Raw genomic sequence first — 144,179 nt, forward strand, 5'->3', positions numbered from 1 at the left:
CAAGTCTATAAAATTATTTTGCTTTGGTTTAAATAATACATTTTAGAACAATCATTTAATTGAGTTTTCTGTAAAGTGTGCTCTTTCAAGAAGGGTCAATAGTGGCTTAAGTGGCTCAGCTGGTCATGATCTCATGCACCAAAAGGTTACCAGTTTGATTCCTGGTCAGGGCACATGCCTGGCATGCAACCTTAATCCCTGGTAAGGGGCGTGCCAATCGATGTTTCACTCTCATATTGCTGTTTCTCCCTCTCCCTTCCTTTCTCTCCCCTCTTCTCTCTCTCTCTCTTTCTCTCTCTCTCAAAAAAGGTAGTAAAAAGATGCTCAACATCATTAATCTTATAGTCTTAGGGGAAATGCAAATAAAAACCACAAAGAAATACCACTTCACACCCACCAAGACGGCTGGAAAGAAAAAACAGACAATGACAAGTAATGGTGAGGATGTGGAGAGCTTGGAACCATTACACATTGCAAGTGGGAATGAAAAGTGGTCGTCATTTGAGAAAACAATTTTGCAGCTCCCCCCCCAAATTTAAACACAGTTACCATATGACCCAGCCATTCCACTTCTAGGTATATATCCAAGAGAAATAAAATATATGTCCACACAAAAACTTGTACAAAATGTTAAAGCAGCATTATTTATCATAGAAAAAAAGTGTCAGCACACATATCCACCAACAGATGAATGAATAAAATGTATTTTCAAACAATGGAATATTACTTGGCCATAAAAAGGGCTGAAGTTCTAATACATGATAAATATGGGCGAACCTTGAAAACAGTTAAGTCAAAAAAGTCAATAACGAAGGACTGAATTATGTTTCATTTATAAGAAATGTCCAGGATAGGTAGATCAACAATCAGAAAGCGTAGTTGTTGCCTGGGGCAGTGGTCAGCAAACTGCAGCTTGCCAGCCAAATGCAGCTAGTGAGCCGCAGTTTGCTGTTCTGTTGACTAATGAGTTTGACGACCACTATGTAAGGCATTACCCTTACCCAGAAGTTTTGACTTCAGGTTAAAGACATTAGTACATTATCAAAATGTTTTTTTTAAGTGTTTTCCCTTAAGGCAGTGGTCGGCAAACTCAATAGTCATTGGCCACAGTTTGCTGACCACTGGCCTAGGGTAAAGGCTAGGTGGGAGGGAGGTGAGGGGAGGACTAGGGAGTAACTGCTAGTGGGTGTAAGGTTTCTTTTTTGAATGATAAAATTAATCTAAAATTGATTGTGGTGATGGTTGCACAACTAGTACATGTGCTAAAAAACATGTACTGCACAATTTAAATGGGTGAGTTAAATGGTATGTGAATTATCTCAAACTGTTAAAAAAAATAAAACAGATTTTGCACCCTTTCCATGGATAAAAGACACACACACACACACACACACACACACACACACACACACACTCCACTGGCTGATTTAGCAAAAAACAAGAGTATGTGGCCTTTATTCCCCTTCCAGATACTGTTGCTTTTAGTTCACTTACAATTTTATCTGCTTATCCCATGTGATACATAAGCAGAGCTCAGAGCCACAACAGGAAGTCCAAAAACAGTTCTTTCAAAGAAACTTTAAAAAGCAGCTTAATACCATTACCTAATAGTGTATTAAAGTGCTGCTCTGATACCATTTTATGATCTTAAGCTCTTTTTGCTTTCCATTTTAAAATAACAAAAGGGCTTATCCAGATAATGTAACTGGACTTTATGGAACATCTTTTTTCCTTGAAAAACAAGTTTATTATATTTGGAACAAAGCAAATTGTGTGCTTAGATGTTTTTAAATCCCTGCACCACCGAGAATAGTGTGGGGCACAGAGCAACTAACCACTAAGTAATGTTGATTGATAGAATGTAATTTCCGGAAGGCAGGATTCAAATGTCCAATGATGGATTTTAGTGACAAACTAATGTGGTAGCTTGACCAAAAAGAGAAGTTTAGTCTCTAAGTTGTTCCTACGCTGAAATGGATGTTACATAACAGACATTTTAACGTACCAAAATGATCAACTGAGCAGCTTCAATGTATTTTTATTGTCATGGTTCTTCTGGAATAAGACTCTTTTCACTTGAAGAAAACATTTAAGAGAATTTAGAAAGTAAAAAAAAAAAAAGTTTTAAATATGTGTTTATTGATTGCAGGGAGGAAGGTAGAGGAGAAATAGAAACATCAATGATGAGGGAGAATCATTGATTGACTGCCTCTGGCATGCTCCACACTGGGGATTAAGCCTGTAACCCGGGCATGTGCCCTGACTGGGAACGGAACTGGTGACCTCTTGGTTCCTGGGTTGACACTCAACCATTAATTCACACTGGCTGGGCTCAAATAACTTCTTTATTGGGAATTTTCTAAGATCAATACCAAATAAATTGAATGAACATAAGTCCACCAGAAAAGTTACAAAAGTTACACTATTAATACTCCTTTAAGACAGAGCATTTTGGGGATTGGTGCTTAAAGATGATTCTCCTCTTTGTTTCTTAGTCTAGTTATTGATGGTTATTTGGGACCGAATAAAAAAATTCTGAATGTATTTGGTTCACAGGAATATAACTCAATTACTGAATAAAACATTAATTTAAATTAGTTATTCTGAAAACCAGAACATCAATATATTTAAAAGACATTGACATCAAGTGGAAAATATTTTCCTATTACATCCAAGTAATGAGAACTTGAAATCTGCGTGTTGTCCCTGCATCTGGTAATTCAATGTCAGATAAGATGGTTAAAAAGCTTTCTGAGAAGTTCCAAAAATATATATGGTAAAACATTTTCTCCTAATGTTGGCTTAATTCTCCTTCTCCTTCTCTACACATGTTTAGGATGCTCAGAAGCTATCATCCATTTATTCTGGAATAATTAAAGTAGATTTCTTCTTCTTCCATTTCAATTTAAAATTGAAACTTTTTATCTCCCAAAGTGTTAGGTACTGGAACTAAAAATTTCATATACAGCACTCACCAGAGCCTCGAAAAATTTGGTTGTGATTGTGACTTACTTATAAAACTATTTGGGATGGTCCCTCAATGAGGTTTTATACATTCTTCAGCCAATAGAAGCAAAACAAAATCATTACAAGCCACCATAAATGGTGCTGTTTGTGTTGAAAGATGTTTTTGTAAAGGCTGTGGCTGCTCTTAAATAAGATGCCTGGATTATCAAAGTAAAACATTCAAAAATCATTAAAACCTTTTAACCAATGAAAAATGATAATTCAAGGAAACAAAAACCATATTCCTCAAATAATAAATAAAAAGTGACCCCACATGATCTGACCATCAATTTCCTCTGTTAAAAATATCAAATTTGTAAAATCTTTAGTTTCTCCCCCCCCCCCCCTAATTATGACTCTTAATTACTTATAAAGACTTTATGGTGCCAAGGCCCAACAAGTTATTTTAAATATTTAACTGAAATAAACTGAGAACATAAACTGGACTGATTACCACTGTGCCGCTAAAAGCTTTTCCTCCCCTAAACGTGATCCCTATAACCTTTGCCTCTATAACAAAGTCTAAGCTTATGAAAATAAAGTTCATGGAGGATACTACCCCTCTGGTAATTGAAATCAATACTGAAAATACTTTTCCATGAAACATTTAGTAAGAACTTCCAAAACTAATTTCACTGCTAGGGATAATGTAAGAATACACATATGCACACATGCATATATTCATTATGCTGACCATTTTCATATTTAAGCCCCATAAATTCATTTTTTACATGTGTTGGTCTAAAATTTCCATTTTGGATCAGTTATTGAATCGGTGTTAGAGAGATCAAGATTCATAAATAAATTATATAATCTTACTTAAAAATACACTGCAATCTAAACTCCCAGTTATCTACTATCTTGAGATAAACATATTTATGCAAACTTTCCTCCATTCTTTCTTGGGTGATTATCTAGGCTCTTTGAAATATCTTCTTCAGAGTAAAATGCTGAATTTTTTAATTGAAATTTTATAAAATTGCATGAAAGGCACAGTTTTAAATCCTAAAAACCAAGACACTGGATAGAAAATTTAAGATTAATTTTTTATTTAAGTATACATCTGATATAAAAGTTTTATCTCATAAAATATTCCCCGTATTAAATAAATTTAAAGACAAATAATTACTTATAATGTTTTCAATCTAATTGTCCATTATAATTAATCCGTCTGGTCCCAGACTTGGCCTCTATTTCCTCTGCAAAGGCTGGATGGGGAGCATAACTGCCCCCACCGGGAGGGGCAAGGACCCAGGGTGTCAGGGAGACCAGCCTCGGTGATCACTGAGGATGCTGAGGCACTCAGCACCAAGTATTTCAAATGTAAATAAGAAAATAAGCCATATGAGTGACCTTTGCGAGGTTTCTCCACATAAAGTGTATTTCATATCACTAAAGATTTAACTATTCACAAGTTACACCTAAGTTACTTAATCAATTCAGAGTCCTTTGGGGTAACATCAATATCCAGCTTCCAATTTCCATTCTTTAAAATGTTCCTCCATCATGTGCCTAGATTGCCAGGTGCCAACATTCACGGTAGGTATGATTTTCTGGGGTTTGAGCCACTGAACAAAACGTTTCATTTCTAGGTAGCTGCTGTGTTCACTATAAGGGATTCCTAGAACAAAACAAAAAAAAGATTGTCTACTAAAAGTCAAATTAAAATAAATAAATAAATAAATAAATAAATAAATAAAAACCCAAGCCCAAAATAGTAAAAGGAAAGCGATCCAGAGTATTTTTGTCAAGAACTCCTTGGTGCTTTATTTCTGATAAAATATACCTTTTAGGAAAAATAAAGATAAAAACATTAAAATGATACAAAACCTTTGAACATTAAAAAATTCCATAACTTTCCTATGTAGGTAATAATATGAATTTCCATAGGTTCTTATTTATAATTATGATTTCTTTTTAAATAATTCTTCTCCTTAAGCACTCTGCTCAGCTATGAATTTCAAGAGAAATCCTAGAAGAATGAGTAAAATTTGAAGAACAAGCAGGAAGACATTTGGTTTCCAGAGTAAGAAAGCAGATTCCAGTCCCCAAGCTATGCACACACAAAAAATAAGCAAAAAGAAAACAAATTAAATTTTAAAATTCCCTTCATCTTCTTCCCTGAAGATCAAGTCCCATAGAAACAGGGAAGAAGGGTCCTAGTCTGCGTAGTAAGGTCCTTAAAGCTGAAAATCAGTCACTGGATTTGTGACATATCAATAATGTTTCCATTGGCTATTACTGTAATTAGTACATTTCTGAGGACAATAGTAGACCTTCTCCAAGAGATGAAAAAAATTCAAGTCCACTCTGGGACTCTCTGCCACCACATGTACCCAGTGTCTTCCCGTTCTCAGCGTCACAGCGCCATCTAAACTTTCAGCACACATCTGCACCCCCTCCCCATTTCAAGTAGTTCCAAACTTTCCCTACAGATCAGTGGATAGATCATCACCTATGGACCAAATGGTCCTGGGTTCATGGCAAACAACATGATCCCATTCAGTCAATGTCTACCTACGCTGGTCATACTCCTTTATATCAGCTGATAACGTATTAAGAGACACAGGTTAGAGTTCACTGAGCAATTTGAAACACTTGAATAGTTCAAGATTATCATGCCTGTTTTTCTTGCATCTTTAATTTTAAAACATTTAATTGCATATATTAAAAGTGAGAACATTTAATCAGTATACCATATATTGAAATGTTTCCTTTGGTCTGGGGCACAACATCTGTTATTCTTGTTAACTTATTAGAATGTGTCCATCCTGTAGGTCGGAAAGCCAAAATCTGTTCATATCGCCCATCAAACTTCTTCAGATGACTCTGTAAACCCTGTTAAATAAAAGTGAGATATGAATCTAATAGTCAAGGATCATGGGTTATGTGCACTGAAACCATGATTCAAGGCGTTACATGGGCACAGTCTCAGGAAGTTTTCGCTTGGTAAATTTTAGCTTGCGATTTTCCACTGGTGTGCCACAAAACATGCAATACCTGAACTCTTTAGTCAGGGTCATGACCTCTTTTTCCTGAGACTGTCAAATGAAAAATGACAACCGCCAACACCAACACCCTAGCCATCTGGTGTGAATGAATCAAAATTATACCTGTGTTTTGTTATCAGATCGACAAAAAAATGTATCTTTTTGGTATGCTGCAGAACTTTGGTAGTTTATGTGTGTCATGAGTTGAAAAGGTTGAAAATCGCTGACCTAGTTAGTGCCTTGCTTCCAAAAAATAAAAAACTGAAAAAATATATTTTCACCTTTACTTATATAAAGTTAAGCATGCTAAAGTACAGTCTGAAAAAAAGTTAAGATGGGACAATTTTAAATATATGTTTAAATATAATTACTCACGTTTACACATTAAACATGTAGTTTTTAATATAATTACTTCTGTAACATAAACATAATTATATTAAAAAAGATAATTCAGTTAGCTACCCCAAAAATCACCTCTCTAAATCCTACTATAGCTTGGCGGTTTTTAGCATATTCAAAAAGTTGTATGACCATGTCCACCATCTAAATTTAGAACATCTGCATCATTCCAAAAAGAAACATCCATTCCTCATTCCCTCTCCCTCAAGCCCTGACAACTACTAATCTACCTGCTATCTCTATAGATTTACCTATGCTGAACATTTCGTATAATGGAGTCACACAAAATATAGCCTTTTGGCCTTAGCTGGTTTGGCTCAGTGGATAGATCATCACCTATGGACCAAATGGTCCTGGGTTCGATTCCGGTCAAGGGAACATATCTTGGTTGCAGGCTCCTCCCCTGCCTAGGCCCTGGTTGGGTCTTGTGCAGGAGACAACCAATCGATATGTTTCTCTCACATCAATGTTTCTCTCTGTCTTTTCCTCTCTCTTCCATGGTCCCTAAAAATCAATAGAAAAACATCCTCAGGTGAGAATTAAAAAAAAAAAAAATGTAGCCTTTTGTGTCTGCTTCTTTCATGTAGCATAATATTCGCAAGGCTAAGTCATACTGTAGCATATTTAGTACTTCACTACTTTTTTAAAAAATAGATTTTTATTGATATCAGAGAGGAAGGAAGAGGGAGAGAGAGAAAAATCAATGATGAGAGAGAATGATTGATTGGATGCCTTTTGCATGCCTCCTACTGGGGATCAAGCTCTCAATCCAAGCATGTGTTCTTATCCAGAATCGAACCCAAGACCCTTAGGTCTGCAGGCTGATGCTCTATCCCCTGAGCCTATAGTAGGGATATAGCCCAATAATAGTCCTATTTTGTGGCTTTATCACATTTTGTTTATTGATTCATTTTTGTTGGACATTTGAGTTGTTTTATATTTTTTGGCTATTATGAATAATGCCGTTATGAATACTCATATACTTAGAAGTTTTTGTGTGTAGACATGTTTTCAATTTTCTAAGACTGGAATTGCTTGGTGATATGTTTAACTTTTTAGGAAATTGTATTTCTTACATTTAATTTTTTAAGAAATTATCAAACTCTTTCCCATAGCAGCTGCACCATTTAAAATCTCACCAGTAATGAATGGGATTTCTAATTTCTCTAAATCCTCATCAGCAATTAGCACTATCTTTTTTGTTAGAGCTCACCTAGTGAATGTGAAGTGGTGTCTACTGTGGTTTTGATTTGCAGCTCCCTAATGGCTAACAATGCTGAGGCTCTTTTCATGTGCTCATTGGCCATATGTGTATCTTCTCATTCATTTGTATCCTTTCTCATTCATTCCTTCACCCTTAGCCATCTGGCTTCCTCCAATATCACTTCATTACCACAGTTCTTATACAGGTCACCAAAAGTGTTCTAATTGCCATTCTTCCTTATAAGACTTCTCTGCAGCATATGGCACTTTTAAACACTCTAGTCCCCCCCACCCCCCATAATACTCCAACTCCTCTACCGCCAAACCCACCATCCTCCTAAATGAATAATTTGTTCAAATGGAGTAGAAAATAAAGCTGTAAAAATGATTTTAAAATGCTATACCCTCTCCAAGATATCTGTTCATTTTATAATTAATCACCATCTCATTAGCCTCCACACAAATTGGATGCCTCCAAAATTTAAAATGTTTCCAATGGACAAAACTCTGACATCATTACCCCTAACATTTCTTATTAATTATATGCTCATGAAAACAGGCCATAAGATTTTACTTTTATCTTATGAGCAGAGTAATAGTGATATCAGTTAGAAATTCCTTATCCCAAGGGATAGACCTAACGTGTTCATTTTCTTTACAAAATACAAGTGTTACTATTTATAAGACAGATACAGTAAATCCCAAGTTAGTTCAAAAAGCTCCATAAGAGATATTTCATGAACATTATAGAGAAAAAGGAAAATACATCTTTTTGTGTATATTATGTTCTGAATCATTTTTAATACACAGCTTTGATGTATTCCATTGCTAGGTGTCAACATGTTACCAAATGGAAAAAAAATCTTAGTATATGAATAAATCTGACAAGCCCTCCCAAGTCACAGTGAGGTCAGATCTTATGTATCTTAACTTATAGCTCAGACTTCCTCTGATGGTGCACTTCCACTATTTTATTTAATCCTCACACATAAACTTTCAACATATATCAATGTTGTTATAAGAGCTTGATATTAACACAGAATAGGCCTGGAAATAAAAATAAGACCTCCTTAGAATTCTCCATTCACTTCACCACTCACTGGAGAAGAACTAGAAAATGATCTTATGAACAGGTCTGAATAACCAGAGAGCTGCATCCTTTTCTGCATATATTTCTTCCCTTATGCCAGTTCTCTAGTCCCTACACTCCTGAGGGGTATGTGAATTACAGAATAGAGTTACACACACACAAAATGAAAAACATCTTAAGTTCCCCTTAAAAGATTTTCTGGGCAAATTTACTATATATAGGTGATGATTTCACTGTAACTGAATCCCACTATATTAAATGTAGGTAAATGGAATTCTACTTTATAGTTACCAGATTATCTTTTCTAAGTCATCCTAAAAAACTTATCTCTTGGATACTTACCTTAAAATTAATTTGCATCATTGGGAGAAGGTGAACGAGTGCATTACACATTTCTGTAGTGATGAGGGAATTAATTTCTGGTATATTGAGGCATTGTAAGGTTTTGTATTTCTCTTGGGACATGCCCACTTTTGAACCTATAACATCAGCAATGGCTATAGGCAAAGAAAAGTATTAAAGATAGTAAAACCACAGCTTATGAAAAAATATTACAACTTAACCAAATTTTAAAATAAGGATTTACCAAATAAAAAGAAATTCAAACTATCCACGCTTTTGCCATAATAACTCAAAAGGCTGAATAATTTTGTTGGTTAACTGTGTGGAATAAATTGTGAGAAAAACCAAAGAATTTATTTTTAAAAATCTAGTATTTAAAAACTGCAAAATATGTACAAAAAGGGGTAGAAGAAGGGAAGAAACCAAGTTTGGAAGAATTAAAACCCTGGCTTCATCACTTCATATCTTAATGCTTGACCTTATGTGATGATTGGTAAGAAGACGAGGAAAGTACTTCACAAAACAATTCAGTACTATTTAGATGAACTACAATGACAAATCCAGAAATCATCTGGAACAAAAATTACAACTATTCCCTAAGGTAATTAACTGATGGTTAGCATCAAAGGCATGCAGTGACAAAACTCTATACTAGACATCTTTAAAGTGTATTGAAATACCAATGGAGCATGGGCCTGTGCTCTGTAAACACTTTGTAGCTATAAAGGCTACCATAACCACACATAAAATGTTTCCATTAAATTAAGCCTTTCAAAGTTTAAATGAATCAGACTCTGTCAAATTTTCCTTCAACTTCAAAGGTAATATTGAACCATTTCAGGAAATAAATTTCAAGCACCAGAAGAGACCGACAAGGCTTTATGCAAAAAGAAGCTGGTCTTAATAATATATTAATGTAAATTAGATACAGGTAACACCCACCTAGGAAGACTTTCTCTTTTCCAATAGAATAAGTGCCACAGACAACAAGAGTCCGTGGGTTTAGAGTTACAGCCTCAAAGGCAGTGTTGATGGCAAACTGGATAACCTCCTGCTGAGACGGAAAGCAGTATTCTGGGCTGCAATAACTGTAATATGGAAATACGGTACTTATTAAAAAAGCAACAAGAAAGTCATGGCATCAAATTGGATGCTTTTTTTAAAAGAAAAGAAGCTGCAGCGAAATTACATACAACAGCAGTATCATCTATTAACACCACTGCAGGTTATCTCACTGCCGGTGGGTACAATATTTGTTACCGGCTATTGATAATTTATGACAGGATTATGCATTTTCAGTGTACTTTTTTCATTATGTTTCTTTTATCACCTTCAAATTAAAAAAATTGCCTTTTTTCTTCAAGAGTATTTCTAGCCAGCCAGCTTTGTTAGCTCTAAAATTAAAACTCAATATCTTTTTTTAACCCCATCACTAGCAAAGAAAAGCTACTGATAGGGATTATCTTTGAATTAAAGAATTCTGCTACAGTAAAAAACAATTATTATTAAAATAATGAAATTAAACACGAACTTAATGAAGTAGTTTTAAATCAAACAGTTAATATTCACATGGTTGTCTTCTCTTCTTAAGTATGCAGAAATGTATACAGGATTACAGGAATGCAACAAACCTGGTTGGGTCTACCTCAAAATAATAATGTCTAATGAAAGACTAACCGTAAGACTATATATATATATTTGAGATAAAAGCTAAGTGCTTTTTCCTTTAAAAAGTCATAAAGTACCAACACCAAAGGAACATACTTTTCCCAGTTTTCAAAACTGTTTTTCCTGGTCAGCCATCAGAATAGAGAAAAACCTTAATCCTTTCACCTATAAAGTCCTATAAGTAAATTCAGAATTGTATGTAGAACAGTACTAAGTAATAGGAAAAGGTTTTTTTTAACTTATTATTCTCTTAATTTATCTAGTGTTTAAAGTATGTGTAAAGAGATGAAAAAAAAGCTAGTGTTCAAAAACAGGATGCAGAGAGACCATCTTTTACTAAAATATGCCATCCAAACTCATTTCTCCATGAAACAGTTTGAAATAAATAAATTTCTAACAAATTCATGAGGTGTTTTAATATGTAATGAAAATATAATGGCTTATATATATACCATTATGTTCACAGCACCTAGTAATTAAAAGTTGTCACTTACGAATTATCTTTTTGAGGTAGAAAAACAACAATACACGCACAAATTCTGAATACTCAGAATCATACTTTGGCCTCAATTTCCTCTTCACAATTATACTTTGTAGTTACAGATGCTTTGAAAGGAACACCTAAAATGGTGTTTTCCTAACGTTTGCCCCTAATTATTCTTCCTTGTTTCAGTAGCAGGATTCTCACATACACCATGTTTTTAAAAGGAAGTGATAAAAAAATAATTGAGCTATAGTCAGTTATGATATGCAATCCCAAATTTGTCCTTAAACAGCATCCCTCTGCTAAACAGTCCTAAGATGATCATTGACAAAAACACCAGTTTTGATTACCTAAGCAAAGGCTCAAACTATACACAATCTACATGGCAAACGCTGTCTGTGGGAAAAGAGAGCACACAAGCAAAGCTTCGCTTACGTGGTGTCTAAGTAGAGCGTGTGGACCTTCAGGCCCACAAGAAGGGAGCGCTCCATGGTGGGATCCGCTCGGAAGTCTCCGGTGTGTAACACCACGTGACCGTTCGGGAGGTAAAAAAGGATCATGACAGCACCTGGGCAGCTGAACACAAACGTTTCAAAGAAACCATCTTAACACAGGCAGCAAACACTTACATCAGATCCATTTTATTTATGTAAGTTACCCCTCAATAAGTCTGATTTTAAAAAGTAGAACTTGAGTTGTTATAATTAGTGATTAAAGAATCAACAGCAGAGTAAGGAGACAAAAACTTAAAGACAACAAGACAACCTTTGGCCCTGAGTTTAGGAGGTCTAGATTGAGTCTTAATTTTAATTCTCTAAGCATCTGTGATCGCTAAGGTCCACGAGGCTAACACTCTATGCACAGTAGAAAGAAGACAAGTCAATAGTTGCATTTTTCCAATGTAAATAGTGATTTAAAAAGAGAGGGAAACCATTTCCCCCCAAAAGTCTTCATTCTTTAGTATCAAAAGCCTGAAAAATTACTTAAGGGGGGAAGGTGTGGAGAAATCTCCTAGTAGCTGAATGGTTGTTATTTGTGATATTTTTATGTGGTATTTTTAAAAAAATGGCCAAAGGTTATTTTTTTTAAAAAAATATGTTTTTATTTATTTCAGAGAGAGGAAGGGAGAGAGAGAAACATCAATGATGAGAAAGAATCATTAATCGGCTGCCTCTTGCATGCACCCTACTGTAGATCCAGCCCAAAACCCGCGTATGTGCCCTAACTGGTTCAAACCCTAACTTCCTGGTTCATGGGTTGATACTCAACCACTGAGCCCCACTGGTCAGGCCAAAAGATTCTCTCTTAAAGAACAGCAGCAACATGTGAACATATTTGAAAATAATAATGTTTCATATGTCAATCATTGGTAATTTAAACTGGATAAAAAATGGGTTAGATAACATTTAGAGGATCTCTACATTTGCTCTCTGATTTTTTAATTGGGTACATCATTTGTTTCAAAAGGAGAAACATGTTTAACTTAAGTTTTAAGAAAGATCAAGCCTTTCGGTTCCAATGAAAAACTTGCCAATGCATCTTCCTCTTGAATTTTTTTTTTTTTTTAAATAGGCTATTATTAGGGTAACTTGAATACTTACTGATTGGCATCCATCAAAACAACTTTGACGCCATTCACTATACACTCGGTGTCCATTGGTAATGGATGGATATACTGTTCTTCCACATGAAGTTTGTTCTTCAACAAATTGCCAGTTATCTGCAAAACAGTATGTGCCTTCTGTGCTCCAGTAAAACACTAAATTTCATATCTAGTGTAGAACCCAAGCATCTCAATAATCTCCTGTTCTCCCACTTACATCCAAAGTAAACCATCCAGAGTGACAGGAAGATGGCTGAGTCACAGCTCTGCGTGAGTACGGTCACCTAAGAACGTTCTAAGATGAATGTGTCACAGTCTGCTTACATAGAGCCACTGCTCTGTCTCACCTATGAAGAGCCCATCCCTGTCTGACATACAAAGCCCTTCACGATCTGGTTGGGGCCCCTGTCCCTTCCTGTAGTTTTATCTCCTATTATTCCCTGCCTTGTGTTTAGCCATTCTGAAATACCTGAAATGCCTGGAATGGGCCTATTTCTCAGGCGTCTGCCTTTTTATGACAAACTCCACTCTCTACCTGGAATCCTCTCTTCTGACTGGTTCTGGAATCGAACAGAGCCTGCCTTCAAATCCTGGCTCTGCTATTACTAGTTCTGTGACTGCGGGCATGTTGCTCAACCTCAGCAAGCCTCCGTTATTTCACTGACAAAAGGAGGGTAACTCAAGAATGTTGTGAGGATTAAATCAAATTCTACCCAAAGCCCGAGGTCGTAGGCGATGAAATGTTCACCTTTCAATAATTCATTCAAGCTAGCTCTTTCATCACGGAACATCTTCTAAGCGTAGCCTGGGACAGAGTGAATAAAGCGCTCCTTTCTCCCTACTCTGGGCTCTCCGTTCACTTTCCTATTACAATACTGATCCCGTCCTGGTATTAATGGTGAAGGCATCTCTTAAGGCTGTATGTAAGTATGCTAAAGTTAGAAATTATCTTAATTTTCAATAAATGTTTACTAAATGAAACCTAGATTTTTTTTTAGTACATCGTGAAGTAGCTTATCTATTGTGTCCAAATAAAAAGCATAACTATTAATAGCGCATTAAATTTTAGAATCTCAATGTGGAGTCTGCTTTCTCACATGCTAATAGAATGAGAGCTCTTACAATTTTAATTACTCCCTTTTAACCAGATTGTCTAGAAATTCACTGCATTCTACAAATTCATAATGTAGAACACTGACACTTACCTCACTGCAATAAATGGGGAATGTGAAGTTTTTAGACAATCCAGCGTAATGATCAGAATGAAAGTGGGTGAGAAAATAGGCTGTGCAACCTTCCACCACTCCGTACTGAAAGGCATCAACGGTGAAGCCAGTTCCTGCAAAGAAAATCCAGCACAGCTGCCTGAGCGACACCAACAGAGGTACCTGGTTTGGTTACAAATACCAAACACCGGAACAACTTCACATCTCACTGCTAACCCAACTTTGGAACTGAATTTAAAACTAATGCCAAATTAATTCAGCAAAAGGTGATACTAGAGATGAAAATGAGTCTTGTAAGTTTCCACTAAATATTCCAGTATAGGCTTTTGTTTTTTTTTTAAATGAGTAATTATACCAAAAAATAAAAATAAAAAAATACTAAACTACAAATCAATTACTTCTTTGTTTTATTTTGAGTATTACTTCTTTGGATATTTTCCCAATTCTTACTGGGACACCTAAATTCCTTTATTTCTGCAAAACAGCCAAAGGAGAATGCTAACTTTTTTCTTAAAAATAAAAATAAAAAAGAATGCTCAATGGGGGCGATAGTGATATGTTTGTAAGGGGACAAAAATGACTGAAGGACCACATAATCCTAGTTATTATTATGGCTTTTGGCCCTCCAAAGGGCTACTACAGTACAGTAACAGATAAACAATATATCAGTAGAATTTGAATTTTATTGTGAGAGGGTGAGAGAGAGAGGGGGAGGGAAACAAGAAAAAAATGTCTCCCTAGACCTAGAGGAACAATAAAAAAAAAATTAAAAAAAGTTGAGCTGTTCTAAATGTTCATGAAAGAAATATACCCAAGTGGGTTCATGAAATACCCAATTATATGCAAATGAACAAGCAAATGATTCTATTGAGACATATTAACACATGGCATAATGGACATTTAAAATACAGAAGATCAATAAAAATAAGCCTTAAAAACAAAACTAATGCAATGGGTACAAAAATGCTGTTTTTCACATAGTAAATATTTTGAACAAATGATAGCTCTGAATCATCAATAAAGCACTTCAAAAAATCTTTCTGAAACCAAGTGTATTTTGGCAGTTTCCTTTTGTATTCTTTCCACAAGAAGAGTTATTAATAGTTCCTTCAATAACAAAATTCATTTTAACACACATTTTTCTACTAACTCTTCTATGAAGACATGAGAAATGACAGCTGTGAAAAAGCTGAGAAACTAAGTTATGACATAGTTTAAAGATGTTTGGCATTTACAATGACCTATATCACCTGTGTCATTTTCCTTCTTTGAAGTTACTTAGTACTTTTCATCTCTCTTAAATGCTTACAGTGTTTTATTATAGTCATTTTATAGGGAGTTTTTCCTCCTCCTGTATTAAGCTGAGCTTTACCAGTCTTTGTCAAATCTATTAATACCAACCTATCTAAGTACAGTATCTTGTGTACAGATTATGTTGAATAAAACTTTACTGAATGGAGCAAGAAAGATTAAATGCACACACACACACACACACACACACACCAATCTATGATACAATCAGTGAAGTGGTATAAAAAATAAAAGAAACACATACAAAAACCTGTTTCATGCACACACACACACACACACACACTGGAAAATGAACATGAAATTCAAAAAGGTGCCTTTTTGTAGCTACAAGAAGCACTGATATTTCAACTTACCAGGGATTTTCTTATAGAACGGACACGTCCTTTTTCTCGGTTCTCCTGCAGGAGAGGAGCGTGGGCTTTTTGAGTTACCTCTCTGCAGCCTGCCACAAGGTGACGTTATGAAAACTTTGTCTTTATTTAAATTGCCTCCAGCTTTGCTCTTATTAATCAGGTAATCTGACCTGGTCGGAGGCGTTCCTTCCTGTAATGAGTCTGACTTTTTAAGTCTCTTTCTTTGATGCCGTGCCCTCTTACTAGAAGGTTCCACAGATGGCCAATTCTCACTTAAATTCTTTGCATCGAATTCTGGGTCACTTAACGAATTGTCTGCTTTCCTCTTGCACTGCCTGGGCCTCTTCTTATTAGGACTTACCACTGGATTTGAGTTCGTGCCTTCTAATGCACTGTCCCCCACCGGTGGCTCCTCTTTTCTTTTGGGCGGTAGACCAAAATACACCCCTATGTCCATTTGCTTCATTGCCTTGGTGGAAGTCTGTGTTGCACTGCACTGAGAACCAGATGGCAACATGTTCAAAGACTTAGCCGAAGTAGCTGTCCTTGAAAATGTCTCTGAATTTAGCCCTGCAACTTGACTGTCTGGCTTACCACCTAACGCCTTTCTGCAGGAACATGCTGAGTCAGCATTATTCTTAGCCCTGAAGTTCTTACTTGGCGATTCTCTGATTTTCCTTTGGGTTGGATGGGAAGAAAGGCACCCTCCTCGGGCCTGGCTTTCAGAAGGTTTCGGCATTTTACTCTTAAGTAACGGGAGAGACATGTGATTGTAAACAGCTGATTCTTCAATTACCTGTTTCTGTTTACTTGATGGGGAGGAGAGAATTTTGGGCTCATCAGGTTTTGCTGTAGTGGCTTGACAACTAGAAGAAGCGAGTCCCCCTGCCAAGGCAGGTGGAAAGAACAAGAAATCAACATCAGTATATGGTGGACCATGACATAAAGGAATCCCCTCATTTGGGAAAAGAGGTTGAGATGAGTCACTCAGAGTGCTGTATGTATACAATTCTTCATTGTATCTCTCTTGAGTTAAGAAGCTATTCATTTCGGAGCCACCCCCTTGCTGACTCCTCAGGAAGGGACAGTGGTCATTTTTAAACAAAGCAGAGCTGTTGTCATCTTCTTCGGGGCTGCCACCTTTGGGGCTTTCTGTAAAAAACAGCTCCTGTTGTGAATCATCCAGCCTTTCATCTATACCGTAAGTTTCCTCATCACTTTGAAGAGGAGAGTAGGAGATTCCCCAGTCGCTCAGATCATCTTCTGGCCATGGCAGATTGGTGCGTTCTGGGTTGTTCTGGCTGTCCAGTCTTCCGGCAAGAGGCAAACCAGCTCCTACCAGTTTGTCATCGTTAACACATTGGGCTACTTGCGGAGCTTGCTGGGACGTTTGGATACTGGTTGAAGAGGCAATCTTTTTCTTGGTTTCAGATGGAGACTGAGATTTTTTTAGACACTGTGTCAGGAACAAGGGATCGATTGGGACATTTTTGAAGTTCTCAGTTTGTTTTTGATCCAGAGACCATCTTTCCTCAAGGCTACAAAGAAAGCCTGAACTAGTCTCACTGAAACTACCCACTACCCCATGCGATGGGCTGCTAAGAGGACTCCTACTAGCCCTGCTCTGAGCCAGCAGGAGGTGAGTGTATCTCTTGTAATGAGAAGGAATTGTCGAGGTGCACAGGAGACCATCAGGACACTCTGCAAAATGTAATAAAGAACAAGAAGTATTACAGAGTCATAGCACAGACTATATTTTGACAGTATCAACGTATAAATCAACACGTAAGTGTAGTCATCAGCCCTATATGGAGGCCTTAGGACAACGGCTCTTTACGCAAATCAAAAGATCAGCATAAAATAACAGTACCCCAGTATGTTTTTGCAAAATGCTAGTTATTACTTTTAAATCAAACAAAGATGAGCTCCTTTAAAATCCATGTCATACTTACATTACATATTTCTTAAACAGGTGCTACAAAATGACACCATCACTTGCACTATGGCTCAGGCAATAAAGAATATAGAAGACCGATCTCTCTCTCAGAACGAGAGTTCTACTCCCAATTTTTCTTATGGTACAACACAGATGTATGGCAATTGTAGTAACAAATTAGCTTCCGTTATTTAGTAATAACAATCTTAATTAGATATAGCTGTTTTATACCTTGGGCAATTTAGATTCCGTTCTAAGATTAGAAATTCAATTTATACACTGGTTAATGATGATCTGGAAACCGTTCCGCACCCTACCATTATGATTCGGTAACATTCTGTAAACCATCTGTGCATATCCTCTTGTCTGTTTATTTCCTGGTTTATTAAATAGTGAGCCCCCACCCAAGGGTGTTACATTAAATTAGAAGACTTCTTTGCTTAAAACTGCCTCAAAAAATTTTTTTGTTATAGAGTTCAATTCAAAAAGAGTCCATCTAAAACAATTCAAAAGAGTTTAGTGACAAGTCAGAGGGAAAAAAAAAAGATAAATCTTTGAGGTGGTTTCATCTACAAGACATTTCACCCTGAGGTTCACTGTGGGACTTCAACTCCCATTTTGGGATTTCAAGCCACTGAAAAGCAAATTACTAGCATTTGGTGAGGCTTTCACTTGCTATACTTTTATAAGAAAAATTAATGAGTCGAAACTGGTTTGGCTCAGTGGATAGAAGGTCCGCCTGCAGACTGAAAGGTCCCAGGTTCAATTCTGGTCAAGGGCATGTACCTTGATTGTGGGCACATTCCCAGTAGGGGGTGTGCAGGAGGCAGCTGGTGGATATTGCTCTCTATCCCTCTCCCTTCCTCTCTGTGAAAAACAAATAAAATATATTTTTGAAAAAAGAAAAACTAATGACAAATTTTAAGAGTTCTTTTGCATCTTCATGCAGAACTTTAAAATTACACAGGTTAATAATAAAATAGCTTTTGAATCATATTTAACATGAAAGCCGTACTGAGTATTATTTTTACTTTACTGAATTTTATTTCTTTGAGATTTAAATATCTGTATACTGCACACATAACTTTAAAATATACAAACCATCAAAACCCATTTTCCATATGCTCCAAGTTGAATTTTCTACCTTTTAAGCATACATTTATTAGAGATGTTAAAAGATAAAAACATTGATTACCAATGGGCAGATTTTTAGCATGAGAACTTAATAACCTGAGACTCCTTCCCACTTCCTCTTCCTGAACGTTATGATGTAGCCAACATAACAATTAGAAGACTGAGTTATATTCTTAAGTCTCTAAAAGTCTGTTTCATAAAAGGTAACAAAATGGACAAGCCGTTTAACTTTTAAGAACCCTCATCTATAAAATGTCAATACCACCTACCTTGGGCAGTTGTGAGTCAAGTAAAGCAAATGAACGTATCTAGCCTATGTGCTCAATTAGCGTTTATGAAAAATAAGCTGTTTAGGGACTTTTATAAAACAAAATCCATTTGGACTGTTTTCAAGTTCGCAACATTCTATACAGTCACACCATTGGCTGTTGTGTTTTTACCCTTCTCAGGAAGCGCACACATGCTTTTATCTTGCTTGCTTCTAGGGTTAGAGCGTCTCCTCTTCGTTTATTGCTTCCCTTGTTTGATTGGACAGATAATGTCTGGCCTATTGCAGGTCCATTTAAAAGACCACTATCTTTTATTGTAATCTTACCTGTTTCAGAGAGTGGCGGAGAATCCAAACACTCAAAGACATGCCATCGAGGTGTTTGGCCCAGTAACGCGGAAAAAGGCATCTGGCAGTTTGGGCAGTATCCGTCATACACCGGGCGAATCTTTGGAGACACCTGTTTGGTTTTGCGAGTCCTACAGTGCTTTCCTGGTGTGGTCTTGCCTTGGGATTGCTGGGTACCATCTCCGCAACTAGAATCCTGACTAGAAACTATAGAAGTCTGACTGCAAACTATGGAAGTCTGACTGCAAACTATGGAAGTCTGACTGCAAACTATGGAAGTCTGACTACCTGCTACTCCAATGCACACTTGGTCCTCTGCCTTCTCTTTAGCTCCCACAGTTCTTTTTTTATTTCTGTTACGCTTTGCCTGGCATTTTCCATCTGTTGCTTTTTCTACAGATTTTGGAATATTCTCAGGGCAGTTATTTGCATGTACTGGTTTTGGTCTCCTTTTGGATTTGTATTCCCAGATGTCTTCTTCCGAAAAAGTGTCTTCTAACATGGCAAAATAATTTTTACCATTAAAGAAGCACTAACATGAAGCACACGGAGAGTCTACTTCTTGTTACAAAATTTTTCAATGAAATTATTTTGCTTGGGAAAACAAAAGCAACCTAAAATACTAACTTGATGGGAATGAATTTATTGGCAAATTACAAACCTTATACCTGAGACCACCTACTACAATAAAATTAAGAGAAACTACCACAGGGGTAGCACCTGAGAAGTTTTCCTTTATTATTATTATTGTTTTGATGTGGCTACTATTTCATTCGGACACTAGGCCTTTTTCAGGTCTTGATTCACAAAAATAAGAATCCGTAATACTTTGAAATTCAAACATCAGTGGGAGTCTTTCGAACGAGCTTTGCTACCAGTTCTCTTTCCACCGGACGACTGTCCAAACAATTCCCAAATCCACCCTCAGTCCCTGGGCAATTGGCCCTGCAGGTAGGTGTTCCAAACCCTCAATGGCCACCTCGGTTTGCTCCTTAAAATGAGTCACCCCATAATCAATGCAGAGTGTGATTCCCAGCAAACATGTTTGCTCTCATCCATGACTCCTGGATATTCAACAACTCGTTTCCTGGGTCAGTCCGTCCACTGTCTTCCTCCCGCGGCGAGGGACAAACTCTGCACAATGAACACACATTCAAACACAAGTGAGGTCATGCCTGCACCGAGGCCACCCTCCTAACTGCAGACCACAGCGGAGGTCCGCCCTGGGGGCAGCCTGCCCTCTCTTCCCCGGCCTCAAATCCACGGCTCACCTGCCCATGGCCTCCCACGGGCTCTCTCCCTGCCCTTCGCACGCGGGAGGCTGCAGGGCCCGGAGCGAATGAGCTGCCCGCACAGCCCGCCCCATGAGAGCAATCACAGCCTCCCCCTTCGGGGGACGGAAGTCGGGTCCCCGGGGGGGATCCTCGCCGCGGCCCACCTGCCGCCCGGGCACAGCTGCGCCCGCTCCCCCGCGCCCCCTCCCCCTGCCCGGCTGGCACTCCATTCGCGCCCGCACTTTCAGCACGGCGGGGCGACCAATGACTCTACTTGTGTACAAGCCAGAGCCCTGAGCAAGTCACCCCCAACTTTTTAAAAAGCCTGAGGATAATATATATATATATATCCCTACTCCTTTACCTTTCCAGTCTTGGCGGGACTGCTTCCCGCGGTCAGGGCCGTGTCGAATCGGCTGGTTCCGGTCTCAGAGCCGGACTTCAAAAAGAATGAATTTAAAAAAAAATGAGGGGGAAAAATATGTGCCTTCGTATAGCCCTGCGGATTCACTGAATGTTATTTTCTGCCCTAATAAAATGTGTGTCGGGGAATGGTTCTCTTCCAGCTTCTAGAACGCTCCCCGCGGTCTTTCCCTGTCGAATCTGGCGTTCCGAACGCCCAGCCTCGGCGGCTGCGCAGGGCCGGGGCGCTCGATCGAAGGGGCGGGGCGGCCGAGGCGGTAGTTTAATTGCGCGCCAGGAATTGGCGGCGTTTTGGGGGGGACCTGAGCGTCCGCACGCATGTTTACAACGGGGAAAAGTGCCCTTAAATGTGGGCTGGGGCTCGGGGAGCGCGAGGTGAATGTGCCGTGTTGAAACCGCAGGCCGGGAAGCGCCGCCTCGCCGCCCCCGGAGGAGCACGGCCCGCGCGGGGCCCGCGGCGCGGCGGCTGCCCCAGGACCGTCCGGAGGGAACATGGCGGCGCCCGGCGCCCGGGGCCGCAGCCTGGCGGGCCTGCTCCCGGCTCAGACCTCGCTGGAGTACGCCCTGCTCGACGCCGTCACCCAGGAGGAGAAGGACAGCCTGGTCTACCAGTATCTGCAGAAGGTGGACAGCTGGGAGCAGGACCTGTCCGTGCCCGAGTTTCCGGGAGGTGAGGGGCTGTGGCTTCGGGGGTGGGGACCCCTCCGGAACCTCCCCGGGACCTCCCCTTCCTCGGGCGCGCCCTCCGCGGAGGCGGGTGGTGCCCGGCGGGTGGTGCCGGGCGCCCGGCCCGCCGTTGGGGCCGAGGTTCGCGGCCGCTGCCTCGCCCAGGTGCCCCGAGGCCGCGGCCCCCGCTGGGTGTCTGCAGGGCGGGGCCTGCCTGTCCGTCCTGTATCTGAGCCCCGTTCGGACCTTAGGTTTACCAACTGGATGGACTTCAACTGGACCTGCCCTCAGTGATCAGTGGCCCCGGTGGACAGTGATCAAAATGCCCCATGCCCCCCTGCCCTTTCCGCCTGGTTGCCCAGCATCTTCATCGTCGTTTTCTGCACCAACCTAGCTACCTTCTTTCCCCGAAATCAAGACATCCTCCGGAAATAAGACCTAGCGCATGGGAAGATAAGACATCCCCTGAAAATAAGACCTAGCGCCACTTTGGGAGAGAAAAAATTAATATAAGACACTGTCTTATATTCGGGGAAACAGGGTAGCGTTTTATCATTCTCTCATGTGATACGCAGTTCCGAACCCTTCGGGGGTATCTTCTTCATTATCTTCCTTATGCCTTCCCCTACCACCCGTGGAAGTGCTCTCACGAGTCCTGTTCTACAGTCGGGGAAACTGAGGCACGGGAAAGCCAAGCTAATTTGCCCAGGGCCTCACAGCTGGCACTCCCTGCCAGGGACTGATGATCAAGACCCCGGATCTGCTGGGTTCTTAGCTCCGCGGCTTGCACGTCGCCCTTCCGAGCCTGGAAACTTATCATTGTAACAATCGGAATCAGGGGTGGCCCGTCTCCAAGGTCCACTCCTGGGCGGGCGGGTGCTGGGACTGTTTGCAGCACGAGGGAGCTGGACCTGCAGGCAGTGCTGTTTGCGAGGCACGTCTTGCTGGGATAAGTGAAACCCTGCTTTCCCCTCTCTGGTCCGCACTGTCATTGTTTTTGCCCAGTGGTGTTGGCATGGCTCCTGGCAGGACACTGAAACCACATGTATAGTTAATGGGGTGGATGGGGCAGGTTCAGTATCTCCAGGGAGGTGCATCGGAACCTTACCTCCCGCAGCAGCCTGGGGTGTCTTTCCAGGCCTTTTGTTACCACCTTGAAAAAGTGCTTTTTTAAAATTTTCTGTTATTAATCCTATACCAGATTTGAAATACTGCGGAATTCTTACCAAAAAATTGGGAACATGAGTGCTTATCCCATCAAATAAACTTTGAAAGACTATATATATATATATATATATATATATATACATGCATATATATATATATATATATATATATATATATATGCATATTTTTAAAAAAAACTGAGGACCTAGACGGTTTGGCTCAGTGGATAGAGCGTCAGTCTTCGGACTGAAGGGTCCCGGGTTCGATTTCGGCCAGGGCACATGCCAGGGTTGTGGGCTCAATCCCCAGTGGAGGGCGTGCAAGAGGCAGCCAATCAATGATTCTCTCTCATCATTGATGTTTCTATCTCTATCCCTCTCCCTTCCTCTCTGAAATCAATAAATATATTTTTTTAAAAACTTTGTGAGAAGTTAGTTATGTAGTACAGTTATAAATTGTATTTATAACGAGTGTATTTTATTACCATCAGATTTGACCTCTGACTGGTAAGTAACGTAACAAAATATTCAAGCTTTGTATTTGACAGTCAGATTTTCTCCTGGACCTAATTACTGAGGACAGGATGCTAGCGATGACTTTTTCTTGGTTTCTTTATCAGTAAACTGATACCAAGAAGTCATAAACATAACTGAGTCTCAAAAATAGTATGATTTTGTTCATAAAGAAACACATGTGTATGGGAACTGGTGTGATATAATGGATGGTCAGACAGACCTGCGACTAAATCCCAGTTATTCCATTTGTTAGCGGCAGACGTTGAGCAAGTTACTTGACTTCTCCAAGCCTATGTCGCACTTGCAAAATAGAATGAGTATTTATACCTTTCCTGTTTATTATGTAGACTGGAGGTATCAATAATATAGCTAACGTTCTTAGTTCATAGGAGAGTTCAGTAAATGTTAGAAGCTCTTAAAATTATATTTATTGTCATTATTGTTTTTATAAAATGTATGATAATATTAAGTCTGAGAGGCCCTTAGCATAATAACTGACGTGTAATAATACTTTCTCTGCCCTCAATGTAAGTCACTCTTGACTGTTTACAGAAAAAAAAATATTTTGCAACTTGGATATAAAAGATACATTAATTAACTCAAAATTGTATATAATAACTTGATCTGACATGTAATTAACATTTCATTAAAATGGATAATGAAGCATTCACCCTAAAATCTTAATATTAAGTTGGATTAATTGGCCGAAGTGGTAATTTGATGAGCAGTTTTTTTAAATTTAAATTCTTTATTGTTTAAAGTACATAGTACATATGTCTCCTTTTCCCTCATTGGCTGCTCCCACTTCCCAGCACATGCCCTCACCCCCCTACTGTCTCTTGATTTTTTTGTTGGTTTGTTTTTAGAATTTTGTTGTAATTGAGTAACTCCAATTACTGTTATTAGTCACTAGATCTTATTGTGCACTGACTCCACCCAACTCTGGCTTTCTGTTTCTATAAAATATTTCCAAATGCCTGTTTTAAGGTATAATTAAGTATTGTATGTCAATTGCACTTTAAAAGTATAATTAATAGATTTAGTAGCTGCATTCATGTATAATAATAAAAGCATAATATGCTAATTAGACCAGATGTCCTTCCAGACATCCTTCCATCTGGACAAAACCGCAGCAGGCAGGGGCCCAGCAGAGGTGGCCGCCACAGCAGCACGTGCATTGGGCCTCGAGTTTACTTATAAGCAACAAACTCATTATCTCTGTCTTAAGTTGGTTAAAAGAAGATGCTCTACTTTTTCTCATTGTTGATTTTTCAAAAGAAAGGAAGGTAGAGAGAGAAATATTAATCAGTTGTGAACCCGCAATAATCTAGTTATATGCCCTGATCAGGAATCCAACTCACAACCTTCAGGGCACGGGAGGATGCGCGAAACAACTGAGCCACACTGGCCAGGGCAAAGTGCAGTCCTTTTAATGTTAGGTTAACAAAATCTATCTTCGTAGTGCATAGCTAAAGTTATAAATGATGGGCAGGAATTATAAATGCTGAGTTGCAAAAGTGCAGATTAATGAGGTTTTCTTTGGAGGGAAGGGAACTAATGTTGTTTACATGAAATCTGTGACGGTGTATTTTTCTTTGCATTTAAAATATTTTTCGTGTATGGTCTCCTTCAAATCACGCATTTCTTCTCTTTTGTGAAGTTGGTTTAGGCATTTTGTATGTTTAACCTTTGATTGGAACACTTTGCTCCATTTTGATATTTAGTCATTCTTGCTATTTTTTTAAGGTTGACTCATTTTCAGTACCTTATTGTGTACTTAGGTCCTCTTAATATTATTTGATATTTCCTCTTGTTTTTTACCTAAATGTGTTGATTTTACTTTTTTTTTTTTCTTACACAGACTGCTATGCTGTTTCTGAAAGAATTTGGTGGCTTTTTCTTGCTGTATATGCAGGACTGCCCCTTTACACCCTCTGTCCCATTTTGTTTCCCTTGTCTTCTCCTCACACCCATCTTCTCCTAAGAAATGAGTAGTTCATATTTTAGTGGAAGTTTTAGATACATTGTCCTTTTAGTCATGATAACTTATTTCGTTTCAATTTCAGGGTTAGAATGGCTGAACACGGAGGGGCCTCTTTCTGTTTACAAGGACCTGGGTGGAAAAGTGGTCATCCTGGATTTCTTCACCTACTGCTGCATCAACTGCATTCACCTGCTGCCTGATCTCCACGCCTTAGAGCACACCTACTCGGACAGAGGTAACTGCCCTTTCCTTGGTTCCTAGTGACACAGACACTGGGAGAGGAGCTGACTCATTTCCTCATAGGCGAATGAATGTTTGGCAGGACTGCAGTAATTCTAAAAGTAATTTCTAATCTATGAATTAAGGACTCCGTGTACCTCTTCAGAAGAGTTAAATTTAGTGGTACTGGAAGCAGCATTTAGATTTTTCTCTAAAAATAGGACATAAAATACTTTTCTCAGGATCAAGTATTTTTATAAGTTAATTTTATATCTAGATTTACCTGAATTTGTTCTATAAAAAATTAAATGTGACTCTGATTTTATACTCTTCTCAAGAACTGTGACATAAAGGTTTAAAGTTCTTAATAGGAAATGTGATTATTCTTCCTTTCATTTTGAATGACATGGACATAAACAACAGTAGAATACAGAATAATAAATGCTCTTCCTTTGACCTGCTTTATGAAAAATATCTTCCAAAACACACTAGGAAATCCTCTTTTATGGTATTGCAAATTGTGAAGATGTAAGATATTAATCTTAATATTTACTTTAGAAGTTTAGATTTTTTTCAGATAATTTTTTTCCTGTTTACTTTTTCTTAAAAGAGAGCCTTTAGGATAAATGAAATTAAAGGTTTCATTTAATTAGTTGAAATTAAAGTTCTCTTGGATAAAAAGGAGAGTCAATCTTGTGAGTAAAGATGGGAAGAGAGTATACCTGTGCAAGGTGAAGGACTTCTTGGAACTTAAAAAACAGGAATGAAAGATAAAATCTTCAGTGCCAATGAAGCTCCAGTTGCTTTTAAATTGTAATAGGTTATATCTTGAAGTTGCCAAACAACGAGATTTATTAAGAACTCAAAAGTCCCAGTAGCTAGATCATGTTTTCAGAAATTCATCTATATTGATTTAAGAACTGTGAGTATCTCATCTCCTAGGTTTTGAATGCTGTGTCTTCTTCAAGCCACTGTAAATAAATACATTTATTGAACACGTGCTATATGTAAGGTACTCTGCTAACTGCTGGGGAAATATGTATCAGTGTATCAGAGTTGAATGAAAAGCATTGTGGAACCCGAGGAAAGGACTAACTTTGCCTACAAGCATTGGGAAATATTTCTCAGAGAAGGAGACAATTTAGATGGAACTGGGGAAAAGAGCAGCAATGCAGCTGAAAATGAGAATGGGACAGAAGGAGGAAGCAACAGGAAATAAGCAGGAAAGCATGGAAGTGTGGGTTTCTGGGAAATGGTAAATAGCTTGGTTTGGCAGGATTGTAGGGCTCCTGGGAAAAGAGAAGGAGAGGAAGGTAGGTTGGATTTGGATCATGTACCAAAGGGCTTTGTATAACATTTTTAATGGTTAGGCTTTTCCTCCCATTGGAGACAGAGACAGTAAAGGTTGTTTAATAGAATGATCACATCCTAACGACATCTGAGTTTTAGGGAGGCAGACTGGGTTAAGAATCCCAGTTAACCTTTTCCACACTTAAAGATTACCCCTAAAAGACTGTACTTGGTTAACTTTCGTGGTTAACCTTATATCTGGAACACATTCTTAGAATGGATCCTTGTAATTTATCACTTTATTGAAAACCTTTTTATAGCATACTGTAATTAACATCTTATTTTTACATATAAATCCATTTCTGAAAAGTAAAATACTTTTCAAATAATCTCAACATTATAATTTCATAGAAACTTTATTTCAGTAATATGCTACATATGAAAAAAAATTAATTTTTTAATTTTAGAAGATATTTTTTCAATTCATAGTCACAAAAGCAGACATGACCAGAAATTACATCAAAGTTTAGTGAACTGTTGCTAACTTCATTGGCTTTCTTGCGGCTGTGTTGTCTCACTATCTGATACGTTTCTGAACATACTTGCAGCAATGCTTATAGTTCTTAAAAGCGACATTCAGCCACCTATTTTAAATTCCATGGAATATTCAGTTCATTGTATCAGTAAGCCACAATTGCTTAGCTTTGTGAGGGAGTGCTTATTAATTCAAAACACTGTGAAAGAGGTCCAATTTATTATCCAGTCTCCTTCCTCTGAAAACAGCTTTTAAAGTTAGGTTCGTAATGGTGATCAATATCACATTTACAGTAGCACATGAGAAATCATAATTCCAAAGTCTAGAGTAAAAAGATACAGTACTTAATAGTAGTGAGTGGTCTGGTCTTCAACATTGTTTAAGAATATAGTTATACCCCAAGGGTGTTATTAATTCTTACAGCTCAGTTCACATTTATATTACTCTAAGGTGCCTTGGTGGTTTCTTTCCTTTTCTACTTGAGAGTTTCTAAACTTTACTTTTTCTTTTCGTGCTGCATACATTAATGGTATGTTATATAATACTCAAATTTAGCAGAATGGCTTTTATCTAAGGAAAAATATTCTTGTTTTGTAAGAAAACAATTAGGAAAACTTGGTATATTTTAAAATGTGATTACTTGATATATGTTAATATATCATTAAATTAGATTTCTAAAAACCTAAATGCCACAATACAACTGAATAAATGCTGGAATTTTCATCATGTAGTATATACTATTTTTCTGTTTTAAACTTTATTAAAAACTAGAAAATGCATTTTTTATTTTATAGTAAAACTAAACTTTTTAATGAGTCAGTATTTAATTTCATTTTGTGTCAGGATTCCTAAAACCACCACCAGGTTTAGGAGGATTCACAGAATTCAGCAAAGGGAAAAGACACTTGTGGCTAAGTTCTTCCATTTTTGTTCTGTATGATTAACTGTCAGAAGAGGGCGCTCTCAAACTGAGAGCCCTGTCCACAACAGGAAATGAATATTAAAAACATCATTATCCATATAAAACTGTAAAAAGTTGAAAATATGACTCAGTTGAAATACAGATGTAAATTCTCACTTAAAAAAATTCTCTCAATATTGGCAAAAACTGTAACAATTTTTCAATTGAATTACATATTTTCAAACAGATTTTAGGAATAATGAAAAAGCAACCTGAATCAAAATTCAAAACCTAAACAGAAATGAATGAACCAAAAAGTAAAAGAAAAAAGGTAAAAAGGAAGAAATGTCCTGATTGAACTCAGAAAAAAAATAGAAGGAAAAGGTCAGAATTATATTAGAAATGAATACTAAATTATGCCAAAGAGACAATAAATTCATGTAAAAATGGAGTAAGGGACATTGAAGTAAAGCATGGGGTAAAACTTAGGGAATAAAAATGAGTGAAAGAAAAGTAACAAGAGTTAAATGATTAAATTGGAAGACAGCAGAAGAGGTCCAACATAAGACTACTTGGAGACTCTGAAGAATAAAGTCAAAACAACTGACTGGAACTAATCATCTAAAGTTAGAATCCAAGAAAATGTTCTAGAAATAAAAGAAACCTTGAATGTTAATTTTTTAGACCTGTGTTTAAATGCAGGCAAATACACTAATTTAGTTCTGCCTTTTTTATTTATTTTTTCCTTTGGACTATTTATATTTACTAATGAGCCAACGCTACTCAGGCTTTAATATTTCATAATATTTAACTTCTTTCATTTAGATGGTCTTCTGATTGTTGGTGTTCACTCGGCTAAGTTTCCAAATGAGAAAGTCCTGGATAACATTAAGAGTGCTGTTCTTCGATATGACATCACCCACCCTGTGGTTAACGATGCAGATGCCAGCCTTTGGCAAGAACTGGAAGTTTCCTGCTGGCCAACTGTGGTCATACTTGGACCCCGTGGAAACATGTTGTTTTCGCTGATCGGAGAGGGACACAGAGAGAAGTTGTTTTTGTATACTTCAATAGCTTTAAAGTATTACAAAGACAGGGGACAGATCCGAGCTAATAAAATTGGAATAAAACTCTATAAAGATTCTTTGCCACCTTCACCATTGCTATTTCCTGGCAAAGTAACAGTAGACCATCTATCTAAAAGATTGGTAATAGCAGACACTGGACATCATAGAATTTTGGTCGTCTGGAAGAATGGACAAATTCAGTACAGCATTGGAGGTAAAGTTTGTTTCTAATTATGATACGTAATGTATTTTTAGTGAAAAAAAGTTCAAGGAAATATATTGAAATTTATAAGTAAGAGCTAGTTATAGCACTATACATTGATCTTAACTTTATGAAATTTGTTATTTAATGTATGGTACTGAAGTAATCTCTTCTCCCTAAAAAAACAAAAAAAACAAAAAAGAAAAACTCAAAAACCTACAAAACCCCATTCAAATCAAAAGGAGGAAATCTTTAAGCTAGTAATTATTAAAGAATATTTGTATATGTTATTTTTTCAAGAAAAATACCATGCTCTTATTGTATCTTATGAAAGTATTACAATAAATCCTCACTTAACATCATCAATAGGTTCTGCAACTTCAAATGAAAAAACATATATATAACAAAACAAATTTTACCATAGGCTAATTGACATAAACGTTAAGTGCCTGTGGCATACTATCAACATTATAATAAAACAATGATGAATATATACTCTGCATACATTTTGGATTTGGGATATTTTAAATGGAAATATTTCACTTTTCCATCAAAATATAGTCTTATCTTTTTTTTCCCTCCATATCTTTTTCTTTTTTTCTTCTTTTTTTTTAAGACCAAGACAATTCCCTAGGAACCTGAGACTTAGATAATAAAATAAATAATCTAGCTGAAACCGGTTTTGCTCAGTGGATAGAGCATCGACCTGTGGACTGAAAATTTATTTAAAAATTAAATTTTAGATTAGTTTAAAAATAATTTATTATTAACAACATACTAATCAAAAGAGAAAAGTAATTCATCTCTGCAGTCCTGCTTGAAGTAACACATACTGCATAAAATAGAGATACTTGCACTCCTAGAGCAAATAAACTAATCATGTTCCTAAACCCTGATGCTAATCTTCTTATGCCAAGATATTACTCGTTTAGCTCTTGAATTTTTTTGTTTCTTATTTGTTGTTTTTGTTAGAATATGTGTGTATTTCATGTTGTTTATTTTGTTTTAGTAACAGTATTTTGGTTTATAGCATGCAGTTATGAGAATTGTTACTCAAAGTGCTGTAGCAGGTTGAATTTAAATGATTAAGAGTTTATAATAGATTCTATAACTTTCAAAATAGTATAGATAAATTATTATTGTTGTTGTTAAATAGAGAAAACTAGCAGTATGCCAGCTTTCCCAAATATGTTTTCAGGGATACTGTTATCTTGTAATAAATTAATAGTTATTCTGGAATTTAAAAAAAAAATTGTGTTTTACTACACCAGGAAAAACTAGTTAGACGTGGTTTAACAGATTTTTTTGTTGATGGTGGTTTTACTGTACTTCTCATATCTTTTTACTCTGCTAATGTAACTCATGAATATCTAAGAAACTTTATAGTACACAGTATTTTTTAATTTGAAGTGACCACAATTTGCTTCCTTTTTTCCTCTGCAGGGAACTCTCACCACCAATAATAATAGTACTATTAATAATAATAAAAGTAAACTGTCAATAATAGTAATAATAATATTAGTATAATAGTAATACACTTCTGGCATTTTTTATTTTTTTAAATATATTTTTATTTCAGAGAGGAAGGGAGAAGGAGGGATAGAAACATCAATATCAATAAGAGAGAATCATTAGTTGGCTGCCTCCTGTACACCCCTCACTGGACATATGCCCTGACCAGAATTAAACCATGACCTCCTGGTTCATAGGTCGACATTCAACCACTGAGCCACGCTGGCCAGGAAACTCCTGGCATTATTCTAAGTACTTTACCCGTATTAATTTATTTAATTCTTACAGTGCTGTGAATTGGGTATATTATTAGTTCCATTATACAGAAGACAAACTGAGGCACAAAGAATAGTCATCAGCTTGAGAGAGATAGAGCTGGAATTTAAATCAAGTCTGTTAGGCTCTTGAGTTTATGTTTCTGTTCACCTGTCTTATGGACAGTGGAGTTTTGCAAAGCATAGTTTGGAAATGCTGACTTGAATGGCTTGTCCTCTGGTCAAAGAAATAACAATTATATTTTGGTTACTCTCCACTCTTAAAACTCCACATGTGTTACAAAAACTGAGAAGTAGGTCACTAGACCAGAATCACTCTCCTTATTTTTCAGTATCTATAAGGTATAGAACTTTGTGGCAAAGTGAAATAGTAAATGAAGGATTCTTAACCTAGGGTTCATGGACTCTTAAGAAATTCTTTAATGGACTTGAGGATCTAGGAATCTCTTGAAATTATTTGTGACATTTTATGGGTATGTGTATTTTTCCATAAGGAAAGGGTTCATGATTTTCATTGTACAATTGATCGTTCAATAATTTGGGGTTTAGGGATGCCATACCCTTGTGCAACTGAAAATTCACATGCAACTTTTGACTTCCAAAAAACTTAACTATTAATAGCCTAAACTACTAATAGCCTATTATTGACCAGAATCTTTACTGATCACATAAACAGTCAATTAACATTGTATTATATTAGAGGCCTGGTGCATGAAATTCATGTGAGGGGGGGGGGTTCCTCAGCCCAGTCTGCATCCTCTCCAATCTGGGACCCCCTCGAGGGATTGGGTCTAAATGGGAAGTTTATATCCCTCTCACAATCCAGGACTGCTGGCTCCCAGCTGCTCACCTGCCTGCCTGCCTGATTTCCCTTAACTGCTTATTCCTGCTATCCTGATCACTCCTAACCACTCCCCTGCCAGCCTGGTTGATGCCTAACTCCTCCCCTGCTGGCCCGATTGCCCCTAACTGCCCTCCTCTGCCGGCCTGGTCACCCCTAACTACCGTTCCCTGCTGGCCTGGTTGACCCAACTGCCCTCCTCTACCAGCCATCTTGTGTCAACATGGGGACAGCCATCTTTGACCACATGGGGTGGGCATCTTGTGTATTGGAGTGATGGACAATTTACATATTACCTCTTTATTATATAGGATATGTGTTACAATATATATGTTTTCTTACAGAAAAAGTAAGCTAAAGAAATGCTACTAAGAAAATCATAGGGAGAATACATTTACAGTATTTTTATTGGGTGAAAAAGAAACCACATCGAGAACTTCTTCCTATTTATTAGATGGAATTCTGCCTGACTCATGAATCATTCAGTAAAGCCAAGTAGATCTTTAAATTTAAAATAAAGGAAAAAATCCTCATATAAGTGGACACATGCAATTCAAACCTATTTTGTTCACCAGTCAATAGTGTTATCAATAAGCATATCTTTCCAAATTGTTCAATATCACTCATCTAGATGCTTAAAAATTAAAATTATATTTAGTTCTTTCTAATGTAGATAACAGGTACTTAAGATGCTTTTAAAAGTATTTTCTTCTGATATATGTTACTGTAGTTAAGTACACTAGTAACCATTATCCAGTACACCCTGTCATTAATAACACTTGTTACTCTTGAGAAAAATAGATATATTAGTAAACATTTATTTAGTATTTTTTATTATTATTATTATTATTATTATTCTTTACAGAGAGAAAGGGAGAGGGATAGAGAGCTAGAAACATTGATGAGAAAGAAACATGGACCAGCTGCCTCCTGTACACCTCCCACCAGGGATGTGCCTGCAACCAAGATACATGCCCTTGACCAGAGTAGAACCTGGGACCTTTCATTGCACAGACCGACGCTCTATCCACTGAGCCAAACCGGTTTCAGCATAGGAAACATTTTAATCTTCAGATAGAAACATCATATTATTTATATTAAAATCCAGTCTTTAAATACAGATTTTCTTTTGAAGGTTTTGCTAAATGGAAAAACTTTGTCTTATGGCTATCTTGTCTTTTAGGACCCAATCCTGGAAGAAAAGATGGAATATTTTCAGAGTCAACTTTTAATTCACCACAGGGTGTAGCCATAATGAACAATATCATATATGTGGCAGATACTGAAAACCATCTTATAAGAAAGGTAATTTTCCATTTTAAATAGTTTTATACTTCCAGTCAGAAAAACAGATATTTACTTGCTTCGTTAAATATTTAGAGTGAGAAGGCGATGCTTAAATACCTCAAATCATTCATAGTCAGCTATTTTAAGAGGTGCTGGCTTTAGTTTTATTCTTAGGTATCTTGTTTTTCTGGATGTCAGCCTATAGTTGTCTCAGAGGATAAACCCTCAGTCAAGTCCCCCTCTTTTGCCCTTCGTTTCAAGTCTCATGCCTAATCACCCAACAGCTCCTCATTTTGAGAGATTTTCCTAACCACTATAGACAAAGTGGAGTTTTGTCCTTTTAAAAGTTAAGTTTTCTGAAAGATTTTTGGCTATAAATCAGTGGTCTTTAAGTTGCTGCTTTTTTTTGAAATCTAAGTTTAATCCATCATGCCTAAACATACTCTTTCACATACTTTCTTGATTTTCTTGCTGTTTCTTTGTCTATCGATATCTATGCCCATTTATTTTACAATATTATCACCTATTATACATACAATAGAAGAAAAAAAAAAACTTGTGTAGGACATATAATATTCATTATAATGAAAATCTCCATGAGGTCATGAAATTTGGTTTCCTTATCTCTGAAATCCTAAGCACCTGAAACAGGGCCTAGCCACAGCAGGCATTCAATCGATATTTTTTGAATGAATTTCTGAGCAAAGAACATCTATTTAATGTGGCATTTTTTAAAGTGTATATTTCTCTTACTATGAAAAGGTGTTCCATGAAAAAAGAATTTTATGGATTTATAAAATAAAGCAGATTTAATTTTTTTTTTTTCAAATCTTGGAGACTGTCTTTTTAGAGACTTTAATATGCTAATGCCATGATCGGCAAACTGTGGCTCTCGAGCCACATGCGGCTCTTTGGCCCCTTGAGTGTGGCTCTTCCACATAATATCACGGCTTGGGCGAGTCTATTTTGAAGAAGTGGTGTTAAAAGAAGTTTAAGTTTAAAAAATTTGGCTCTCAAAAGAAATTTCAATAGTTGTACTGTTGATCTGTTGACTAATGAGTTTGCCTACCACTGTGCTAATGTAATGTGTATTTCTAAACTTACTTGATCAGGATTACTTTTTAGGCAGAACTTTTCATAGGACTAACTAATGATTTTATGTATATACTTTGGGGGAAAAAGTGCTTTTCTATTGTTATTAAGTCCTTATAGTCCTTAGCAATATCTTTTAGGGTTGTGTGCTTCTTGAATTTATCATATCATAGATATCTAACAGGGTATTAAAGTAGTAAAATATTTACCCTACAATATTGAGTGAGTACTTGTCCTTTTTTAATTGTCCATTACATCTCTTACTTTAGAACCCATAGGTTTTGAAGTATTGACTGTATTTCAAATACTTTTTATCTAGCATGATCACATTTAGGTTACCCAAAGTTATTTTTGTACTACATGGCTTAGTTTAGTGTCTGCAAAAAATAGGACGTAAAGTGAATTATTTCTTCCTTTCTTTTAAAAAATGTTTATTGTATTTTACTTTTGTTTAAACCTCATTAACAGAGAATTGGTCTCACATTTTTCAATGCAGACCTATCTCTTGTTCAGAATATTATTTATTAATTTATAAATTCTTCTTTATCCCCACTCCCATTTCCTCTGCATAAACACACCTGCAGGCAGTTATTTTTATGTTCAACTCATATATTTTTATTTGTATCTGACCTTGGAAAACATGTATTGTTTTGTGTGCTTGTTTTTTAATAACTTTATTATAATACTAGAGGCTCAGTGCACAAAATTCTGCCGGCCTGGTCACTCTTAACTGCCTGCCCCCTGCTGGCCTAGTCAGCCATTACTGCCCCCCTTGCCAGCCTGGTCATCCCCAACTGTTCTCCCCTTACCTCCCGCCTCTCACTGCCCCTGTGCTGGCCCAGTAGCCCCCAACTGCTCCCCTCTGCTGGCCTGGTCGCCCCCAACGGCCTCTGCTGACCTGGTCATCCGGTGCAGCCTTAATGTTCAGTTATTTGGTCATCCCTCACTAACCCCATGCCAGCATGGTCGTAGGCAGCCATCTTGTGAGGGTGTGAGGGTCAATTTGCATATCACCTCTTTATTATATAGAACTAGAGGCCTAGTGCTAGCCCACCCCAATTGGGGATGACCAGAGCCAGACCAGCTTGAGGGAGGGATTGTGGGAGGTTGGCCAGCTGGCCCCATCCCCAGTCGGGGATGGGGGGGGGGGGTCCCGATTTGGGTTGGTGCCGGCCAGGGGAAGGAGCTGTAAAGTTGTGTAGCCATAACCATAAATTAATTTTAGAATATGTTCATTCTCTCAGTAAGAATGTCATGCCTTTTACAATTAATTCCCACTCCCACCCACAGCACTAATCTTTATAGAGATAGAAAGTCTCCTGAACATTTCATATAAATAGAGTCATACAATATATGATCTTTGTGCCTGGCTTCTTTCATTCCATGTAATGTTTTTGGGGTTCATCTGTAGATTATTATTCCTTTGTATGGATATTCCACATTATGTCTGTCAATTTATCAGTTGGTTGACATTCAGGGTATTATCAATTTTTTCCTATTATGGGTAAATAATTCATGTGTAAGTTTGGTGTAGACATACATTTTTATTTTTCTTGGATCAATATTTAAGTACTCAAATTGTTGAATCATGTAATTATTCATACATGCATAGTTTTGTTTCTGGACATCCAGATCTATTCCATTAATCTACACCACACTGTTTTGATTGCTGTAACTTTTAATAAATTTTGAAATCAGTTAAATACAGATCTTCTCACAGTCTTCTTTTTCAACATTGTTTTGGCTGTTCAATTTCCTATGAATTTTAGAATCAGCATATCAATTTCTGCAAAAACGTTTGTTTCTTATATAAATAACTAGATGCCTAGTGCATGAAAGTCATGCACTGTGGGGGAGGATTCCTCAGCCTGGCCTGTACCTTCTTGCAGTTCGGGACCCCTTGCTCTTTACCACCCACCTGCTTGCTGCTCCTTACTGCTCAGCTCGCTGCTCCTTTTATCAAAAGTTAAAATTTTTGCTCATTAAAATTTACTATTAAAAAAAAAAAAGACAAGCTACAGGCTGTCAAAAAAATAGCCTTAAAAATTTACAAAACATATTTATGAAGGGATTAGTATCCATGAAATATATAACGGTTCCTACAACTGAAAAATGAAAAGATAATCCAATAAAAATGGGTCAAAGGTTGATCAGACATTTTTTCAAAAAAGGTATAAGAATGACCTTATCATTTACATTTCCTTTTCAACTCAGGACGTTGATCACTTTTTATCCATTTTATATCCACTATAAATTTAAAAGACTGACAACATTGTATATTGGCAAGAATGTAGAGTGGTTGGAACTCCCATACATTGTTGGTGGGTAGATTGATAGCTGGGTAAAATATGTAATAATGCAAGTAAGTGAAATGGTGATAATAAGTGGCGTGTGTATGGATCTTTGTTGCAAGATTCTTTTAACTTTTTTCTGGTTTGAAAATGTTCATTGTAAAGTGTTGGTGGAAGGGTCTCAGGAGATGAAACCATAGCTTTTCCCCCCCAGTAGAATGCATTAGTTTTCCATTTTATACAGTAGAGGCAACATAATGTAGTAGAGCTAGCACTGCCTGTATTCAAATCCCACTAGCTTTAGGATCTTGAGAAAGTTACATAATGATCTGTGCAATAATGATAATGAGGATAAATGGATGGATGACACCTGGGTCAGCAGCTGGCACATATTAAGCTATATATGTGTCATTTAGTAGCCAAGCACAATTGAAATATCAATACATTTAATTTTAAGAAATGTGATTTTTTTAGATTTTGCTTTAAAACTTTACTTTCTTTTAAAATAATTTATAGTTAAGAGAAGATCAACACCATTTCTGGTAGAGGCATGATGAGATGAGGGGGGCAAGAGGGAAGTGGGGTCATGGTCAGGTGAGGAAATGAAAAGGACTGAGTTTTGTGCTTTTGAATAACAAGAGCACCCTATGCCTGATTAAACCTTTCTTAAGCTTTAAAAAAAATTTTAAAGATAATACACTTAATTTTTTAGAGCAGTTTTAGATTCATAGCAAAATTGAACATAAACCACAGTTTCTTTCCCCTCATTCTTGCAACACTCCCTCGTCATGTCATTCCACACCAATGTGATACTATTTGTTACACTTATTGAACCTGTACATCATTATCATGCAGAGACCATCGTTTATGTTAGGGTTCACTCTTGATTGGCACATTTTGTAGGTTTGGACAAATGCACCATGACATGTATCCATTGACCACTGTACCATCAGACAGAATAGTTTCACTGCCCTAAAAATCCTGTGTTCCATTTATTCATCCTTCTTTCCCCCTAATTCCTGGGGATTTATACTTTTTTTGTTTTTAAAGAAAGTATTTTTTTAAAATACCTTATATATGTTTTTATTGAAAATCAGCATGTACAGAAGAAAATAAAAGGTAACATGCATTGCATAAATCATATTCATTTCTGTAGATTGACCTGGAAGCTGAGATGGTGAGCACCGTAGCTGGCATTGGGATTCAAGGTACAGATAAAGAAGGTGGAGCTAACGGAGAGCAACAGCCCATTAGTTCCCCATGGGATGTAATTTTGGGATCATCAGGTATGTAAACTTTTAATACTTAATATAAGTAAGCATTGTTTCATAAATGTAAGATTTTAAAAATATGCTGGGGACATTCATTTGGATTAATTCTATTGCTAGTGATTTTATACTTTTATGCCTGTGGTTTGAGATTTGTTGTCTAAAAGCAAAGCCAGCAGTAATGTATATAAGATGGAGTATATTATTATATGTAATATGTAACATTACACATTATGTTTTATATACAAGATAGTATATATATATATATTATTCTGAATTAATGTTAAAGAATCTCCGTTTAGCTGCAGCTTCCAATTAATGTAACTCTGAATATTCTTCAGTTAGGATAATAGTTCAGAACTTCAAAAGATTATTCATGAACTATGCCATTTAACAGTGTCCTTTTTTTCTAGGTTGAAAAAGAAACTAAAAAATGACAGTTGCTTTTTTTAGATTATTAAAATTTGTATTGAACCATGATAGCTTCTTTTGAGCAATTAAAAAAAAACCACTTTGCCCTACTGTATTATGAAGGTATTGATAATGAATAAGATTGGCATTATCTTTATAATCTTTGTTACCTACATTAATAGACTATAAGATGACCCAGGAGCATAAGTCCTCCTATTTCTCATTGGCCCTCAGTGATACAGGGATGGTTATCTACATATAAACAACCAGAGTAATGAATAAAGTAAGTTAATAGAATACACTGAAAATGTAATTTGAGACTAAATGGTTTAGGTGTACTTAATATAGTGATATTTATAGAGTGAACTAGAAGCCTGGTGCATGAAATTCGAGCACTCGGGGGGTGGAGGTGGTCCCTCTGGGCTTTTCCTGTTGCTCTCTTTTAATTCTTTAAATTGTAGAATTAGATGATTTACTACTTTTTTTAGGTAAGCTTGTAAAGCTATAAACTTTCTTCTCAGGACTGCTTTCATTGTGTCCCATAGATTTTGGATTGTTGTGTTTTTATTGTCATTCGTTATCAGGATGTTTTAATTTCTTCTTTGATATTTGTTTAATAGCATGCTATTCAGCTTTCAAGCATTTGAATTTTTTAAATTGTTTTTATTGCTGTTTATTTCTAATATTATACCATTGTGGTCTGAGAAGATGCATGATGTGATTTCAGTCTTTTTGAATTTGGAGAGACTGCTTGTGACCCAATATGTGGTCTATTCTTGAAAATATTCCATGTGCACTTGAGAAGAACATATATTCCATGGCTTTGGGGTTAAATGTTTTAAAGATGTCAATTAAGTCCATGTGATCTAGTGAGTGATTTAGGATAACGGTTTCTTTGCTGCTTTTTTGTCTAGAGGACTTATCCAGTGATGTCAGTAGTGTATTACAGTCCCCTACTATGATTGTATTGTTGTCCATCTCTTGATATCTTCCAGGAGGTTTTTTATTTATTTATTTATTTATGTATTTGGGTGCTCCTGCATTGGGTATGTATTTGTTTATCAGGGTTATATCCTCTTGCTGTATCGATCCCTTTAGTATTATGAAGTGACTTTCCTTATCTCTTGTTATGGCCTTCACTTTGAGGTCTATTTTGTCAGATATAAGTAAAATTTACAAAGTGATGCAAAGCAAGGGACTAAATCCAAGAATACTCTATCCAACAAGGCTATCATTCAGAATTGAAGGGGAAGTAAGGAGTTTCACGGACAAAAAAAAAAGGCTAAGGGAATTTATCACTACCAAGCCAGCAATGCAAGAAATGCTAAAGGGACTGATATAAAAAGAATAAATAAAAAGGAAAGAAGGAACCCAGGTACAAAAAATAAAAATGGCTACGAACAAGTACCTATCAATAATAACTTTAAACGTAAACGGACTGAATGCTCCAATCAAAAGATTGGCTGAATGGATAAAAAAACATGACCTATATATATGTTCTTTATAAGAGACCCATCTAAGAACAAGGAACTCACACAGACTGAAAGTGAAGGCATGGAAAAATATCTTTCAGGCAAATGGAAATGAAAAAAACAGCTGGGGTAGCAATACTTGTATCTGACGGAATTTCTGTTTGTTTGTCTTATTAAGAATGCACCCAAAATGCTTTCCAAGGAAAATCTTGGCTCTGTTGACAAGTACTCTCTCAGCTTCCAGTGAGAGTGACATGCTATCTGCGGCTTGTGTCATTACTAAGCTCAGTTTTCAGTAAAGGAAGTGAGTCCCACCTTACTTAGCTCAACAGGTTATTATAAGCATGTGGTTCTTCATTTAACTTACAGCTTAAAATAGCTTCACTCAGGTACTTGGCAAGAGGCGTATTCTTGAATACACTTTAGTTCAACACCTTCCAAATTCCTGGCCAAGAGAAAAAGGTTTCCAAGCACTGTCTGAAGGACCTATAATCACAATGACTACTCTAGCTTGAGAGCTTTTAACCTGGAGTCATACACTCAAGGTATTCATTGTTAGGTTTTGTAAGGTACTTAAACTTCCCAGAAATTCTTTTTAAGATTTGGGGGAATTGGTCAGATTCTCATTAGAGTTTCAAAATGGTACATGTTACTCAAAAACATTTTAAGAGCCACTAATTTAAATTACTCTATAATCTAATCCTGGATTAATGTATTGTCAGACTATGGGAAATTAGATCATAGAATATTTGTTCTTACATTTGTTTTTACTAAACTACTTTTAACAACATGTCATTCATTAAAAAAAACATGTCAACATAAAATCACATTCATTTATATTTACATATTTGTATATCCGTTTTATATATGTATTTCATCAAAACACAATCCTATAAGATGTGTTCCTGTTTTTACTGTAGGAATTGCTGGTGGTTTCAATGTTTACCTTATAAATAACGTATATGTTTATCAACTAGAGAAAATTTTTTCTGACCTCAGTATTATAGATAGCTATACTTTTTCCTAGATATCAAGTATGTTTTTAAGCTCCTAGAAATTTTAAATTAATAATTGATTGTGTTTGCATTGTTGAGAAACTCAGATTTATCGTTAGCAAACGGTAATGGAAACGTGACATCCAATTTTTAATAATAGTGTTACTTGCGTCTCTCTTTCCTACCTTATGTACCTATTGGTTCAATTTTCTTACTGATTTTAAATGCATTTATCTTAGTAGGGTTTATTTCTTTGTAAATTACCTTTGTATAATAAAAGTAGAATTAATTTAATTAAATAAATACAGTAGAATCCCTTATTGAAGTGATTGGCTGTGATAATTAAACTGTTATTGGGGAAATCTATTAAACCAGAATCATAAAACTGAAAATGCTTTATTTAATTTAAGAACTATAAATGTATAATTTTTAGCCTATTTTTTATGTAGAACTACCCCTAATTGAAGAACAATTTGACTTAGCTACATTTCTTTTTCTTTTTTTTTTTAATTGATTTTTAGAGAGCAAGGGATAGGGATAGATAGAAACATCAATGATGAGAGAGAATCATTGATCAACTACCTCCTGCATGTCCCCTACTGGGGATCAAACCCACAACCCAGGCATGTGACCTGTCCAGAATCAAACCTGGGACCCTTTAGTCCGCAGGCTGACACTATCTACTGAGCCAAATGGGCTAGTGCTACATTTCTTTATTGAGTATTTCCAAAATATCCAACTTTATTTTTATAGACACTACTTGCTTTTAGCATTCAAATTGAATTGGTTCATATAAATTTAAATTATATAATTGCACAGCTAGTTAAACAAATTTTGAATTAAACAAAAATTGAAGGGGATTGTGGCTGACAAAAATTGTTCTTGTAAATACTTGAGTTTTAAAAATATTTTAATCTTATAAAATGTTTCAGAAATGCTACTATAGTTAGGAATTTGAGAGTGAAATTATCAGGAGTAAACATGAAAAATAGGTTAGATATTGTGATAATGAATCATAGATACACCTACCGTGTTTCCCCGAAAATAAGACATCTTCAGAAAATAAGACCTAGCGCATGGAAAGATAAGATATCCCCTGAAAATAAGACCTAGTGCAACTTTGGGAGAAAAAATTAATATAAGACACTGTCTTTCTTATTTTCGGGGAAACAGGGTAGCAGCATGAACAAGTATCCGAAGGAATCTGTTGAGTGAAAAAAAGCAAGTTACGAAAGAGACCTATGATATTTTTTACAGATGATTTAGTAGTAAGCAAGACTAATTATATCTTGAGGGATCAATCAAGACTTGGTAAAACTGAAAAATAAGAAAGTGAAAAAAAATTTTTTAGCCTGGTAGTTCCTTCCAGAAAGAGGAAGGGTTATAGTCATAAAAGGATGCATGGATGTTCTTTTCTTGAGTGAGGTGATGTGCATATGGATGCTTAATTATTAAACTTTATAATGCATCTATTCATATAGATATTTAACTAAAAATTAAACTTTACAAAGAAGCAAAATAGATTAGGTAAATAGAATGAAAACTAACAAGGACTAAAACATAGATAAATATATGCCCTATCAAGAGACCCAGTTAATAAATAATGGAACTTGAAATACTCATTGTGTATATATTTTTTAAAATATATTTTATTGATTTTTTTACAGAGAGGAGGCGAGAGGGATAGAGAGTTAGAAACATCTATGAGAGAGAATCATGGATCATCTGCCTCTTGCACACCTACTGGGGATGTGCCCACAACCGAGGTACATGCCCTTGACTGGACTTGAACCTGGGGCCTTTCAATATGCAGGCCAACGCTCTATCCACTAAGCCAAACCAGTTTCGGCTGTATTTTAATTCTGAATATTTAACCTAATTATGGCATTACAGTGATAAGAGCATTATCATTCTAAATACGGTCAGAACTACACAATGTTAGAAAAATAATTACTACTAAGTACAATAAATTCATTTTCAGCAGAAATTCTACTGTGTTTCTAAAATGCATGACTTCACTCTTGCCAGACAATAACCTGACAGGTTTTTCATCCTAAAGTTCAAAACCCCACTAGTCACTAAGTAGACTTCACCTGATTTAGAATCATTTATAGAAAGGATAATGTGCCCGAATCCCATTAACCTTCCTTGGCCTTTTAATCAGTATTTTCCCTAGATAGAAGTTTAGCTGTTCTTATACAACCCTTTATGTTCAACATTTAACTATTTAGAATGTTGGTACTTAAGTGCTTAGATAATATAGTTCTTGGAGTTCCATTAATATGCAATAAAATACTATACAATACATGTATCCTGTAAAATAAGCAGATGATACAGAATTTTTGAGGAATAAATTTTCTACAGTTTAACTGGTGAGTGAAAAAACCCTTTCCAACCATTGACAGTGCATTTCTTAGGCCTGGTTATTTCCTTTTGCATAATGCTTTTGAGATTCATCTCTATTGTTGCCGGTGTCAGTAGTTGGTTCTTTTTTATTGTTGAGTAGTATATCATTGTTTGGCTGTGCCACAGTTAATTCATCAGTCGATAAACATTTCAGATGCCTTTAGTCTATAGCAATTATTAAGGCCTGTATAAACACATGTGTATAGGTTTTTATGTGGACATAAGTACTTATTTCTCTTAGGAAAATATTTAGGAATGAAATTGCTGGGTCATACGATAAATGTTTAATTTTTCAAGAAACTGCCAAAGTGTTTTCCAAAGTGGCTCTTTTCTTAACTGTCCCAAGTGTCCTGGATTAATGTTGCTTCTGTCTAAAGACTTCCTTTTACATTTCTTGTAGCAGGTGGCTAGTGCCAGTGATTTCTCTTGGCCTTTTTGTGGGGAGGGGAGTGTCTGGAAAAGTATTCAGCCTTCATTTTTGGAAGATATTTTTACTCCATATATGTCTGGGTTGAATTTCTTTTTTCCTTTGATACTTTAAAGATGTCATTCGATTGCTTTAGCTTACATAGTATTAAATCAGAGGTCTGATTTCTTTTCCTAGTTTCTTTGTATATAAAAGTGTGTGCTTTTGCCCGGCCCACATGGCTCAGGCGGTCATAAACCAGGCGGTCATGGTTCAATTTCTGGTCAGCACACATGCCCAGGTTGCAGGCTTGACACCCCACCCCCCGTGTGTGTGTGTGTGTGTGTGTGTGTGTGTGTGTGTGTGTGTGCGCACTTGCTCGGGAAGGAGAGGGGGAAGAGGTTCAGGAGGCAGACATTCAATGTGTGTATTCATTGGGGTGAGGATTTGTTTTTCTTTGCGGGGGTGGGGGAGGCAGGGACAGGGAGGAGGGGTGCTGCTTACTTATATTTGTCTTCAATTTTAACTAAATTCCAGTCATCTTGTGTGGAATTTTAGAGGCTGAGAGTAATAGTATTTATCCAAATATCATGGGAGGTTGAGTCAGTGTCGTCAGAAGCTGGGCTGGGTCTGGGTGTTATTGCTGTGAGTTCTGTCAGTTCACCCTAGCTTTTGCATTCATTTAGCTGTGGCTGGTGCTGCCTAAGCAGGGGGACCTAGAGGATGGGGGGGGGGGGGGGTTCCCTCAGTGTTAGAACTCCACCTCGGCCATCAGTCATCCTGTACAGCGGAACCACGGTGGTTCCCTCTTCACTCTGCAGCTGCATATGACAGGTGGCCTTGCTGCTGTTTGTCATTCTCTAAGGGAGTGTTCTCTGTTCTCTCAGCCCCAGTCTTAGGACCCCTGTGTGTCTGTGGTCCATGAGAGGAAATGGAGCTGGTTTGTTTTTTTGTTTGTTTTTTCATTTTTCTGTTCTATTTCTCTCTGGCAGCCAAACTCTGCCTTAATCTGTGAGTGGTTTTGAAGAGTTTCTCCCCCCCCCCCCCCCCCCCCCCACACACACACACACACAGTGGGGAACCCCTGCTTGGTGTCAGTATGGAGTCTTTGGCCAAAGACAGTCCCCTGCCCCTCTCCGAGGTGGAGAGATGTTTTTCTTCTACCTTCTTCCAGTCCTCACATTAGTCTTTTCCTGTGCTCTGGGCGTTGTTGCTTTTTCCTAGTGGCTTAAGGCTTTGCTTCATAGGAGGGTTAGAGACTATGGAGAAAAACTATTTACACTAATGGACGATTTCACAGATGCTTTTAAGAGGATTCTAGTCAATGGACTTTATTTTGATCATAGTTACTTAAAATAACACAGAATATTTAAAAGCTGGAGTGAAGGTATTTTTTCATTTGCTGATTTTATTTCTGCTTTCTGAAACTATTTCAGTAATCCTTATTGATAATTATGAGGGGTTTTGACTTTCCCAAACCTTTTTAGCTTTCGGAATTATCCTTTTTTATTTTTAAATTGTGACTGTTGAAAGTCAGTGGTACTAAGTGTGCTCTTAAGTTAAAATGGAAATATTCGTAATTGTTAGAAGGAACAAAGTAATACCCTATTCAGTGATACAACGATGTGTTTTAGATTTTAAAAACCAGGATGAACGGTATAATTTTTTAAAATGTGCCTTTATTGTTGAAAGTATTACAGATGTTCCCTTTTTTCCTATTGACCTCCACCTACCCCAGGCCTTTACCACATTATTGTCTGTGTCCATGGGTTATGCAAATAACTCAGCCATACAATTATGTGCTTTAGATTTTAAAATCCAGGATAAACAGTATAAATTGTTAATGTGACTCATTAGTTTGATACCGTTATAAATGCCAGACTACCTTTTTTTTTTTAATTCTCATTTTATTTGTAAAAACTCTTCAGTCCTCAGAGAAATGATCAAATTGCCAACATGACTGGGTTCTGATGAGCGCTCTCTCTTGGCTTATAGTCGCCTTCCTGATTTATCCTCACATGGAAGGGGCAAAATAATTATAAAAAGCCTTGGATCTAGTTTTAAAACATTAAACAGAGACGGAGACCCCCAGAATACATGGAATGCCATTGTCACTTTTAATAACAATATTTGACTATAAAAAAATTAAATTGAAATAAACTGCTTTCCTTTATATTTTATAGGATGGTATTTAAGAATGCAGAGAAAAGGCAACCTGTAAAATAGGTTTTTCTGTTGGATTGCCTATTCCAATTCCTTCCTTCATTTACTAGCTCTGTGATCCTAGCAAGTTACCTACCCTCTTTCATCTTCAGTTTCTTCCTCTGTAAAAAGGACTTAACAGCACTACCTGTCTTCCGGGGCTTTGAGAAAAGTTCAATGATAATCTCTGTAAATTGCTTAGCACATAGCAAGCACATTCATTGAGAACCCTCGTCATCATTTTTGCTATTAACTTAAAAGGCACTTGAAAATAATACAATTTAAAGAAGAAAAATTTATTTTAGATACAAACTACTTGAAGGTAAAGAAAATATAAATAAAATAGCCTTACTAAGATAATTTCTTAGAGCATGTGTCTGATCAAATTATTTTAGTTAAAATATTTCAATTACATGTAAAAATAATCTTACAATACATCTAAAATTAAAATATTTAAATATTTTAACAAAATTAGTTTGAAAAATCACGCCTTGTCACATGTAATAAATTGTAAATTAATTTTTACAACTATGCATTTTAATTAAATTTTAGTAAACAGCTATATTATACTCAAACTTTTTTGTATGTCAACTATATATTTCTATATTAAACAATGAAAGTTGATTTTTAAATAGCAGTTGTGGTGTGTATATAAGTCTAAAAGCTGATATTGTGGCAGATCTAAGCATTTCTTAAACTATTAAAATAGACTGTTTTCATGAGAAACTGTTACTGAACTGTATAATTTAGGTGGTTAGTGCTGGTTATTTGACTACCAGTTTCTTGGAAAATATGTGCCAACCCATTTCTTTTATCACATGAAATAAAAAAATCAGATGTTTGAAAACGTTGTGCCCAGGATACAGAGTCATATTACTATTAAGAATATATTGGATTTCTGTGAATTTATCAGTACATTTATAAGTCTAAAGAGGTATGTCTTTCATAAGGAAAATAGAAATTTTTAAAAATAAAACATTGCAATATTTTTATTTTCTTCTATCAGATGATTTATAAATACATTACTGTTTTCCCTGAAATTTCTCAAAAAAATTGTGTTTTCTATTAACCAAAATATATACATATTATTTACTATTTACTTTTATAAAGGTTCAGAGGTCCAAAGAGATGACATTCTGTGGATAGCCATGGCAGGGACTCATCAGATATGGGCACTCCTACTGGACTGTGGCCGACTACCAAAGAAAAAGTAAGTGGCAGCATCTCTTTGGGGGTAAACTGCACAACTTGGAGTTCACAGAATTCCCTTTCGCAAGTCTCCATCCTCTCCACACTTACTGTTCTCTCAGGAGGTGCTGGGATATACTACCATAGCAAATAGCCCAGCTAAGGCTCGGTCCTTTGCTCACTCACTTAGATGCACTGGGAGCACTGCTTTGCCACAAAAGCTGATGTGGCAGCCACCATCTAGCGCTCTGCCAGTCATCCTGACAGGGAGAGAGAGGGGTGGTGAGCCGCTTAATGCCTCTTAAAGCTTCTATTCAGAAGTGACACATCACTTCTACTTACATTTCATCAGCCAAAGTAAGTCTCACAACCACACCTCATCCAACTTCAGGGACCCTGGATGAGCAGTTGCACTGAGCGTCCAGAAAGAAGACAGAAGGCATTTGTGAGCACGTTCTCTTGACGCGCACTGCAGGCATCCCCACTCGTTAGTCCAGGTATTCGAGTGCTATAAAGCATCGTGGCTGACAGCTCAGTGTTGTAGTCAGGCCTGAGATTGAATCCTGGTGTGCCATTTACTATCTGTGCGAGCTTAGGGGAGCCACTTTAACTCTGTGTTCTTATTTATACTTCCCTCTTAGGTTTGAGAATCAGTAATATGTGTTAAGAACTCAACCTAATGCCTGGCATATTCAGCAAATGGTTGTAGCTTTGTTGCCACTGGTGGGGATGTGAAGGTGAAAAAGTGGTGTCTCTACAAAGTTTCTTAGATCTTTTTCGATAGAGCCTTTTCTCTTCTTCCTAACACCCCAGGTAGAACTGATCATAGTCTTCCCTGTGATTTCCCTGCACTGCTTACGTAGTTATGTCACTGCCCTGGTAAGTTCGTCTTCTCTTCCCCTCCCCCCCTCTCTTTTCCTGTCTCTCCTGGTCTGTTTTTGGTTGCACTTATTTGTTAACAAAACTATTTTCTTACTAGACTGCCTCTGAAAGAAAAGAACCCTTTCTCATTCATTTTTTATGTTCCCTGTAAGGAGCCAGTAAGGGTTTGCAGAAAAAAAATAAATGAATGAAAGTATTAGTCAGAAAGACTGTCAATTCACCATAGAAAGTGCCTGTCATCTCGGTTACCTTTAACAGTAGAAAGGAGCAGTTGTATGCATAATCCAAAATATCAGATAGATTTCAAATAGTATGTCTGTGTTCGCTGCTTTGTATGATGTTTGCAACAGTTAATTCAACAACTATTTATTAAACATACTGTATGCTAGGCAGCACTATGCTAAGCAATAGGAATGAAATATGTTCACTAATTAAAAATAAAATGAAACGATGTGGTTGCTGTCCTCAGTGGGCTTCCTGAGTAATAACCAGATTAGCAAACAAACAAGACAGTTTGGAAGGTGCTGTTTATAAAAAAAATTACTGCAGCTGTTCAACTTGAAATTGTCCCTTGTGTAGAAACTACTAGTCTAAAACCTGATAGAGGAGTAGGACTTAGACTGGGAGAGTGGAGGTTTTTCAGACAAGAAATGATTAGTATGTCAGTAGAAGCCAGATCACCAAGTGCCTTGTGAGCCCTTTTAAGAGATTTGAACATACTCTACATGCCTTCCTAGAAAATTTTAAGCTGGGAAGTGACATAATAAGAATTATTTTTGAAAAACACTGGGAACCGTTGGAGAGGGACAAGACTAGAGACATAGATAGCAGTGTGGAGGCTGTTACTGTTACCAGGCAGGAGATGATAGTAGCCCAAACAGTGAAGTGACCAAACATTTCACATGAGGCGTAATTTTAAATAACAGAGATGGCCAGAATGTTCTGAGAGATGGCTGTGTTGGACCTAAATGGTCAAGAGTGGACTAAATACCAAATAAGTAAAATGTTTACTCTCCTTATTAGGAAAGTGTCCACCCAGATCACATTGACCTGATCATAATTTTAAGGATGGTTTATCTTTGTTACTGATCTTCAAGTGGGAATGACTCCTAACATTTTAGAAGTTACTACTGTTTTCCAACTCTTTCTCAAGGGAACTCCTTTTTAGATTAATACTCCTTGTAGTAATTACTTTTAATTTATTTGTTTGACATGTTAATTATTATCTGTATTTCTCTGACTAGATTTTTTCCAGTTCCTTAAGTGGCCATATTTTATACATTCTGTATCCTTTTGCCTCCATCCTCTGCTTCCTGACTTACTGAGCTTTGGGAACATGTCAACCAAGAGTGACTGATGGTCATTTTAGAATTTTGTATATTGTGCCATATTTGGATGTGATATGCATGGAATCTCTCATTATTTGGCTTCAAAGTCAGCTTCTTCTCTTTCCTTTCAATCCTTCCAGCATAAAATCAGAAACTATTGTGTAAAATTTTCTCTGCATTACATAAGGAATCCTGCAATAATCTTTTAAGTAGAAACTTCCCTAGTGTATATAAGAAATTGATTTGTTAAAGCAGCATAATCATCCTGTATTTGTTTCTTAAAGTGAGTAATGCTTGAGCTGGTTGTCGAAGTAATCTTTCAGTCTACTATGAATAAGAAAAGTTTTTAAAATGGAAATTCAAGTTTAAAGCTCGAATTTAAATAATTCAATAATCTTTTTAATTCCCTTTCAGGACCTAATGTTGTATGACTCTAAGAAGTTAAAGTGGGATCTAGCTGTACCTGTCCCTGACCATTTGACTATCTATCCCATCAATATCTATCCCATCAATGAAATAATCACTATTCTTATAATTCTAACCTTGTCAGGGATTTTCTGTCTGACCACTGAGAATAGTTTCAGTTTTATGTATGTCAAAAATGTAGAAAGGTCCCTACACAGTGGATAAATAAGTTAACAATTAGTAAAACTACAGTAAAAACTGACTTGCACAATTTAACCAAACCAAGATCAATAGATTTATTTTTTACAGTGCTTACCACCATTGATTTCATCATTAACACTCATTTAATAACTAAATTGGATACATATAACAATGTTGATTTCACCTATGAATTGTCTTTTCCAGTGACTTAAAAAAAGGAACCTGCCTTCGGTTTGCTGGAAGTGGAAATGAAGAAAATCGAAATAATGCATATCCTCACAAGGCAGGTTTTGCCCAACCATCAGGTCTCTCTCTGGCCTCAGAAGATCCCTGGAGCTGTTTGTTTGTAGCCGACAGTGAGAGCAGCACTGTGAGAACCGTTTCACTGAAAGATGGAGCAGTGAAGCACCTTGTAGGAGGAGAAAGAGATCCCATGGTAATGAAATCCCTCCTGCACAGTGTGCCCAGACACTTACAAACATGCACTTTTCTGAACTGTGAACAATTCATAAAATTGGGGGGGAGAGCATTCTTGGCCTATCCATAGGTTAAAGTATAAGACAAGTCAAAGGAAAGGTGAATATAAAGAAACACAAAACCATGTAAGAAAAGCAAACTCACTGCAGTTTATTATGTATAAACTAGAGGCCCAGTTCATGAAATTCATACACAGGTAGGATCCCTAGGCCTGGCCGGCGATCAGAGCTGATCCGGTTCCCCACCTCCTTCCCTCACTGCCCACATGCTGCCAGTGCATGATTCCCCCGGCCCCTTCTTCCCCCTCGCCGCCTGCACCCTGCCGCTGGTCACCTGCCATGTTCTGTGCCACCCCTAATGGTCAACACACGTCATAGCGAGCAGTTGAACTCCCATTCTCCCAGTCGAACTCCCGAGGGGACACTTTGCATATTAGCCTTTTATATATATAGATGTCCAGGCTTCAGAGAGAAGGAAAATAATAATATGCTAATTAGACTGGTCAGCTGAATGACCTTCTGGATGAAGCTGGGGCTGTGAGGGCCGAGCCCCTTGCACCAATTTTGTGCATTGGGCCTCTAGTTTATTAATCAGAGAAGAAGAAAGTGTAAATTAGATATTTGGCAGGATGGTGGAAAGAGTACCAAATTGGTCAGCTTGTCCTGTTCCTGACCAGATATGTGATTATTGTCAATAAAACCATAAAGTAACACACATTAATATAAACTCAAAATTCTATAGTTTTTATTCTAGTCTGAATCAAATGCCCAGCCCTATTTATATGAAATCAGATCTTTTCCCCTTTATCTTAAGCAGCATATACAGCCATCTTAATTTTCACTTTATATGCTAACACAACACTGTAGAAATTTTAATATGTGCTGTTTTTTTTTTTTCTTTTTTTAAAAAAGAACTTATTTGCTTTTGGTGATGTTGATGGAGTAGGAATCAGTGCAAAGCTTCAGCACCCCCTTGGAGTAACGTGGGACAAGAAAAGAAATTTACTTTATGTGGCAGACTCGTATAATCACAAGGTGAGTCTTGACAGAATTATGTAACACCTTGTTTTTCATCTGTGGTATTTAAAATGCTGAAAACCCTGTGAGCCTCCTACAGTTGCCACTCTAAAATATAAAGAGGAGTGACAGTCTTTGACAGCTATATATAAGACCTCTTTTCTTGGTCCGTCCTTTGCAAAGAGGGTATGATGGTACTCTGAGCTGGGGAAAGGACTAATAAATAAAACATGCTTCCAATGGATATACCCAAAATTGGGAATTGCAACCTATCAAAGCTGCTTAGTAATAAACTCAGTAAATAAGAAGGTAAGTAGCACAGAAATTAATATGTCATTTAACAGATGAACATTTTTTAGTTGCATAGTTGTAGCACCTATCAGCAAATAATTCTGTTAAAACAGAATTAAAAGCATTTCATTTAGCCAACTATTTCTATTTTTTCTAAAGTTCATGGAAGATAAATATTGATATTTTGTGATGAAAGACTATAAATTTAATACAATTGAGACAAAGGAAATCATTACGTTTAACATAAGTATCAAATCCTTATTAGCCAATGTTAGATGCTCATGAGAAGTCAGTCCAACCATATCCCATTGTGAGATAAAAGAATAATATTTGAAACTTAAAAAAATTTCATCCAAGTTTTCTTCCAGAGGGTAAGATATAACTAGGGATTTTACATAGTTTTCAGCTCTCCCCTGAGACTATAATTTGAATGTTAGGCATTTCCACATTTTCTTGAAAAAGCCAATTTTTCTATGATTTTTTTTTTTAAGAATACTAATCAGAAATTCTCTGGCTTGACACTGTACTTTTCCATACTACAATACAAACATGAGCTTGAGTTTCAGGTATATGATTTTTTTCTTTCTAGATTAAAGTTGTGGATCCAAAAACAAAACAGTGTACAACATTAGCAGGAACTGGAGATGCAAGTAATGTCAGTTCCAGTTTTACCGAGTCAACCTTTAATGAACCAGGAGGCTTGTGTATTGGAGAGAATGGCCAGTTACTATATGTAGCAGACACGAATAATCATCAGATTAAAGTGATGGATTTAGAAACCAAAACGATTTCTGTGGTAAGTAATCTTAAAGTATACCTTAAAGGTACCATTTTATGAGTAACTCTAAGATCTTCAGCACTGACTGCACTTTTGGTTAGTCGGCCTGCAGTAGTGAAAGTGAAGCATGTAGGTAGAGGAGTATGTGAATGTCTCTCTGAAGGATATCATATTATTTTTTAAGAGAAAATTCCATTGTGTCAGAGTGTTTGAGAAAGATACTGGGAGTTGGAAAGAATTTGAACTTTCAGAAAAGGAGGGGGGAAAAAGGGCTCCTCTGTTTTTAAATATGTGGACACACTGATACAATTACCCTCACATACTGTGTGGGTTGGGTTGTTCAGTCTTATATTTAATGATTCTTAAATTAGCATATAATTGTTTCCTATGGTGAATCCATTACAAAATCGTCTTCCAAAGGAAGCTCAGAAGCCATGTTTCTCAAGACATTGAAAATAGGATAGAAAGAAGTTCTCATCGGTTTTTAAAGATAAAAACATGGTCTCCAATAAAATGTTTAAGTTCCCCTGAGTGTATCACATTTGCCTGAAAAAAATGCAAGTGTTTGTTTTTCCTAAAATTCTAGGAATTTCCAAGGCATGTTATGATGACAATTTGTTTTTATTTTAAAGCATGTAATTTCAAAGCATGTATGAATGGCATCATACAGTTGGCAATGAAAATTATAAGAGCACTGGGGGCCCAATGCACGAATTCATGCACTTTGCAAGGAACTGTGGGCCACAAGGCTACGGTAGGCACAAGGTGGATCTCGGCCCATCCTCCGTACCCCTGCCCAGCCCCTCCTGCTGCAGCCCCTGGCCCCATCTACAGGCAGCCCCATTCTGCTCCCATTGCCACTGCTCCCACACGCCGATGGCACCAGCCCCGTTCACACCCACTGACGCATGGTGCAATTGGGGCTGGTGCAAGCAGGGCCAGCACTGTCAGTGGGCTTCTGCTCTGATCACCCCTCAGGAGCAGGGGGAGGTGGAGAAGCCCTCAGGGGCAATCAGGGTCAGCAGGCACTGCTAGCACCCGCTGATGGTGCTGAGTGACGGGGGCCGGCACTGGCAGCAGATGTGAGTGCTGGGTGGGATTGCGCCGCATGGGAGCAAAGAATTTTTAATAACCACTAGAGGCTCGCTCCACCATCCCACTGCAGCCAATGCTCATCATGTTCCGTACACACCCTGGTGGTCAGCGCACGTTATAGCAACCAGTTGTTCCGCCATCTGGTCTATTTGCATATTAGCCTTTTATTGCATAGGATTATTATATAGGATGTATATTATATCCACTAAGTTTAAATTGATATAATTTAATTTTAAACATTGAACAATTAATTCTGTTTCAATCATAAGTATTAGTAATTTTTTTGTCAAAACAAAATATATTTCTGAACCTCATTTCAGCCTGAAGTCTAAAAATAAACTCTCCCTCTACAATTATTTTAAAGTACCTGTGCTTGAATAAACAAATTTTCTTATTTCCTAGCTCCCAATCTTCAGCTCTGGAAATGCTATGGTAGATGGCCCATTCCTAGTAGAAAAAGCAGAAAAACAAACAGTACCCAAACTACCAAAATCAGCTCCAGCCGTTCAACTCTCCACTGTGGCTGCATCTCCGGGACAGACTCTGCAGTTCCAGCTGAGATTAGACCTCCCGTCAGGAACAAAGCTCACTGAAGGGGCACCCAGTTGCTGGTTTCTAACAGCTGAAGGTATGGGAATAATCTTACAAGTGCCACTATTTCATAAATTCTTGATGCTTAATCTTTCTCATTTGTATATGATATTTTTACTCTCTAGTTGGGCAACATTTGACAAAATAGATCTAGACCTAACCCCACTTTAGCAGTTTTCCTTAGCAGTTTTCTTTAGTCTGAAATTCTTTTATTAAGGAGCAGTGTAACTCATTCAAAATTACTCAGTCATAGTTGCCTGCATTTGCTAGTAGGCAAATCCATCACCTGAGGCTGACCTCTGTGGTCTCAGAACGATAGGTCATCCAATGTTAGAGCTGTGAAAGGCACCTTCTATTATAAAGAGACTGATGACTCAAAGAGATAAAGTGATTATAATAACTACTGATGTTAATTATGGTAAATGCTCAAGGACATATATGGAATTAGGTCCTGCATGGAATTTTAACCCAGTTCTGCTTATAATTGGTTTTGTCCTTTCCATTGTGCTACCGTATTTTCCGGCGTATAAGACGACCCCCCTAATTTTACAGTTAAAACATAGGTTTAGGCCTATATTCGCTGTATAAGACTACCCCCCACTTCAAAGAAAAGACTTACTTTGCCGTCAAGATCTGCAGGTAATTTTGTGCAATTTTGGTCTTTTGCCCCCGATTTTCGGTTGACTTTTTTTCGTTTCAAAAGTCGTCTTACATGCTGGAAATACTCTCTCTCAAACTAACCCTAAAAATTGATTTCATTTTTTTAAAAAAGAAAGTTCAAAGCCGCACCGGTTACCCATTTGGATGTTGTGAAAGTTTCTAAACCTTACTCTCAGTGTCCGTACTTACCTCATGGTCCGGATGAGTAACAGTCCACAGACTATCCTTGGAGTGGCACTCTGCTAGAGACTCCAACATGCAGAGCGCAGAGGGAGGAGAGGGGCCAGGGAAGCAAGCAGGAGCAAAACCCAGAGAGTGTCCAGCTGCGTCCAGAGTTATTAACAGATCAGGTAAGATAAGGACTAAGAATTGATAATCGATTTAATGCTAGAGAGTTAGCTGATGTCCTCTGAGAGCCTTTCAGAATGATGCAGGTGAAAACAGAATAGAAGGAAAAATGGAGAGAACAAATCCAAATATCTCAGGAGTTTAGCTGCAAAGGTAAGAGGAAATAGAGCAGTTGCTTAGAAGAGGGGGTGGAATTAGAGAACGGCATGTTTATTGATAGCAAAGATCCAATAGAGAAAGCGTTAATGAGATGTGGTGGCTATCCTTTAGGATTTGCGAGGGGACGGAACCAGGTGCACAAGTAGATTGTGGACATTTGCACAGAAGGCCCCATGTGTGACCCAGAGTTGTGGAGGGTAGGTGCTTGTGGAGGCTCTTTTCTGATGCTTCTGTTTTCTTGGGAAGCACGGGCCATCAACTGAGAGGGAGTGGGAGGGGAAAAGGTTTTGGCGGTTTGAAGAGAGAAGAGGGTCATCCAGGAAGATGGGAGGGTGAGTACACCAAGGAAATGGAGTGTGATTGCTGAATAGCTGGAGGCTACCCGTCATGGATGGAAAGCCAGACTAGCCACATGGAGGCTGCTCTCTCCAGCGAAGTGTAGCCATGGGGTGCAGGCAGTGCAGGTGTGTGTTTAGTGTTATAAGCAGATCTGCTACAGTGGCAGGTCATGTGCCATCCATGTGTGTCTCTGGAGTCCTTATCCAGTATTAATTGTGTTTGCCACTGTGCCTTTCAGTAATAATAGACTCTCACAGGTTCTTTTCTAAAGAATTAAGTTGATTTTCCCCTTGAGTATATGTTTTTATCGATAAAAACATGCTTACATTTCACTGAAGTAACATGACATGAGCTCTTTCCAATTCAGTTCTTTGGTGGTTTTATCTTTTGCTTTTCAAGATAGCATCTATCAAATGTTTTAGAGCTTTCAAATTGCTGTTTATTTCAATAGTATCATTAAGGCTTGACTTAAGCCGGAAGCCACATTTTCTTCTTTAGAGATGCCAGACAGAATTTATTCTCCATTACTCGCTTCCTACAATAAAACAGGTTCCAAAGCCATATTTTAAAAGTATGCCATTCAAGTAGAAAAATACACTTTTGGAGGATGTGTAATTGAAAACAAATGAATTACTATGAGCAGGATCCAGGCTAATAATTTGTATCGTTTTAATCTAAGAATACTTCTTGTTTGAGCCTATTTTCAAAGTACTCAGTCACTATAAATTAATTAGGTGAAGATTTTAATATGTCTTTCAGTCAGTGTGAACTTATCAATTTATAGTAAGGAATCAGAGACCTGCCTGCCTTACAGCTGTGCTCTCTTGTCTCTAACATACACTGGGCCCTAATTTTAAAGTAAAATATTAATTGTCCAGAACCAAATGCTGACTTCTTGTCTCTCATGATCTTCCTCTGTCCTAGTCTCCCACGCTCTTTCACACGTTCTCACTCAGTCTTCCATTTCCTCCCTGGCCCTCCTCCTTCATGCCCTCTCACTCACTTTTCTTCTGTGCGTTACCCAGATCCAGGCTCTGTGCCTTCTTACCTTGGTGCATTCTCAGGGGCAGCTAGTGTCCTGCACAACCCACGTGGAGTCCACACCAAGAGAACAGAGATCTTGGTGGCTAGTCAGGAGGGACTGCTGGGTTCCAGCTTGAGAACCTGGCTCTGGGGTGTCTGAGCCTGTGGGGAAGCCATCTCCCTACTGCCCACCCCAGAGAGGGCTGAGTCCTGCAGTACCAGGAGGGTGTTTGGCGCTGGCTTTGCAGACAGAAAATACATTTTATTACTACCCAGGCCTCCATAGTTCAGACAAGTTTTCAACGGCCAGTTTAGCTGCTCTGCCTGTGTCCATTGGTTTGAAAGCACTGCATCATTTGGAGATCACTGCTAGTTTAACTTCTCTGTGTGAAATATAGACCAGTGTGTTGATTTTTAAAAGAGGGTATTGACATGTTGAACTCTACTTTGTCAAACACACAAATTAATGTTGATTCATTGGAATATAGATAGGGATGGTATTAAAGGAAAGTGAGGTAGTTTATAGAGCAAATTCTTAGCTATTTTATCACGTGTCTAAAATATCGGTTCCATTTTTACTGTATAGGAGCAAAGAAGATTTTTGGAAATTATTTTATAGGGTACATTTGTACACCTACGATTAAAGGACATTTTTTCTTCTTGGCCAGTTGTTTAAGGACAATCACTTATTTTTAAATTTTTGTCTGTATAATCGTAGTTTCAGCATATGTGAAGTCTTTAAGCAAAAACAAAACAAAAAAAAACAAAACAAAAACCAAGCATAAAAAAAAAGCACCACTAGCTTATTATAACTTCACAAATCGCACATGTGACATATCTGAGAAATATCTAAAGAAACATTTTCTGTGTTTTATTTCAAGAATTAGGTATTAAGTCCTCACCAGTTTGGCTCAGTGAATAGAGTGTCGGCCTGCAGACTGAAGGGTCCCAGGTTTGATTCCGGTCAAGGGCATGGACCTTAGTTGAGGGCACATCCCCAGTGAGGAGTGTGCAGGAGGCAGCTGAATGTTTCTCACCGATGTTTCTATCGGTGATGTTTCTATCTAATAACTCTTTATTCCTCTTTCTCTCCCTCTCTGTAAAAAAACAAAGTATATTTAAAAAAAGAATTAGGTATTTAAAAAGGCCCAGTTTACTTTGCTCTTTGATTTAAAATATAAGAAGTTTCCCACCAGCCTGCTGTTTAGCAAAATCAAACATTCAATAAAATAAAACATACTCCTCAGTTCAGAAATAAAGGCAGCCAAAGAAACTTAAAAATCATTTTTAAATAATTGTTTAAAAGTTCCTGCATAAGAACTCTGGATTTAACTCTTTAGATTCTCACCTTTTCCCTTCTCCTTACTCTTATTTGGCATGTTTTTCTCAAGTTTGATATATTAGTCAACAGAATAATAGATGGAGTAAACTAAAGAAGAGATGGAGAGGACCAGTAAAGACAGGTGCTCTGAGTGTTGGCTCATCCTGAGGCCAAAAGAAAGACAGGAAAGCTCAAGAGTAGGCCCAGAGCCGCCTCACTGCTGCATTTTTTCAGGAGCCAGTCAGTCAGTCATTGGGTTACGCTCATTGTAGCCTACTTCAGATGTCAGGGAAGCACGCCCTGCACTTCCCAGCTGCTGGCCCTTCATCTCTGACCCCCTCTAAAGCTGAACGTCTGCAAGCATGTGCTTCCTCAGGGCTATGCATGTGTTCCTTCTGACAGAAGGCACTAGATGAATAAAGACATTTAAACTTAAAGCTTTTAAATACTAGAAGATAAAAGTTTTTAGTGGTTTATTAGATTTCTGTTACGTACATCTATGTATTTAAATCTTGGAAGAGTTTTATGTAATAAGGAGGTAGACATAATCTCAGCTTTTACATTAGAATAATATATGCAGTATTACTTATTTCTAAAATAGTGTTATTTTTTATTATTACCTTTTGATAGTCAATAATGTATTACAATCTTAATTTGCAAGTCACTGCAGAGTTAATACATTTGTATTCCCTGATTTTTTTTGTAGTTTTTATATTTTTATCTTTCTTTTAGAGTCTTAATAATTTACCTTTTACCTCGTAGGCAATGAATGGCTTCTTCAAGGACAGGTGCCATCTGGCGAAATAGAGAGCATCGCCGATCAACCAACCATCTCACTGCAGGTTCCTGGGGACTGCTCGTCACCGGAAGCTGTCGTATCTGTCAGCGTGTTTCTGTATTACTGCAGCGCAGACAGCAGTGCCTGTATGATGAAGGGGGTTTTGTTCAGTCAGCCTTTACAGATCACCGATGCCCAGCAAGGCTGCACAGCTCCAGTAGAGCTCAAGTATGCGTTCTAGCAAGCTAGCTAGCAACCCGTCTCCACCGCCGTCTGTTCCTCATCCTCACTGTCACTGTAACTTATGACAAGCAACTTCACTCCTGCCTCTGGACACCCACTCTCAGTTTAGCAGCTGATAGTAAAGTACAGCTGTGCTCCTTATTTAATTATTTATTATAAGCAAACTCCTTCATTCTGGCTGTACCAGCTAAGCACTGACAGTCATCTGATCCACGGTTATCTCTGCTGCTATTTGGCACACGACTTAAGTCCACACTTACAGAATATTATCATGAGATAATTTGCAATGCTTGCTGATAACAATAATGACATGAAGTGTTTTAACTAACTTTTTCTACATTTATTAATAGCAAGCAGCACATTTAAATGTGTAATTTCACAATAACTTTAAAGAATATCCGAGATCCAGTCCACTGTTTGTATAAGGACACCTGACATTCAGGGCATAAGGTCTGTTCTAGCCTTCCCTCCCCCAAAACTCTGTCCTCAGAGTAGGAGCTTAGAGGACCTGGATGGTAAATGTGTCCTTTGTTCTCTTTTGGGGTTTTCTCAGTTGAAATACGTTGAAAAGAGAATATATTTTTATTATGTTACTTGCTCTTCTAACTTACCATTATTAATGCCTTACAACTCTATATGGAAAAGTCTCTAAGGACATATAGACTCACTCCCTTAACTGTTTTCTCAATGAACAGCCTTACCAGGCAATGAATGAGTCCTTAGAAATAGGGCTTTTCAGGAGGAAGGACTTAGGGTCGCATTCCTGTGATATTTTTAATGATAAAAAATTGTGACAGCTGAATTTGGCATACATGGTCTGTGTGTTTTAGAAATTCACATAATATAGGCATTAAACGCAGGTTTGTTGGGTGCCCGTATTTTCAGGTCCTATATTCAGAATTTAAGTAAACGATCATTTATTGTGATGTTTTTTAAAATTACTTCCAAGTGAATTTCCATGTAATGCACTTTCATGCTATTAATATGTATAGTATATCCTAATACGTTACTCTTTAAAATGTTAAGGTTGAAACATACAGGGATTTGATAACACTTGGGTTTTTTTAATCCCCAAAAATGTTGAAAGTTTTTTATTGTAATTTCTCTTTATAACTATTTCAAAGCCTATTCTTATTTTTACTAAAAACTGATTCAACAGGTTTGTGGTTTAATCAGCTTACAAGCTTTTTTTTAAATCAGATGAACCACATTCAATAAATATTTATAGACAGTATGCCTTTCTTCCCTTCAAAAACAGTGCTAAATTTGAAATATAATATTTTAAGCACCACCATCTACCTATTTTCTTTCATTTCTTGAAATATAATTGAACGTCCTACCTCTTCTTTATTCAGGATACCTAAATCTCCGCAGTAAGGAAATGCACAGATCAGGACTTTGACTTCATTAGTAACCTGCTAATGCTATTTAAAGAGAGGTAGAAGTGTAAAGAATTATGTTTGTAATTACCTCATAAACCTTTCCTCAAAATAAAAAAAACAAAAAAAGTTCTATAATAAAAGGCAAATAGCCATGGCTATTTTTTTTTAATATCATTTGATTATAATAATGCCAGTTGGATAGGATGAGAATATTTTTACTTTATCTTTTCCTATTTAAGGATATAAACAGTTTCACTCTCTAATATAAGTTTATACAATTTTAACTTGATAATTCAAAGATTATCTGCTAATAATTTTTTAATATTGTACACAAACACACATATTATATGCATTTTCACCTACATTAAAAACCCAAAAATATTTTGAGACTATCAAATACTTGTCTAGACAGTGTTTTAGGTTAGTATTTCTTGACTTTCAAAGTACAGTTTTAATGAACATTCTTATTCTTACCCAGCTACCAGTCTGCATTGTTTTTTCACATTCCAATTATTATTTATATGATGAGTAGGATTTTTTGCAAATCATACTAAAGCAATATAAATAGCTTCCTAGAATTTGTGACTAACATAAACCTCTTATATAAGAGGAAGTATGAGAAGGTTTATTTTTTTAAATTTCTTGATCCTTGTCTGCCTTCTATTTACTATAGGAATATGTATATTTTTAACTTGCTTTTCTCCTGCATAAATGATGATATCCAGAGATGGTGGTATAAGTCACCTTAATCACAGTGCCAGGGGAGTGGCATTACAAACACTTTGACATAATACCTGGAATCTTTGCCATAAATTATTCTATTGGTTTGCCACTATTTATAGCATTTCACAAATGGTGGAATTTTTTTTCTGCATTTATACTTTGGATTGATATGATCCCTGAAAAGTTTTGCTAATCTTGAATATGCTTTCTCAAGCAAATATTTAACAACTATTCACAAGGGGAAAGTTGATAGTTTAATCACCTATAACTTTGGCAAATTTCAGTGGTAAAAAAAAAAAAAATTCTCCTTAACTATTGTAATAATATATTTAGTTATAGTATTGTCAGGCTGGAGAAAACGATAAATCTTAAAGCTACAAAAAGGGTTTAATATGTGTGGATGAGTGTGTCTGTATATGTATATATGTATGTGTGTGTATACATACTCAGATACTAAGATCAACTCAGGAATTTCTCACATACGTTTCTTTTATGGTCAATATAGTTTTGAGCTCTAATACTGAAATAAGACATTTTCTGCTTGTTTCTCCATAGTTAAAAAGTTAGGAAAGATATTGATAATACTATTGCTATAATATAATAATTGTCTTCTTATATAAAAGTTACCCTTAATTTATATCTGCCAATTTAAAAATGTTCAATCTAACCACTATATTGGCATCATATTTAAGAATCATCATAAAAAATCAACTAAATTCTGCTCTAGCTGGTTTGGTTCAGTGGATAGAGCATCGGCCTGTGGACTAAAGTTTTCCCAGGTTTTATTCCAGTCAAGGACATGTACCTCAAGTGCCCTGGTTGGGATGAGTGCAGGAGACAACCAGTCAGCGTGCATCTCACATTGCTATTTTTCTCTTTCTCCCTCTCTTCATCTACTTCTGTTTCTCCCCTTCCCCTCTCTTTAAAAATCAACACAAAAATATCCTTAGGTGAGGTTTAACAACAATAACAAATCACCTAAATTCCATAGTTCACAATTGCATAAAAATATATGCAGAGGAACTATGTCAACTTAGTTTTCCTGAATGGTGGAATTATTTATGGCATTTTTTTTTTCTTTCAGTAAACAATGTGTTATTTAAAAAACAACTGGAAATGTTTTGGAAAGATTTTAAATGAGCTAAATTGTAAGCACTTATTATATAATAACTTTTCTTACCAAAGATTAAAACATAGTTTAGTGCTCTTGGATCTACCAATTCTAATCTAAGTATGTGATTCGTGAAGACAGAAGTGATTGTGGCTTTTTCTGCTGGTGTTTTGCTGTGTAGTAGAACGTAGTGGTGAAGAGCAGGAACTCTGCAGTCACTGGATTTAACCCTATAAAAGGGGGCTACTACCCCTGCCTCCTAGGGCTGCGCTAAGGATCCAATGAAATAGTGTTTGTAAAGCATTTAGTAGTTAATAAAGCTGTTAATTATAGACTTAGTTAGTAGTAATAACTTATGACAATAAACAAATGACTTGACATTGTCTCTGCAACCACAATTTCTAAACTATTTCTCTACCAACTATTTGATATGTTAATTTTCACCAGAGTTGGGATTCAAAATGAGAAATCCAGTTTTATAATAAAGCATATTACTATTTTATAATCTATAATGATAAAGAAACATAGCTGCAATTTAATTTTTATTTTAAAGACTTTCTAGAACTGAGTCATAAACTTTCTTTGAGAGGGTCTAGACATACTCACCCAAACCACATCCTTGTAACATACTATGGATGGTGCTTTACAAAATCTTCAAAATCTTCATGCCTTTTGCCTCAGGTGAGCTTCCAGGTAGCCTAAGGAATCAGACAAGTAGATGTCATGTCCATTTTTGCAGCATAGGAAACAGCTTTAGCTTGTCGGCATAGGAAGGTCAGATCCCCCAGACATGCCTGAGGCTGCAGCGGTGCCTGGCGCCAATGACTGAACGGGGGTGATGGGTGGGTCTTTTATTTGAACACAGGTCTCCTCATTCCCAGCGCTGCTACTAGATGTAGAGGGAGAACAAACTGAGCAATTAGGAGTACTTGTTTCCTTCTGTGAATGCTTTCTTAAGCCTTTTGCAGTATTTAAGTAAATAAGGATAATAGCTGAATTTCTTGAGTGCTTACTTTGTGCCTGGCACTTTTCTAAGTGCTTTATATCTATTAACTCATTTAATTTTCACAACCACTTATGAGGTATTACTTTTTCTTATTTCCCTGGTGGGGAAATAGAGACACAAGGAAGTTATAAGCCCTTACACAAACATAATAGATCCCCCATTTGGGAAGGGCTGTATTGCCTCTCAAAGTTGTCTTAAATACAAATCTTTCAGTTATATCTAGTAACTAATCTATACAAAGAACCCAAAAAATCCTAGTGATGATTGGTTTTAAAATTTAAATTAGCCCTAGTGGGTTTGGCTTAGTAGATAGAGTGGCAGCCTGCAGACTGAAGGGTCCTAGGTTTGATTCTGATCAAGGGCACATGCCTGGATTGCAGGCTCGATCCCCACTGGGGCCTTGCGGGAGGCAGCTGATCAGTGATTCTCTTCCACCATTGATGTTTCTATCTCCCCCTTTCCCTTCTCTAAAATTTATATATATTTCAGCTTTTGGGGTTTTTCATTATCACTCATCCTTCAGAGTTTGGAACAATCTGTAATTGTTGTCCCCCAAAAGATTTTCTCTTATCATTCTTTCTTAAATGCAGATTTTTCTTGGCAGGTGGGTGTATTAAAGGATTAAATAGCTTTTCAGTATTCCAACAATATCATTCTAATTGGTCTTCAAAAGGTGATTATAAGACCTTACCATAAAGTTTAACTGAATTCATGCACAGAACTGCCTCAAGCCCAAAATACTCATTTATATTTAAGGAAATTTTGTTTTAATAAGCAGAGTGAGCTCTAGAAACATAATATTTGGCCAGTCTGTTGACACACACAAAGGTCTCTGCTTACTTCATAAATAACACTGTGGTATGCAGACCCCCTCCTCCCAACAGTGACTCAGGTAGATGCGATTCCACTGCAGTCGAGTTCTCCCCAAGTCAGCCTATTATTCCAGCTTAAAGGAATGGAACAAATGATTCATTGCCACACAGGTACAAAAACAGAAACATCTTTTCATTGTCAGTTTGCTCATTTAAATTAAGTAATATTAGAATTTGTTAATTTTGCTGAATCTTATTTCTACAATCCACAAGAAACTGTACATCAACTTAGAGGGGTAATGTCATCCTTTAGAAGTAGAATTTCCCTTCTCACTATTAGTCACCAAGATTCTTCCCGTGGCACATAAATAAGGAACTTAAATAAAGAATTCACACTTACCATAAGGCACTCTTGTCCTAAATAAAAGTTCTTTTTTTCCCCATTTCCTTGCGATAGGGTACTATCACCAATGGTGTTAAAAGTTAGGGGCTCAGCTAATCTGCCCCACATGTATACATGCCCAGCCGGCCTTGGCCCTGTGCTAGACTGCGGGTGGGCCTGGCTGCCTCGGGCTTTGAGAAGTCTGACCACAGAGCCTCGGGGCCAGGCCCGGAGGCAGCCTCTGCCAGACCCCTTCCATGGCTGACTCAATTGAATTTTCAGGGCTGGAGTTGGAAAGCGAAAGCCCTAGACACTGTTGAGGAGTGTTTGCCTAGTTACAGGTATTCATTGTTTGGGGTGTCCCTCCTCTTTGCTGGCATGTCCCTCAAGTCTACGTACCAAAGGACATTTCATCCTGTTGAAGACTCCAACAACCAAAAAAAAGGAATCATAAGTATTTCTAATGCCCTTCCAGCCTGTACCCGCACCCACACGGGAAAGCACCATGCCAGCAGCTAAACCCGTGCTCGGGGCGCTTCTGTAACTGCCCGGGAGTGGCACGAATTCTTCCCCTAAGCAGCAGCTTTCAGACCAGTTGTACAGTAACACGGAGCTTGGCAAAATTGTCAGATTTTTTTTAACATGCAAAATTTGAAACTGAAAAAAAAAAAATTGAAACGAGTCAGATGGGCAAACGAACAACCACTTCTTGCTTTTCATATACTTTGTTATGTGTTTCCATTCGAAATAAAGCAAGATGAGACCTCATCGTACTGATGGGGAGAGAAAAACTAGCTCTCAGATTTAAGTAGGCTCCATGGAAACATTGTTTTTTATGATTCGTTAGCATGCTCTGCTCGTGACAAATGTTAAGGTATGTCGGAGAAAACATGAGTTGATAAATGGTGGTGATGAAGGATAAAAATAGGACGTTCCTCTCTGAAGATGTAGGGCTCTGTCATGAAACAGTGCTATTTTTGGAACCTGTGGTCTGTAGTCGCTCTGAGTCCCGGCAGAAACCCATTGGTTCTGTAAACCTGTACATGGTGTTCATTGCTGTGCTCATGACAGTGTTTAAAATGCTAACGGGTTTTGTGTGTATACAGTTGAAATGTTTTGTTCACGCATGCGTCTGATATTCAGCATCCAAATTTACCGGTAAAGAAATACCCAACCACTTCCTCTCCACACCTAAGGCTTCCTCTCTTTAAAACCAACAGTAGTTTCTATGGAAGTTTCGCTGAGGGACTGTGGTTACAGAAATAACAGATATAGCAAGATTTTGCTGTGGTCAGTTTTTTTCCTAGAATTCCTAATAACTGTTTTCCAAGGAAAAATATCCTATGTGACTTTGAGATTCATTTCTCTCTATTTTGAGGTATACCTTCCTGATTATATTTTAGGTAGGCTAACAAAAAAAAACAACGTTAAATTCTTACTGTTAGGGCCCATTAAGAGCCAGTTTAGAAATGTTTTAATTGCTGTCATTACTTAACATGTGGATTATGGACAAATCCAAATTTCCTGTGTGACATATAATTACTTTCCAATTGTAACAACTCATCAGTTTGTCCAATTTTAAAGACAAATGCTTCTCTTTTGTGTTGATAACGTTGTGGTTTTATTTCTGAGAATAGAGTTGGTTTGCTGTGCTGACTTCATTTCATGCCTGTCATTCCAAAGGTTTGATTATATTTATTCTTTTTTCCAAAGATGAAAAATGCAATGAAAATCCAATTTACTAGGACATATATTGATATTTCTAGACATGGTCTAGTTCTAAAAGAATTTACTTGGTTTGCATTTTTTAAGTGTTTCGTGTAGCCAGATTAATATATTTTTATACAACACTGTATTTCTACATTCATTTCAAGACTATATTCAGTGACTTTTTCAAGTTACCTGTGTTTATAGCAGATTGTTTGGAACGAGTGCGCTGTGGCCTCTGTCACGGAGTCAGAGTGTAAAACGTGACTGTGGAAATGAGAATGTGCTTATGCTGTGCACTGAGGCCTAGTAGCCCTTTTCTAAAGCTTTGTACATTTTTTCCATGAAACATTAAATATTTTCTCTCTAAAGCCATGTTTCTGTTTTTCAGTATGCTTTTTAAGTAAACTATGAGATAATTTTACTGCTTAGAAACCTGGAAGTGGTGATTTCTTGTTTGAATGTTTGTGGAAATGAGTATTAATACTTAGCTTAAAATAAAACCTCTGCAACTCTGCAAGCAAATAACTCAAAATAAAATCAATCATAGTTACCATAGATGTTTCTGAAAACGTTTGGAAAAAGTGCTCTTTTCAGGAAATGGTATTGGGAACATTTGAAGAAAAACAAACAAACACAAAGTAGAGCTCCACTTAACAGGATCCAGAATTTGAAAGGAACTGAAGACCACATAAAAACTACAAAAATGCCAGAAGAAATAAAGGAGCACAGGGATGGGAATCTAAAACACTTGGAGCACGTAGATTCACTGAACAGACTGGCAGTTGCTAGAGCCGGAGGGGAGGAGTTGGGGGTTGGAAGGGAGCGGGGAGCTGCACAAAATGGGTGAAGGTGAAGAGGGTCAAAAGCAACTTCCAGTAAAACACAACAGCCCTATCCATGTGCATATTTGTTCATACAAATACCTACAGAGATGGTCCTTGCTTTGCACAGAAATGACCATGAATGATGGTACAGCTGAAGCTGCAAAGCCATCTTGATCAATGGAAGGACAGGATGCTGATTATTCCAGGATCTTTAAAAATGTTTGTGAAAATACTAAAAACTGTCCATTACAAATGTATGGAAAATGAAGCTACTACTTAGTACACTCTTAGAATGGCACAGATACTGAGAATTCAAGTTTTTATTTCTTTGAAAGAAAACTCCCCAAGGGTATTGGAGCAATGCTTGCTCCCCTCATAAAATGTGTGAGACAGCAAGTGCTCTCTCCCCTGCCCTGGCAAACAGTCGCACTCCAAGTTTGCCTCAGCTAACACTTAACCTCTGTGCTTTCAACCCTGCGCTCTGTTTCCAAGAGTTCCTTTCATGTTAGACGTTTTGCCAGAGCCACTTCCTCTGAGACATCGTCCTTTTCATCGCAGCCATGTCACTGATTTATGCTGAGACATTCACCCTCACTACGTTTCGGACCTAGAGTCTATCACACATCCCCATGGGCCGCTGTTGTCTCTAGAAGGCTTTGCATTCGGTTCAGATTCCCCTTCCAGTGTTTTCGCTTTTCATTGCTTCGCTCTACTTTCTGCCTTGTAGGCCAGTTTCCTCTTTTGATTGTCTGTTGTAGTAAAATTGCTACGTGGCTCTATTACGAGGACACAAGAAGGCGACAACACAGTTTGCACCAGCAACATGCCCAGTGACCAGTCACCAACAGCCTTGGAAAGAAGTGACTTTACTGGTCACTGATTATGGGACACGCCTGCGATTACGTAGCAATTTGTGGACCGAAGAGCTAACAGTGAAGTGTGTAACAGTGGAGGGTGATTGCTTCTAAGTTAGTAAGCTGTGGCAACTGGACTTGGGATTGGGTTGATTTAAACTAGTAAATGAGCCAAAACCGGTTTGGCTCAGTGGTAGAGCGTCGGTCTGCGGACTGAAAGGTCCCGGGTTTGATTCCGGTCAAGGGCATGTACATTGGTTGCGGGCACGTCCCCGGTGGGGGGTGTGCAAGAGGCAGCTGGTCGATGTTTCTCTCTCGTCGTTTCTAGCTCTCTATCCCTCTCTCCTCCTCTCTGTAAAAAATCAATAAAATATATTTAAACTGTAGTAAATGAAATTGTGCATGAAATAGAAAAGCAAAGACACAACAGATACCTAATGACTACATAGAGTTGAATACAGGGGCTAGGGAAGATCTAGTATTTATTTAGCATATATATTTGTATTGTTTGACTTTTTTACAAATGTATAATTTTTTTTTTCTTTTTAGAGCAAACTGAAATGGGAAGATTTCTGTTTCCCACAGTGGCAGTGCTTGCTTTGTGTGCATCCCAAAACAGATAACCAGAAGAGTAACGAGAAGCGGTGAATACATAAATGTTTGTTCAGGGAGCCTGTGGTGCTTTCTTAGACCAGTGAAGAGGCATCATGTCAGATGGGAATATCCTTGTCACACAGCATAATATCACACCCAAAGCACCAATTCCGTGCCAGCTGGCCTGGCACCCTCACCAACAGAATGGCCTTGAGCGAGTTACTTCACCTCAATCAACATTCGGTTTCCTCATCTGTAAAATTGGTTATTAATACCTCATGAATTGTTTTATGATAATGTTAGGAAAGTGCTTCGCCCAGTGACTAACAACCAGCAAACGCTCCGGCACTGAGTCATTGGTGCTGCGAAGAGCCCTGAGCCCTCCACCCCCATGCAGGTCTTCAAACAGAGGCCGGAGGTGGTTGATCCAAGCCTTTATCACAGTGGGTGGGAAATGAAACCAGATGACCTGAGTTCTGAGCCATTCTGGGATTTGGATTTTATATGGGAAAGTCAGTTTGTTTAGTTTCACCTCAAAATAATGATTTGTTTTTTTATTCCTTCAAGCTTTTCTAAGATATTCTTTAGAATGCAACACACACTACAAACCAACTCAAGTATGGGTGCATTCACAGATTTTTTAGTAAGGCTCAGAAAATGATCTAAAGCACTTTTAGCTAACCAAATGCAACATTGTTAGTGTAAAGAATTCTGTGTAAACTCCAATCTCTCGTTAATTCAATTGCATTTTTAAACTCCAAACTGGGCAACAAACCTCTAAGAAAAGGATTTTGAGGGGGTAGGGGGAGGTTGAATATTCATTCTGCTGCTCCCTTCTTGCTTTATGAAAATGCCACAAAAAGATTTGACATATCCTTTATATACACAAAACTGTACTCAGACTATTTTGAACTCCATTAAAATGAAGGCTTATTAAAAAATCATGGGCTACCCAGCGTGTAGTGATTGTGCTATTTTACAGATTTGTGACCTTGATCTTAAAGCTTTAAAAAAAAAATACATTATTATGTGATTTTTCTTCCATTACACATTTGATGATATTTTGTGCTCAATTCTTATCTTGTCAGCTGTTAAGGTACAGATATAATAATAAAAAACTTGGGTAAATGAAATGACAGGCAAGTGAATTTCCAAATTCCCACAATCTAAAATTTACCTTCCAATGTGTGAAGCAGCTCAGTGCTGGCTAATCATTTGCTCCAAATTAGCTATGACTATATATTTATCCATTTCTCTATATAAAATAGATAAACATTTTTAAACTTGTGGCATACATCTATAATTCAGTATGCACACGTTTTGTGTGTGTGTGTGTGTGTGTGTGTGTGTGTGTGTGTGTATGTATTTGACCTGTTGTAGTCTCTAGTTTCTCCTTTTGGACCCAAAATTCAAATTCTAGTCAATCTTAGATCACAGCTTTCATAAGCAGCAACTTAGATCATACTTTGCAAATCATAATTTAAATCCAGATAGAGCCTATTTTCATTTTGTGGCTAAGAGAAGCTGACAGTGTCACTGTATCTGTTGCTACTTCTTCCTCTTCCTGAGGCAATCACTGAGCTACCATGAAAAGAGCGGGAGGATCCCTAAGTAAGGCCAGCTTGGGCAATCCTGTCAACAAGAAGAGCATTCAGGTCCTTAATGTTAAGATGTCAATGTGAAAGGAATCAGCTCTCTTCATAATAACTCTCTCTCTAAATTGAAATTGTTCTGGACTTGGCATTTCACTTGAAATGACACCACCACCTTATTACATAGAGTAAGCAAAATAAGGAGGATAAATATGTGAAGTCTGGTTTATCTCCATATCCTGGAAAGGGAAACACAATAGCCTGCCCGTGTTCCGGAAACTCACATGCCCTAGGAATCCAAGCATCGCGAGGGCTCTGAGGAGGCTGTTTACCCTGTGCCCGGTCTTTGGGCAGCAAGGCACCTAGACAGCCTTGCAGAAGGTCAAATAGGAAAGACAGTGCTTTTGTTTACCTTTCTAAAGGAAGAGCAAGGCAGCCAGCCGAGTTTGTTTGGTTTACTTGCACCTGCTGTTACAAACTTTAAAATATTCTGGGGGTGTTTTGCCATGGGTCAGTGTTCTAGGTGAAAGGTACAAAACCGAAGTTATTGTCGTAATTTGTGTTGACAAAGTGCCTCTGCCGAATCCTGGAATGGATCAGGTGATAGAGAAGCTGCCTGTTAGTCGCCCGTGAGAGCAGCCACCTAAGGCAGTGGTCGGCAAACTCCTTAGTCCACAGAGCCAAATATCAACAGCACACGATTAAAATTTCTTTTGAGCGCCAATGTTTTAAACTTAAACGTCTTCTAACGCCACTTCTTCAAAATAGGTGCACCCAGGCCGTGGCATTTTGTGGAGGAGCCACATTCAAGGGGCCAAAGAGCTGCATGTGGCTCAAGAGCCACAGTTTGCCGACCACTGGCCTAAGGGATCTAGCCTGTCTTGAAATGCGGTTCTGCAGCCTTGATGAGCAGTGCATGCTGGTATTGAACAACCTTGCCAAGAGGTGACTCCTTGTGTCTCATCTCCTACCTTGCGCTGCATGTAAGCTTTTCATTTGTTGGTTGCTCAGTGGACACCCTTCTTCCCTAGCTCTTCATAACCTTAACCTTCTCCAGTCAAAATTAATCATCTCATATATTAACATTTTCTTCAATCCTAATTCCCCACATCCTGCCTCCTAAGTCTCTTTTCTCAGTCTTCTGTTCTCTGGCAGCCCGCCCCACACTCTCCATGGCCACCTAAACTTATAAAGCCAAGCATTATGCTATGCATTCCGTGGAAAGATAAATCAACGCCAGGGATGAAGCATACTTTCTGAATGTCACATGAGGCGCTCTGGGGACCCTCTTTCCAGTGAACAACCTAACGCATGGCAGTTATTTATAAACTAGAGGCCTGGAGTGCAATTGCTGGATCATATGGTAAGAGCATGTTTAGTTTTGTAAGGAAATGCCAAACTGTCTTCCAAAGTGGCTGTACCATTTTGCATTCCCACGAGCAATGAATGTGCGTTCCTGATGCTCCACACCTTCACCAGCACTTGTTGGTGTTGGTGTTGGTGATCATTTTCAAAAAAAAATGAGGCATGCAATGACACCGCCTTATCAGAGATGTCTTTTGCAAATATCTGCTCCCAGTCGGTATCTTCTTCTCTTGATCTGTAGCAACTCTGGATACAGGCTAACTGCTTATTATTTGCTTAATTTTAGTGACTAGATTTTGGCCATTCTCATAGTTATGTAGTAGCATCTGACTGTTTTAATTTGTATTTCCCTGGTGACAAATGATAAGCATCTTCGTAGATGCTTGTTTACCACCTGTATCTTTCCTTTGGTGAAGTGTCTGTTGATGTGTTCCCTTTTAAAACCAGATGCTCATTTTCTTATACTTGAATTCTTAGATAACAGTCCTTTATCAGAGATGTCTTTTGCAAATATCTGCTCCCAGTCGGTATCTTCTTCTTCTCTTGATCTAGTTAGTACATATTTTATTTCAATTACTGCATTCTTAAACTCCAGAACTTCAATTTGCCTTTTTTTTTTTTTTTTACAATTTTTATTTCTTCATTGATATTCTCTATTTAATGCAACATTGTCATCATACTCACCTTGCTTTAGTGCTTTAATCACACTTCAGTTTTGTGAACATATTTAGAGTGGCTATTTTGAAGTCATTTTTTGGTTAAATCCAACATCTGGTAGCTCTCACAGACAGTTTCTGTTGCTTACTGATTTCCTGATGAGAGTATGGGTCATGCTCTCCTTTTTCATTTCATGCCTCATTTTTTTTGAAAATGATCATTTTAGATACCATATTATAGCAACTCTGGATACAGGCTAACTGCTTATTATTTGCTTAATTTTAGTGACTGTATTATTAAAGTCACACACACCTTGAGAAGCCTCTGACGTTGCTCCCCAGGGAGGGACAGCTTTTTCTTGGCCTACAGTCCCCCTGGGATAACTCTGGTGTTGGTAGGGGTTCCTTCCTCTTTGGCTGATGACATCCAGCTGGAAAACTCATACTAACTTCCAGCTAATTGCTCTATTGTTGTCAACAGTACCCTGGGGCATAAACCGCTCTGCAGATGACCCCAATCAAGTCCAGGCTCCTTTGAAGGACAGTTTGTTGGGTCAGTATTTGCTATTTGCTCTGACCTCAGGAGGGCTTCTCCCAGATGTCTGACTCCTCAGTTCTCTCCTACGGACCAGCCAGCCTAGAGTCTAGGCCAGTGGTCGGCAAACTCATTACTCAACAGGGCCAAATATCAACAGTACGACGACTGAAATTTCTTGAGAGCCACATTTTTTAGACTTAAACTTCTTCGAATGCCACTTCTTCAAAATAGACGTGCCCAGGGTGTGGTATTTTGTGGAAGAGCCACACTCAAGGGGCCAAAGAGCCCCATGTGGGTCGCGAGCCGCAGTTTGCCAACCATGGACCTAGGCTTGCCCATTAAATCCATGAATCACCTCTCAGTGGCCTTTAATCACAACCTCCACTGTCACTGGGGGGGGGGGGGGGGGGGGGGCTTTCCATTTGTGCTTTCTTGCCCTCTGTTGTAAATGAATTTAATTCTTCTGGGAAGAGATTAGGAGCTAGCTGTTTTCACACGGTGCTTCTCCCCGTCTCCTCCAGTCACAATCTCCAATGGGGCTCTGGTACTGGATGGCACAAAGGCAAGCTTCTCTCTGAGTGACACTCCTGCTCTAGGAGCTGAGTGCGCAGGGCCAAGTGGGGAGACAGTGGCCTGAGGTCCTCTTGGCTTGCCACTCCTGGCAAGGAACCACCGCCTAATCAGCCTGGGCAGGAGCAGTCGGGGTGGGGATGGTGGGGGTGAGGGTGCAGAGAAGGGCAGAAGGAGGGGGGCAGTGTTCTCGGTGTACTTTACCTAAGGACAGCCTTTATCCCAGGAGCTTGAGAGGGGCGGAAGGGAGCTTACCTCTCTACTACACTTGCCTGGGACGAAGCCTCAGCAACAGGTCACCGGGGGTCGGAAACACAAGTCCTGCTCCTCCCAGGAAGGAAGCATCCATCTGGGAGCTGAGGAGGGAGGGGTCCTTTGTTCTTGACTGTTGGTCTGAGTGGAGTCCTCTCCTTGCTGAGGAGGAGGGACGAGGGAGAGAGCCATTTTGTTCCAAATGCCACAGGCTCTTAACTTTCTAGCAGATTTTTGTAGACTTTCTTAGATAGTTTCTTCCTCTCCTGGGACCGTTCCTTAGGACCGTTCCCAGTGACTTCAAATGGTTGCTTTTTTAAATCTTTGCCAGTTTCACTTGGGAGCTGGGCTCACACAGTCCTCCTGAAAGCCAACCCCTCTTCTGATAGTGATTTCAGTGGCATGGATACTTGTTGAACTCTAGGCGAGGATCTCACACACATGAGCTACTCCTTTCCTTGATGATTGTCCATTCTAGCCATCTGCAGAGTCCTCCTGGCTCTCTTAATGCTGTCAGAGGAAGAGGCGTTTACCCAATCGCCGATGAGCAGGCAAGTGGCCCTTGTAGAAATCCCAAAACAGCCCTCCTGAGGCCAAAATCTCATGTGGCCGACCATGGTTCAAGGTGTGTGTGTGTGTGTGTGTGTGTGTGTGTGTGTGTGTAGACAAGAAATCTACTTTTATTGCTTTGGTCTGTTCAGGCTGCATCAAGAAAATGTAGCCTACTGAGTAGCTTGTAGGCCATAGGAGTTTGCTCTTCACAGTTCTGGTGGCTGAAAGTCCAAGCTCAAGGGACCAGCAGGGTCAGATTCTGGTGAAATCCTCCACAGGGTTGTAGGCAGCCTGTTTCACCCTGTACCCTCAACGGTGGAAGGGGAGAGCTAGCTCTCAGGGGTGTCTTTTATTAGAGCCTTAATCCCACTCCCAAGCCACCACCATCATGACCTCAGCACCTCCCCAAGGCCTCACCTCCTAAGACCATCACATTGGAGGGTAGGGTATCAACAGATGGATTTGTGGGGTAGGCAGGACACAAACATTCAGACCACATACATCTCTAGTTGTTAATTCCACTTGACACATAGCCCAAATTATTAAATTGATGTTTCCCAACATATGTTCCAGGAAGTGCAAGTCTAAAGAGATTACATGGAAAAAGAGATTCCTTGCTTAATAATTTTCAGGTTGCATAAAAATAATTTCAGAGGAGGCTTAGCTTCCATTCTTACTAGATGTCGGGAGTAAGACTCTAAGAATGAGCCTTCCTGAATAACAATTAATAATTTATCCATTACACTAAAGTCAAACATGAGCAAGCCATATGACTCCATTTGTTTTGAGGATGGAGAAGCTGAGCCAGTGAAATGGAAACTGTACCAGGTTGGATAGTGCTCCCTCCTCCCGCGCATTCATGTCCACCTGAGCTTCAGATATGTCCTTATTTGGAAAGAGGATCTTTGCATATGAAATTTATTAAGATGAGATCATAATGTATTAGAGTGGTGTATCCAATGACCAGTGTCCTTATAAAAAGAGGGAAACTTGGACACAGACACACCGGTGAGAAGGCCATGTGAAGACACAGAGACACACAGGGAGAAGGCTGTACAAAGACAGAGGCAAAGTTTGAGAGATGAATCAAGAACTACAGAATACCAAGATTTCCAGAAGCCACCAGAAGCTGGGGGAAAGAAATGGAACAAGCTGGAACCTCAGACACAGCCTGGCCTGATCAATACCTCGAGTTCAAGTTCGTTCTTACAGCCTCCAAAATGGAGAGAAAACACTGCTGTTTTAAGGTTGTTACAGAAACCTTAGGTAAAAACTACAGTCATTACTTACATTAACTATATGCAAATATTTACTGCTGTTTTAAAACAACAACAACAACAACAACAACAACCACAATGCAATATTGTTTTCTAACTGAGTGGTACTTGCCTAAATTTTACCTAAGAAATACAGTTGATTTAGTGGCGCCCCAATCCCACAGGCACTGGTTTTATTCTTGCCAATGGATAGTTATGTTCTCTGACAAAATGGTGGGTATTCATTTCTCGTGGGTCAAATGCTCATGAATTCAGAACAAATTCTCTATACTCTTTCCAGCCCAGATTAATTTTAAAAATTTATTTATAAAAAAAATTAGATAAACATCATTAAGCATTTCTTCAGACTTCTGCAGTTAACAAGTTTGTTTATTTTGTTCTCACTTTCTGGGATATTGCCAAATGCGAGCCCAGCCTGCTCTGAAAATAAGGTCCTTTAATTAACTAATCCTTTGGAGACAACATATGGTCACCAGATTAAAGATTAAAACAAGGACCCAGAATAGCTGTTAAAGGACCGTTAGCTCCTGTCTTCCCGGCCTCAGACCTGAGCACAACCTAGCTCACAGCTGCTGGCCCCCAGACAAGTGAGCAAGGCTGGAGGACGGTTCATGAGTACTTATCCCACCCACCTCCTTCTTTTAGAATATTCCTTTGGACGTTGTGATTCTGATTGGGTGCTGGGTGGAGAGGGGATTTTTTTTTAAAGATAACTTGAGTTTCCCCCCAAAATATTTCCTTTTTAAAAAATGTAGATTGTGCCCAACAAGCGTGGCTCAGTGGTTGAGTGTCAATCTATGAACTAGGAGGTCACGGTTCAGTTCCTGGTCAGGGCACATGCGTGGTTGCAGGTTGATCCCCAGTGGGGGGCAAGAAGGAATGTGTAACTCTCTCATCATTGAAGGTGTCTAACTCTTTCTCCCTCTTCCTGAAATCAATAAAAATATAGTAAAATAAATAACAAAATAAAATAAAAATGTATATGGTCCCAAAGGCACAGAATAGGTTCTCGCTCTTGTTTTGGGGAGCAGCGCTGGCCCCCAGTCCCATGGAGGGAAAGCCAGCAAGCTCTCTGGTTAAGGAAACATCTAACGTTATTTGCTGTGGGGTAAGGACTAGGTGCAGACGATGCAAACCAGGGCGGGGCCACGGGAAACACAGCTGCTTGGGAAGCATATGGGGCTTGTCCATCTCTCCCCCGGACACATACCTGCTTCCTAAACCCTCCCCTGGAAAGCTCGCCTCGCTGGGAAGGTCAGAGATACATTCGGCAGCAAATCTTTTCCTTTTGTCTCCTGGGTGCCTTCCCATTTGTGAAGGATGCTGGGTAATCTTTTTGCATATCGACATACTCTTGTCTCTGTCACGTCTGTGGAGCTCATGCTCTGATAGAAATGCACGGTGAGCTGTGTAATTTTCGCAAGAAAGAAGCCAGAGTGATGGGTTTGGTCCGAATCCATTCCAGAGGTTCTAGCTTATTCTGATGGCTACAGAAGTGTGACATGAATCTCAGCACCTCATGCAATCCCCCCACCCACTTCTCCCCACTCCACTCTCAACGGCACTCAGTGGTCCAGACCTGCATTCGATTTGCGGTCCGGGCGAGCGGGGCATGTTTTCAAAGGCAGCACGCACGACAGTGTCAAGCGAACCCCCATCAGGAAGAAACACACCTCCCACTGGGAGATAGCTGGCCCACTTGCAACATGCAACTAAATGTGGAAAGTTCTAAATCTCCCTGCAAAGACCACCCATCTCTGAAGGAGCCCTGGGTACACCCTGCTGGCCATCTGGACAAATCACTTCACATCCCTCCTTCTCCAAGCAGAGGCCCCTCTCCCTCACCTCCTTTTGGTCCCCATCACCCTGCTATTGGGTGGTGCCCTGCAGGGAACACCCCAGAAGAGCTGGCTGGCCCACCTTATGCCGCCTCAGAGCACAGCCAGGTGGGGGGGTGGAGGAGAGACCCTCTTCCCCCTGGATTTGGGAAAAGCACATGTTGCCTCGGGCCTTTGGGAAGGTTGGGTATATTAGCTGGGCCCCCAAAGTGGGAAAGGACAGCCTGGGGGAGCTGGTCGGAGGACTCAGGATATCACAGGACTGTGGGGACCAAGTAGTTGACCCATCGTCTTCTCAGGGGGATCTGGCCCATGGAACCTGCGACTGACCCACCACAGTCCCATGGCTAGCGGCAGCACTGGCTTAGAACCCAGGGGATCCAAAAGGCCGCCCAGGGCTCTTCGCCCCAGGGAACCCATCATGGTGGTCTTAATTGCACCATGGGCCCCTGACGGTGCTGAGAAACTCACTCTGCCGTGATCTGGGCCTACACATTAGAAAAACTGGAAAAATGACGTCCTTTCATCCATTGTTTACTCTGCCTCCACACTGATAACATGTTTGTGTGCCCATAACAAACTGCGCTCGCTTCCCACGAGATTAGATCTGGTATTTACTCAGGGCTTCGGCCTGGGCACACCGGAGGCGTCCTCGTCGCCTGGCTTCCTCCTAGGAAGGGTGGCGGAGAGCAGAGCGCTTGCAGAGGGAGGCATCTGCCTGGTAAAGAGGCGCTCCATCACTTTGCTCAGAAATCCTGGACGCCCGGCCCCGGTGTGAGTGGCGATGCTCCCTCTGCCCTCTTATCTCCACAGCACCGCCAGGAAGCGAGCACGTCATTATCCCATTGACCGAGGAGGGAACGGAACCAAGGAGCCGCTAAGTGACGCACTCGGAGGTACCCAGACAGAGCTGCGGAGCCAAGACTCACACCCAGGCCCCTGCGACTCCTGGGCTAGTAGTACTGCCTCATGGTGGGCAACACGACCCATTTCATTAAAATGTCCATTCAGAATCGGACACACTTCAGATAGAAATAAACCACAGTATAAAAAGATCTTGGGAGGCAGTGTTAAAATGATAAATGAGAACCCTAGCCAGCTTGGCTTGGTGGTTGGAGCATCGGCCCATGGACTGAAGGGTCCTGAGTTTGATTCCAATCCAGGCCATGTATCTCAGTTGCAGCTCAACCCCCACCCATGTTGGGGTACATGTGGGAGGCAACCAGTCGATGGGTTTCTCTCACATCGATGTTTCTCTCTCTCTCTCTCTCTCTCTCTCTCTCTCTCTCTCTCTCTCTCTCTCTCTCTCTCTCTCTCCCCCTCCCTTCCACTCTGTATTAAAAAGTCAATGGGAACAATATTCTTGGGTGAAGATTAACAAAAAGAAAAATGATATAAAGAATACAAATACTTATCATTTTTCCATTTGAGCAAACTCCCAAAAGACCTTCCTTCCCAAGCAAATTTCTATTTCTCTCAATTGAAAGTAAAGGAACTACATTTCCTATAAATTACAGAGCCTGCCCCTGACTGGGCACTCAGTTCAACCTTGACTTCTTATCTGAAAGATGACCTATCTTTATTAAAGTACAAGAAGTTTTAAAAAGCAACAAATAGGACAATCAATGCATCTTTCCTGCCTGGAAATAAAGTCTAATAGATTCCCAGTCCAGTGAGAGGGCATCACAAAGCCACACTCAGCACCCAGTCAAGTCCCTCACTGTCCTCACCTAAGAAACCAACATCTGGCTGCCAAAAAGCCAGGCGTCATCAGTGTCGGTGCCTGGCATTTATTTCTGTTTGTCATCCAGACGGATTTTCTCTTTGATGCCCCTGTCTTTTGCCTGAGCGGGTACAGAGTAATTTAATTTGAGGCATCGTCAACCTGACTTTTAAAACCAACTTCAATCAAACTGCAGTAGTCTCCTTCTCAGCTGAAAACAGGTTTCTGCAGTGCTTATTCATCATCCTCTGGACCAGTGGTTGGCAAACCGTGGCTCACAAGCCACATGCGGCTCTTTGGCCCCTTGAGTGTGGCTCTTCCACAAAATACCACGGCCTGGGCAAGTCCATTTTGAAGAAAAGGTGTTAGAAGAAGTTTAAAAAATTTGGCTCTCAAAGGAAATTTCAATCATTGTACTGTTGATATTTGGCTCTGCTGACTAATGAGTTTGCCGACCACTGGGCTCTCAGAAAATCCGTCTGGATGGCAAACAGAAATAAATGTCAAGTCTGGACAATCACCGAGTTTTGGAGGGTGGGGTTGCTTTGTCATGGGAGGAAAGGGTAGGCTCCTTTCATGAGCTATCTTTCCAGGCAGCGTCGGTCAGCTGGGTGTGAACGCAGTGCTCCCATTTAGCCTGGGCGTGTGCAAAGGGGGAGGGAGACGCTCCCTGCAGAGCAAGAGGACAGAGATGTGCCACAGGGACCGTTGAGGGGCTGTGACCCTGCCTGCTGATGTACCACTGATTTGGGGCAAGGCCGGGTGAGAAAGTACAAAGAAAGCATAGTTTGGTTCAGTGGATAGAGCGTTGGCCTGCCAACGAAAGGTCCTGGGTTTGATTCAGGTCAAGGGCATGTACCTCAATTGCAGGCTCCTCCTCAGCCCAAGTGCTGGTTGGGGCTTGTGCAGGAGGCAACCAATCCATTGGTATTTCTCTCTGTTTTTCCCTCTCTCTTCCACTTTCTCTAAAAATCAATGGGAAAATTTCCTCAGATAAGGATTTTAAAAAATCTATATATATAAAAGCCAAATGATCAGAATGGCCAGTTGCTATGAAACACACTGCAATGACCAACCAGCCTAACTGAGCCTCTGATTGCCCCCACTCCCCCCCCCCCCCCAATCTCCCATGGACCCACCCCTGATCATATCTCCCCTGATTGATGGCAGGGTTGGCCAGCTAACCTCCTCCATCTCATTCCCCCTACCTGCCTGACCCCAAGGCCCCCCAGTGGGGCATGCCTGCTGGACCCCACACATGCACAGATTCGTGCACTGGGCCTCTAGTAAATAAATAAAAGCACAGTTTACATGGGGAAAAGTTCTAAAGCCTTATTTATGCTGAGGAATGGCAGAAGGCTCTAAAATCACTTGAGTGCTTGAGAGAGGCCACCACTCAGGGTGAGGAGGGAGTGACGTGTTAAGGAGAAGTCTGACATGGAGAAGTCTGACAGCCACAGAGGAACCACAGCACCAGGTCTAATCTTCGCATGTCCTTCTTAAATTGCTCCCCCAAATGCCATGTGACCTGGAGCATGTTGATTATGACCCCTGAAACAACCAGAGGCATGGGCCAGGGAGGAACCTGCCCACGACTTGGAGGTCGGGCAGACGTCCACAAGACCTCAAAGAGGCTGCCTGAGAAACGAATAAAACTCACAGCCTCCATGGTCCCACCTACAAAGCCCAGAGGATCTGAATTCTCCTTTTTCCTGTTGATGTACACATCCAAGTGGCTTAAGAAAATAATTTTAAAGTCTTTTTAAAGCAACACTTGAGTCCATAAACCCCACTGAGTCACGGTGTGGAATGCAGCCTAGTAACTGGAATCCTCTGAGCAGGACCTGGCTTAAGGAAACCCAGATGTGTACTAAGGGGCTGCACTTTGGCCTTCTCCCCATCAGAACCACAGGCTGGGATCTGATCGAAGTGATTGACGGAGGCACTTTTACTAGGTTAAGCAAATAAGAACGTCTGCTTCCTCACTAGGTTAAGAGAATAAACACCTCATAGACGGAAGTGTCAAAACCAATTACACAGACTGCTCAGAACTCTTCTTCCCTTTTTCAGGAACGTCAGCATTATCATTATTGTGAATCAAGACAAAGCTTGCAACGTGGCAGCTATGCAAAACGTTCATGGAATCATTTAGTCCTGATGTTCTCCTCTTTGTTCCTTTTCAGTTCACTTTAAAAAATGTTTTTTCTCCCCAAACATCTCCCACTTCAAGAAAGACTTTGACAACCCTTCATAAGCCTGCAAAATTTGTGACAGATCTGTGATTATATTTAAGCAGCCTTGTCAGCGGAAGCACACTCACGCTTTCTCTGTTGCCCTGATTTAAAAGGGTGCAGTGAACTCATTGATGTTCTAATGAGAGCCTTCTGCACCTGGGGAAAAAGGAAGGAGACCCAGCTGGTTTGGCTCAGTGGATAGAGCATTAGCCTGTAGACTGAAGGGCATGTAACCTCAGTTACAGGCTTGATCCCCGGTCCCAGTTGGGGCATGTATCGAAGGCAAGCAAACGACATCTCTTTCTCACATCGATGTTTCTCTCTGTGTCTCTCCCCCTCCCTTCCCCTCTCTCTAAAAATTAATGGAAAAAAATATCCTTGGATGAGGATTAACAAAAAAAAGTGGGGCGGAAGGAATGGCTGGGACTTATAAAAGGTGATGGTTATTACTAATAAAGAAAAACAATATAAACAAACATGCCACACTAAGAAAGTCAGTGTGAACCTAACCCTTCCAGGAAACAGGCAGGGGAGCTGAATGGTCTAGTTCAATGGTCGGCAAACTCATTAGTCAACAGAGCCAAATATCAACAACACAACAATTAAAATTTCTTTTGAGAGCCAATTTTTATAAACTTAAACTTCTTCTAACGCCACTTCTTCAAAATAGACTTGCCCGGGCCGTGGCATTTTGTGGAAGAGCCACACTCAAGGGGCCCAAGAGCCACATGTGGCTCCTGAGCCGCAGTTTGCCGACCACGGGTCTAGTTGGGTAAAGAGATCCATGGGGAGAGGAAGTCTTCTGGGACACAGAAGGCTCTCATTTTGTCCTGGTGGTTCTGAAAGGTAGCCAATGGATACAGCAGGAAAGCAGACTCCTGGCCACAGGGAAGAGATGGACAACAATTAGATTTGTCTGTAAATGGAGTGGACAGAAAAAAAAAATGCACTTGCCATCCCCGGAAGTTTTCAAGCACAGGCTCGGGGATCAATTGGCAAAGAGTGTGTGTAAAGTGTCGCTCCTTCGGTTTAAAGATGAAACTAGAGAGCTAAAGGCTAACGGTGCTTTCTCACCCTAAGGATCTAGGATTCCATGGCCCTGAGTGATCAATAACCCACTCCAGGTCTCACCTTTCTTCTCTGAAAATGAGGACCTTGACACCAAGTAGGTATCTGAGGTCTTTTCCAGCCGGAGATGGTATCGATATAAACTGGTGTATGTTGAGGGCCAGGCTCAGGCATCAAACTCACTGTCCAATCTAGAGGAAGCCCCTGAACTTCTCCAGGCCTTGCTCTGAGGTATTTCCTAGAATCCACAGACAAGATTGGGCCCTTCGAGACCATGAGCCCGTCAAGTGCTTGAAGCACCACTGCAGAAGGCAGTAGGTCACACGCCTGAAGTCAAAGCATTGATCCAACAGAAGTTTTCTAACCCCATTTCAGACACTGTCAGTCAATGAGAGCTTTGGGACAATGCCTTCGCGTTACTAGTCATAGACTGTAAGGGCACTTGCCGTAAAGCCCCTGTTGAACTTGGTTAGAAGGTATGTCTCAGGTCTAAACAGAAAACTCCCGGAGCAGGGAGGAGGCACAGTGCCTCCTTCATGCCCAGAAGGCTGATATGCCCTGCCTCATCTCAGGGATGGGCTTCCCAGCCCCATTAGTGTTTACTATATAGTTGGTGCTCAAAAACATTTGGATGAACAAATTTAAGTTTTATTGAGGGAAGAGGGCCCTTTTTAATAAATCTGTCCTATATTTATATGGTCATTTCAAACGTGCACATTATATATAGCATCTCTATAATTACCTTGACAATTGGAGCTGAAACACCAGTAAGGCAATTGGGGATGGCGTGGGGGGGGGGGGGGGAGAACAGCTGTGACAGCAGAGGGACATATGTCAGGCTACCAGCTGGAAAAGCCCTGGATGCCTTGAGGCCATTCCCTACCATGCTCCCTAATTTCTGACTAAATCTGTCCCTAACAGAGTGAACATTTGCCTCTTGTCCCCACGCAAGAGAAAAGGTGTTCATACTAATATGAAAAGCAATGCTGACCTATTTTCCTCTCTAAGTTTTGGAGAAAGAGAGAGCATGGCTCCTCTTACTTATAAAACTAAAATGCAAAGACTTTAAAGGTTTGGGTCTCCAGTCCCCCTTAGCCAGAGCTCTTGCCTAGCAGGGCCGACACTGGGTATAGTGGTGAAATGACTGAGAGGATCTCTCTGACTGTGTCCTACTCCTCAGGGCCTTCTCCTAGTATCTTCCCACTCATCCCCAATACTTGCTCCAAGTCCCAGTGATATCATCCCCTAAGCATTCTATTGGTGTCTATTTCATGAGATTCTGTCTCCCATTCAGCTCCACAGCCCAGTGCTCCCGGACACGCTTAAACATCTTGGCATCAACCATAGAGTACACCATCTGAAGCAGGGCTTCAAGTGATTGATGAAGATTTGGCTGACATATGGCCTATGTTCCCCTTCCAAGGACAGATGCTTTGCATAAGACTAAAGTCCCAAGAATGACCCTGTCTGAGGCAGAGAAGGAAGGAGGCAAGCAATGGATTGGGTACAGAAAACCCTGCATGACATTCAGCTTTTCCTGACCAGCAGTCAGGACATTCAACTGAAAAGAGAATGGAATGTTTTAAATCGGAGGTATTTTGAAAAACGCAGGCTATATGATTGACAAATATATGTTTCACTAACTTTTCCTTTAAGACTAATCATGTCCTCTACTAACAATTGTTTCTCCAGTTCTTCAAAGGATTTGCTAGATGGGGAGCTGGTCTGTACTCCATTGAAGGAGTCTAGTTGGAGCTCTAGTTATTTGCATATTAGACTGTACATTCATTGATAGCAAGGATCTTGCCCTAATAATCTCAACATCCATAGTTCATAGTGGCAGACAAATAGCAGTTTGCTTGATAAATATGGGATGGGTGGGTGGATGGATGGATACAAACCTACTGGCATCCACAACTTAAACTATAGGTGCTGTCGGAACAGAGGTTGCCCAGGCCAATGTAGACTTAAGAAGAAGACAGTAGAGAGTCAAGTAAGGAGATAAATGGAGAGCAGAAAGTCCTTGGGCCACCTGGTTTAGAAGGAGAATCAAGAAGCTCTGGGTAGACAGGAGAGTCTCTGTGCGTTTGCTTCTCTGTCTGCCAAAGGAGTGAGTTTATGTCATCTATAAGGATCTTTCCAGCTTGAAAGCCTGTTGAACACAAATTATTAGTGTCTGGTTATTAGGCTCTGGTCAACACAAGTGGTAGGCTACCTTCACCAGGAGATCAGCTGGAGTGGCAGGCATTTTTGCGTACTATTTTGAGGATAATCCTTAAATTCCCATCATAATTCACATGAGGAGCTATTTGTCCTCCTCCAAAAGGAAATGCTTGTATTTCAAAAAGTCTGAAAAACATGAGCATGAGCTGGGTGCCATAGCATTGAATCTGAACGGCATTCTTTTAGCCTCCCTCTCCTTTCAAACAATGCTGCCAATTCCTCTGCCAACTTAGGTGCAAAGAACAATGTGTCCCTCAGCCGTCCCACCACACCCACCTCCTTTCCATCTGAAACCTGACCTCTGCTCCTTATTATAAGCCATCACAATTACTAGGCAGCAGGGATTACCAAAAAGTCTACACCCACATACACAGTTGCTGTGAGCAAATTGCTCAGAGTGCGTTCAAGTTCAAGAGCATGAGGAGGAGAAAGGCAGAGGGATTCTAATCTTTGGCCCCTCAGATGGAAGAAAGAAAATCCTCGTGTACCATGCTGTGTCCTATAATGTTTATCACCTGAGATTACAGCCACTGAGTCTTTTCTCTGTGTCCCTTTTCCTCCCCCAGTCCTAGGTTAGGGCAACGAGCTTGGAATGAGAGCAGAAACATTGTGCTGACCAGGAGGGGAAACAGCAGACTGAATTCTAGATGGAATCTCGAGGGCTGATAAATGGGGCCTAAGCTGGGGTAACTGTGCATCTTGACACACTCTCAGCAGCCCTTCCACATGTAGTAGACATTGGGGAAGTTTGTGGCTGGAATCTTCTTCCAGGGAGATAATATATGTGTAAGTTTCCTAGGGCTGCCATACCAAATGACCACAGACTGAGTGGCTCCAAACAACAGATTTATTTTCTCACAGTTCTGGCAGCCAGAAATCTGCAGCTAAGGTATGGGCAGGACCTCACTCCCTCTGAAAGCTCTAAGACAGGATTCTCCATTACCTTCTCCTATCTTCTGTTGGTACTAGCAATTCTTGGCATTCCCTGGTTTGTGGCTGCATCACTCCAATTTCTGCCCCCCTCAACACATGGCCATAGTTTCTATGTGTGTCTCTGTGTCTTCACATGGCCTTCTTAGAAAAACCCAAGTCCATGGTTTTAAGGCCCATCCCAATCCAGTACGATCTCATCTTAATTAAACATACTTGCAAAGACCCTAATTGCAAATAAGGCCACATTCTGAAGTTCTGAGTTGACATGAATTTGTGGGGACACCACTCAACCCAGCACAAGTAAAGCGCAAAGGCCTAGAAGTCAGGAGACCTGGGTTCAAGGTCAGACTCTTTCACCTGTTAGTTATGAGGACTTAGATCTAAGTCATTAGCTTGTCAATGCCTTTACTATGAAATGGGAATAACAACAATAATAAGTACATCTCAAGGTTGTTGTGAGACTAGAGTGATGGTGACTATGGACATTGTGATGTGGCAATGACCTCGATGCTATGGCAGCCTCCATGTCTACTTCCAGGCTGGCTAAACAGGAAGTCACAGAACGTTAAGTGGTAGGCAGCTTCTAATCTTTGGTCTGTCACATGGAAGAAGGAAGAAAATCCTCATGTACCCTGCTTGTGTCCTATAACCCAGTGTTCCCTGCCTCCTGCTACTCAATCCCTTGTATATCCCTCCCTTGAGTATCGAGTGGACCTAGTGACTTACTTCTAGTGAATCTGGTAAAAGCGATGAGCTGTCACTCCTGAGATTAGGATATAAAATGACTCTGGCTTCCATCTCGCTCATTTCTCTTTTGCTTTCTCACTCCCTCGCTGGGATGGGAGACAGCTGCCATGTTGTAAGCTGCCTTATGGCGAGGCCCATATGGCCAAGAACGGAGAGGGGAACTCTGGTCAACAGCCCAGGAGAAACAGGAGGATCCTGAAAATACCAACCAAGTGAGCAGAGCAGCAGACCCTCCCCCAGCTAGCCTTGATCACAGCCTGAGACATACCCTGAGCAGAGGACTCTGTCCAGATTCCTGATCCACAGAAATTATGAGATAACAAACATTTGTTATTCTAAGCCACTGGATTGGGAGTGATTTTTTTTTTTTTTTTTTACACACAGCCATAGATAGCTAATTGCTATAGACTCAGTGTTTCTGCCCCTTCTCCCCCAAATTTTTAAGTTGAAACCTAATCCCTAGTGTGACCGTATTAGGAGGTGGGACTTTTGGGGATGATTCATCTCATGAATGGGAGTAATGCCTTTATAAAAGAGACCCCAGAGAGCTCCCTTGCTCCTTCCACCATGTGAACCAGGAAGTGGGACCTCATCTGACATCTGGCAGCACCTTGATCTTGGACTTCCCAGCCTCCAGAACTGTGAGAAACAAGTTTCTGTTGTTTATAAGCCACCCAGTGTAACATATTTTGTTATACCAGCCCAAACAGACCAAGACATTAATTAAGTTTTTAAAATCAATTTAAAGATTGAGACACAAGAGGAAAGAGATGTGCAGGTGGATGAAGGACCACACTTCCTGAGCCCTGGATTATGTAATATTCACAAGTCCAGTCTCTCTCTCAGCCACACCTGCCTTCCCAACTGATGGTTTGATTACAGGACCAGAGTTGAGGTTTGAGCAAAGGGGCTCACGGGCAGAAGGCACACAGCTGTGCCAATAACACACACTTGCTCCATCTGGGAGATGCAGGGACAAGTGGTCATGGCGACAGCTAAGGCTTGTCAATTAGCTTGTTGAGAAGTATGATTTTTTCTTTCTGGCAGAGACACATGGGACCAGAATGGGTAATATCAATGTGTGACTATTTTAAGACCTTAGTGCCTCATTTAACTTATGCATATGTAATACATCGTGAATATTTGGTGCCTTGTATACATTACATGTGTTATATACATTTGGTTGTGTTATAAGTGGGACTACATCAAACAAAAAAAATTTTGTACTGCAAAAAAAAAAAAAAAAAAAAAAAAAATCAACCAAATTAAAAGGCAACCTACACAAGGAGAGAAAATATTTGCAAATCATACCTTTGATAAGGGGTTAATACCCAAAACATATAACAAACTCATACAACTCAATAGCAAAGAGACAAACTGATTTAAAAATGGACAGCAGATTTGAATAGACTTTTTCCCCCAAAAGATGATATTCAAATGGTACCTGAAAATGTGTTAAACATCACCAAGCATGAGAAAAATGCAAGTCAGGACCACCATGAGACATCACTCACACCTGTTAAAATCACTGTTATCAGGAAGACACAAAATAAATGTTGATGAGAATGTAAAGGGAACCCTCATGCACTGTCAGTGGGAATGCAAATTGGTAGAGCTGCTATGGAAAACAGTATGAAGGTTTCTCAAAAAAATGAAGAATAGAACTACCATATGACCCATCCATTCTGTTTCTGAGCAATTATCCAGAAGAACTGAGAACAGGATCTTGAAGATCTATTTGCACGCCCATGTTCACTACAGCATTATTTACAATAGCAAGGAGATGGAAGCAACCTAAATGTTCATCAACAGGTGAATGGATAAACAAAATGTGGTATGTACACGCAGTGGAATATTACTTGGCCTTAAAAAAAACTCTTAAGATGGTAAATTTATGTATTTTCATCAATTTTTTTTAAAGGAAGGAAACTGACTAATCTTCCCATTCTAAAACTATGTGATTCTCTAACAGGACTCCAGACACAATACAAGGCAATCATATGTGAGCCTGATATAAATGAAATCCTGGGTCACCCTTCAGCATGGCTGTGGATACAAGGTGTGTTTAATGAGGTGTCCAAATGCTGCAGGGAGCCCACTTCTAGTTCTGGGACAGTCTGTACACTGTATAACCTTTTTACAACTGGAATAAAGTCTTCTCCCGGGGCACAAGGTGCATGCCGGTCCCCTCCAACCACCACACCACACCCAGGCACACGGGCTTCCTTTCTGCCTGCAAGCAGCCTGTTGGGATACCTCGCCTACTTAAAAGAACTTAGCGAGAAAATTTCCCTTTCACTCTCTATTTTGTGAATAGTGTTTGCATAAAGTACCGTTCTCTCTACAGCCACATTAGTCGGCTTATCAAAGGCTCGTGCCAAAGGGTGGCCGCTCACTGTCGTGGCTGCTTTGACACTCCCCTATTATAAAAATCATTTTATCACTTTATCCCTTTAAAAAAAGGGGGGGGGGGCAGCAGATGTTTGAGATGAGGGTCAAATGTTGCTAGAGACCAGTTTTTTGTGTTGTTTTTTATTTTTTTAAAAACGTATTTTATTTTATTTTTTTTATAGGGAGGAAAAGAGTGGGATAAAGTTAGAAACATCAATCAGCTGCCTCCTGCATATTCCCCACTCGGTATGTGCCCATAACCAAGATACCTGCACTTGACCAGAATCGAACCTGGGACCCTTGAGTCCGCAGGCTGATGCTCTATCCACTGAGCCAAACCAGTCAGGGGTAGAGACCTGTTTTTCTGCAAGACGGTTTCCACATGTGCCTTGTTTTGCTTTTCCCCAGTGTTTCCAAGCAGGGGAGAAGCAGAGTTTGGACTCGGGCCTGTGCCAGAGTGGTTTGAGGTCTGGAGCACCCCTTAAAGGAGTTGTAATGTCCTTTTTAAAAATATATATATTTTTTATTGATTTCAGAGAGTAAGGGAGAAGAGAAACATCAATGAGAGAAAAACATTGATCGGCTGCCTCCTGCATGTGCTCTTGACTATAATCAAACCTGTGAACCTTCAGTTTACAGGTTGACTCTCTATCCATTGAGCCAAACCAATTAGGGCGGGGGTTGTAATGTTCTTGACAAATTATCTATTAAAATACTTGTGTCCTCATCTGGAGTTTCCAGTCTGTGTTTGCACTGAGCCCCATCCAGCTCCACAGGGAAATAAAACACCAGATGTGTTCTTTGAGGCAGGTTACAGCCAGATATGGACCAACCTTTATTGTCAGTGGCACCAAATTCTGCACCATCTGCCCGGCCCGGAGACTCCAAATAGCTCCCCATGGCTGAGAGTCTTCTGTGGACAGGGGGTTTGAAAGAGGTCGAGTTGCATCGGGCAAATGCAACTCTGGCCACTTCCCAAGACTAAAAACATTTATCAGAATGATTTTTCAGTCCAAATTGACATTAGGTGATTCTTATCCATGGTGCCTCCCTTTAGGTCACAAAATCAAGCGTTTTTAGAGCTAAAAACAATCTTGGAGATCTTCTAGGTCAATACCCTCAACCTACCAAGAAGGAAACTGAGGCCTGGGCGGCGAGCAGAGGGTCGGCAAAGGATGCCTGCTGCTGGTAACAGAGGCTGAGTCACAACCAGTGGGACCTCCTGACTCCCTAAAGTTAGCGGCTTCCCACTCCTGCCGGCCAGAGTTACCAAAACATCGACAGCCCACCAACATCAGTCAATATTTGCTACAACCAAATGCCAGCAGAACCTGGAGATTCTGAAATTTGTACTCCTATGGTTTGATGTGTTTGGCTGGAAAAAGAGTTTTGACTTATCGGTGAGGGATCTGTTTATTTACCTCACCCCAGTGGAGTGTTTTGTATGCCCTTATACCAGATTCACACTCAGTGAAATGTTCCACAAACACCCAGCCTCTGTCTCCTGTTCCTGCACCCCCGCCAAGGACCCAAGTGACAAACACCTTCTGGTCACCGGACAGGCTGGCCGGGTAGCAGATTAGAGCTAGTGCTTTCTGGTATTTGGTCCCGGGGACCTCACTTGATAGAGCCACTGAACCAAAGTTGAGGGACCCGGGTTTGAGTTGGAGTCCGTTCAATCCCTGCCTGGCTCCCTCGGAAAGGCTCAGTCCTGGCCTGGTCTTCAGAAGCCAGCAGGGATATAAGCTTTTGGCATCCACTCAAACCAACTACCCATTTCCTAGGTTGCTATCCACGTTCTGCTCCTCCACGCCCAAAGGGTAACCTGAAACAGAACCATCTACTGGGTTTGGCTTGTTCTCCTCTGCACACTCACTCACTGTCCCCGTAACCCTATGTCAATCCCCCCACAGCCATGGGTTCTGGATTCCCCTGTGTCCTGTCCACCTCTTGGACCCCCGGACAATCGTGGGCTAAACTTCAGAGTTGAGAGCTCTCCTGGCTGAGCCGGACTGGGGTGAAGTGCCTGGGAGTACATTCAGATTTCCAAGCTGATGCCGCTCCAGGATGGGGGGCCACTAACCGTAATAGCTCTCTGGCTTTCCTCCCCTTCTCCGTGAATTCCGCCCTCTGTTCTCCTGCCTGTTACCCAAATTCCTCTTTTAAGCCTTGCTTGAGTCCAGTTCCAGCCTATCCTACCTACCTTTTGAAAGTCAAGGAGGCCAGGCTGGGCACACGTGTTTTAAAGCAGTGCTCTCCACAAACCCTCAAACACACACACTATTTCTCTGCCTGGAGGCATGAGAGGTCTACAGGAGAGGCTGCGAAGGATCTGGACATCAGACAACAAGGCAGCTGGGCCTCAGAAGGTCAGTTTGATTATTAATGCCTTTAGAACAGTGATCGGCAAACTGCGGCTTGCAAACCACATGCGGCTCTTTGGGCCCTTGAGTGTGGCTCTTCCACAAAATACCATGGCCTGGGCGAGTGTATTTTGAAGACGTGGCGTTAGAAGAAGTTTAAAAAATGTGGCTCTCAAAGGAAATTTCAATCGTTGTACTGTTGATATTTGGCTCTGTTGACTACTGAGTTTGCTGACCAGTGCCTTAGCGGGATGTGGCTTTGAAAGGGAGTTGAAATGTTCTCACTGATTGAGGAAGATGAAAACTCGGAGGATCTTAATGTGGCGACGGGTGCATCCTGTCCCCAGGCCCCCAGGAAGGTCACTGAAACATGGAAACTCATCAGCCTTAGGAGAGGTCGCTAAACAAGACTTTGAATTTGAGGACCTATTTTTAAAGAGTGTGTGTTCCTCGTTAAAAGTACTAAATCTGGCGATAGAATGAATGGCCTTAGTTTCTATTTCAGTTTTGTTGATCAAAAGTCTGAGTTCAGAATGTGCCCCTTTGACAATCTCCCAAAGCACGTGCCTTCCTCCTACAGCTCTCAAAGCTGCCTCTCACCGGGGCCCAGACCCACGCTCAGGGCTTCAGCTTTCTCTTGAAGCCCTGAGAAAGGTCACGCAGGGAGTGTCCTGGGAATAAGCCGAAGACCCCTGCGTGGAAAACAGTGCAGCCCTAGACCGCAGAGCGGTTGTGGGGCCCTCAGAGGCCGGGAAGATGAAGGCTTCCAGATGATCCGGTGATGGGGAGGCTCACACACAGTCAGGAGTGTGCTGGTCACGGAGGCTCATCCTGCTAAGCTAGGGGTCAACTAGCTCCAGCTCTCCTTTTGACCTCTTGTTCGATCTCGACCCCAGTGACTCAGAGATGGAAGATTTGGCGCTGGCCAGCTTTTCTCAGTAGAGTGTTGGCCCACAGACCAAAGGGTCTCTGGTTCGATTCCCAGTCAAGGGCACAAACCTTGGTTGCAGGCTCCCCAGCCCTGATAAAGAGGCAAATAATTAATCCATCTCTCTCTCTCTCTCTCTCTCTCCCTCTCTCTCTCTCTCCTTCCCTCCCATTTGTTTTTCAGAAATCAATGAGGAAAATACCCTCAGGTGAGGAGTAAAGGAAAAAAAAAAAAAGAGATTTGTACAGTCAATCCTCTAGTAACTTCAATGGTAATTCCTTACAAGTCTGTTTCACTTGCACACTTTCCCAGAGCTTTCGTAAACAGTTTTCAGTTGGGTTCCTCAGAGTGGATCCCTGTGCGAGAGATGTACCACAGGGTGCCTCCGTATGGGAAGAAGGAGGAGGGGGAGGGGGAAACAGCTCCAGCAGCCCAAACGCCATCCCCAAAGGTCTCAGGTGGGAGTCACCGGGAAGCAAAGCACTCAGACACGGGGACAGGCGCACAGAACCAGTAAGGGGGCCCCAGGAGCTCTGGGTGCAGCTGCGACGGCGTCTGCTACACTCGGGCTAGCACAGCTGGCCCTCAACAACTCCAGGAGGCAGGAGGGATTGTGCCCTCCATTCACACAACAGAGAAGCTAAAATTAAAAAACAAAACAATAACAACAACAAAACACTTCGGCTAAAATAGCTACGGGGAGGCAGATGGTCATCAATATCACCATAACTAGGTATGCTGCCAGGCGGGTACTGGAAGCATCGGGGGACACTTTGTAATGAATGTGGCTGTCTAACCGCCGTGCTGTACACCTGACACCAAGACAAAATACTGAAAGTAAACGGTAACTGAAAAATAAGACACAAGGAGGGCCACAGGCGAGGTCACACACCCGGTAAACATAACAAAGCGCACAGAGCTCACCTGGCTGTGCTCCGACCCCGGGCTCCTCCCTCTCCCACGGAAATGATGCCTCTCGCGGCCCACGAAGGATTCCCATCCGGCCAAAGTGAAGCGCCTCCACGCAGGCAATGCAACTGGGAAGTCAAGTCAGCTGCGTCCCACACCAGCTGCAGTTACTTTGGGATTGGCTGGGACTTATGGACGTTGTTGATGCTGTAGCTTTTTCAACCCCTAAATCAGAACAGCTAGTGAGGATTGGGGAGCCGTTTCGTGCTTCCTAACCACCTCACCTCGAGGTAACAGACTTCAGAATAGGGTTGTCTGATGAACAAACTCACCTTGCAAGGTGCCCCCTCAATACCTGTGCTGTTCCCATCTGTGTGATACCCTCCCCTCTACACACAGCCCCTTACCCCCCAGCCTTAAGCCTCTGAGTAAGCCCTGCCGGATGCCCCCACCGTCCCTCGGCATCTGACCTCCTTGGACATCGCTGTACAGCCTTTGGGTGGTCTGTCCTCCGGCCTTACCTTCTTCATGAGCTGGCTTCTTCCCGCCTGACCCGGACATCTGTGTCTTGGGCCTAGCTTGTTGGTAGCGATGCCACACGTGTGTGTCCTCTGCAAAGTGCCGCATGGCACTTCAGAAACAGATGTTTGGACAGCATTCGGTCACTCGATTTTGGAGACAGAAAAACGGAGCAACCTGCCCAGGTACATCCTGAGCCACGGGCAGCACTCAGCTCGGAAACGCTTCCTCTCTCTCCGTCTGCCCGGTGGAGGCTGGGAGGGACCTGAGAGCTCCCTCCCGGTGGAAGATCCCCGTGAGCACTGGCGGAGGAAGGGGCAGGCTCTGGAGGCAGCATGCCCACCTGAGCGAATAGCTGTGTGATCTCAGGCAAACTCCCTTCACTTGTGTCTGTCTCTGGTTTCCACTCTGTAAAATGGGTTTAATACTAGCACCTGTTTCACGGAGGGATGGGGACCGAGTTTCGTGCATCTGAAGAACTTTGAGGGGCCCAGAGCAAGCATTCTGAACAGACGTATCTATTATGATTATTACTCTTGTTGTTGTAAGAGTCCAGGAAAGGAAGCAGTTTGCCTACGCATTCTGTATGTAGGAAGATAGGAAGACTCTGCCCACATGTCTGGGTGAGGCCTCCCCTGATCACCCTATTTAAGTGGCAACCCTCCCCCTTGCCCATCCTCCTTACCCCCCATCCCTTCTTGTCACCTCCTAACCTACCGTGTCTTTTATTTATCTGGTTTGTTATTTGTTCACTAGGGGAAAGCGAGGGCAGGGGCCCTGGCCATTTTGTTCACTGCCCTATGCCCAGTGCCCAGAACAGTGCCCGGTCCACCGTGGGCACTGTGAATTATTTACTGGCTGATGAAGTGCAAGTCTGGGGTCCAGTGCTGCCTCAGTGGCTGTGAGCAGCCCCGCATGTCGACCCAGTGATGACCTGGGAAGGGGCTCCCCGTGAATGGTCCTCCCTCTATAAGCCCCAATTCCCACACCTACACGTCCACAGTGACGCTTTCGAAGCCAACTGCAGAAAAGGTCCCACCCCCACGTGCAGGCCCTGCCTGGGTTCGAAGGAAAGACACCTGGGCTGCAGGCAGGGCCACGTCTGGTTCCCAGGGTTGCTGATACCCAGGTGTGTGGTGGGCAAGGCCTTCTGCCTCTTTGGACGCTTCTCTCAGGCATGGGGGTCTCCAGGCCTCTCCCAGCTTCCTCGGTCCCAGCTGCGAGGCTTCTTTTCTTGCAGAACCCAAGCACATGGATGCTCCCTGGCCTTCCTGGTTTTCCCAGTCTAACCCAGCGAGGGCGGCTCTGCTCTCAAGGGAGAGGAAGTGCGGGGGAACAGCCTCCCGGCCCGGCGGGCGCCCCCTGGGACCCGCCCTTGTGCCGCAGGGCTGGCCCCTGGCTGGCTGCTTTGAAGCTGAGCTCCTTGCTTGGGTGGAGCATGTGTCTGCAGGGCCACTTTTTTCCCTCCTATTGCCAAGAATTTCCGCTGCCAGGGGCATTCGTCTTCCCCAGGAACTGCCTTCAGCTAAAAGAGAAAGGCAAAGCAAATAAAAGACACCCTCCCCGAACTGGGAGGCTTTCCTTTTCTGCCCAAGTCCTTGATTAGAAGAACATTCTGCCAAGGGTGGCATCCTGTGCTGGCCCTGCCCGGCTGGCTACTCCTCTGCCTGGCGGAGCCCTCGGCTGCTCTGGGAGTGAGTCTGGACGGCGGGCGCTGGGTGGCCTTGGGTATTGGCTGCAAGGTCAGCAGTGGATGAACTTTTGGGACTCGGGGACATGATTTCAAGCTGTCAGCCAAGTGTGTGAAGTTGTCCAGCTGAAACTGATTAATTCTCTCTCCCAAGTGCACGCTTTCTCCCCCGTCTCTCTTTCTCCTTTCCCCTCTCCCCTCTCTCCTCTCCCCTTTCCCCCTCTCCTCTCGCTCTCCCTTAATAGCAATTTATGCACATTGCCTGCTGGACAATTTAAAAAGATAAAACGTCCAGCGGCATGGCTCAGTGGTTGAGTGTTGACCTATGAACCAGGAGGTCATGGTTCGATTCCCAGTCAGGGCACATGCCCAGGCTGCCGCTGGCTTGATCCCCAGTGGTGGGCGTGTGCAGGAGGCAGCTGATGAGTGATTCTCCCTCATCATTGATGTTTCTATCTCTCTCCCTTCCTCTCTAAAATTAATTATATATATATAAAGATAAAAACAACCATATCATCTTTTCTGTTCTAATATACCTTTTCCACTTGGGTGACAACACTCACAGGCATGGAACCTTGGGACTGAATTCTGTGCAGAAGGCTCTGTTGTCCAGCATGGAAGCCACTTGCCACATGTGGCTGCTCAGCGTTAGAAATGTGGCGAGTTCAAACTGCAGTGGATTATATGTGTAAATACACACTGGATTTCAAAGGCTGCATATGACAAAAAATACAAACTGGCTCAATCATAATATTTATATTGGTTACAGACAGAAATGATCATGCTTGGGATATATTGGGTTAAATAAAATATATTACTAAAAATTAATTTTAATTTTTTTTAATGACAGCCAGGAAATTTTAAATTACATGTATGGCTCACATTACATTCTATTGGATTATCTCTATATATTAAAGCCTAAGCAACTGAACAACCGAACCACCAGTCAACTGGTTGCTATGATGTGCACTGACCACCAGGAGGCAGACCATCTATGCAGGAGCTGCCCCCTGGTGGTCCGTGCACTCCCACAGCCAACCTTCTGCAGCCTCTCCTCCCCCTCACCCCCTCACCCCCAATCACTGGCCAGGCCAAGGGACCCCAACCGTGCATGAATTGGTGCCCTGGGCCTCTAATGCTGATATAAAACTTTGTTTTCTGCCCTGACTGTTGTGAATCAGTTTGTTGAGCATCAACGTATGAACCAGGAGGTCATGGGTTTGATTCCCAGTCAGGGCACATGCCCAGGTTCCAGGCTCAAACCCCGGGGGGGGGGGAGATGCAGGAGGCAATTGAATGATGTTCTGCTCTCACATCCATGTTTCTCTCTCTCCCTTTCTCTCTTTAAAAATCAATTAAAATTCTTTAAAACACACACTCACACCCCTTAGTGTTTTTAAAATTATTTCTCTGAATTCAAATAAGACCAACATTTTGCCTTGCCCACCTTCCTTGGATAGTCAATCCATTTTCCAAGGTTGCAAGATAAGCAAGAGCAATCATTTACCTCTCACTAGTTATTCCTCTGAGAATGGAGCAGAGCATAGGGCTGTCATCAGTCTGTCAGGAGCTCTGAAAGGAATTACATTTTCATTTTTCTCTGTAGGCAAGCCACGGTAATTTCTGCAATGGATGATTTTAATTTGCAACTGTACCTCTTACTCATTATCCCAGAATCCTCTTTGTAAAACCATTGCTCTCCTAATTAACCAATTAATAGAAGGTACATGGAGAGCAGCTGTTGGGATAGCTCTGGTAGGAAGTGTTGAAGAATAAGTCATATCCTTCTTGCTACTATGTGCTGCCCTTACTTGAATATCCCAAGAGAAATTTCTATGGTCCTCGGGAAACACAAATGCCACTACCAGCTCTCTGACCAGTAACCACAGGACCTGAGAAATCCACTCCCCTGGCCTGCAATTCTGTCAGCTACAAGTTAACAGGCGGGTTCTAAAATTCCTTTACCCTTTGTCTTAGAGTTAAAATTCCTGACTTAATAAAACACTGGGTCTTTTAGTATTGCATCTTAATTATGACAAGCTTAATGATGTGTCAAGATTAAGGTGCAATAATTTTAAAAATAGAACTTTTTTGTTAGTCAACTTTCTGATATTATGTAGGAGTTTTCTGACTACCTTATAAAGATTTTCCCTCTTTTCAGTTTGGGGATATCAAATTGAAGCAATGGAAGGGCCGACTGTAGCAGGTACCTGATGGTTTTATAATGAAAACCATATCTGGTTGTGCAATCACCCCAGGGTAGCAGTTTGATCCTGTCTATCAAGAGCTGCAAAGTTCATCTCCCATCAGCCTTCTTGGAATCCATTAGAAGGAAATTAGCAGAAAGTTGAACAACTGTTTACATGCAAAGTTCATAAGCCAAACTACTTAAAATTAATAGTAATAATAATTAATAATCATAATTGGAGTCAGATGTCCAGTAATAGCTGACTGGTAATATTGATAGAGTAAATCCATACAATGGAATATTGTTAAGATATTAAAAATTGCTTTAAAGAACTACTTCACAACAAGGAAAAATGTTCTCAGTATCTGTTTTCTAAAATGAGATAAGATTCTTCAAAATCTTAACAGTCAATTTCCCCCAGTAGTGGCTGATTTTCATTTTCATAGTCCTACTTTTTCTGCGTGTCTTCCAAATTCTTTAATAATCCCAATTACTTTAATACTCAGAAAAATGATGACTTCCTAAAAAGAACTCATTTTACTTTCCTAAGCCCTGTGGCTGAGAAATTGAACTTGACCCTGTGGGTAATGGAAAATCATTAGACAGCATTGGTGTAACACTAGTGTGACTTCCTCGTTTCTTATTTGCTTTGTTTTTTTTTAATCACTCTGGAGGCTAAAAATGACAATTCTACGTGAGACTACAGAGGTGTTGCTTATTATGATAATACAGAGCATGCAAATAAAGATAATCTTGGCAAACAAATTTTGAGGCTGAAATAAAAAAGATAGCCTTTCTCCCATCAAATACAAATATCACAGAGTTGAATAAACACTCCTGGGCTTCCCTGGGCCCACACAGCCAGAGCAAAAAAGCAAGTCAATTACCCAGCTAATCCCACCTTATTTATGGCGCTTCCAGTCCTAGTTTCTTTCAGAAAATAATTAAAGAGCCACCCAAATGCTAGAGTTAACATGGATGTTCCTTCCAGAATTCTCTTTTCTGAATCCCTGTATTGTACAGGCTTCCGATCCTTTCTCAACCTTTGACTTCCTCTGCTACCCTGAGAGTTGCCAAGTTCTCCCCCTCTCTCCCAAAAGATCCCTAGAGGAAGGCAGTTACAAGGACTCTGTCAGCTCTCTGTGATGGAGCCCGGTTTTTTCATTGAAATGGAGATTTAAGGTCAGGGAACCGCACAAAACGAAAACAGAACAAACTCATCAAAATGCAGGTCCCTAAATTGAGACAAACACTGCTTACTCTTAATTTCTAAGAGAGATGGAACAGAATGCCACTGGGCTCCCAGAACACGTGGCACTTTTCCCTGCCGAAGCAAAATAGATTTTGTTTCCCTTCTATTTTAAGGCTTGGCCCCGTATTTTTGGTGCCTATTCTTGTCGTGCTTTTTACCTCATCTCTCTTACTGACATCTGATGGTTTTATCTCTGTGAGCCACCTTAAATGCTCTTTGGAAGCAGACACACGCATCCCAACAAATAATATTTGAAGGCCCTCATCGATCATGCCACTTTCCCCCTCCCACTTGGTTTTCTGAAAGCCTGGTGTGTGCGAAAGGAGACAGCTGTCTTAACCTCTACACCATCTATATTCTCAGCCGGTGCTGGCAAAGAGGGAGTATGGAGCACATCCGCCAGAAGGTCCGTTATCTGTGCCCCAGGAAAGATATCATGTGTTATGGACTGAATGTATCCCCCCCTACACACACACACACACACACACACACACACACACACACACACATTCATACATTGAAGCCCGGACCCCCCCAATATGATGGTCTTCAGGGGAGGAAATCAGACGTAGGTGAGGTCATAGGAGTGGGCCCCTATGGTGGGATCAGTGTTCTAATCAGAAGAGCTTCCTGTCTCCACCATGTGCGGACACAGGGAGAAGCTGGCCACCTGCAGGCTAGGAAGAGGGCCCCCACCAAGACCCGAGTCTGACTTGTTCTTGGGCTTCCCAGCCTCCAAAACCGAGAGAAATAAATTCATGTTGCCAAAGCCACCCAGTCTGTGGCATTGTTTATAGCTGCCTGAGCTAAGAAGCCATAATTGTAGGTCTAACCTCTCAGGGGGTCTTGCCTCTACGCCCTTGGCAAATCACGTGCATGGACCCCAGACAGCGCTGATGGGGTTGCATTAGCTCCTTGCTGAGTGCCTGTGACTGGTATAGTCCTTCTCAGCCCTACGCATCCCAGAGCCTTCACCATGTCATTTCTCTTCCCTTAGACCCGTGGTCAGCAAACCGGGGCTCACGAGCCACATGGTCCTTGAGTGTGGCTCTTCCACAAAATACCACTGCCTGGGCGAGTCTATTTTGAAGAAGTGGCATTAGAAGAAGCTTAAGTTTCAAAAATTTGGCTCTCCAAAGAAATTTCAATGGTTGCATTGTTAATATTTGGCTCTGTTGACCAATGAGTTTGCTGACCACTGCCTTAGACAAACTAGAACTACCATCCTTACCTGCCTGAAGCTCACAGCAGCATTTCTCACGCTCCCAGGTTCTGGGGGAGTGTCCCAAGAAGTAAATCTTCCCCCAACCCCCAGCCTGGTGTGGTTCTGGGAGCTGGCCTTTCCTCTGAAAGCCAATGGCCCAGTTTCCATCAAGCCCCACCAGGTGCCGTCTCTGAGTGTATGGCTAATTTACTTCTCTTCTATTTCATTCTATGAGAACCAGTCACCATAAATTACACACTGCATTTTTCCAGCTTGGGCAGACATTCCAGTTGATGACAATTTGTTAATTATAGAAGCTGGCACTGAATGGGGGGGCAATGAGGAGGGTGTGATTCTAAAACCTGTGCCATTGCCCAAATCTCCGCCGCCTACTACGCAAGCTGGTCATGTTTCCCTAAGGGTACAGTGGGGCGGAGTTAGAATCAGCATCCTGAAATGAATCTACATGAAACCTACGTACAATCATGACGTAGGTTGTGATCAGAAGGCAACTTACACTTTTCATCTCTGCATTTTAGCTGGTGAAGGTGACCTTCCCCTTGGAATGCCAGGCTTTCGGGGTCGCAGATGTAGAGACCTTGTGTCTTAGTTCAGGCTCCAAAGGCAGAGCCTGAGGCATGTGGTTTATGGAAGGAGTGCCTCTCGGGAAAACCCCTGTGGAGTGAGAGAAGGAAGGCAGGGGGGCTGGCAGGTAAAGGTGAGCTGGGACCTGAGACTCCAGGGCCACTGGACCGTGTCCATAGGGCAGTCAGGCAGGCCCTTGAGGTAAGGAGAGCTCAGGTGAGCCCTGCGGTGGCACAGAGCTGGGAGGCGAAGGCCCGGACCTGGTAAGAGGATGCAGCTGGTTCTTTAGGCGAAACATCTGTGTGACTCATGTATGCAAACCTCCCACATGCTAGCAATCTCAAGTGGTTGCCCCTGGAAACAGAAATAAACTACGGCCTAATTATGAAGACATTTCCCTAGCAAAGAGCCAGCTGCAGCAAACATTCCAGTGTGAGAACGCAGGCTGAGGGTGGAGGTAACTAAGGATTTGCATAAGGGGAACCTAGCTATTAACCTAGTCCGATGTAAAATATGGGCACGGCGTTTCTTTACAGAGAGTGGGAAACTAACTCAGGACGCAAGTATACTGCCTATAAAACCCAATATCAAAAAATTCCCTCTCATGCTGAACTGTTTGGCTCAGTGGATAGAGCACCGGCCTGCAGACTCAACGGTCCCAGGTTCGATTCTGGTCAGGGGCATGTACCTTGGTTGTGGGCACATCCCTAGTAGGGAGTGTGCGGCCCCGAGAGCCTGGCATTCCAAGGGGAAAGTTACCTTTACCAGCTGATGGATGTGTCTCTCTCACTGATGTTTCTAACTCTCTACCCTTCTCCCTTCCTCTCTGTAAAAAAAAAAATAATAATAATAATAAAATAAATAAATAAATTAAAATAAATAAATAAATAAAAAATCAATAAAACATAGTCTTTAAAAAAAATTCCCTCTTTTAAGTATCAGCACCAGGCAGGCATTTAAACAGTTAGCATCTTTTTTTGAGATGTAATTACCACTCGGCTTTGTGCACCTGTGCCAGCTGTGGCCTCCACGTGGAACAGGATGCCATGTCACTGACTTGGCAGACTTACCCACCTGGCCTTTGAGCAGTTGGTCATTTTTCAGTTTGGTGGCTTCCCTCCCCGCCTCCATCCCACAAACAGGTAGGTCCCCCATACCTCGCAAGTCCAACAAAAATCTCAAAGAGTCTGGCTGGCTGGCGTGGCTCAGTGGTTGAGCGTCGACCTGAAGGTCATGGTTCAATTCCCGATCAGGGCACATGTCTGGGTTGCAGGCTCCATCCCCAGTGAGGGACTTGCAGGAGGCAGCTGATCAATGTTTCTCTCATCATTGATGTTTCTCTCTCTCTCCCCCTCTCCTTTCCTCTTTGAAATCAATAAAAATATATTAAAAATAAATAAATAGATAGATTAAACAAACAAACAAATAAGTAGAAAAGCTCAAAGAGAACCAACAGGGGAGGGTTGGTTTTCCCCTCAGTGGCCTGCTTTCTGATCCTTCCAGGACATGCAGCAGCCAATCCAATCGTGACATTGGGTGGGCAGCTCAGGGGCCCAGAAATGACATAAGCCTAAATGACATACCCTGAGGGATAACATCTGCTTGTTGACCAAGTGGGTGGGTCACTGCGAGGTGACCGTGGAAGGACAGAGCCGGGCTGGACCAGCTGGGAGGCCTTGGCACACAAACCAGAGAGTCAGCTGGCAGGAAGGCATAGCCGCTGCCATCTGATGGAGCGTGAATCTGACCTTCTGACCTGATGAGTCATCTCGTCTGGGCTTCCCCTTGGTTTTCTGCAGGATTTACAGTCATCAAGGAAAGTCAACAAGCTACAGTCAACAAGGTAGCACTGGTGTCAAGGAAATCACTTCTCGGTTTCTTTATGGCCATACACTGTGTCAACTAGTGGTCTACCCAGCCCAGAAATTCCAAAGTGACCAGCCCAGCCCAGCCCAGAAATTCCAAAGTGAGCAGACCGCGCCTTTCAGTGAGGAGCATTTGACCTCCTCCAGCTGTTGTACAGATGTGCCTTCTTCCTAAGGAATCAGTTTCTGTGGGTGATTTTCCAGCATTGGGGACCAGCCAAGAAGCGTCTAGACCCCCTAATCATATGAATAAATGAGTCTTCTCCCCTGCCAAAGTTCACTGCCAACTCTGTCCCAGGATCCCCAAAGTGCCACCCACCCCTTGCTCTAGCCCCTGCAGGAGGAAGGTGAGTCACGTGCTGGGACTGGCAGGGATGCTGACCTCATCCAGCTGGGGTTGGGGAGACGGGCCTCACAGCTGCTTTTGCTTTGCAGTCTTCAAAGTCAAGTGTAAGCAGTCCGTTAGCTGAGTGTAGAGGATAGACCTGACACCCTGCTCACTCGCCCACCACCATCCACAGGCCCTGAGGGAGCTCCGTGGAACCCCCTGGAATCCCCAGGGACGTTCGGAAACCACTGATCCAGGGCAACTCCATCTACGCACGAGAAAGACCCAGGCCTGCTGGGGAAGCCGCATTTCCAACTCACACATGACCTGTGGGCATGCTGGGCCCAGTCCCGCCTGCGTCCCCAAGCAGATGGCCTGTCCCACAGGCTTATGGCCACATCCCTCCCCAGGTCAGCTCCTCTCCCCACTTCACAGCTCAGCACCAAGTGCCAGACTTGGTTTTTACTGCTCTGGGCCCGAGGCCCCTGTTGCATCAGCCGCACCCACAGCCCTGCCTCACCTATGTGTGCTGGGAGGAAGGCTGCCAGGCTGGGCAGCCGCTGTTTGCCTGGTTGAGGCAGAGGACAGCGTGACTTCCTTTGTTTGATGTTACTACCTTGGGAGAAAAATAAAGCCACAGGCTCCACAGCGAGGCTGTAAATGTAACTGGTCAGTACCGTCTCCCGAGGGGGTGGAGCCAGACTGAGGCTGGAGGATAACCACTAGCTACGCTGGACAAGGAGACAGACAAATGGCAGGGAACATCCTCACTCTTCTGAGAGCTGGAGTCTGCCTAGCACCTCTAATCCCTTCTCTCTGTCTTATTCTCTGCCTTTGCCCATCACTTCCACCCCTCCACCCCTTTTTCTCTCACTCATTCTCTAGTCTGTCCCTATAAGTCTCTACTTCTCTGCCTTTTTCTGCGGGCTCTTTCCTTCTGTGTTTCCATCTCTCCTGCTCTGTTTGCCCTTCGGCTGCATGCGTAAACACATACATAGACGTCCACATGCACATGTCATACACATATGTACAGCCTCACACAAGGTCGTACTCACAGAGCCATGCGCAACCACACACAGAGAAACATCCACACACTAACATGCACAGGCCATACATATATGCACACACATACAAAACCCCACATAGCTTACACTCACACTGAGTAACACACATACACAGAATCATGCACACACGTTTTCACACACGCACATATGTGTGCACATACATGCACCCCCACACTCACCCTGCCCTCTGCAGACCAGGCTAAGTTAACCTCAGAAGAAGACTAGATTGGTACCCACAGTTTGTTGACACCTCTCTGTATTCAAAGTGATTAGTAACCATAGGGTGTCTCAGTTAATCCAATAGGTCCAAGGCTCAAAGCCAAGAAACTGGGGAGCCCTGAAGCAAAACCACACACCCTGGAGAGGAGCCACTTGAGCAGGTGGCGACTTCAGCAGCCAGAGCGCTCAGAAACGGGACGCCTCCTGTCTTCGATGCTTGTGTCAGAGTTTGGAGCCTGTGTTGGTTTAGATTTTCTGAGACTGGGTTTGGGAAGGAAGCATTATTTTGAGGAGGGAGATCCTAAACACACTGGTTTGGGGGTCAGGTGGTTCTAGTCTCATGTGAAGAACTTTTTAGGAGAGATGCACGGTTTGCTACTAAAGTCAAAGGCAAGATGGCAGATTCACCAGCCCAAGGAACGGAGAGACCTAAGAGATTCCGAGTGTTCTCTACCGATTAGCTTCCCACAGCCCGGGGACCTCTGCTCGCCTTGCCAGCAGCCTCATGAGGAGGAAACCACCAATGGAAATATTTGTGCAGAAAGTTATCTATGGGGTTGAAAGGTAACAAGCAGGAAATGCAAAATATTTTTTTTAATGTACTTAAGGGAAATGCATGATTTAGGATTCCCTGTTGGATAGTGGCTGGCACTCTTTATTGCAAAATCAAGTACCCTTGTAAGCCATAATGACGGTGGTAACTGAGCCAAAAACCAGCAAAGGTAATCTGACAAGGAAAAGGAGAGTAAGAGAATATTTAAAATTAGGGTCATTCCAGAAAATCTGAAACATATGGAAGTTTTCCAATACTTAGCATCACCAAGGTCAATGCTATAGAACTAGGTAATAGTTAAGTCTTAAATTAAAAAAAAAAATACCCCTATGCATCATGAAAATGTTAAATGAAGTTTAATGTATTCCGTGTAAGTAGAAAGGAATATATATATATATATATATATATATATATATATATATGAAGGAATATATATGGAGATATATATGTATAGGATTAAAAAAAGAGCTAACCTTTCTGAAGGTTAAAATGTTAAACTTGAATGTTTAATTTAAAATGTTAAAATTTAAACACACTAAAAGTTAAAAATGTCCATCTTGCAAAACGTTTAAAATAAAAAAAAAATGTGTCACGTCCTAAATGAATAAATCTTCAGCTATTTGCAAGAACTCATTTATCACCAGGACATATTTTGCAAGAGTCCTGGTGATCAAGATGTCCTGATGCGTGATTTATAAGCAATTCTCTAATACCTCGCAGTTAGGAAGAATTGGTTACTTTCATATATTTTGAGGGCACGCCAATCCGGACTAGGGCAATGGACTAATTGTCTAATGCTGCTGAAACAAATTGCAACAAACTAAGCCATTTAAATAACACTCACTTACCTTCGAGTTCTGTGGGTCAGAAGTCCCAAACGGGTCCCACTGAGTTCAAGGTGTTGGCAAGGCTGTGTTCCTTTCGGCAGACTCTGGGGGAGAAACCATGTTCATTCCTTTTCCAGCTGCTAGAAGCCGCCCACATTCCTTGGCTTGTGGCCTCCACCTTCCTTCCTGGAAGCCAGCAATGGCTGGCCGAATCCTTCACACATTGCATCCATATGAGCCCTTCCTTACGAAGTCTCATTTGCTCCCCATTATTAAGGGTTCCTGTGATTATATTGGACTTACCTAGGCAATCCAGAAAAATCTCCCCATGTAAAAGGTTTCCAACATGAATCATTTTGCAGGTTCCTAATGCCTTGTACGCTAACATATTCACAGCTCCCGGGGATTGGAAGGTGGCTATCACTGGGGGGAAGACAGAGGCCAGGACTCTAGGCGTGGAATTGACCATGGTCAATGCCACCTTCAGAATGTGGCAAACTGGCATGACTAGAGTAAGACACGGAATTGCTCCGAACGTTTGCTTTCTCCTTGGGTCAAATAAGAAACATAGGAGGGGGTCTCTACTTCCCTCGCCATGTCGGACGGCAGTCTGAGGCCGTCTCATTGCGTGAAGCATTAAAGACAATCCTGGGGCGGGGCTGCTTGCAGTGTCCTGGGGGAAGCAGGGCACTGGGAGCCAGTCATGTCAGGACACATCAGAAACAACCGCCTCCGATCAAATAGCTACTGCATCCATATGTCGGGTTTGACATCATCAAGCAAGGAGATAGAGGGAGCTTGGCTGCATTTCAGGAGACTTGGGCTCTAGCGGTGATAGCAAGAGAAGGATGGTTGGCCCTAATCGGTTTGGCTCAGTGGATAGAGCGTTGGCCTGCGGACTCAAGGGTCCCAGGTTCGATTCCAGTTGGGGGCATGTACATTGGTTGTGGGCACATCCCCAGTGGGGTATGTGCAGAAGGCAGCTGATCGATGCTTCTCTCTCATCGATGTTTCTAGCTCTCTATCCCTCTCTCTTCCTCTCTGTAAAAAATCAATAAAATATATTTTTTTAAAGGGAGAGAGAGAGAGAGAGAGAGAGAGAGAGAGAGAGAGAGAGAGAGAGAGAGAAGAATGGTTGGAAGGGGGAGACAGAGATCATTGAAACCCTTGAATCCCTGGACTCACATTGTATATAATGTAGAGACTGCATCAGGCCTGCAGATGTTGTGTGACTCGAACTTGTGGCAGGATGAAATAAGGCTGCAGTGTCAGGAGGAACCTGCTACCCAGCTCATGCCTCTAATCCTCCCAGTTCTGTGTCTCTGATACAGACACACAAAAAAACTCACACAAACTGAGGACATTCCTCCATGGTGCCTAATTCCCCTCCAATAGTCCATCGTGGTTTTCCCTTTCTTTCACGCATTTAATCCTTTTTTAAAAACTTGAAGGCAGTGACATAGACCTTTCAGAACCCTGAAAGGACTCAGAGTCCATGTTTAAACAGCACAGAAAGGGGTTTGTGAAATGCCATCTGTGTTCCCAGGATGGAGATCAGGATGGACTGGAGATCAGGATGGACTTGCTATCTGCCCCCCGGGGGTAAGGAGGCCACTGGGGAGGCCCCTGTCTTGTGAGCTTAGTGTTGGCAAACATGACAAATACCCAACTGTCCGGGTGTTTATAAAGTACCTACTATATGCTCAGCAATGTGCGTGTTCACCATGTTGGAATGGAATTTTCCACAGGGAGTTGTTGTGGGGATTTTGTTCTTGTTTTGACACATTCAAACTGATGTCATGCTATAAAAGTACAAGCATGGTGAACAATCTGAGGCGTGGAAGGTGCGTGGGAGGAGAAGGATGGGAGAGAATGGGAATATAAAAATTCCACCTTGCAGACACTCAAGATTTGATAGGGATGGTTAATGGCACACACAAAAAAAACAACGCCTAGGAATATATATTTGGAGTTGGGGAGCTAACTGGTGGAGAGCCTGAGGGTAGCATATTTGTTTGTTTGTTTTTAAATATATTTCTTGTTGTTGATAGTTTTACAGATATCTTCCATTCCTCCCCCCTTTTCCCCTTTCCTCCTAGCCCCTACCCCCCTACCCCAGGTCTTCAGAGGGTAGTGTATTTGGCAGGGAAGGAAAGACAGGGGGAGGGCAGTGATGCACGGGGGTGGAGTGGATGGGGGTTGGAGTGGAGGGTTGATATATGGGAGCCAAATCCACATCTCTCAGGGCAGGAAGTCAATAGACAGTGTCTAAAGTTGACAAAATGAGAAGTAGCGGTATCAGCATTTTAGTTAAAGATAGGGAAACAACCATGAGAAACAACAACAAAAAACAGAAGTGAGGAAATGCAGTTAGCTCTGGGAGCAGGACTGGGGTTGTAGAGCGGTGGGCAGAAGTAGGTTTATATTCACTCTAGGGGCCTTGTAATTTGATTTTCTAAAAACCAATGTGTGTGTTATCTGATGAAAAAAAAAGTTAAGCAGATATATCTTATGAAGAGTCCCTCTTTTATGTTTATAATATTCTACTCTTCCAGAGAGGTTTAATTGTTTTAAAGAAAAATGTGCCATTGCCCGGCTGGTGTGGCTCAGTGATTGAGCATCAACCCAGGAACCAGGAGGTCACGGTTCGATTCTCCATCAAGCACATGCCTGAGTTGTGGGGTCAATCCTCTGTAGGATGTATGCAGGAGCCAGCAGACAGATGTTGTTTCTCTCTCATAGATGTTTATATCTCTCGACCTCTCTCCCTTCCTCTCTCTCTAAAAATCAATAAATGATATTTTAAAATAGAAAGATGTGTCACAATTAAAAATATTATCTATCTATCTATCTATCTATCTATATATATATAGTATATGTATCACATGTAGAATACTATATATATATATATATATATAGTATATGTATCATCATGTATATAAATCCTAATTATTACATTGATTTTTTTTCATTGTTTGCCAACATTTCATTATAAAAAATTTCAAACAGACAAAAAGTTGAAGGAGTTTTACAGAAAATACCTATATACTCACCACCTAGATTCTACAATTAACATCCTTATCTAATAAAAGAGTTATAAGCAAATTGACCATTATTCCAAGATGACCGTTTCCAGTGGTCCAAGTTGGATGCTCCCATTTGGACACAAGATGGCCGCCTCAAGATGGCCAGAAGAAGAGGGCAATTAGGAGGGATCAGGCCTGCAAGGGAGGGCAGTTGTGGGCAGATAGGGGTGACCAGACTAGCAGAGGAGGGCAGTTGGAAGTGACCAGGTTGGCAGAGAAGGGGAGTTGGGGAAGAACCAGGCGAGCAAGGGTGGGCAGTTTGGGGGGACCCAGGCCTGTAGGGGAGGGCATTTGGGGGAAAGGGGACCAGGCCTGCAGGGGAAGGCAGTTAGGGGAAATCAGGCTGGGGAGCAGTTAGGCATTTACCAGACTGGCAGGGGAGTGGTTAGGGGGTGATCAGGCTGGAAGGCAGAAGCCTCAAGGGGTCCCAGTTTCGAGAGGGTGCACGCTAGGCTGAGAAACACCCCCACCTATATGCATGAATTTCATGTACCGGACCTCTAGTTTATTATAGTTGCTTTGTCACCTATCTGGTCATTTTTCAATTTGTCCATTTATCTTAGCTTTGGGAGGCATTTATTACATTTTGATGTTTCTTATTGTGCTCAAAAGCACAACAAAAAACCTATTATCTCAACCATTTTTAAGTGGACAGTTGGGTAGTGTTGAGTATAGTCACATGGTTGTGAAATCCATCTCCAGAGCCTTTCATCTTGCAAAACTGAAGCTCTCTACCCACTGAACAATACCTGTTCTTCCCCCTCACTCCCACTTTTTATCTTTTGACTACTCTAAGGTACTTCATATCAGTAGAATCATACAGCATTTGTCTTTTTGTGACTGGTTTATCTCACTTAGCATAATGTCCTCAAAATTTATCCATGCTCTAGCATGTGACAGGATTTTTTTTTCTTTATAAAACTAAATAATATTCTATCACATGGATATACCATATGTTGTTTATCCATTAAGCCACTGGTGGACATATGGGTTGCTTTTGCATTTGGGCTGTTATAAATGGTTCTGCTATGAACATAGGCAAGTAAATATCTCTTTAAGAACCGGTTTTCAAATTTTTTTTTTTGAGGACCCTCCACACTGCTTTCCGTAGCTGCTGCACCATTTTATATCCTCACCAAGGACTCCAGTATCCCCCAGTCCTCACGGACATTTGCTATTTTCTGTGGTTTTTATAGTATCCATCCCAATGGATGTGAACTGGTTATTACATTAATTATTTTTTTTTTTTTAAGTTAGACTTGTTCCAAGTAACTGAGAAAATGGGACTCCTGGGAGAAATTGCAATGCTAATGACTTGAATAAGCTAAACCATTCTAAGTAAAAACTTACTAGAAGTGGATGATAATTCTGGAAGCTCTCAGAACAAATCCAGGGGTGGAATTCCTCTCCACAGTAAATTTCATTCTTATTTTATTGTTAAATCGGTGTCAATTCATAGGTAGGTTTAAAAGGCCACAGGTTGCCCTAGCTGGTTTGGCTCAATGAATAGAGCACTGGCCTGCAGACTGAAGGGTCCCAGGTTTGATTCTGGTGGGAGGCAACCAATCGATGTGTCTCTCCCAGATCAATGTTTCTCTCTCTGTTTCTACCCCACACCCCTAAAAAAAATCAATGGGAAAATATCCTCAGGTGAGGATAAACAAAACAAACAAAAAAATACAAATAAAATTAAAGGCCACAGATTTGTCACCATACATGCCTTCTCTGTATTCATAGTGAGACTATGGACCTAGCTAAACCAAAGTTCAATGGTTTCATATTCTGAATTTATAACTGATTGTGAAGCATGGGGTTCCTTGTAGGGTTTACAACCAGGTTCAGGCTTTGTTCTCTGGTGAAAACATCTTTTTGTTACAGTCACGCTGGCTTTGGAGTCAGTTCCCTCTTCAGGCTCCTGGAACTCTGGATTCCATGTTCCTGATGTGGAAATGCGGGTCCCTCAACTGGACAGACAAGCGTTCTCTTTCTGGTTTCCTCTGTACAGGTGCCTGGTGATCGTCTTTTTCAATCCACTCATGAAGAACTCAGGGACAGGAATGCATGCGGGCCTCCTGATGTTACTGCCCCGGAGTTGTATTACAATAGACTGGTCTAGAACTAACTGTGACCTTGTAGTGTTTGTGAAGCTGGTAAAGAGATTAGCAAACAGAAGCCTTAAGAACTATTAATCCATTGCTACACAGCTGCAACTGCATGGCAGTTGCTCCACAGGCAACCCTGAACATGGATTTCTTGGCCATTTCCAGATCTGTGCTTGCTTGTGTGGCTGACGGAAAGGCTGACGATGAAAGGTGTGCGAAAGCAGGTGATTACTGCCCCCCAAACACCGCGTGGCACTCAGTCAACCCAGACAAACAGCGGCCAAGTAATCCCACCAGAATTGGCTGACCCTTGGCTAATCCTGTTTCTAGATTATGTTGACTTGGCCAGTCATTTAATTAGCATTCTTCAAGGTTATTACACACACACACACACACACACACACACACACACACACACTGGTCCCATTGGAATACTATAGGCCCTGAGATATTTGACCAAGGTATATGCTTATGGTGCCCCTCCCTCTCTTCTTTGATTACTAAATAAATTAAGGAACTGATATTTATTAGCCAAGAGAGCTTTTACCATATTGTCAGGCTCTACACAAAGCATGTTAGCAGGTAAGGTCTTATTTAGTTTTCACTGTAGTAGGACAGAGGCATTTATACTTCACAAGTAGATAGGCAGAGTGAGGCTTAGGAAGGTTAGGTGGCTTGGCTAACGGGTGCTAGGATTTGAACCTGGCCTGTCTGATTCTGGAGCGGACATTTTAACCACCATTTGAATGACCATTCTTTGTGCTCCTGAGTTCCCAGAGCCATCCCAGTCCAGTGAGCTAGTTCATTTCTATTTTCCTTATTTCTCAGTCCCATACAACATTGTCCTGGTACCTAGTAACTGCTGAACGAATGCCTGGCGATTGGTCAATGGGCCTCTATACCATCCCTGCACTTGAACTTCCTTATATCAGCTTCCTTAAACAGTCAGCTCAACTCCACACAGAACACTAGATCTGGGGGGAACCTTGGGTTCCCTTTAGGTCTATGTCCATCAAATAAGAGTGGCCTTGGACAAGTGGCTCAGCCTCGGTGGGCCTCTTTTTCCTCTCCTGTTATCCATATGACCGTTCAGGAGGTTTTCTGAAATGAAATGCCCAATTTGTAATAAAGCTTATAGCGATGTATTGATGTGACTTGGATCCCCAAATGGGCAATGAGGGATGAATACAGAGTTGCCATGGGCATCAGCCTCTCAAGAGAGCCATCAGATATGGGACTAGGCTCCCCGCTCCAGCATTTACTGAGAAATGGCAAACACTTCCTCCTTTCTACACTCACCCACAAAGGGCATGGGAAGTGAAATGCCACTGTGGTCTTTGGCCTTTGGCAAGGCCCATGTCTGAGAAAAGTGATTTCCTTCCCTCCCTCTGGGGAAGAAAGACGATTGCTTCTCTTGTTCATGGCCAGATCTAAGCCAGCTTGATGGTTCACAACTAGTGAGCTGATTTTTCAGGTATTGGTAGTTTTTAAAAGTTTGAGATAGGGGAGGGTTAACAGTCTCTCAACCCCACAATCCAGAAGTCCTAGCAAATTCTGACACACATACTAATTTTTATAAGCAAGTAAACATAGCAAAACACACCAAACACAGTCATCCAACTGGCTGGTAAGCTTGATAGTGTCCCTGCACTCTGTCCTTGGGCTCCCTTGAGGCACATGCAGAAGTATTCTCCTGGCAAGTTTCAGCGACCTGTCTAGTCATCTTCAAGATTCCTACATTAAGAGGCCAAACAGTGAAGTGGACCTTAGGCTCAAAGCAATCCAAAAGGACCAAGCTGTTGAACTTTCTGGGTTCCTATTTTATTTATGCAAGGACAGAGGTGCCTGTACACCAATTCTAGCCAATTAATGCACATAGCTTGAACATTGCTCATTTTACTAATATAAGAATTATTTCTAAAAATCCCTATGCTAGCCAGGCCGGTATGGTTGAGCATCAACCCATGAATCATGAGGTCATGGTTCGATTCCCAGTTGGGGCACATGCCCAGGTTGTGGGCTTGATCCCCAGTGTGTGGCATGCAGGAGGCAACTGATCAGTGGTTCTCTCTCATCATTGATGTTTCTACTCATCTCTCCCTCTTCCTTCCACTCTCTAAAATCAATAAAACATATCAAAAAATAAAAATCCCTATGTTAATTAATAAACTCTTTGGTATTGATTGGAGATAAAAGAACATCTATCTGTCATGGGCCTGGCAGAAAACAGCCTGCTCAAAGGGGCATTGGAAGAAAGTTGAAGGAAGGGTTAAGAGAAATGAATAAGGGATAAAGAAGCACGTCAGGGCTAGCCACTATGAGAGCCTTCTCTTAGGCCTGGAGGAACACAGAAAGGAGAGATACTGGGAACCTAGAGAAGCTGGAGCTGAAGCAGAGGGTTCCCCAGCAGCAGCTGCAGCCTTAGATAGAAGAGTTCGGCCACTGCCCACTTGCAGCCCAAAAGGGCTTGCTTGGACTTTGCATGGGGAAGAGAGATAAATAACCCAGCTTTGCTCTCTCCTCCTAGCCTCCAGTCTTTCTGGGCCTCCCACTAGCTGAATCCTTCAGGAAGCCACAGCCAAGGGGATTGCGTTGCTGCAGGTCATAAAAGTCAGCTGTTAGGGTCCACCTACAGCAATGTGAAGGATGGAAAATAGTTGAAGGCTTGTGGTAATCTTTAGAGGTTTCAAATGCAAATTAACCATCTCTAGAGGGTGGGCTCCTAATTAGTGTATTCTGAATGTTGACTAGCTTCCCAGAGTTTAACACTAATGCTCTCATATGTAACATACTGTGCAGGATAGAGTAATTTAAAGTAAGTAACAGATCATACAACACCTTCCCTGAAGTCAACCAAATCACTCTTGAAAACCGGGGGTACCTGCATTATTGAGAGACAGGCATGTCATTCTCCAATTGAGTATCTGCTTGGGCAGCTGGCCTGGTGATGTGTCCTGGAATAGGCTGCCTCTCAGAATGCTGGAACCGCCTTCGAAAGGTGTTGCTGAAGCACCAGCTCAGAGGAAATGCTCAGGAAGGAGAGGGCACGTTTTTCAAAATGCAGCAAGTTTAAGTCAGAGACTCCTCTATGGCACTTTGTCTCTAGTAGGAAGGATGTATGAGTTTGGAAACCAAGGGACAGAAACCAACAGTGGCTGCACTTACCATCCATCAGTCCCCTGACCCTCTGGGAATCTTATGACTCTGCCTGGTGGAAGGTCTTGATCTCCCTCGGGGACTCACTAGGCAGGGGACACAGCAGGCGTCCCATTGGCCTATAATTTATGGCTATCACCAGAGTACTCTGAATTCCTTGCGCCCAAAGGTTAGGAGGCAAGGAGAAGAATCGTTAAACTGGCAGGGGCTTTTGAGCTTGGCAATTCAGAGAACAGAAGGCTGCTTTTATATGATAAAGGCATCAAGGAATTATGTTTGAATCCAAGGGCGAACCAGGTGGCATCCACTTGGATGCCACCTGGTTCGCCCTTGCCTCCCTGTAACTATGAGAAGCAACCCCAGCCTGAAAAAGGCATGTGATCAAGCTTTCAGATCCCCCCAGGGATGAAGGGGTGGGTCATACCAACAAGTAAGCCATCAAGACCTGCCAAGGTGAAGCTGAGGGTGAGAGAAATTTAGGATGGAGAGTGGAGGAGGAAGAAAATGTCACCAGTTGTGACTCCAAGATCATCTGCATTGAACTGGCTGCGAGAATGTGTCAGTAAACCTCCAATTACAGGTCGAGTAATGAACCAAGGGCTCCTGACATCCATTGCTGGCCTTACACGGAAGTCAAACATCTCTTGGATCCCATGGGTTGCTCCTGGCCAGTGGATGACATGGCAGGGATTCTAAGGTAGTCCCCTTCCTGGGAGATGCAAGACCCCTGTCTCAGCTGACTTTGGCTGGCGGACCCTTACTCCCACTTGCCAAACTTTCCCATGCTCACCCTTGACCCAGTCACCACTTTACTTTCTACTCAGATCAGACTCTCATTGTGGCCTTCTCCTGTTTCCTCCTCATTTTCTCACACACAGGTGTTTTCTCTAATAGAATCCTTATATGTTGAATACTATCTCAGAGTCTGCTTATTGGAGAACTGGATTAACACAGTGACCACAAAGCCATGGGTAAAACACTTCTCCTGCCCGGCCAATGTGGCTCAGTGGTTGAGTATTGACCTATGAATCAGGAGGTCATGGTTTGATTCCCAGTCAGGGTGCATGCCAGGGTTGCAGGCTCAATCCCCAGTATGGGGCTTGTAGGAGAAAGCCGATCAATGATTCTCTCTCATCATTGATGGTTCTCTCTCTCTCTCTCCCTTTCCCTCTCCCTCTTTGAAATCAATAAAAATATATTTAGAAAAAAAACACACATTCACACAAAGAAAAAAAAAAAAACTGCTCCTTCTCAGGTATCACTGTCCCCTATTGTGAAATAATGATGGTGTCTCAGATGCTCTGTAAAGTTCCATTCAGCTCTAGACTGACTTTCTGCTGGGGTCTGCCCTCGGGGCTGTCCCATGCTCTCAGGCCTCTTTCTGAAGGTTCCAGACCTGATCTGGAGCAGAGTAAGAACTGGAATCCTCTTTGTCTTATCAAAGGACCAGTGCAGAGACTGTGGCTGGGTTCATTGCTATATTGCCTGCTTCATTCTTTTGCCCATTCACAATGCCAGGGAACTACAAGTTAACCTACAGCCATCAAGGGCCATTGTGCATTTCTGGAAAATTCTAGAATAAGTACTTTTAGTACCATCCCTGGAGACACCTTCACCCTTATATGCGTGCCTTCCATCTCAAGGTCTAATGTCCTTCATGTCCTCTTTGCCCCAAGATAAAGCACCAAAATAAGCCTTGGGAAAACTGAATTTTGCTTAATTGGAGCCTTAGATTTTTTATTATTATTCTGGGGAATGTGGACTATTCCTTTCTGCTTCCAGAACAAAGGGTAACTGGTTCTTTGGAAGAGAAAAGACTTATGTTCAGCTCTATATCAAAATGTCTCCTAATCTTGAGATTCTATCTAGGACAGTGTATATTTTCAAACTTTAGTTCAAGTTCATGTCCTTTGGTTGCCTTAAACTTGGTGTTTGCCCTGGTTGCTGACGCAGGGGAAAACATGTGCTTGCTCTCAAAAATAAAAAGGGAAAAAAGAAGAAGAAAAAGTTCACATCTCAAGGGTTGGGTTTGTTATGAATTAGGTACTGAATTCAGAAATGTTTGACCTCAATTAACAAAGATAATTTGAATTTTTTAAAAATTTTTACTTTGTTCTATTTCTTCCCTTGAAATTTATATAACTTTCAGATTTTGCTCATTCAACAAATGTTTATTTAGTTTAAACAACTAAATTCAGCATTTGTTGTGATTTAGAACTACCTTGTTGCAAAAGAGAAAAAGTTCACTTAATTAGCTTAAGCAAAGAGAGAAAGAAGGAAGGAGGAGGGGGGAGCAGTTACTGGACCTCTAAACTAAACAATGGGAACAACAATAAGAAGAACAAGCGTAGGATTCACCTTAAGGCTATTAGGAGTGAGGGCTTTCAAGACTCTCTCTCTCTCTCTCTCTCTCTCTCTCTCTCTCTCTCTCTCTCTCTCTCTATCTTTATCTCTATCTCTATCTCTATCTTTCTCTCTATCTCTCTGCATCTTGTCCTCACTTCTGACTTTTATTTTTCCCTCCTGTGTTCTACAGGAGAACACAGCTACTGGCAGTTCAGCCTCATAACTCAGCATCTCCATGATCAGAGAGACCAAAAGGAATGTTCTCTTCCAATTCATGGTTAAAAATGTTAAGACATAATTCACTGATTTGGTTGTGTCCCATGCTCACCCTTGACTCAATCACTACAGCTAGGGAGCTGACACTCAGTAACTCGCCTATCTGAAGTTACCTTAACTCTGCTGTGGTCAGAGAAGATGGCTCTTACAGCAAGGGAGAAAGAGTTGCTAGATAAGCAATAAGAACAAATTTTACACTGATTTATATTGATCTACCTTGAATTCACCTCTCTATCTAAAATAAGCTCTCTAGAGAGTTTGTTTTATTTTACAAGAGAGGTCAAAAATTGCCTTCCACACGCATACTCCATTCTCTGAGACACTGCCTTGTCCACAGACCCTGCTGATTAGGAACCTATGTTTTGAACTAGTTAACACTGACCTTTGTTCCACCTCAGCTGATGACCAAAATGAGCATCAGATCCAAGGTCAGTCAATCTTCTGGTTGACTCATGACCTGGTACAAATAGATGACCTGGATAATTACTGTTCTCTCTCTTTCTCTTATTCTTCCTCCCTTTTTCCCTCCCTCCCTCCCAAGAATTTGAACTAATAAATTAGGATAGAATTGTTCAGTTAGTGGTAGAAACTAAAACCAAAAGGTCATGATGGAGAAGAGGTTGAAAAGATCATGAATGGGTCAGGTGCAATCGGGAGTTATGGGAAAAGAACTTGGGTAAATAGAGGAAATGGAGAAATCAACTGAGATTTCAACTAGAAGCAGGCACAGAGTTAACTGTCATTTAAATGGTGGAGCATAAGGTGATGATTCATGAGCTCAGTGAACAAAAACACACAAGGGCCACTTCTTTTTGTGGCACATTCTGGGCTGCTTGATTGGGACACAGCTGTGAAAAAGATAAACACCTTTCTTGTAGCTTAGCAGGAGTGTAGTGCTAAATAAACACATGTGTTGTACACACACACACACACACACACACACGCACGCACGCACGCACATTTCCAGTGAGTGCTATAAAGAGGAAGAAGCCTACTATTGAGATGCCTAAAATACTCAATGCTCATGTAGCCCTATTCTTGAACCTTCATGAACTTGTACCATGGGAATCATGATCTGAGCTCACCTGAGTAGGTTTCTGTTCCATGCAATCAGGAATCAAACAAAAACACTTTGTCTCGTCTTCTATTGCTCACCTCGACCAGCACGAGAAGTTAATAATTATTGGGCGTGGAATGACTGGAAGCTATGCAAACTGACTATAGTCAAAAGCCCACTACCTGAGAATGGATACAGGCAATTTTACTGAGATCAAGAGGGAAGAACTTTTGGTTGCCCTGCTCGCTGCACCAACTTCAGCTCCGATGTAAAATTCTAATACTGCAGCATCCTATCCATTCGGTACTCTTGGATCAATATATAAGTCCAGAACTATTTTAAGGGCCTTGCTTTTTCTAGAACATGCATTATAAAGACCAGCTTTTTCACTAGGATATATGCCAAATGCTCAAAGGAGGAAAAGAGGAGTTGAGATCAAAGAAGAATTCCTGAGTGGGAGATGGCCCAGTGACAGCAGCTAAGCAGTAGCATCTCAGGTTGAGAGAACAGAGGAGGCTGACACTACTGCCCCCTTTGGTGCTCAGGTTGTGGTGCATGACTGGTCTTTCTGCCCACTTTGTTCCTCTTCCTCTTCTGGAAAAAAAAGTCGGGGCTGGGGGAAGGAATTGCATTTTCCCAGCTACATGACCTAATCATGACCTATAAGCCCTCCCTCCACTTCTTCCCATCCTTTACTCATGCATATAAAGTAGATTCAATTTGGTTTCTGTCAATGGCTATCAAAAGATTTGGGAAGGCTCTCCTAGGCTCTGTCTCTGCCTTTCGGAACCACACGTTCAAACAAAGGAAGCCCACGAGCCATGAAAGTGGAGGGTTCCATGGGATTCATAGACATTGATTTCCCTCGTTTGGAGAGATTCCTGCCTGACATCTATGCCCTGGGTGTGAATGTGGGGCCTGAGAAGCCTCTTCGGATTCCATGTTGACATAAGAGATTATGTTGCACTGGGATACCCTAAGAGCTGTTCTGATTGAAAGAACAAACTAAATAATAATAATCTTGGCTCACTTGTTTCCTGAAGGCGACTGGAAAGCAAGAACCTCCCCTTTGTGTGCAAGTGGAAAGGAGATAGGAGAGATGAGTGTGCACTACGGGTCATGGCTTCTGGCATTTCCCTGTTCGCTGCCTTTATTGCTCGCAAAGGAACAGGGTGCTTACATTTCTCCTTGTTTATGTCATAATTCCTTTATCAGTGCTCTGCTTTTTTTTTTTTTTTTTTTTTTTTACTTTTGGTTTCCTTTATTGTTCAAGAGACCAGTACATTTCAGAACCAGCTTGCCACTCAGCCTACCACTGAACCCCTGCCCTTGCCAGCCTGGCCCACCCTCACACTGGCTCCCCAGCACCTTTTTCTCTCTTGTTGCACCCAGCACTTGGACACGGACAGAGCGTGAAGGGCCAGGTCAGCAGGAAGCCACACACTGTCTTGCAAAACCCCTTAGTGACCCATATGGAGGGAAAGGTCAACCTTCCTTCCAGCCCACGGTCAGGAACAGTGACCTGCCATGCCCTGGACAGCCGATCCTGTGACCAGTAAAGGTCCCCTCTGTAAGAATAGCAGGAGCGACTGGGGGGAAATGCTTGTCTGGCTGCCTGGGTAACTCACAGCCTGTGGCCCCTGCCTGCTGCTGGACTGGGCCGGAAGTCCAGCTCCAGAGCTAGGTCACATGGGGCCCGAGAGATTAGAATGCTCCATGAAAGAGCATAGAGCAGCCATTGTCATGTAAAATTAGCCTGGGCAGAGCCCCAGAGAACATAGTGTTGGAATCCATCCTGCTCCTCCTGCACAAGGGTGTGTGAGAGATAAAAATGGCTCCAACTCCCGCTTTTGCTCATCAGCATTCTTCCCAGTTCCACACTATCCCTCTCCTACTTCTAATCCCCCTCCTGCCCTGGATTCGCTGACAATCACATTTCCTCCCACTGGCTGCCTGACGAGGGAAGGTTCTCGTGGCCATGGAGGGCTGGGAGAATCCAAGGAATGAATGGAGTGACCTCATCTTTGCCAAGCTCCACTGAAACCACATGTATGTTCCAGGTCAGCAAAAGGATTTGGTTCCCCTTCCAATCTCCCCACTCCACTGAGTGTCTCCCCTGCCCAAGATCACCCTTCAGCCTGATAACACAGAAATAAGGCCACTGTCTGGCTGTCCCCAGAGACCTTTCATTCAAAGCCAAGACTGCTAACCGTCTGCACAATACGGTTCCCAAAGAAGGCTGCGGCTTTCTCCCCAGGCCCATGCAGAGCCCAGAGCTTGCCAACAGCCAATTTTTCTGACCCACGAGAGCCAGCTAGAGCCAGGACAACTTTTTTGGAGACTTCCCATCAATTACTTTTTTCTTTTCCAAGCCGGACAATCTCCATGGAGCAAGGCTGGGAGCTGACCTGTGCTCTGAGAATATCCTGGCAGCGAGAGCACCAGAGGCTACATGGGAACCTTGTGCTCTCCCCACCGACTTTTCCAGCAAGCGGGCCTCACAAGCCACCGCAAGGACGAACGTGATCACTGTCATTTCTTGGCATCTCTGGCTGAATTTTTCAGGAAACAAAGGCATGAGCTGTTTCACCATCTTGATATCTTAACAGTTGGTGGAAACGTAAAAGGGAATAAGTAGTGGGATGCACCAAGCGATGGAACAAACAAAACCATAAAACGCTCATGACTAAGTCCTTGATCAAAGTGACGGCTCTTAGATAGGCAAGAGATTTGGCCCGCCTCAGAATAAGAAATGCGGAGGGAGCCTCCAGCAAGGGATCTCAGAGTGAGTTTCCCATGGGCTTAAAGAAGCACATGATGTTTCTTATTAACCATCCCACACTCAAGAAAAAGGATTATTTATCTGAAACTAATAGAATGTTGCATGTCAACAATCATTTTTAAGTAAATAAAATATTCACGTCAAGTAAAAGAAAAAAAGAAAAATTGTCACCCCCCCCTTTTATTTTATCATGTCAGACACCCAAACACCCAGTTGAAAATTTTAATACTCATTCTTGATTCCTTTATTTCTTCTACTTAAATATCTCAATGCATGCATCTCTCATCTCTATCTCCACCGAGGCCTTCTGTAGACACTTGGTGCTGTTTTGACCCTCTTTTGGTCATTGACACCCTCCCCTAATGACTCTGGTGGCTAGCCTCACTAATACCCTGCCCACCCTCCAACAGTGGCCAGAGTGACTTTCTAAAATAGAAACCCTGGCATGTCACATTCCAGCCTAACCTCTTCAATCGCTTTTCCTTGCCTCCAGGAGACAATTTAAATTCCTTTCCATAATACACAGAGCTCTTCAAAACCAAACCTGCCCTCCCAACACACACTACCCCCCCCTACACACACACACACACACACACATACACACACCACCACCACCACCACCAACACCACCACAACCACTTACAGTCCCCGGGTCACTTATTCCAGCAATAGCCTTATTCAGGCCATTCCCTTTGCCCCTGCCTATGCAGCCTCCCAGGCCTCCATGAAACTCAAGTACCTCACATGTCCCCACCCAAGGAAACCCTGACGGCCATCCACTTTGTCCTGGCACTGACCCTGTCCACGTGGCTGTTCTGTATACTCACTTTTGGCCTGTGCACCCTGGATTTGATTCTCTCTAGACTGTGGGCTCTGAGAGGGCAGGGGCCAGTTTCATTCATTTCTGAATCCTCATCACCTAGCACCTAGCACAGAGGAGTTTGGTTGCCAGTTCAGTCCCTAATAGGGGACGTACAGGAGGCAGCTGAATATTTAATTCTCATATCAATGTTCCTCTCTCTCTCTCTCTCTCTCTCTCTCTCTCTCTCTCTCTCTCTCTCTCTCTCCCCCCCCCTTTCTCTTATTCTTCTCCCTCTCCCTTCCTCTTGCTATAAAAATCAATTTTAAAATATTAAAAAAAAACACATAATAAACTCACAATTGGAAACCTACTTTTGCCCACCCCTGTATCTGTTGCTTTCATAAAAAGAGGATTGTCTCAAGGAATTAAAATGTGGCTTCCTGCCATACTTGTCACATTATTTTGAACTGTACCATCTAATTCCCCACAGTTAAAAATAAAATTCAGCGGAAAGAAGCTGATCACCTAAAATACTCCCCCCAAAATTACCACGTCACATCAAACACCTATCTGTTCCCAAATTCTAGACTTTTTCTTCTTCCCTACTGCTTACTCTCCTGGGTCCCCTCCCACCTTCCAACATGTGCTTATAAGGAAACTACAAAGAGGGGTCGCTGCCCTCAGGGCCTCAGAGGCAAAAAGACCACGGATGTCCACCCTGTGTGACAGGCAAGCGCAGTGGCAGCGACAGAAGCCCGACCCAGACTCCGCTCTCTGCAGTCAGGGACCAGCCCCTGGACAGAGGCCACGGGGAGCCGGGAGAAAAACCGGGAGTCACTGCGGGGGAGCCGCTGACCCACGAAGATGAGCTAGAAATAGAGATGAAATATTCCTCAAAGGATCATGTGAGTCAGAAAACAAGAATTTGCTTACACACAGCCGGAGAGCTCAGCATCTGGGTTCCAGCCCAGCCAGCCCTTAGCTGTGTGACCTTGGGTGAGTCACCCACCCCTTTAGAACCTCCTTTTCTCGGCACAACGCGAAGAGGGGAAGCAGGGGTCCTATGAAAGCTCGTGAGATTGTCAGAGAGAACTACCCAGAAGTCTGTGGGTAGTCTAAAGGGAAGACCCTGGCCCCGGGAGGGGAAGCTGGGTTCCATCCTACACCGCTAAGCATGACAGTGGTGCCCTTGGGCAGATTTCTTCAGCTCTTGGAACTTCAGTTTCCCCACCTGAAAAAAATGGGGCTTATTTAAAAAAAAATATATTTTATTGATTTTTTTACAGAGAGGAAGGGAGAGAGATAGAGAGCCAGAAACGTCGATGAGAGAGAAACATCAACCAGCTGCCTCTTGCACACCCCCTTCTGGGGATGTGCCCGCAACTAACGTACATGCCCCTGACCAGAATCGAACCCGGGACCCTTCAGTCCGCAGACGGACGCTCTATCCACTGAGCCAAACCGGTTTCGGCAAAAAAATGGGGCTTATTAAATGAAACTTCCGGAGCTGTAGGAAGGAATAGAGAGGAGCACTGACTATTGTTGGATTTTTAAAAATCCTCACCTCAGGGTCTGACTGGAAACAGGTATGTGCCCTGACCTGGAATCAAAACTGAAAGCTACTGGGATGATGCTCCAATCAACTGAGCCACAGGCAGGAGATTATTGCTGGATTTTTTTTTTTTTTCTTAATCCTCACCTGAGGAGATGTTTTTATTGGTTTTTAGAGAGAAAGGAAGGGAGAGAGAGAGAGAGAGAGAGAGAGAGAGAGAGAGAGAGAGAGAGAGAGAGAGAGAGAGAATTGGTGTGAGAAACATGGACTGGTTGCCTCCCATAAGCCTCCCAACCAGGGATTGAACCTGCAACCTTTTGTTGTACTGGATGACACTCCAACCAATGAGCCCTATACCGCACCCACCCCCTACCCTGGCCAGGGGACCATCTTTGGATTTTGAGGCCACACCCAGCGTAGTTATCAGGAATGCAGAACCATCTGATTTCAAATCCCTGTTCTGCTGTGTCGACTGGGGTCCTCGGACAAGCCGCTCATTCCCCCTGAGAAGAGATAACAGCTACTACCTCTGAGGGCTGGGGAGGGCTCAGTAATGTCGGTGTAAATGCATACATGTAAGGGGAAGCTTTCAGGCTCCAGCAGACAGCATGTTGACCATCTCACTCATCGTACTGAGCTGCCTGGACCAAGTATCCCCCCCCCCCCAACCTCCCTACCCCCACTCCCTCTCCACTCACTTCCCCTGAAGTCCCATCCTTCCAGGGAGAGGAGGGAGGAGGGAAGCAGGGTCACAGGTGACAGGGGACCGGCCCAAGGTGACCTTGGAGGCACAGAGAAAGCTGGCCTGGAACTCATCTGCCCTCAGAGCCCTCAGGTTCACCACGCCTTCCCTCCCTTGGTTTCCGAAGCTTAAAATAGCCTGAACCGGTGTGGCCACATTTCAGTGTGCCACTCGGAGAGAACCCCTGGGGTGCTTTCAAAGCCGGCTCTGAGCTCCTCACTAGGCAGGCTCCGGTTATGAGTTATTCATACACACCCAGGCTCCACCGCGTCTGCCGGAAAATGTGCTCTGAGTGCTTTTCTGCTGAGGCCCCTCTGCAGGCAGCTTGGCTGGCTCGCTCGGAGGGGTCAGACCAATCTGTTCCTTTAATGAACAGTGGTTGGGAACCCCTGCTAGTGCTGGTAGGAGTGCTGCTGGGGGGAGGGGAGGATACAGGTTCCAAGGGGAGGCCAAGGCCAAGGCCCACATGATGGGAAAAGCCTGCACTGGGTGTCAGGAGGCTGGTATTCCAGATCCAACTGTACCCTGTACTGTTATGTAACCTTGAATAGGTCACCTTTCCTCACCAAATAGCATCATCCAGACCAGGCTTTTGAGGGAGGTGGGAGAGGGTAAATGGGGGGATGGAGGTGGAGGGAGAGGAAATGATGATGGAAAGAGACTCGACTTGGGATGGTGAACACACAGTATAATATACAGGTGATGTATTATAGAATTGTACCCCTGACACCTATATAATTTTATTAACCAATGTCACCCCAATAAATTCAAAAAAAATTAAAAGACCAGGTCTTTCTAGACCTCTCAACTTGGTTGTGTAAGGCACTATGAACTGGCTTCATTCTCAGACCTCCTATGATGTCAAGATGGCCTCCAAGAGGTACACACCCACCTCTTCTCCTGCTCCCAGCCAGCAGGAAACAGCTTCTCTCACCCTCGTGGCTGAGCGGGCTCTGTGCCCTCAGAGCCCATGCTGAGCTTTCCCGGCTTCCTCCCTGTGCTGCAACGGCTGCAACATGAACATCTGCCTCCACAGCCTCCCACGCAGACAGGGTGCTGGCTGCGAGGCAGGTGCCACCATCAGATGCTGTGACGAGAGGTGCCATGTTCTCACCTCTCTTGCTGTGACTCCAGGCCAATGTACAGTCTCTAGATTCAGATATGGTGGGAAGCCTCTGAGCCTGGGTACATTCCTCAATGCAATGGTTTGGGGGGGTGGGAGTGGGGAGCTACCCCTCCAGCTTCTTGCTTGATCCGTGGTGAGCAAAAGACACCTTTCCCGGAGACCCAGCCTGAGCCTTGGGCACATGCCCACCACGGGGGCTGGGTTAGTCATCTCTGCCCAAAGACATGGACTAAGAAGAATGATTTCCTGAAATTACTATTACTTTAGTAATGCCAAGTTACTTTACCAATAATTCAATTGCCATTATCGGAGGAAAGGGGAAACGAGGATTGGGCAATCAGAAAGACAACCCATGCCCACTATACATCCCAATGCAGATGTCAGCGTAAGGCACTCCAAGGATGGAAATGGATAGCAAAAGATGTCAAGATTTTGTCCAGGCAACATTGTGCGGCAGCAGACTTGGAGATCCCCTTCGACCCTCCTTCCTGTCTTGTGTGTCCATCCTAAGTGTTCTTTCTGGCCTGTACCTGTGAGTCACTCAAAATGACAGCACTGGATGCGTGCCCTCCGAGAGCTCACCTTGGTCAGTTGGCCCTTGACCAGTGACTGAGTGGGGCAGGGGGATGGAAGGCCAGCTCTTGGCCTGAGGGCTGGGCTCGCTCTGAGCTTCACTGACAGAGGAGGGCTCTCCTGCGGGATCAGGCTGAAGCTGGGACTTGACCAGAGAGCACACCTGTACTAGACTTCTCCCCCTCCTTGTCCTTCTCCCCCAGGCCCTGGGAAACTTCTTCAAAAAGTCATTTGTAAGTGACTCCCCTTCTTGGGGTCTCCTTCCAAGGAATCCAGACCCACTGAAATGGCCAGAGGTGTTCACAGCCAGTGACAACCTCGTTTAAGTTTCGGCTCACTTGGAACATGGCACTGTCCATAGAGAGGGGAGTCTCACTTTATGGCTAGGAGTCTGGATGTCAAATGGTTTCCTCCTTTTTGGAATAGAGATCATTTCATGGGGACCTTCTATCATTTCTCCTTTGCCCTTCAAGCAAGATTAAAGTCTTGCAAAACACAGACAGCATCAATTAGTCGTGTTTTTATTTTTCTTGCTCCTTGATTAGAAAATAACTAAGGGTTTTCAGAGGTGTCCCCTTAAACTCCAAGTTCCCAAATAAACATTTGAAGAAAGAACCACTTTGATTAACAAAACAAAAACAACAAAAAAATCACTGTGGTGGAGAGAGTTGCCCTTAGTCACAGGAGCACATCTTGGCGGCTTCTTCCTTCCTTCCTTCTTCCTTCCTTCCTTCCTTCCTTCCTTCCTTCCTTCCTTCCTTCCTTCCTTCCTTCCTCTCCTCCTCCTCCTCCTCTTCTTTTTTCTTCTTCTTTTTTTTCTTCTTCTTCTTCTTCTTCTTCTTCTTCTTCTTCTTCTTCTTCTTCTTCTTCTTCTTTAATTATCGTTATTGATTTCAGAGAGGAAGGGAGAGGGAAGGAGAGATAGAACCATCAATGATAAGAGAATCATTGATCAGCTGCCTCCTGCATGCCCCCTACTGGGGATGAAGCCTACAACTCATGCATGTGCCCTTGATTGGGATTAAACCTGGGACCCTTCAGTCTGCAAGATGATGCTCTATCCATTGAGCCAAGCCAGCTAAGGCACATCTTGGCTTCGTGGCAGCTCTGGTGTCAACAAAGGTTCCTGGGGAAGGAGAGGTAGAGGACACAGAGCTGAGGGGCAAGCCCTGGGGGGTCGGCGGCAGGATGCTTAGGAGAGCTCCTTTGGGCTTTGCTGCTGACGGGCAAGTGAGCCGTCCTGGGACCACGGGACGCGTCCTCACATATTGGGATGATTGCCTCCTGGGTCTTTCCAACTCCACAGTTCTCTACTCCTGCAGGAAGGCTATCCACACAGCCACCGAGAACAGAATTTTAATACTGAATTTTATTTTTTCATAGACACCAGAGGGAAATAGAAGCCACTCATTTTATTGTCTTTGCATTTTTCTAAGAAGTAAGCAAATTCATTGCACTACAAGCAAATACATGAAGACGGAAGGCTGACCTTACAGCATCCAAGAACAATTCCAGACCCCAGCCAAGATGAGCATTGAGAATTTCCTCCGTAAGCAGTGGGTCAGATGTCCAAATCAGTAACGTCTTTGTCTTGGACCCACAATCCCACTACCTCCTACTGAGAGGGACAATTTTGGGGAGATGATTATATTGTAAGGAAACTTCTGTTTGCCAATTTGGGTGGCGGGTAATTACAATTCCAGGCCTTCTTATAGGTGGTTTCTTCAAATGCAATCCCTTATTTGCTGCTTAGGGTAGAAGAAACCCCATTTATATGCCATTTCTTTTCCTCCCAGGGAGGCTAAGAGCTCAGTACAGCTAATGGACTCTATCACTGACCTTAATGTAGGTCTAGGAACCTGAAGGCTACAGCAATGTGGTGGTTTGATATTATAAAAAGCATCTATTTTTATTGAGAATGGGAGACCAACTACTAAGATGTCCATTCAGAAAACAATGTAGCTGCTAAAAGGTGACATTATTTTGGTAGTTTCTATATAAGGTAGTTGAGGGGGGAGGGGGAGAGAGAGGAGGAAGAGAGAGGAGGGGAGGAGGAGGAGGAGAAAGAAGAAGAAGGAGGAGGTAGAAGAGAAGAATGAAGAGGGGGAGGAAGGGGAGGGAGAGGAGGAGAAGGAGAAAAGGAAGGAAGGAAGGAAGGAAGGAAGGAAGGAAGGAAGGAAGGAAGGAAGGAAGGAAGGGAGGGAGGGAGGGAGGGAGGGAGGGAGGGAGGGAGGGAGGGAGGGAGGGAGCTCTGCAAAGGATGCACATGACCTTGGGCGCGTTGCCTGACTTCTCCTCAAACCTCAGTTTCCTCATCTGTAAACAGGGATAGGAACAAAGCCTTGCAGACTTGTGAGGAATACACAAGGCACTAAGCAGGCCCTCCATAAATCCTACCTACTTTTCTGCGATATGTGAACAGTAATCCTTCCCCAAGGCCAAGACCGTAAAACTATGGTTCAAGAAAAAGTCAGATTCTATCTCGAACTCAGAGTTGCTTTTATTGCTAAGTGGAAAGATTCTTGGAGAGGTGGCTCCTTCATTGAAGGATGAAAATATTCTAGAGGAGCAGGGCATACATTCCTATCAGCAGCTCAAACCCAGTGATAGGAGCATGAGCTCTAGGCTTGGGAACAGGAAAGGAAAGAGAAAGGTTGTTTTTCTCTGAGTCTCTGACACAGCACACTTGGCCTTGTCTCGAGTGCTCCTGTTGTCCTTGTCCCTCTCATCGTGACTTAGGACTGTGACTTAGGACATGGTGCTCGCAGGGCCCATTCGTTCATTCATCGAGCCTCCCACATAAAGAGTGGTCCACAGGCCAGCAGCTTCAGCATCACCCAGGAGCTTGTCAAAAATACAGAATCAGCCTGGCCAGCATGGCTCTGTGGTTGAGCGCTGATCTATGAACTAGGAGGTCAGGGCTGAGGGCTCGATCCCCAGTGTAGGGCATGCAGGAGGCAGCCGATCAATGATTCTCTTTTATCATTGATGTTTCTATCTCTCACTTTCTCTCCCTTCTTCTCTGAACCCAATATATATATATATATATATATATATATATATATATATTTTTTTTTTTTTTTTTTTTTTTTTTTTTTTTTTAAGTACAGAATCTCAGGTCTCATTAAGGAGGCACTGAATCAGAATTTGCATTGTAACCAGATTCCCAAAGAAAGCATGCTCATGTCAAAGTTTGAGAAGTTCTAGTCTGAACCACATCAGGGTCATAAGTGAAGTTGTAGGTAGCTTCTTTGACACCAACCAATGATTTTATTTTCATGCTGTTTAAAAACAGAAATGAAAAGCACAGCAGAGGATTATAAGAGAAAGTAAAACATAGAGAATTTTTTGAATGTAGATTAAAGTCCAGTGGTTTCCCACGCAGTCAATTCTACGGGAGCCGAGAGGGACTGGCTTTCCTCTCTGCTTCTCTGCCCTTGGCACTTAGCTGGCAAAGACCATTTTTTTAGAACATGTTCTCAGTCTCTCTGCTGGACCACGAACATGAGAACACAACTGCTAGGAGCCACAATCATGCCATCCATGGCTTTATGGCTGCCCCCTGCCCAACTAATCCTGGGGAATTACACTGGCACCTGCCACTTCTATAGGTGTTCTGTGGCTGCAGCCTTGACCTCCATCTGGGGTCCTCCTTCACCTCTTCACAAGCTCTGGCCACCAGCCCCTAGCCTGAGCCAGAGACAGAGCTGACATAGATGCTAACACTTTACCTTGACTTCTAGGACTCAAATCCTCAAGGATGTCTGAACTCTGTGGCCTCCAAACTTGTTAGGTGCAAGCTCTTTTCTAGGCCTAACCTGTCTGTCCAACTTGAGTTCCCAGAGGTCAAACAGAATGTGGCCTGAGGGAGGGGCCTAAGTCCATCCAGGATTTTGCACAGTCCCTCACCTGACTTCCTTCGTCAGCTGCATGCACTCGGGGAACCTGAGTGTCTCGCCCACTCCTGTATCTGGAGTGCCCACTAGAATGTCTGGCACATAATGGGCACTTGATATAATATGTGTTTGAACTTAAACTACAGTGCAACAAGAGCCTAAATGATTTTAGACTGGACTAGTGAGGAATAAATCGAATATCCAAATCACTGGGTGTGGCCTTACAGGAGCAGAGCGTAATTCCTCTCTGCTGTGAACGATTGCCTCCTGCTTTCACCCATAAGGAAGAACATATCCCCATGGGTTTAATGGGCCTTTTGGTGGGGGAGGCAAGGCCCCCTGGGGACAGTCTGCCTGGGCAGGGTGAGCTTACAAAGCACTAGAGAATCAAATGAAGTGGGTGGGATATGAAGTGGGTGGGATGCATAGTCTAGGGAGAGGTGTAGGATGGTCTGGGGACAGGAGACATGGGAGAGAAGCAGGGAGAGATCAGACCACCTCTGGGGGAACAAAGGAGGGTCCATGAGACAAAGGTGAAAGTGATATTTTATGGGAGCTCCACCCATCACTCCCCAGCCACAACCTTGTGATGGGGGATCTTATGGAAAGGGAGCTGAGTCCCACATTTAAGTGGATGAGAGAGGGGGGCAAAGAGAAGAGTCCAAGTTGCTGAGCAAGGAACATCTGAGTCAAACCCAGAGGCATGGCCTGGTGAGCGGAATGCAAGGCTGTGCCAGGAGCCCACCAGGAACCTTGGCGTGGATGTGAGGTGGTTCCTGCGTGTGGGAGGGGCTGTGGGCCAGTGAGCATTGTCCTGAAAGGAAGGAGGGATCCCAGAGGCCAGAGGAGTAAAGACACCGGGCCGCTGTCACATGCCTTATGTAAGACTTGGCTCCGTGGATGGAGCCACTCCGGCTTTGGGGAGAGTAAATCTTTAGTCCGTGGAAGCTGTGAGCACATGACTGAGCTTTAGTCCCAGTGTTGTAAAAGCCTCCCTGGAGATTCCTGGACGAAAGTGAAAACTGTCACCACAAAATGACAAACGAACCGGAATAACCAGGGTTGGATGACCTCCACGAAGCGCCTGGGCTGCTTCCCATGATAACAAAGTCCTCCCCTCCCCATCAGAGACAGATGTTCCGATTACCCCACGGGCCTGTGGTCCTGAAGCCCACCTACCCGACAGGGGAGAGGCGTTTTCAGAGAAATCCACCTGAGGTGGGCTCTGGCTCTGTGAGAAAATGGGAATATTCAACATGGTGCAGCGAGGGAAAAATAAACGGTTTTAGCACTGGGAGAGGACAATTTCTGAGAAAAATTATACATAAAAAAACCAGATGGTTCTTTTGTTTCCAATAGCTGCCTATAAATTCTCTATTTTTCTGTTCTGTTCTGTGGAATTGAAATTGACATTTTTTATTATGAGTCAGTTAACGAGAAAATTGTGAAAACAAAACAATGAATGCCAGTTTTTCCCTCTTTATTTCTTTCCAAATAAATAAGTCTAGAAGTTCAGATAAACTTTAGAAGAAAAAAGAGAGAGAGAGAAAGAAAATAAAATCAAAAGTCTGTTTTTAGAATGGATATGGAAGGAGACTTGACTTGGGTGGTGAACACACTGTAATATACAGATGAGGTATAAAATAAAATAAAAGACTATAAAATAAAATGAAGTGGGCAGGACATGAAGATTTCTGAAACATATATAATTTTATTAACCAATGTCACCCCAATAAAGTCTGTTTAAAAAAGGAAATTGGACGACACAACTAAAAATAAAATGCCAATATAAAACATAATAATATACTTTTAAAAAAAGAAGGAGAAGAAGCCTTCAGCAGTTGCTTTCTTAAGCTGCAATGCAGATTTGCGGACAGCCTTTATCCAGCTGCTGCACATCTGGAATTTTGGAGTTGTCCTCAAAGAGCTCCTCACAAAATAGCAGAAAACACCTTTGGCTCTGTTGACCCATGTGGCTGCCTAGTCCTTTCCAGACTGGGGCTGGAGAAAAATGCTACTCTTGGCTTGACAGCCGCAGTTTAGCAAGTTCCAGGGGAACTGGTGGGCTGGAGGAGCCATTTGTGTTTGCTGCCCCCTGGGGCTCCCAATCAGCCACTTGGCTCCCACACCCACAGGGCTGAGTGTCGCAATGCACACCAGGAGGGGAGAAGAATGCAGCACAAATGTCACCAGTGAGAAGAGACTCTGTCTGCCTGTCATCTGGTGTGTACCCTCATCCTCACCCGTACCCAAATCACCATCACATACACAGAAGGGGTGACGGGGGACATCCCTGTCTCTCATTGACCCCAAAATGCCTCCTGTCCTGGAGACCTGGGGGGCGGGGGTGCTTTGGTGTAGCTTTGTCTTGCTTCTTCTCCCAGCCACGTGACCCATCTGAAATGCTTCACACCAGGTCCTCAGGTGAGCATTGAAAAAGAGGCTGCACTAACCAGTAGGGAACCCGCTGAGCCACTAATGGAGCTTGACACCTGTCTCCAAACACAATATACATCTGAGAGAAAGTCACTGGGCTCTAAGTATAGTGAATCAGCTTAGCAAAGAGTCTCTCTCCTTCCCCTAAGTACTAGTAGCAATGAGTCCCATAGGATGCATGACTTTTAGAAATGGGGTGGGATTTGGGGTAGGGATGGGGAGAGTAGTGCATAAATTTAAATAAGTAAATATATACTGTCTTTGTCCCAAGGTAAATATAGCGTTTTGCTGATCATTAAAGTACTTTAGGGAATGGTGTATTTTGATGAAGGTGGTAAATGAAAAGGAGAAAAGCCAATGGAATCCCAGTCCCCAGCTTTGCACATGCTCAGTTTCTGCATTGGTACAGATTCCTGTCCCACATCCCCTGTGAGAGCTTGCCTGCGTCTCCCTTCTGTGAACTCCATCTGTGTCTCTTATTTTGCATGGAATGTTTGCAGATTCAAAAAGTAACAACAACAACAACAACAACAACCAAAATAACAACCACCTTCCTGGGTATTCTTTCCATTTTTCTCAACTCTCCTATAAGGCCCTGAGGGTAGAACTGTGTCTTTGAATCGCCATCATCAAGTTCAGGGCCCTCCTCATAGAAGGTCTTAAAATAATTAAATAACGTGGAAAGAGCAGTATCTGGGATAGATGGTAGACCCCAAGCAAGGACGAGTCTCCTGCAGTAGGAAAAGACACGAAGAGCAGCTTCATTCAGAAAACACATGCTGATGTCTACCAGTGACTGTAACTGGTAGGGAGAATTCCTTCCAGAGGTGAATGGAATTGTGCTGGGCACCCAGCCATCGGCAATTGAACTGCAGGCCTGGATACAGAAAGTGAAGAAAATTCTGAGAAGCCACAGGAATTGGGACTTTAAAAGTATAACCTGGCTATAGGTTAGAAGGGCGAAGGATTCGCATGCTGTTACATAGTCAGGAAAAGTGCAGGAATTTTGTGAACCAGTTACATCATTGGTACCATGAAATTGGCTTGTTGGGAGTGTTTATACCAAGGAAATTGGCAAACATTACAAATCAGCCTCCTCCCACCCCATTCTATCCTGGAGAGCTGGTTTACCAGAATACTACTGCTGGCATCTGTGGACAGGCAAGAATAATTATTGAGCAAAAGCTCCAAGCCCACTGTGACCTTAACTGGCCCTATTGCACAAAGCACCATCCTCTGCCACAGCAGCCTAGGTGTGGTCCCAGGAACAAAGGTTGGACATTACCTATAGCTAAGAGCATTTGGTCCCTCTGGTTCTGTCATCTACATCTTCTCACCTGATACCACTTATAGTCACAGCTTTCCTTACAAAGAACTACAACATGCACACATAGCTGATACACATCTTGAATTTGTAAGTGGCTTTTATTATGGGCTCTCAGAGAACTGCATATGAATTACATCAACCATTGCTCCCAATCGTGGCCCCAAGTGTGAACGAAGCAGAACCAGGAATTACTGCAGATGGCTTGTGTCTCTGAGCATGACACTTCCGTCTTGGATCTCTGCTGCCTCTTACTGCTCTTCTCTATCTATAATGTGTCCCTGGTTGACCTTAGCTAGCCCCATGACATTAACTACTGTTGTCCACCCAAAGCACCCAAACACAGCTATGATTTTTCTCCTGAGCTCCAGGCTCATGTCCAGCTTCCTCCTAGACATCTCCACAAGGATGTCCAATGGGCGTCTCAAACCTCTCAAAGGTGACATTGACTCATGTCCCTCCTTGGCTTCCAATGGCTTCTCACTTCATGCCAAACACAAATCTGTAAAATGATCTGATTTACACCCTCAACTCATCACTTCCCTGTCCTCCTCCCCGACGGCTCTCCCTCCGGCCATGCTGATCTCTTTGCTGGTTTTCAAACGTGGCAGGCTTCACTCTGAGAGAACATGCCAGTCCATCTGCCTGGAAAGTTCTTGCCCAACTGTGCTCCTGGCTTCCTCCCTCACCTCCTCCAAGTCTTTACCAGAGGCCTTCCTTGGCCACTTATTTTCCAAGACGACCTCCTTTCACACTCCATACTCCCTTCCTTATCCCCTATCTCCTATCACCTCTGAATATTCATACCTTACTGACTTTCCTGTTTATCATTTTCTCCTCCCACTGGAATGTAAGCTCCCTGAGGGCAAGGGTTTTAGCCCAGTTTCTTCGCGGTTGGATCCCTAAGACTTGACATAGTAAGCAGCACATAGTCAGGACTCAGTAAATACCTTTTGAATAAATACATGAAAATCTTGGTTTCTGTCCTCAAACCTGTTCCTCTCCCAGTCTGCATCTCTACATCCCCTGTCATTCAGCAGCTCGGGATGAATCCCTGAGCTACGCTCATCTTCTCCATCCAACCCATTGACAAGTGCTGACAGCTCCGCCATCAAAATATATCTCGAATCTGACCCCTTGCCTTCACTTCTCTGCAGCCACCATAGTCCAAGCCATTCTCACCCCAACTGGATAACTACAATCTCTTCCTGCCTGGACTTCCTGCTGCAGGCTCACCTTCCTGCCACATCCCTCAGGCCCATCCCGGTGCACACACACATGCCAAAGTGACCTCTTAAAAATCCCAGAGGGAGTGCATGACTCCTCTGATGAACACCACCATGGCGTCTCACCACACATAAGATACAATCCACGCCACCTGGCCTGGCCACTGCTGACTCCAGACTCTCTCTGACCCTCAGCTATTCTCTTTCCTTCAGCAGCATGTGCCAGGTGCCCTCGCTGTGACAGGGAGGGAACAACGTGGAAAAATATTTATGTTCTGTGGAGCTTCAGTTCTACTGATAGGGAACAAACAGCAAGCAATAAGCATAGTCATTAATAATAGACTGTGTAAGAAGGTGGTGAGCGCTATGGGGAATAAAGAGAAAATAGAGAGGAACTGGAAATGTTGAGTTTGGGCCAGAGAGAGTAGGCTACAGTATTAAAAAGTCTGCAGGTGGCAAGGCATGAGCCAAGATGAGGGAGGTGAGCCACCCTGGTCATTCCTGGAACCAGCTGCGGTGGGCATGTATTGTGTCAACCCAGCTAAGCCGGAACTCCATTTCTCAGAATTTCCCTCCATGCACGGTTCCAGGTTAGCATGACCCATCATTGTGCATGAGATCTGGAAGCAGAAATGAAGCTGCAGCATTATTATCCCCACCCCACCTCTTTTTTTTTTTTTTTTTTTTTTTTTTTTTTTTTTTTTTTTTTAGGAAGGTCGATGCAGGGCACCAGGTGCTACTGCAGCTCGCTCGCATTGGTGCTTTTCTGCTGGCTCATGTTGTTGACCAGCAGAGCAGCTGAGCCATAGCAACTTCAGTTCCCCTGGGATGTCTCCCTTCAGCAACTCCAGCTCCCGACCAGGTGCACACCTAGCCCGTGACAGGAGGCACCAATGCCAGAGGCCTGAGGAAGTCAGAGGTCCATCAGGTGCCGGCTCATCCTTGCAGCTCCCCACGTGTCCTTCCTCCCTCACCTCATGTTCATCTCCACTTCTAAAGCGCCTGCCTGCTGACTTCAGGGTGGAGAGGAGAGGCAGAAACAACAGCCTCACGCCACCAGTTAGCTAATTTTTATGGACTCTATTACTCTCTGAAGTTACTTTCTAAACCTTGTCTATTACTAGTTTACCAGGTTTATCCTATTCATTGCTCTATCTCCATTACTCAGAAAAGGAATTGTGCATGGTAGGAATTCAGAAAACCGTGTTTGGACAAATGTATTTGAGCATTTTTAAAATTTTATTTTAAATATATATTTTATTGAGTTTTTACAGAGAGGAAGGGAGAGGGATAGAGTTAGAAACATCGATGAGAGAGAATCATCGATCAGCTGCCTCCTGCACACCTCCTACTGGGGATGTGCCCGCAACCAAGTTACATGCCCTTGACCGGAATCAAACCCGGGACCCTTCAGTCCATAAGCCAATGCTCTATCCACTGAGCCAAACCGGTTTATGTGAGCATTTTTTTTTTAGTCTATCAACAGATTTATGAATACCAAATCAAACAAAAATGGTTTCAACTCCAGGTGCGTTCAATGCAAATCTCACAAGCGCTTAATGGAAAATGCCAGCATTTATTCATAAAGTCTGTAAGTAAATAAAACAAAGCATTTTACTGATTACCTTAGTCAAAATCACTTTCAGCAACAACTTTTAAAAGTACAACCAGACCAAAAACAAACCTTGTATTGTATTCGCTTCACCAGGAACTACTCCCCTGTTTTTCTTAGACTTGAAATGGAAACAGTTATAAGACAACATCCTTTGTCAGTAAACTACACTCAGAGCTAAAGGATCTGAGTAAAAGTTAAAATTTGGTACTACCTCTCTAGCAAGAAATTGAGCTAATGGGGTTTGTTTTCCCAGCAAGAAAACACAGAATTAGGTTTTTTATATTATACTAAAACAAGACAATCCTTTACAACAAATGTCTTTGTTTTACATGTTAACCACTTCAAACCCAAATACTTCTGAATCACAACTTCTTTGCCAATTATGTAATGTATAGTAGTCCTAATTTTTGCCACATAACCCATTTTAATTATCACGAGTTATTCCTTCTAGATTTTATACTGATGTATGCTCCTCCCCCCTCCTCCTCATCTTCCCCCCTTTTATAATCTCTGTTCTTAGCATCCTACCTAGCTGAAGCTCTTCTGTACCAGAAGTGCTTTTTTTACTGTGGCCAATCTCACAGTAACTTCATTTCCCTCCTAAACATATTTGCTTGTTCCGCCATGCACTGAGCCAATATGTATTGACCATCTCCTGTGTTCCAGAAGCTGCTGTCATATCAAGGTCATTGTCTTGGAAGAGTTTCTTCCTTTTTCTGACCCATAAATGTACCATTGACCTGAAGCAGCAGGTATAGCCCTTCCTTGTTTCCAGAACATTCTCCCAGAGAGCAGTTAGGGTGTAACGCTTCCTGCTGCTATTCCTACAATTCTCTGCCCCTCATTTCCATTTGTCCTTGGTTAAGTGCTCTTCCTTCCCATTTTTGTTCCTGCCCTCTTAAAGTCTGAGAACACCAGGGGATTTCCTGCACGGCCTCTGGTTTTACTGGCTCCCTTTCCTTTTCTTCTGCGGATGATCGCTCATGATTGCAGATTTATAGAGACATTTCTGAGCATCCTCACTCTCTTTAGACAACATTCATTTGAAAGTCTCAAACTAGGACATCTGGCCTATCTCTCCTCTGATCTTTGGGAAATCTGCTTCCCTAAAGTGGACATTGTATTGCTTTTATTTAAAAAATGTATTGTTGAGAGTATTACAGATGCCCTCCCCCCTTTTACCCTCTTGCCCTCCCCACCTGGTTCCCACCCTACCCCAGGCCTTCACCACCCTACTGTGTTCTTTAGTTAATCTCTTCCTATACCCTTCTCTCCTGGTGTTGTATATCTTAACTTCAAAATATTCCCCAACCTTGGCTATCAAGAACTCAAAAATGGATTTTGGATTCAGACAGCCATGGGTCTGAATCCTGGCTCTCCCATTTATTGGCAATATCACCTCACCAAGTCATTGAATGTGCTTGTATTTAAATTTCCTAATCTGTACAAAAGAGAGTAACTCTAAATAGATTTTCCTTCCCAAAGATGTCCACACCAGAACTATATGTGTGTGCTCCATCCCATGTGTTTTTCTTACAATGCCCCTATCTGGCACACAGAAGAATGCTATGCAACTTCTGAAACTAAGCTGTTCACGGCAAAAACCTAACTGCCTGGCTCTCTCTCAGGACATGCACTTTTGAACTAGGGTTGCCAGATTGAGCGAGTAAAACACAGGAAGCCCATTTAAGTTTGAATTTCAGAAAAATACATAACTTTTTAGTGTACATCCCAAATATTGCATGGGATATACCAATACTAAAGAGCTATTGGTTGCTTCTCTGAAATTTAAATTTTAACCAAGTGTCCTATATTTATGTGGGAACCCAGAGCCACCATGTAAGAAGTTTGGCTTTTGGGAGTTACTATCTTTTTCAGTTTCTTGATGTTTGAGTCTTCCTAAGTATCAGACATGTGTGTGAAGAAGCCTTCCGGATAATTTCTGCCCTAACAAGTCTTCTAACCACTAGATAAACACAGTCAACCCTCAGAACCATAATGCTCATTATTGTTTTAAGCCATTCACTAACTCTGGGGGGTAATTTGTTGCACAGCAATAGGTAACTAATACATTTACTAACTTCATAGAACTTTTGCATTGTTTAAAGGTCATAGCATTGTAAGGCACCTAGCATAACACCTGGGAGAAGTGTAATTGTTCCCTCTCTCTCTGGCCCCCATGCAAAATCATCTGCATACATGCATGGCACCCTCCATGGTCTCTTTCCCCCAAGATTACTTTCATTTCCACAGAACAAATTAATTTCTCTCTATTGGCCAGAACTGGATTCTGATGGTGTCCCAAAATGCTTCATGGAACCTCTGGGAGATTAAACTGGGAACAAAGTAAAAATTGCTCTGTTTCAACTCCAAGACGCCCTTGCATCATATGAAGAGTTGAAGTCCCTACCTGTTCATTCTCATGGCCCTGGGATCAGCTTTGAGAATCTTTTTAAATGTACCTCTAATACAATTCCACAGAAACGACTCCTGTTCTTCTCTCCTTTTGTCTTTACACAAAGACTCTCTGATGTGCTTCCTCCCACATATTCATCAATTTCCATGAAGACAGTCATGGAGTATTTGTGTGTGTTTTGTTTTTATGTTTCCTCTCCCATTGTGTGCTGATGCCATTATTTAAGGGTTGTTATAATTCCTGATAATTTGGTTCCTCCAGTGCCCTGCAGATTGCTCCCTACCCCATCTCACTTCAGTCAGGTCCGTGATAAAATTATACCTGTTCCTCCTCTTCATGTATGTTGAGACCTGCTGATTATCACTCAAAGTAGAGACATAGGATCTTATGGTAGGCTGAAGCTTAGCTCCCCACTGCATCCTAACCCTTGCAACCTTTGAATGTGTTACTTTACATGTTACCTTATGTAGGGACTTCACTGGTATAACTAAGTTAAGGAACTTGAGATGGAGAGATTATACAAAATTATCCAAGGGAGCCCAAAGTAATTCAAGGGTCCTTATCATAGAGAGACAGGCGAGTCAGAGAGAGATGGAGATGTGTTGATGGAAGCAGAAGTGGTAGGGTGTGAGGCCATGAGCCAAGGAATACAGGCAGCCTCAAGACTCTGGGAAATGGATTCTTTGCTAGAACTTCCTTGAGGAACACAGCTCTACTGACACCGTGAGACTGATGTTGGATTTCTGACCTCCAGAACCCTAAGATAATAAATGTGTGTTGTTTTAAGCCACTAAATTTGTGGTGATTTATTGCAGTAATAAGACACGAATGCAGACCTCCACAAGTCTTATGAAGTTAGCCTTAGGAATAGGGGAACTTTCCAGCCCTAGTCTAGCCAAGAGATCATTCACATGTGATAAGTGTATTTGTTTACAATTATAACCTCACCTCCTTTCCTAAAGAGTTTGAGATGGCACATTAAGAAACCAACTCTATTTTTATTTGACCCAAATGAACTACAGCTGTAAAGGAGAAAAAAAAAATGTGTGACAATTCAAGTGTGAAGATGAAGTGTTTACAGAGAGGATGAGAAACAGAATTCAACCTCACTGTGTCTGCATTCCCAGGTTTCTTGCATTTAAGATTAAATCTGTTCCTGGTTTATGGTGAGAAAGTCACAAGACACTGGTCTGTGACAGAGGCTGCTAGCTTTCACCAAACCCATTCCCTCTTCTTCCTGGTCACTAGCTAAACAGCATTGGGTGTGGCCTGTGACTGAGGTCTAGTCAATGGAATGTAAATAGATAATATATGTCATATCCATCTCACCACCCTCTAAATATCCCATGTTCTATGTTATTCTATGTTCTTTATCCTTCCATTGGCTTGATAAAATAAGCGTGACAACCTTAGAAACCATATGCTGGATAAACTACAAAATGGATAAATCACTGCTTGGATAATTACCAACCAATCAGGAACATCTGTTTTTTGGACTTTATGTTAGTGAGAAATTAACTTCTATTGTGTTGAGCAATTCTTTTTGGAGTTGTTTATCAGAGCAGCTAGCATTACTTTAAGGTATCACACAATGCAAATCCCTAATATTTTGGGTAAACACAGTCTGTTGTGCAGACAGGTGCACCATGAAATCAATGCCACCTGTATGAAGCCGATTGGGGTTTACACTTCACTATGAACATATTGAATAGCAGGTTTTATAAACACGCCTGCAAGAATGGTACTTGCAGGTCTTCCTAACTCAACCCAAATGAAAGCAACTGCTGATGCAACAAACCCTTCTTTTAAGGCATTACATAATTTGTATTAACAAAAACAGCAGGGTTTTAATATTTTCACTGTGCTCTAAATGGGAATGAGGAAACCATTTAATTCCCTTTGACTTTGTCAAAACACAGGTCTCTGGACACAACCGTTCAAACCTTCTTTAGTGTCCAAGAGAAACACCGCCCCACGAGTATATGCTTTGTCTCTGGACCTAAGATCAGGGTGACCAACCATCCTGTTTTGCCTGAGACTGAAGGAATTCCTAGGATTTCCCCAGGACTTTTCATTTTAAAATCTGAACAGTTCCAGGAAAATTGAAAGAGTTGGTCACTCTACAAGAGACTATTCTGCTAGAAGCAAGTCTCTACATATGGCTGGAAAGCCAGAAGAGAACAAGGAATTAAGTAATAAATAATTAATATATAATTAATCAATACATAGTGATTATATTATAATAATGTATCAATTATATATTAATTAATGTATATATAAATATATTTATTAATTAAATATATTAATTTAATTAGTTCATACATATATTGATTGATGTAATTAATTAATATACATGTATGTATACATATATATAGTATGTTATTATAATGGAATATTATTTGGCATAAAAAGAAATGAAGTACTGATGCATGCTACAACATGAATAAACCTTGAAAACATGCCAAATGCAAAGAAGCCAGACACAAAGGACCACATATTGTATTATTTCCATGTATATGAAATGCCCACAATAGGCAAATCTATAGAAAGCAGATTGGTGGTTGCTTAGGGCTGGAGGTGATGGGAGATGAGGAGGTAGGGAGTAACACTTAAGAGATAAAGGATTTCTTTTTTGGATAATTAAAATGTTCTAATAATTGATCAGCTTTGATGTGGTGATGGTTGCAAAATTCCGTGAATATACTAAAAGCCACTGAATTGTACATTTTAAGTGGGTGAATTGTATGATATATAAATTATCTCTCACTACAGCAAAAGCAATAATCCTGTGCTACTTTCCCTACATGCTTTCTTCTTCTCATGTTTAGAAAAGGGGGATTCAACATGTTAAAATCAATAAATCAATACTGTCTTATTAAAAGCCATCATACTTATTAACATTTATAACAACATAAAAATCAATGAACAAAAGTTGTTGATATCATTGGTGTTTATAACACAGTATATTATTATACATTCCCAAGACTTTTAAGCACGTGTTCCCTTGGTTTCTAGGGCAGCTTTTAGGATGCACTTTTAACATTAGTCAAGGAGTTGGACTATTTTGTTTTAACAGGAGAAAATGACCAAATTTAATATGTACATGTGTCTGGGAACCCCACATACATGAGATAGTCAGAGACCACACGTGCAGGAGAGGTTCGGAGATAGAAAAGGAACTTGGGTATGTAAGACATTTCGGAGCTATGAGTGAGGTAAGGTGCCTTGGGGGCCTCAAAGTGTCATTGAAGAGTGAGAAGAGCATTTGTTTAGTGAATAGAAGTTTGTTCTGCCCTAGAAATAGGCCAAAAGAAGTCATCTCTGATAACTGCTGATTATGGGCAAGGCTCCTAATTCAAGTTCTTCTAGGTAGTCAGGGAGGAGCAGGGAGAGTTCTCTGTGCCTTTGGGGGTTCCCCTGGCTCTTCCCTCCAGAAGACGGGGCAACCACTTATTAGAGGAATTTCACAGCCTCTCCCTATTGGGTATCCTTTTCTTTTAAGTTTTTAAATATTTGAACTTATTCCCCACTTGTGGATAAACTGTCACCGTGATTAAAAATTGTGTTCTTGCAATGAGGGTGTTCCATCAGCATAGCAAATGGATATGATCTTGTACTTGCTTCTGGTCACCCACTCAGCTAAGCTCTCTGGTATGGTCTGAGCTTGACCTTGAGACGACGACAGCCGAGCATGTTTAGTTTAACGTCATGCCCGAGCTGTGACCAACAATAGTCATAATTGTGTCCAAACAGCCTTAATATTCACCAATGTCAAGCAAGACTCTCAAGGGTGCCTTGTGCTGGTGAAGCTGAGTTGGATGACAGTGGCCACTCTTTCTAGCAAGCGCTCTAGGTTCCTTTTTATTTTGAGATTTTGCTCTTCCAAGCGGCACTGTAGGCACATCCTCCATTTCAACCTCATGGAGTTTTCATTTCAAAGCTCATAATTATTTTAATGGCCTGGTTGTTTCTGTTTTGGCTAAGGAAAGTGGTTTGTTTCCAAAGTCCTCAAAGAATTTGGTGCTTTTGCCTAGACCTGGTGGCTTTTTGAAAGAGTGCAAAGAAAAAAATAAAAGAAAAACAAACAAACAAACAAACAAAAACCTGCCATTTTTTTTTTTTTAACTCACAATAATCCCCAGGATCATTTTAAGCATGTCTTCCTCTTCATGATTATAGATTTTGACAATTTTGAGTTAAAATATTGTTGCATAACCCCACATTGCTCCATGTAGTAAAGAAGACACACAAATCATACTAAATATTCTAGATATTCCAAAAGAGAAGCTGCCTCGGCCAATTAACATGGCTCATGTTTATGAAATGCACATATAACCATCCCCACAGCATCTGAAGTGCTGTGCTCATCAAGAAAATGACAAATGACAATAATAAGGGGGTACAAAATACAACCTGTAGTGAACTTCTGACTTAATTTTCCTTTTGTAGTAATGCTCCTGATGCTGACACCAGGAAGTAGGTCACCGGCTTCTATTTTGTTTGTTGTTTAACTATCCCATACAATGGCAAGCTGGCCACGTATTTTATTGGGGAAGAAGAGTAATGTATTCCTTTCCGCAAAACTCAAACCAAGATAGAGTCAAAGTTTCCCCAAATAACTGTCATCCAGATGATAAACAAGCTCTGGAATTCCAAGCATTAACCACTCTTCTTCTTGAGTAAACAATCAGGAATTCTGAAGCATTGGGGAGCGGGGGCTGCTGGGGTGTAGACGGTGGGCCTGTGCCCCTTGGGGGTGGTGCAGGGGACAGGCAGTGAAGCCTCCAGAAGGATAAGGAAGTGTAAACACGACAGCGATCGACTAAACCCAGACACAAACTCCAGCAAAAGGAGCAGGCGGCTGTGTTCCCACCTCCAATCTGGGCAAACAAAACAAGCGATGCCCCAATCTAAGGTCTCCAAGAGGAAGAGTGGGCTGGATACTGCCGCTCGGAGATGCTCTTAACACACGTGACAGGTGCAGATCCAGGCCAAAGTCAAGGGCCAAGGTCAAGGGCCTCTCGGCTTTTAAAACATTGACCCAGGAGTGCTGTGTTAGACGTCTTCTTCACACCAAAACCACCTCACTTCACCTTCTTTAACATAAATGAATAACATTTGCCCTAACAGGTTTGGCTCAGTGGAGAGAGCATTGGCCTGCGGACTGAAAGGTTCCAGGTTCGATTCCAGTCAAGGGCATATATACCTTGGTTGTGGGCACATCCCCAGTAGGAGGTGTGCAGGAGGCAGTTGATCGATGTTTCTCTCTCACTGATGTTTCTAACTCTTTATTTTTCTCCCTTCCTCTCTGTAAAAATAATCAATAAGATATATATTTTTTTAAATGAATAACATTTTATTTTCTTGAATATAAAAATAATACATTACGCCTTATAGGGGGAAAAAATGAAAAGTATAAAGAAAGAAATAAAATGACCTATCACTTTTCTGCTCTGGAATAATCACTATAATATTTCAGTGTTTTTCCTTATAGAAGTTTTCTATGCAGAGATATGGCCATAACAATATTGGAACCAGTTCTTTGCCCTGCTTTTTCACACGAATTATATTATGAGCACGTCCCCACATCATTACATATCCTTAAAAGTAGGACTTTTAATGGCTGCTTAATATTATATCATATGGATATTCCATAATTAATGTAACTATATCCCTACCTTAGACATTGACCTGATTTTCAACTTTTCATTACTAGAAATCTGTCATGAAGATTCTTCCTAGCTTATCTTTAATGATCTGGGGGAGATCTTGGGTATCAGTGTGAGTAGAATGACTATTATGGAAAGAAAAAATACAGTAGCACAGACTTAGGAAGATGTTTCAACAGAGTGAGATCCAGGCCCCTGTGCTCCGGGAGGGCAGTTCCACTGAATAAGCATAAAATCAGCCTCCGTGTGCTCAGCATCTTAGGACTGGACTCCCAATTGTTCTTGAAAAACACTTTGGTCGCAAAACGGGCCTGTCAGCAATGAGCTCCCATCTATCAAGTTGTCAAGTCTCAGCTGCAAGCAGTACCACCGACCCTCCTGGCGAGGAAGCATCAGGTGGCCTGGGCCAGAAGCTCAAAGACCACGGAAAAATGGCGGAAGGAAAGAAAACTGTTCTCCACTGCCACTTGTTTGTTTTTATTGAGGTAAAACATAAGTAACATAAAATGCAGCATTTTAATCAGATTTAAGTGTAGAGTTCAGTGACATTAAGTACATTTACAATGTTGAACAACCATTGCCACTATTCTTTTCCAGAATGTTCTTTTTACCCCCAAAAGGAATGCTGTGTCCATTAAACAGTAACTCCCATTCTGGGAACCACCATTCTACTTTCTTTTTCTGTGACCTTGCCTTATTCTAGGTGCCTCATAAGAGTGGGATCAGACCCTGTCTGTCCTTTGGTGTTTACCTTCTCTACCTAGGCACAGTGCCTTCCAGGTTCACCCATGTTGTAGCATGTATTAGAATTGTTTTTCTTTTTTAAGGCTGTAAAATATCCCATTGATGGGTAGACCTTAGTTTGTTCAACCATTCATCTGTTGAAAGACATGTGAGTTGTTTCCACCTTTTGGCTATTTTGGATAATGCTTCTATGAACATTCATAGAATCCTTTCTTCA

At 41.6% G+C, this 144,179-nt stretch overlaps 2 protein-coding genes across 6 annotated transcripts; one reads left to right on the top strand and one right to left on the bottom strand.

The window, feature by feature from the left end:
• Window positions 1-4,035: 4,035 nt before the first annotated feature.
• On the bottom strand, window positions 4,036-21,111 carry DCLRE1A (DNA cross-link repair 1A). Of its 4 annotated transcripts, XM_045582125.1 has the most exons (11): window positions 20,633-20,833; window positions 19,648-20,495; window positions 19,341-19,584; window positions 15,676-17,376; window positions 13,991-14,124; window positions 12,784-12,902; window positions 11,618-11,758; window positions 9,973-10,118; window positions 9,031-9,185; window positions 5,703-5,844; window positions 4,036-4,627 (listed from the first exon to the last, which is right to left on the bottom strand). In XM_045582125.1, exons 2-11 carry the CDS (start codon window positions 19,861-19,863, stop codon window positions 4,467-4,469), a joined length of 3,159 nt encoding a protein of 1,052 aa, XP_045438081.1. In that variant the 5' UTR covers window positions 19,864-20,495; window positions 20,633-20,833; the 3' UTR covers window positions 4,036-4,466. The 4 variants fall into 4 exon arrangements, with proteins under 4 accessions (XP_045438081.1, XP_036294996.1, XP_045438080.1 ...); XM_036439103.2 differs by lacking the exon at window positions 20,633-20,833 and adding an exon at window positions 21,000-21,111 and having other exon boundaries at window positions 19,341-20,495; XM_045582124.1 differs by having other exon boundaries at window positions 19,341-20,495.
• Window positions 21,112-21,342: 231 nt separating this feature from the next.
• NHLRC2 (NHL repeat containing 2) lies at window positions 21,343-61,200 on the top strand. Of its 2 annotated transcripts, none has more exons than XM_045582126.1 (11): window positions 21,343-21,728; window positions 25,473-25,625; window positions 29,161-29,616; window positions 33,416-33,537; window positions 38,059-38,188; window positions 47,173-47,272; window positions 50,271-50,502; window positions 51,455-51,577; window positions 52,440-52,646; window positions 54,126-54,351; window positions 56,846-57,096. In XM_045582126.1, exons 1-11 carry the CDS (start codon window positions 21,551-21,553, stop codon window positions 57,001-57,003), a joined length of 2,085 nt encoding a protein of 694 aa, XP_045438082.1. In that variant the 5' UTR covers window positions 21,343-21,550; the 3' UTR covers window positions 57,004-57,096. The 2 variants fall into 2 exon arrangements, with proteins under 2 accessions (XP_045438082.1, XP_036295000.1); XM_036439107.2 differs by lacking the exon at window positions 56,846-57,096 and adding an exon at window positions 58,927-61,200 and having other exon boundaries at window positions 21,347-21,728.
• Window positions 61,201-144,179: the final 82,979 nt, after the last annotated feature.

This window comes from Pipistrellus kuhlii, unplaced genomic scaffold (assembly GCF_014108245.1).
Source record: "Pipistrellus kuhlii isolate mPipKuh1 unplaced genomic scaffold, mPipKuh1.p scaffold_m20_p_15, whole genome shotgun sequence".
Lineage (NCBI taxonomy): Eukaryota > Metazoa > Chordata > Mammalia > Chiroptera > Vespertilionidae > Pipistrellus > Pipistrellus kuhlii.

Bases quoted from the DNA above. Each gene is read 5' to 3' on its own strand.
- DCLRE1A (XM_036439103.2), bottom strand. From the start codon at position 19,863: ATGTTAGAAGACACTTTTTCGGAAGAAGACATCTGGGAATACAAATCC. The intron at 9,186-9,972 runs GTGGGTGTTACC...CTTTGCCTATAG, and splicing joins AAAAGAGAAAGTCTTCCTAG to CCATTGCTGATGTTATAGGT. The intron at 5,845-9,030 runs GTAAGTATCCAA...TTTATTTAACAG, and splicing joins TGATGCAAATTAATTTTAAG to GGTTTACAGAGTCATCTGAA.
- NHLRC2 (XM_036439107.2), top strand. From the start codon at position 21,551: ATGGCGGCGCCCGGCGCCCGGGGCCGCAGCCTGGCGGGCCTGCTCCCG. The intron at 21,729-25,472 runs GTGAGGGGCTGT...TTTCAATTTCAG, and splicing joins CGTGCCCGAGTTTCCGGGAG to GGTTAGAATGGCTGAACACG. The intron at 38,189-47,172 runs GTATGTAAACTT...ACTTTTATAAAG, and splicing joins TGTAATTTTGGGATCATCAG to GTTCAGAGGTCCAAAGAGAT.